The 137306-nt window shown below is 33.7% G+C and overlaps 14 protein-coding genes and 1 long non-coding RNA gene across 40 annotated transcripts; 6 read left to right on the top strand and 9 right to left on the bottom strand.

The window, feature by feature from the left end:
- Positions 1-12626: 12626 nt before the first annotated feature.
- On the bottom strand, positions 12627-14848 carry LOC108334758 (WAT1-related protein At5g47470). The gene is made up of 8 exons (XM_017570698.2): positions 14773-14848; positions 14368-14572; positions 14197-14262; positions 13964-14077; positions 13519-13741; positions 13278-13439; positions 12903-13054; positions 12627-12794 (listed from the first exon to the last, which is right to left on the bottom strand). Exons 1-8 carry the CDS (start codon positions 14846-14848, stop codon positions 12668-12670), a joined length of 1125 nt encoding a protein of 374 aa, XP_017426187.1. The 3' UTR covers positions 12627-12667.
- A 777-nt stretch (positions 14849-15625) lies between these two features.
- Positions 15626-17643, top strand: LOC108335437 (putative pentatricopeptide repeat-containing protein At5g47460). The gene has a single exon (XM_017571457.2). The coding sequence runs from the start codon at positions 15663-15665 to the stop codon at positions 17406-17408; it is 1746 nt and encodes a 581-aa protein (XP_017426946.1). The 5' UTR covers positions 15626-15662; the 3' UTR covers positions 17409-17643.
- A 763-nt stretch (positions 17644-18406) lies between these two features.
- Positions 18407-20322, bottom strand: LOC108335477 (metalloendoproteinase 1-MMP). The gene has a single exon (XM_017571497.2). It carries the CDS (start codon positions 20042-20044, stop codon positions 18959-18961), a length of 1086 nt encoding a protein of 361 aa, XP_017426986.1. The 5' UTR covers positions 20045-20322; the 3' UTR covers positions 18407-18958.
- Positions 20323-26542: 6220 nt separating this feature from the next.
- LOC108336046 (O-fucosyltransferase 29) lies at positions 26543-31536 on the top strand. Its single transcript, XM_017572343.2, has 9 exons — positions 26543-27251; positions 27335-27425; positions 27738-27814; positions 28023-28111; positions 28195-28384; positions 28542-28723; positions 28959-29061; positions 29292-29620; positions 30992-31536. The coding sequence occupies exons 1-9, from the start codon at positions 26988-26990 to the stop codon at positions 31275-31277; spliced, it is 1611 nt and encodes a 536-aa protein (XP_017427832.1). The 5' UTR covers positions 26543-26987; the 3' UTR covers positions 31278-31536.
- A 685-nt stretch (positions 31537-32221) lies between these two features.
- LOC108335624 (uncharacterized) lies at positions 32222-44759 on the bottom strand. Of its 11 annotated transcripts, XM_052870157.1 has the most exons (18): positions 44560-44759; positions 44399-44470; positions 44287-44318; positions 43300-43364; positions 41245-43172; positions 40368-40871; positions 38321-38724; positions 37616-38091; positions 37228-37280; positions 37032-37139; positions 35253-36952; positions 34922-35030; positions 34474-34654; positions 34027-34094; positions 33793-33908; positions 32863-33708; positions 32638-32710; positions 32222-32556 (listed from the first exon to the last, which is right to left on the bottom strand). In XM_052870157.1, the coding sequence occupies exons 5-18, from the start codon at positions 43031-43033 to the stop codon at positions 32549-32551; spliced, it is 6435 nt and encodes a 2144-aa protein (XP_052726117.1). In that variant the 5' UTR covers positions 43034-43172; positions 43300-43364; positions 44287-44318; positions 44399-44470; positions 44560-44759; the 3' UTR covers positions 32222-32548. The 11 variants fall into 11 exon arrangements, with proteins under 11 accessions (XP_052726117.1, XP_052726114.1, XP_052726116.1 ...); XM_052870154.1 differs by having other exon boundaries at positions 41245-43364; positions 44399-44463; XM_052870156.1 differs by lacking the exon at positions 44287-44318.
- Positions 44760-46748: 1989 nt separating this feature from the next.
- Positions 46749-53174, top strand: LOC108336018 (uncharacterized). 3 transcript variants are annotated; one of them, XM_017572296.2, is made up of 6 exons: positions 46759-46887; positions 47027-47165; positions 48816-49091; positions 49987-50104; positions 51175-51293; positions 52819-53174. In XM_017572296.2, exons 3-6 carry the CDS (start codon positions 48868-48870, stop codon positions 52868-52870), a joined length of 513 nt encoding a protein of 170 aa, XP_017427785.1. In that variant the 5' UTR covers positions 46759-46887; positions 47027-47165; positions 48816-48867; the 3' UTR covers positions 52871-53174. The 3 variants fall into 3 exon arrangements, with proteins under 3 accessions (XP_017427782.1, XP_017427785.1, XP_017427783.1); XM_017572293.2 differs by lacking the exon at positions 47027-47165 and having other exon boundaries at positions 46749-46887; XM_017572294.2 differs by lacking the exons at positions 46759-46887; positions 47027-47165 and adding an exon at positions 47503-47674.
- Positions 53175-57551: 4377 nt separating this feature from the next.
- LOC108336047 (uncharacterized) lies at positions 57552-64830 on the bottom strand. 2 transcript variants are annotated; one of them, XM_017572345.2, is made up of 11 exons: positions 64436-64830; positions 63930-63993; positions 63690-63797; positions 62847-62963; positions 62024-62371; positions 61570-61877; positions 60553-60652; positions 60415-60474; positions 59742-59828; positions 58532-58672; positions 57552-58258 (listed from the first exon to the last, which is right to left on the bottom strand). In XM_017572345.2, the coding sequence occupies exons 1-11, from the start codon at positions 64546-64548 to the stop codon at positions 57929-57931; spliced, it is 1776 nt and encodes a 591-aa protein (XP_017427834.1). In that variant the 5' UTR covers positions 64549-64830; the 3' UTR covers positions 57552-57928. The 2 variants fall into 2 exon arrangements, with proteins under 2 accessions (XP_017427834.1, XP_017427833.1); XM_017572344.2 differs by having other exon boundaries at positions 63930-64008; positions 64436-64829.
- A 3246-nt stretch (positions 64831-68076) lies between these two features.
- Positions 68077-70258, top strand: LOC108335087 (probable aquaporin TIP2-2). The gene is made up of 3 exons (XM_017571025.2): positions 68077-68281; positions 69401-69648; positions 69741-70258. The coding sequence occupies exons 1-3, from the start codon at positions 68155-68157 to the stop codon at positions 70113-70115; spliced, it is 750 nt and encodes a 249-aa protein (XP_017426514.1). The 5' UTR covers positions 68077-68154; the 3' UTR covers positions 70116-70258.
- Positions 70259-71057: 799 nt separating this feature from the next.
- On the bottom strand, positions 71058-76859 carry LOC108335749 (leucine--tRNA ligase, cytoplasmic). The gene is made up of 4 exons (XM_017571883.2): positions 76745-76859; positions 75118-76649; positions 71739-73487; positions 71058-71379 (listed from the first exon to the last, which is right to left on the bottom strand). The coding sequence occupies exons 1-3, from the start codon at positions 76816-76818 to the stop codon at positions 71746-71748; spliced, it is 3348 nt and encodes a 1115-aa protein (XP_017427372.1). The 5' UTR covers positions 76819-76859; the 3' UTR covers positions 71058-71379; positions 71739-71745.
- A 12844-nt stretch (positions 76860-89703) lies between these two features.
- On the bottom strand, positions 89704-94974 carry LOC108335295 (uncharacterized). Of its 8 annotated transcripts, none has more exons than XR_008245715.1 (12): positions 94603-94974; positions 94381-94412; positions 94120-94260; positions 93334-93435; positions 92963-93215; positions 92770-92858; positions 92285-92408; positions 91598-91674; positions 91459-91514; positions 91261-91347; positions 90869-91184; positions 89704-90777 (listed from the first exon to the last, which is right to left on the bottom strand). It is a non-coding gene; the product is annotated as an uncharacterized LOC108335295 (long non-coding RNA). The 8 variants fall into 8 exon arrangements; XR_008245720.1 differs by having other exon boundaries at positions 90869-90938; positions 91064-91184; positions 92963-93435; XR_008245716.1 differs by having other exon boundaries at positions 92963-93083; positions 94603-94972.
- A 421-nt stretch (positions 94975-95395) lies between these two features.
- Positions 95396-97533, top strand: LOC108335294 (formyltetrahydrofolate deformylase 1, mitochondrial). The gene is made up of 8 exons (XM_017571278.2): positions 95396-95641; positions 95750-95862; positions 95946-96096; positions 96196-96269; positions 96349-96508; positions 96697-96795; positions 96885-96971; positions 97286-97533. Exons 1-8 carry the CDS (start codon positions 95465-95467, stop codon positions 97430-97432), a joined length of 1008 nt encoding a protein of 335 aa, XP_017426767.1. The 5' UTR covers positions 95396-95464; the 3' UTR covers positions 97433-97533.
- Positions 97534-98194: 661 nt separating this feature from the next.
- Positions 98195-101161, bottom strand: LOC108335153 (VAN3-binding protein). 2 transcript variants are annotated; one of them, XM_052869670.1, is made up of 8 exons: positions 101047-101161; positions 100829-100959; positions 100414-100707; positions 99750-100137; positions 99444-99620; positions 99089-99135; positions 98933-98990; positions 98195-98707 (listed from the first exon to the last, which is right to left on the bottom strand). In XM_052869670.1, the coding sequence occupies exons 3-8, from the start codon at positions 100684-100686 to the stop codon at positions 98469-98471; spliced, it is 1182 nt and encodes a 393-aa protein (XP_052725630.1). In that variant the 5' UTR covers positions 100687-100707; positions 100829-100959; positions 101047-101161; the 3' UTR covers positions 98195-98468. The 2 variants fall into 2 exon arrangements, with proteins under 2 accessions (XP_052725630.1, XP_052725631.1); XM_052869671.1 differs by lacking the exon at positions 101047-101161 and having other exon boundaries at positions 100829-101024.
- Positions 101162-107403: 6242 nt separating this feature from the next.
- On the bottom strand, positions 107404-113178 carry LOC108334689 (phosphatidylserine decarboxylase proenzyme 1, mitochondrial). 4 transcript variants are annotated; one of them, XM_017570599.2, is made up of 12 exons: positions 112969-113175; positions 112604-112692; positions 111879-111932; positions 111699-111764; positions 111195-111255; positions 110937-111046; positions 110595-110845; positions 109765-109871; positions 109219-109286; positions 108491-108568; positions 108022-108144; positions 107404-107734 (listed from the first exon to the last, which is right to left on the bottom strand). In XM_017570599.2, the coding sequence occupies exons 1-12, from the start codon at positions 113156-113158 to the stop codon at positions 107576-107578; spliced, it is 1356 nt and encodes a 451-aa protein (XP_017426088.1). In that variant the 5' UTR covers positions 113159-113175; the 3' UTR covers positions 107404-107575. The 4 variants fall into 4 exon arrangements, 2 of the variants coding, with proteins under 2 accessions (XP_017426088.1, XP_052725778.1); XR_008245782.1 differs by having other exon boundaries at positions 107595-107734; positions 108491-108555; positions 112969-113177; XR_008245781.1 differs by having other exon boundaries at positions 107709-107734; positions 108022-108163; positions 112969-113177.
- A 1923-nt stretch (positions 113179-115101) lies between these two features.
- Positions 115102-125881, top strand: LOC108334749 (DNA mismatch repair protein MSH4). 2 transcript variants are annotated; one of them, XM_052869926.1, is made up of 24 exons: positions 115102-115288; positions 116406-116609; positions 116724-116759; positions 116853-116965; positions 117833-117878; positions 118314-118360; positions 119730-119837; positions 119909-119984; positions 120323-120395; positions 120481-120626; positions 120738-120823; positions 121278-121417; positions 121486-121670; positions 121765-121815; positions 122537-122600; positions 123060-123203; positions 123281-123348; positions 123464-123522; positions 123639-123795; positions 123883-123935; positions 124019-124117; positions 124873-124987; positions 125194-125316; positions 125601-125881. In XM_052869926.1, the coding sequence occupies exons 1-24, from the start codon at positions 115223-115225 to the stop codon at positions 125757-125759; spliced, it is 2418 nt and encodes an 805-aa protein (XP_052725886.1). In that variant the 5' UTR covers positions 115102-115222; the 3' UTR covers positions 125760-125881. The 2 variants fall into 2 exon arrangements, with proteins under 2 accessions (XP_052725886.1, XP_017426176.1); XM_017570687.2 differs by having other exon boundaries at positions 121531-121670; positions 125601-125880.
- A 1078-nt stretch (positions 125882-126959) lies between these two features.
- LOC108334602 (60S ribosomal protein L15-1) lies at positions 126960-128940 on the bottom strand. Its single transcript, XM_017570471.2, has 4 exons — positions 128814-128940; positions 127786-127952; positions 127406-127603; positions 126960-127322 (listed from the first exon to the last, which is right to left on the bottom strand). The coding sequence occupies exons 1-4, from the start codon at positions 128815-128817 to the stop codon at positions 127077-127079; spliced, it is 615 nt and encodes a 204-aa protein (XP_017425960.1). The 5' UTR covers positions 128818-128940; the 3' UTR covers positions 126960-127076.
- Between the last annotated feature and the right edge of the window lie 8366 nt (positions 128941-137306).

A 137306-nucleotide genomic window follows, 5' to 3' on the forward strand; every position in this document is an offset into this window, starting at 1 on the left:
CTTGAGACTGATTGATTATTAGAGTATCAGGATAACCTCCAACTTCATGACCCTCAACATCAACATATACGCACATACCATGTCATTACAGAATCTCTCCACGAAACTCATACAATGCTCACATTCCTTAACTCATATTATACCATTACGAAATCTACCCATAATCCTCATACACATACCATGACATTACAGAATCTCTCCGCGAGACTCATACCATACTCACATTCCTCGACTCATATTATACCCTTACGACATTTCCCCATAATACTCATACATGTTCAGATGCATAAATTCAAATCAAATAAACTTCAATCATTTCAGAAATCATACAAACTGAATATATTCCAACAAGATATATTACATGATAATTTAACAGTACATAATCTGTACACAAGATTTAAGTTAAAAACTTGTCGAGGAGACTTCCAGGAAAGAGAGGTGCGTCACAATGGACAACTTAAGTACCAAGTCTTTCCTTAGCCAAAGTGTTCCTCAACTAGTTTTTAACAAATTTCTTATTAACAGATTCAAAACAACAGCATATAATATTTACACCGAATATCAATATAGATAAACATACAGTAAGCATTAACAATATTCATACATAATTTCAAGACATGAATAGTAATAAAACAGTACTAAATCATAATATAAAAGCTTAGAAAGATTAACTCCCCTACCTCTATTCCAGATTCCTCTTGATCTGAATTTATTTCCCCGAAACCCTTCAGAACCTCTACTCTTCTTGCAACTAAAAATTTCTCCCTAGCTCTTTCTTCTCTATTTCTCAAGCTCTCACTTGATTCCTCTTTTCTTGGTGCAAAATACCCTTCCCTCCCATGGCTATTTATAGTTAAAAAAATTTACTATTCATTAATATTTTAATATTATTTATTATTTTAATATTATTTAAAAATAATATTTCAATCATTTTCTCACCAAATCTGATCCTAATTTCTACCTACTACTTTCTTCCATGCTAAGGAATCTTAATGCTGAAAATTTATTTTTACTATTTACTATTTACTATTTACTATTCACTTTTTACTATTTACTATTCACTTTTTACTATTCACTATTCATTTTTTACTATTCGATTTTCTAAAAAAAAAATACTAAATAAGTTATCAAAAATTTTAACCTCTCCTTCTAAAATTACTATAATTTTATATTCAAAATATATATTTTTCTATCCATTAAAATTATTATTACTAATAAAATGCTAAAATTTACTATTATAAATATTTTTTTTTTCATGGGTCTTACATTCTCCCCAACAACAAAAATTTTCGTCCTCGAAAATTCGAAAATTCGACATAAAAATAAAGTTATGATTATTTCACCTTATCTTCTAGTTTCCTTGTAAACTCATTTACTCTACTTATTTTGTGCATAAAATTTCTAGCATCTCAAATTGAAATGTACTCACGAAAAATTTAAAATTATAAACCTTCAAAACACTCTTACTTGTCACTTCTAGCCTCGTCAAAACCACCATTAAACATACCCCACTAGTCTCAAAATAATCCATTAATGTTTTAAAAGAACTCATTACTCATAAACTATTAATCACAAAATTCCAGAAAACTTTTCATTCCTACTATAACCAGAAAGTGATTCTCCTTATAGATCCCTATTTAAGACTTTCATGACCCTATAAAACTCTAAGAATCATTCTTTTTCCGTAACAACCTTCCATTATATTTTCTCAACACAATTTCTACTCCTAGAAATCGTACACCTCTAAAAGCCACTTATGTTTACCAAAATTATACTAGATTGTTCCACCTTACCCTCTACTTCTATTCTCCGTAAAATTTATAATTACTCTGATGATTACACGGAGTCCAAAACACTATTACTAAACAATTCATCCTTTATGTTTTTCTTTTCTATACCCATTTAACAAGAACTTGTCCAAAAATAATACCTATATTGAGTATGCTTTATAACATCCATAGAAACCCTTCCATACTTAAGATCATGCATCATTTCCTTCACTCGTCCTTGATGAACTTATCTGACTCTCGGTAATATTGCCTTCACCCTTAACCACACTTAATGTTCAACAATCAACTCACAATTCTTGAAGACCATAAACTTCTAAAAACATATTGGAACATGACCAAACCATCCTTTCGATCATACCCTTAGACTATAATATCTATCATTCACTTGCATTGGTCAGATATCCGTAAAATATTGATCCTCATCCTTTATTTAACCCACACTAAATGTTGAACCACTATTTTCTTCACCTGATAAACATTTCTGAAATACTTAACAAAACTAGAATAATCAAACTTCTTTCAAGATTATACTCCAAATTATCTCAACCTTCATGTAATTATTTTCCTAGCAACCATTACTAGCCTAAGTTAAAACATTCTCCAAGAATTAACTTATAAACTCTAAATCTTAGGAATATAAACCTTGTCCTCAAAATACCTTCCCACATCCTAACCTAACATGAATCCACAAACTTAACGTTGTCTCTAACCCAGTACCTAACAATTGTGTATCTCTGATAAGACTCAACAGATCACTCAATCAACAATGTTATAAATTCTGAAACCACTTATTTTAATCTCAATAAGGCCGAATTTAAAACTAACTAGATTCCTTATCAGTACTGCACCCACTCATTTAAATAAACCACTTATGGCACATAAGTTAAATGATCTAGAGAGATTATCAAGGCAATCAACCACAACCAACCTCAATTATAACGTGCTTCCCTAGATCAAAACCATATCCCCAGGATATCTAGTGTTAACTAAATCTAAAATTTTTTATCTTATGCAAACTAAAAGTAAGTATCAACAAGTTCACTCACACACATCACTCGATAGAGATCAAGGTGCGACATATAAATCTTTACCCATCCTTTACATCACCATTGAGGTTTGAATACTACCATATAACTATGCCTGATGAAATTGCTCCAATCACAACCTACAACTTCTTAATTATTCCAAATTCCCTAATCACATTAGTATTGCAACTCTCCTTTTTATCTATTTCCAAACTCTTCTTCTTCCTTGTCTTGCCATGTTCATAATATTAATTCAACCTACACTGCCTCTACTAACTTTAATATTCCAAAATCAATAAGATTTTCAACCATAAATCATGACTCTTCAATCCTCTCATAAAAATACCAAAACTTTGCATAAGCTGAAAGCCAAAATTTTCGTACCTGGATTTTCTCTACCACTCATCATACCAAAATCACATACTCTCAAATTTTATCTCTAATACATTTACTGGAAAAATCTAACCATCTCTTTTTGATCATCCATTTAGCTTAGAATCCATTTAATACTTCATTCTTCTCTAAAGACCTCGTGTTCTCTTAACTTACAAATTTCTCCTCCTATTAAACTTTCTCTCAATCCTCTTTATGCCTTATACCATTTCTCTTCTACTCTTCTTCGTCTAATATTTGATTTATCCTTAATCTACTTCAGTATTCCTATCCCTTTTTATTTTAAACTTTATCTTCAAATCTTCCACCATTTTTTTTTTCAGATTCCAACCATCACTGATACATCAATCCATGTTACCAATCTCACACAATGCCACTCCGTTTCTCATCAACACTTCCCTCTCTTCTGACTTCTAACATTACTGATATACTAAACCAAACTGATTTCTCAAACCTTGCTACATTCATGCTTATCCAAAGCTTCTCTTAATCTAGCCTTTGAACTTAACTCCTTTTTGTGAAACGTAAGATATCTAATCTCCTGATTTTGTCCTGCAAACATCTTAAAACATAACTTCTAAACACCAACATCTTCACTTATCCTTTGAAACTCAAATTCTAGTATTATATCTCCCTATGAAGGCTTTAACTAATTCTAATATCTTTCATAAACCTTGAGAATTAAGAAAGGAAAATCATCTCTCGTAAAAGTCATGAGTAGTTAGACACAATAATCTACTATCTAGACTTGGAGAAAATGGTAAGTATACCATTTAGACTCAATTCTTCATAGAGAAGACACGACAGACCCACGACACAAAGGTCATCCTAAGGACGAACTGCTCTGATACCATTAATGTAACATCCCAAATTCTCACATTAATGTAACAACCCAACTTTTTACATTAATGTAACATCTCAAATTTTCACACTTGATAATTAACATTACATTTACGGTAACATTCCGTAATCTCACCCTTTAAAATTTCCTAGTTAATATAAGTCTATACATGTAAAAAGATTCTAATTATAGTTCTTCTACTCCTCCCTTTCCTTGGCACTATGTGAGGCGACATTCCTTCATCTGCTCCCGTATAACGAATTATACGATCATCGCACATACCCAAACACAAAACACAAACAAGTAGGGTGAGCTAACATGCAACAAATCATTTATAAGACATGCATAATTACTTCGATACAAACATCATATAATAATTATGTCAGACACCCTCATACCATCGTACCACAATTCCTATTGAACACTCGTCCCACAATACCCAATAAACACCAAAATACCCAATAAACACCAAAATACCCAATGGACACTCATTCCATAATACCCAATAAACACTCATTGAACACTCGTCCCACAATACCCAATAAACACCAAAATACCCAATAAACACCAAAATACCCAATAGACACTCATTCCATAATACCCAATAAACACTCATTGAACACTCGTCCCACAATACCCAATAAACACCAAAATACCCAATAAACACCACTATACCCAATAGACACTCATTCCACAATACCCAATAGGCACTTATCCCAACGATATTCAATAGGCACTTATCCCAACGATATTCCATAGGCACTTATCCCAACGATATGTTGATGAGCGATACAACGGAAGGTTTTTCACTTGTGATGTCATTCTTAGTCCCCTCACTATGTCCAAAACCGGCACATAGACCAGGACATTCTGCCCTCCATACCATTCATAATGTTAGTCCCCTCACTATGTCCTAAACCGGCACATAGACCAGGACATTCTGCCCTCCATACCATTCACAAGGTTAGTCCCCTCACTATGTCCTAAACCGGCACATAGACCAGGACCTCCTGCCCCTCTCACCACATAATTCATCATTCTCTACTTGAGACTGATTGATTATTAGAGTATCAGGATAACCTCCAACTTCATGACCCTCAACATCAACATATACGCACATACCATGTCATTACAGAATCTCTCCACGAAACTCATACAATGCTCACATTCCTTAACTCATATTATACCATTACGAAATCTACCCATAATCCTCATACACATACCATGACATTACAGAATCTCTCCGCGAGACTCATACCATACTCACATTCCTCGACTCATATTATACCCTTACGACATTTCCCCATAATACTCATACATGTTCAGATGCATAAATTCAAATCAAATAAACTTCAATCATTTCAGAAATCATACAAACTGAATATATTCCAACAAGATATATTACATGATAATTTAACAGTACATAATCTGTACACAAGATTTAAGTTAAAAACTTGTCGAGGAGACTTCCAGGAAAGAGAGGTGCGTCACAATGGACAACTTAAGTACCAAGTCTTTCCTTAGCCAAAGTGTTCCTCAACTAGTTTTTAACAAATTTCTTATTAACAGATTCAAAACAACAGCATATAATATTTACACCGAATATCAATATAGATAAACATACAGTAAGCATTAACAATATTCATACATAATTTCAAGACATGAATAGTAATAAAACAGTACTAAATCATAATATAAAAGCTTAGAAAGATTAACTCCCCTACCTCTATTCCAGATTCCTCTTGATCTGAATTTATTTCCCCGAAACCCTTCAGAACCTCTACTCTTCTTGCAACTAAAAATTTCTCCCTAGCTCTTTCTTCTCTATTTCTCAAGCTCTCACTTGATTCCTCTTTTCTTGGTGCAAAATACCCTTCCCTCCCATGGCTATTTATAGTTAAAAAAATTTACTATTCATTAATATTTTAATATTATTTATTATTTTAATATTATTTAAAAATAATATTTCAATCATTTTCTCACCAAATCTGATCCTAATTTCTACCTACTACTTTCTTCCATGCTAAGGAATCTTAATGCTGAAAATTTATTTTTACTATTTACTATTTACTATTTACTATTCACTTTTTACTATTTACTATTCACTTTTTACTATTCACTATTCATTTTTTACTATTCGATTTTCTAAAAAAAAAAATACTAAATAAGTTATCAAAAATTTTAACCTCTCCTTCTAAAATTACTATAATTTTATATTCAAAATATATATTTTTCTATCCATTAAAATTATTATTACTAATAAAATGCTAAAATTTACTATTATAAATATTTTTTTTTTCATGGGTCTTACAATTAGCGACTGAAATTTCGCTAATTATTCAAGGATCAACTTTTAATTCGATCACTTTGCGATTAGAATTTCGCTACCTCATATTTTTTTTTTGTTATTCTTTAAAATGCTAAAAGATTTTTGGTCGATTTTAATCTTTTTAATGACTGAAAAAGGTGTTCGCTATTTTAATTTTTATTTTTATTTTGCTTTCCGTTGGTTTATTAGTGTGATTTCTCCATTAAAAGGGTTGTAAGAAAGCAAAAAATTAGGAGCAATGACGAAGGAAAAAAGTGGGTGGAGACTATATAATATACACCTTTGTTGAAATTGGTTCTTCCCTTTAAAAAAAATGGTGGTCCAAACCAGGTTGTGCATAAATTATAATCTTACGATTTCTTTTAACAGCAATTAGCAATATACATATAAATAAGATTGTTGTGTATGGCATGTAAGTGAAATAGAAAAGTATTTATAATTGGCATGAGGGTGATGGTGGAAGCATTGCATTTGCATGCGAAACGTAGGGTTGAATTGAATGAAGAGGGACCATGATTTGGTGCAATGGAGTAAACTTGAAAGACATAGAACGAGATTATGGAATGGCCTACATGCCTACACCAAAACACGACTCACTTAAACCCATTTTACCATTGCTTCTTCTCTTGTCTGCTCCAACTATCACAAACTTTGCTATAACCAGATAAGCTCTTAGATGTGCCCTACATACCCACTCACTTTTCCTATCCCATCATGCCAAAACAAACCAAATCTTCCACCATTTTATTATAACTATTTTCCATTACATCAATTAAATATTTTTTACAAGAAAAATAATAACAACTTATGTACAAATTGATTACTTGAATATTAAGAGTAATGTGAACAAATGAAAAAATCTTAACGGTAATTTGATTGTTAATTGAATGTATCAATATTTATGATAGATTGAAATAATATGTATTAATACTAGTCATATTTATATGAGTAATATGAAGGATGAATTTATGTTTTTATTGAAACAATACATAGGAAGTATAATAACAATATTATAAACTATTACATAAAATTATCGAGATTTAATTATAATAGATAAATATGATTCACATAAATTTAAATTTGAATTATTCCATAATTAAAAGACTTAAAAGATCTTATTAAATCACACTTTTTAATATATCTATCAAACCAAATACAAATATATGTTCTATCGTAACTAGAGATCACAAAAAAATCTATTATCCGAGGATAAAATTCGCGACGAATAGTTGGTATCCGCGGATATTTACTATTTGCAAGTTACGGGTAGTAGGTATTTTAAGATCCGCTGGTACGGATATTATAATGATCGTATCCGCAGATATTCGCTATCCGTAAAAAATAAAAATAAAGATTTAATTTATATTTTATTAAGTTAAATTTAATTAAAATTAAAATTAATTTATATTTTATAAGGTTAGATTTAATTAAAATTAAATTTTAATTTATATTATATTTTGTAATTTTGTTTAAATTTTATTTTAATAATTTATAAAAATATATTTTTTTAGATATTTGTGAGTATCCGCGGGTTTTAAAATGTTCGCGAATACTTTTATCTGTGCTAGTAGTAGGTGAATTTTTTTTTAGTCAAGTGCAAGTAGGTATTGTTCGTGTCCGACCCGTTGTCATCCCTAATCATAATACTAATATTTCGTTTTCATGTTGAAAGTTTTTTTTAGTGAATTTAACTTAACACACGTCATAGATTAGTAAAGTCAATGAACAAATTTTTAGAAATAAATCAGAATCAATAATACATATAAGAAAAAAAAATATTCACTAAAATGAATGAAATGTATTATAAAAAGAATTGATTTTTTAAATTTAATTCCATAAAATATACTTGAGCTTAAATTTCTTAAGAAAACAATAAACACTTTCTTAGATGATCACATAAACACCACATTTTCTATTATATCAGAATATTCAAAATTGATATTTACTTTTCAAAACACTTTTTAAAAAAAATCCCTAAAATTAGTTACATGGAAGAATAATATTGAAAACATATATAAAGCAAAGGAAGAATGAAGGCTGGAACTTGAGAGAATATACATTTTCATTTATTGTTGTGCTATGAAATGTCAGCGTTTGGCGAGAAAAGAATATTGACAGCATTATATAAACAAATAGAAAGCGATGCTCATATAGTTGGCGGGTCAACTAGAAATTGATATTTCATATGTAATGCATCTTCTTCTGCATTGGCGTTTAACCAAATCCCCATAGATTACATGGCTTTTCTTGCAAAAGTAAATGAGTTTTCTGCTGCCTATTGCAATTTTGGTTTTGGAAAGAAAATCTAAATAAAACCAACTGAATCATGACACGATGGTGAATAAAAATTATATTTATTTTAAAAAATAGTCAATATCATAGTTTATAATGAAAAATAGTAAAGATAAAAACTTGATATATGAAATCAAATTTTGAGTCTTTCCATTACATAGATAGAAAATATTAACATTCTACTACATTGTTTCGAAGAAAATATATTAAACATTCTACTTATTCTATCGCTCAGACATGACAACGAACCATGTTACATGACTTATCTCGTATTGACCTGTCACATATTTACATACCTATTTTGTAGTTTGGTCAGATTTTTGTTTTTGTAGTTTGTTTTTCTTTGTTCTCCGACGTAGTTGGATGAAAATTAGAATTTGTTATGAAGATCATAAAATTGACTTGGCTAGGGTGAAGTTGGCTTTGAATAGAGGATTAATACAATTTTTCTTACAAGATAATATTTGTATTTTTATTTCATACATACATGACCAGGTGATTGGTCTATACATTTTATCTTAGGTATACTATTCTTACACGATAATGTTTTTATTTTTATTTCATACATGACCAGGTGAGCTTTGGTCTCTAGAAGAATTTTATTTTATTTGAATATAATTGTTTTTCAGACACATTTGATTTCCATACAAAATTTATAACTTAAAAAAGTGAACTTTTTTTATCCACGTATACAGAGGATTAACTAATAATTATATATATGACTTCTATTGTTTATGTCAAATTGAAAACTTTACATTTAACAATTATAAATGTATAGTTAAACTGTTTATTTATTTATTTATTTATTTATTTATTTATATATATATATATATATATATATATATATATATTTTTCGTTCGTACATTTTAGCAATGTGTACCGGATTTTAATAGACAAAAATATCCTTATATATCATGGATTCTAAGTTTTAAGGTTAAGGGTATTTTAATAATTTTTATTATCAAAACTACAAAAAAAGAAACTCTCAAACCCTTACTCACCTCTCTCATTCCTCTCAACCCTTTCTTTTATACATCCTTTCTTTTATACATCACTACAGAGAAAGATAAAAGGTTGGAGTGAGAGAGATGAAAGAGAAAGGGTTGAGAGGAAGGATTTCTTTTTTTTAGAATACAAATTATTAAAATATCCTTAAACTTAAAATTTAGAGTCCATAATATAAGGGTATTTTTTTTCTATTAAAATCCGATATAAGGGTATTTTTTTCTATTAAAATCCAGTACACATTGTTAAAATGTATCAATTGAACAGGCGTACGCACGTTAGTAAACCCCGATATATATATATATATATAATATTAAAAATTTTAAATATTTTACATTAATATAATACCCTATATGGTAAAACCACCCCTTAATATACTTCAACATAACCTGAATTTTTTTTATGAAAAATTATTCGATAAAATATACAAAATAAAAGGGTAATAAATTTTTAGAATTTAAACAGTATAACAATAATTTGAGTTACGAAATTATCTTTTTAAAGCTTCTTTCATCCACTACATTGTTGTTATTTGTTGGTAAGTTATACATTATTCTTGTAGAGATTTTGTCAACGACTTTGTTCACGGAATATTGAAGATGGATTAAATTTTCAGGAGACTAATTCTGGACAAGAGTGTTGAAGACTTAAAACAAAATAACTTAAATTTTAAAGGACTATAATTTGATTGTTACATTCCTTTTAAATATTTTTTTCTAAATTTATTTATTATATATTTTTAAAAGTTTTTTAATTATTATAAAAAATTACGTTTTGCTCATAAATTAAATTGTAAAATATTTAACTTTTACATTTATTAAGATTATATAAAACATTTTTCTTGTGAAATGCTTTTTACTTTTAAATATCATTTAAAAAATATTACGTGTTTAAACGCGAAGAGTTGAATAATTAACTGTTTGTCAGATCAAATGAAGTTAAAGTTGTTGGATTAGACAAAAAAGAATAAATTCATTATTTCTTAAATATAAGAACTCAAGATAATCAAACTTTAAAATATAACTGAAAACAAAATTCGAGTTATACTTTAAAAATAAAAAACAAACTTAACCTTTTCTTTTTGGCATCTCAATGATTTTTTTAATAAATTTTACATTAATTAAGTATTTTTTTATAAATATAAACAATGTTTTCCAACTTTTATTAAAAATAATATTTTAACCACGAGTTATACGATTAGTTATTAACTTCGGTTAATTCAAATTTTCGTTATTAACATTGACAAGATATAGGATTCTTTTTATAAATACTAATTATATTATCTTTTTGTTAATATAAGTCATTTTTTAATATACATTGTATAAACAATTTTATAATTAATATTGTTAAAATTATTTATTCATCAATATAAGTTTTAGTTCTTTTTAAATTGATGTTTGATAGAGTTTCTCATACAATATTAGTGAAACCATATTTTAGTAGATGTCAACCATATTATTTATTTTTTTATCGAAATCTGTACTTGCTATTTATTTTGTTAAATGTATAGTTCGAAGTACTATTTTTTGTATTTGATGATAATTGAAACATTTTATTCAAATAATAAAATTAAAATCAAATAAATGTAAATTATTTGATTGTGATATTTTTTAAAAATTAAACAATTTATAATAAAAATAGATATAATAAATATCTGTTTGATAAGAATGATTAATACACGTATTTAAGTACACAACTTCACTCATACCCTCAACTATACAAATATATTTATTTAATTAAATATTTTCATATATATACTAATTATTTAAATGTAACATTTAAAAACCAATTTAAATACAATACAATATCAAATTAATACAATTCGATTCGATTAAAATGTACTTTACATTTAAAAAAATACCTTTTCTGAAAATTAAATAAAAAAAATGTTAGTTTCCACTTTTTCCATAAATTATGTGCATGTGAATTAAACGCTTGAAATTTAGGTGGAATAGAAACTGAACTATAAACGTAACCATGTTTTTTATAGACAATTAAAAAAGGGTCAGTCACATGCTGATTACCTAAAAGAACAAGGATTCAGGATGAAGAAGGAAAAGAAAAATAAAAAGGAGTTATCCTAACTTAAACGGACATAAATGGCCTCAACAACGAGTTTATATTTCGAAAAAATGATATTCAAAAAAATTTCTATTCATTAGACACTAATTTTTATTTTTTAATTTTTTATAAATACAAGAGTTTATTTTTTTTTTCATTATTATTTTTATTCTTATAATAGATTATCAAATGGTTGTTTTTTGTATCAAAGAATTTTTTCCTTATATTCCTTTTCCTATTTCTCACTCTCATCAGAAAATGCCAAACCTCAGCAAACCATGGAACAGAATGTGACCTAGCTATTTTCTCACAACATATTTTTTCAAATATATAAATTTCATCTAACAACACCAACATATTTTTGCATGTAGCAAGGGACTAATTTTGCATCCATTGCATCTTAAAATGTTGCACCTATCCGATCCAGGAGTTTCAAAAAGACCAAAACAAACTTCGGGATCTACATTTTAAATGTAACAAAATAGAAGGTGTTCACAGTAGCATAACTTGAATATGAATTACGAAAGTATGTTTGGTTGATCCAACGTGAAAAACTAAGTATATATTTTTTTCAAACCCAAGAGACTTCTGCCTTTTTACAGTATGCTCTTGGGAATTCTCTGTCACCACTACGTGAAGGAAGCAGCTGTTTCAACGTTCTGCAAAAGAGGGAAAAAAAGTTGAAAATGTTGAGAGCATTGTTTCCTTAATGAATAGTTTAGTTAATAGATGCTGGTTGCATATTGAGTTGAGTATGGACACTATTAATCTTGTTTAAGCTCAGTACTTGTTTAGGAGTTGAATTATATTAACCACGTTAAAGCAATTCATTGTTATTATCTCAACCGACTTAACCAAACCTCGTTTTTTTGCTCTGCTTCTAGTGGGATGAGACAAGTACATTTTACAAGTTGTCATTTGAAAAACACGTTAACACAAAAGAGGCCTCTCTATGTCAAACTCACTCTCTAAGCTATCTCCATTTGGCAGTCCTTCTTCCCCTTTGGCCCAGAGAACCAAGTAGAGTCCAGTGAACATGAGAAACATGCCTCCAAGACTGCAATGAAAGTGTTTGTGAAAAGGAACAAATGAGACACTATAAATGGGAATGCCATTTGCAAAAGTCAGAAGCCACACACACTAGCTGGGAATCTTAGCAATGCACCTTCCAGCACTCATACTTTCTCCAAGTTTAATAACCGCGAAAATGACAGAGCACACTGTACCAATGGGGCTGAACATGGAGACAAAAACTGGCCCTTTTTTCTTCAGTGCCCACCCGTTGAAACTCAGGCATATTCCACTCACAGCACCTGCCTGTGCATTCACAATGAAAATACACTAAGTTTCATACATGGTTGGTAGAAATTTGTAATGCGATTTAGTGTTGCTTTTCAATGAAAATGGAAGTTTTATTTCTAAATTTCACGCAACAAAGGTTTGTGTTAAATATCAATGTGAATCGTCAAGGTAAACTTCTATTTGGAGAGAAAAACACTTGCAAACCATTCCTATGAAACGATGAGAGAAAGGGAATTACCATAATAAAATAGCCAATTAAATTTCCAGACCTCAGAAGTAGCCGCCCAGTTTTCAGCCTGTGTTTTTCAAGCACCTGAACGGTTGCAGTCATGAATGCGCTCAACAAGGACGTTATTGCACCCAAGGACATCGGTGCCGGAAAATCTCCAAGAGTAAAAGCCTTCAAGAACAACAGTTTTTGTTGAGTTACGAAATTAAGTAGATTTGTGTCCTCTCCAACATTTTATAAAACAATTTACCTGCAGAACGACGTTGCTCGACAAAATCACGACTGCAACCACGAGATAGAAGCAACCGATCATCTTTTGTGTGTTGAAGACAAAACCTGATGGAGTCTTTTGCTCGGGTGCACCAGTCGAAATGCTTTGCATTATACTCATTGTGAGAGCTCCCAAGACACAAAGCAATGTTCCCATGATTTTTACTTTGCTATACCGATTGTTTAAGTTCACTTTCTCTAACCTGCCCAATACAGAATTTCCATTTGAGTACCGAAGGTAATTAGTTGAAGCTCCATTTTTGGAAGATTAAGCATTTTCTTTGTTAACAATTTTTCTTTTCTAACAAAATAGTTGTTTTTGCAATAAACCCGTTTCACTTCCTGGCTTACCTACTACATTCACCAATTTGGTGATGATTTAAAGTTAGAATAAAAGTACCAAAAGTCAAGTAAAATAAGATTACCCAGAAATCCATGCAATGATGAAGATAAGACCTGGGGCAATGTTTGGCATAGCAGTTCCCATTGCTGGCGAAGTTAGATCGAGTCCCTTGAGGAATAAATACTGGAACAACAGTCTGCATAACAATGCCAGTGTAAAGAAAAACAAGAATGTTTTATCAAATTTTAGAAATCGAAAGAACCCAACAAAAAAACCCGATACGTGACAAAAGGAAATTAAATTACATTTTCTTACCCTCCAAACGATAGACACAATAGCTGTTTAATCAACTTGAAATCACAATTCTTCGGCCACTTGCTCCTGCAATAGATGCAACATAAATTAATCTTCAAGAAATTCAATCCAAGCAAAAAAGCAGAAGCCTTTTTATGATTTATATAGAAGTTGGAAGCAGAGAGAAAGAACCTTTCAAAGAAAAATGAAACGGGGAACAGAACAAGGAATGTAGCCAAAGAAGTCAAAATGATAATGGTGAGAGAGCTGAAGCCTAATGATAATGCATAACCCATGAACACAGCATTCCCTGCATAGATAAATTGGACTCCAACCAATCCTCCTATAATTGCCACATCTTCTATAGTTCCCCTACTCATCTTTTCCTCCAAACAAACTGATCAAAAGGGTTCTTTGATTTCTGTTACCGAGAGAGGAACTTATCCTCTCTTCAGTCTCTCTTTTCGTTTTCTCAACACCACCACCTTTTTTCTGACTCCTCTTCAATTCTGTTTCCAATGTCAGATTGCATTTGCTTGTTTCAGGAAATAGTAATGCGTATGCTAACTGTTATGATTATGATTCCTCTGCATTTGCCTCTTTTGGTAAATCTTCGGTTCATAACATACTTGAACCAACCAACCTTCACGATGGTTGTGTCCATACCAACCATGGCCAGACCTGTTTTACTATTGCTCCGTTTTCCGGTACATAAATAGTGATGATTGGTTGGTTGGCGTTGATATGGTTCTTTTTTCTAATTCTATATTTTTTCCTTTACAATAATAGAAGATTATCATCCCTCCCTTTTTGCTACTCAACAGATGAAAGAGAAATTTTGACAGATATTTCGAAAAGTTCGATTAACTTTATATGTGGATTCAATCAACGGTGTGGAAGCGAGTTCGAATAATCTAGTCTTCACCTGCATACAATTTTTTACCCTTGAAGGGCCGAATCTGAAAAGTCAAAACTTTTGTAAAAGAACAGAGTGAGAATATATTAGAAAAAGGTTGTTCTATCCTAATTCACAGATCGCAAGAAAATCATAGCAGATTTTTTCTAATTTCAACAAACTGCTTTAACTCAACTATATTTTTGTTGATTTGATTTAGTCATTAGGTGGATTGATTTTTAAGAAACCTAATTATAATTATTATAAAATATCTAATTCGATTAACATTTTTCTCTTAAAAGTTCATTTTTTAAATTATTTAATCAAATATTTCAATCTTTCCAATCATAATTGAATTAAATCTCTCAATAAAAAATTTATGTCCAACCTAATTAAATTTAATTGATTAAATTATATTGGCTTTAAATATTATTTTTCAGATGGGGAAGTGTAATACAGTTAGAATAATGATAAGTATATGAAAGTATCTAAGTAATATAAGAGCAAGTACAAAATAAAGTTAACAATACATATGTAGTGTTTATAATCTACTTACAGTTTTATATTGTAAACACTGATCACAACCTAGGGCATGCGAAGGTTTGTATGCAATGAAGCACGCAAATTCCCATTACTATATAGTGCCAACACCTTCAATCATATCGGTAACATCGGACAAGGTAATTTTCATTTGGTTGATGTTGCTGCGGTGCATTCCGAATGTGGAACAAATGCTGAGTTAGCGTTATTTGAGGCTCTTCGTGGAGTTAAACCAAATTCTTTTGCACTTGTTAACCTAATTGGACTTGCCAGTGAACTGAAGTGTCCCTCGTTCGGAAAACAACTCCACAGTTACGTTTCACGTTCCGGCTATTTTTCCCACATCCATGTCTCCACCTCCCTCGTCAAATTTTACGTCAGAATGCGTTCTTTTAGTGACGCACGCGCACTGTTCGATGAAATTTCTGAACCGAATGTCGTTACTTGGAACACTATGATATCTGGGTACGTTCACGCTGGCCAGTTTCGAAGCGCTTTGACGTTTTTCACGCGCCTATACAGGTCCCACGTTCGTGCCGATGCGTTTTCGTTCACGTCTGTGTTGTTTGCTTGTTCCCAACTGAGTCTCTTCAAACTTGGAAGCTCAATTCATTGCAAGACAGTGAAACTGGGCATGGATGATAGCACTGTGGTTGCAAACTGCTTGATTGACATGTATGGGAAATGCGGGCCTGTGGAACAAGCTGTAAAGGTGTTCTCCGAAACTGTTGAGAAGGACGATATTTCTTGGAACTCAATCATAGCGGCAAGTGCTAACAACGGATACATTGAACTTGCTTACAGGCTTTTGCACCTTATGCCCAACCCTGATACCGTTTCCTATAATGGCCTCATAAATGGAATTGCTCAGGTGGGGAACATGGAAGATGCTGTTCGGGTTTTGTCAAGTCTGCCAAATCCAAATTCTTCTTCATGGAATTCTGTAATTACGGGATTTGTGAATAGGAATCGAACTTGGGAAGCTTTGAACATGTTCTGTAAAATGCACTTGAGAAATGTACAGAAAGATGAGTTCACATTTTCAATCATTTTAAGTGGAATTGCCGGTTTGGCTGCCTTAAAGTGGGGAATGTTGATTCATTGCTGCACGGTAAAGTGCGGTTTAGATGTTTCTGTAGTTGTTGGGAGTGCCCTTATTGACATGTACTCGAAATGTGGGCAAGTTAAGAATGCTGAATCAATCTTCCATTCACTGCATAACAAGAATTTGGTGAGCTGGAATGCAATGATATCTGGCTATGCTCGCAATGGTGATTCTGGATGTGTTATCCGTCTCTTCAAGTTGCTGAAAATGGAAAGAGATATAAAACCTGATGGTATCACGTTTCTTAACCTCATATCCGCTTGTTCCCATGATGAAATACCATTAGAAGTTGCACTTGCTTACTTTCAATATATGATTGATGAATATAAGATTGCGCCATCCATTGAGCATTGTTGCTCAATGATACGGCTCATGGGGCAACAAGGTGAGCTGCGGAGAGCAGAAAGCATGATACATGAATTTGGTTTTGAGTCGTGTGGAGTGGTTTGGAGGGCTTTGCTTGGTGCTTGTGGAACTCAGGAAGATTTACAAGTAGCAGAGATTGCAGCTGCCAAGGTGATTGAATTGGAGAGGGATGAAGATTATGTTTATGTGATGATGTCTAACATGTATGCATCTTTTGGGAGATGGGAAGATGTAAATTTAATTAGGGGACTCATGAGCAGGAAAAGACTTAAGAAAGAAGCGGGTTTTAGTTGGATAGAAATAGATAGCTCAGTCTCGTCTCTGTGAACGTAAAGTAAGGGAGCTGTGTTCTCGAAGCCAGGAATCAACAAAATATTGAAACAGCCAGCATTGTCAAAAGTACAGTTCTGATTACCTCACCCCGAAGAGGATCAACTAAGCATTAACCATGGGTGATGACAATGGGTAAGAAAATGTGCAAGAGAAAAAAGTATTGAGGGAAGAGAGAGAGAGAGAGAGAGCGGTTAACCATACAACATTATTATATATACTATTCACATTATTTATTTAATCCTTTTATTTATTTTCAAAATTCTATTTGATGCCATTATAAATACAAGGTTGGCATAAATAATTTTAAAAAAAATCTATGTTATAATTTCTGTTCAAATGAAGCTAGCAGTGATAGTTAAAGATGCAGTGATTGATTTCAGTACAATTTCCACATATTCTTGTGTCGTTAGCTAAATTTTGACGGAAACAGAGAACATTGAATTTTTTTTAGAAGATCAAAGGAGCAAAAATAAGCATTTTAAAAACAGAATCCTCAAATTGAATTTCCTGAAGAGATTAAAAAGTACTTAAACTTATAATATTAAATTTTGTTTTTACATAAATCCTGAAAATACTGTATTATACTTCTATATAAAACCTTACAATACTATATTATACACTTACCATCCCTGTACTCTTTTTTTTTTTTTTGTTTAATTAAATAATTTATTTCATTGGGTGAACTATGTACGTACTGGATAATATTTCAATATCTGTGTCTTTCCTATTATAGCTTATTTGTACTTCACCTTGGAGAGGCAAAACATAACAGTCGTTATGCCGGGCAATTTAAAAATATATAAGTTTAGTGTCAAGTACTTTGGAGAAGGATTCTGGAAAAATCTGACTCTAATGACCTACGAAGAAACTCATGTTTTTATATAATTTTCATATAAACTAGAGCGTAGTCTATAGAGTGTGCTTTGATATAACATTACTTTCCGTCTCTAACTTCCGAACCTGATGGGCAAGGGATGTGGAATAATTAGAAATTGTGAAGTTGGACCAATCCACACTGGAAAGCAAATTCGACCCCAAATAGCAAAATAAGAGAAGCCTTGGGCGGGAATGTTAGTTAAGATTGATACCTTTTACGACCATGTGACAGTTATACTTCTGTCTATCTTCAATACATATAGAATCCTTAGTTCCTCCCACTACAGAGGTTAGGTTAGCCATTAACTTACGGAATCTTATTCTATCCTCTTACATCAACTTCCTCATTTTTCATTGCCTTCTTTTTTTATTCCACAAACCTTTTCATTTCAATCTTTCCTTTTCCATCGGTCTTGTACTGCAATTTTTCCTCAAATCCAATCAAAAGTGTACTCACCTTTCCCCTCAGAAAAGTTCTGTGGTGCATCTCATTTTCTATGTAGGGGAATTAAACAAATATCTATTGTACCCAAAAAAATCAAAGGTCCCATATAAGATGAATCACAAGGGCTTCGCCCACGTGATTGAACTTTACTTTCTGTGCTTTCTTTTCCTTTTTACATACACATATATATGATCAAAGAATTAAAATACAAGTAATGAAAAAATCAAACACATAAAAATAATACGACCAGGGCAAGAGAAAGGGTGGTCCATCTGAAGAAACGGGCTTCCAAGCCAATTGCAGCGTTTAATGAATTTTGGGACTGCAACAAAGAACTAAAAGTGAAGTTTGGGTTAGAGCCATAGAGAGATTGGACTCCTGCCACGTCATCAATCTTCAAGTCAACCTTCTTTCTCCTGGGGCTCAGGCTTGGGTACATGACTGCTTCTTTCACCGATGAGTGACCCAACCCAAGCACGTGACCTATCTCGTGCGTGGCCACGGATTCCAAATCAACGGCCACCCTCGAATCTTCGCGCTCGAAATCCACGGACCACATTTCCGCCGCATCCAAATGGAATCTCCCGTTCTGAGGGGAGAACGCGTGAGCCAGAACCCCCAAAACTCCATCAAACGGTTCTCCATCGCCGTGATCCCCGAGATAAAACCCAATCGTTATGTCCGCCTTATCGTACTCCGGCGTCTCCCGGAAGCTCACCGGGATCACCGACGCCCACCGCGAAAACGCGCGCTCGAACACCGCTCGAATTTCCGGCACGCTCACCCTATCGATCATGTTATACGGCGAGAACGCATACGTGAGAGTCATCGGAGTTCCACGCGTCCACCGCGGCTTCCCGTTGAAGTAAGCGTAGTGACGCGCTGCGTGGATTCCATGCGTGGCGGCGTCGGAGACGCCGCACCTCGGCGCCATGATGGCGGATATAGTATCGGAGTCAAGTTTTCCGGTGACTGGCAGGCCGAGGCGCTTCTGGTAACGGAAGACGGCGGTCTCGAACTGGGAATCGAAGGTGTCCGTGAAGTTCGGCGTTGTTTCGGGGAGAGCGAGGTAACCGAAACGGTGGAAGTACTTTTTCAGTTCCGACATGCCGCTGACGTGGCTGCCTCGCTCGGCGTACAAGAACTTGGAGAAATCGTGCCACGTGGCGTTGTGCGTTTGTGTTTTTTGGGATTCGGAGGTTATTACGGTTACGGATTCTGGTACGATCCTGGCGGGAAAACAAGGGTGACAAAGGAAGATGGCCACACCGAGGAAGAACAAGTTAAAGTAACTGAAAAACAGAAACATAACTATTCGCTATGGTAGTTATGTTGTTACGGGGGAACAATCGAAAGAGCACAGAGCTGAATTATTAAACCCCGAATAAAAAGAAAGGTTATTGAAAAACAGAATATGTGACAGGCGGTATTATCATAACTGTGAGTTTAGAATCATATATATGTATGCGTATGGAGTTTGTCTTTGGTGATGGAAGTAAATTAGGGTTATAAAGATAAGAAGATTCTGCCTTTTTGGATGGGGGATCGTGACATCTTTTCATGAGTGACGATGGTGGGTAAACTCTACTTTCTGTTTCTAATTAAATAAATATTACTTCAAATTTTACCTCTTGTTGTTGGTGATTGAATTCGCAGTTGGATACGGTTAGTTCCAGTTTAGTTGGTTGACGGAGAACAAGACTTATGTTTGTTGACCCAATTTGGTTTCAGGAAAACGTTTTTAGGTTGTGATATGTTTGAGAAATAACTAAGAAATGGTGACAAATAAGACTTAAATTCCTGAATTAAAACTCCTTTTTTTATATGGTGCCCTACAATACGTTGATCTTCCAATTAATTATATGGCCCATAATTGAATTTGTGTATTGGGTTTTTTTCCATTTCATAGGTCAGATAGTGCTGCGAGTTTGGTCCGAAGAACAGAATTCTACGTTCAACAAAAGGCGATCGTAGTTTGGGTGGTTTCTATTCCATCTCTTGTCCTCCTCATTTGCGTCTCCTTTTCACCCGCACACTGTCGTATTTTAAGATGAAATTTCTCAAACCAAATTCAATTCAAATTCATAAAAGTAATTATTGAAAACATAATGAGTGGATATTGTATTTTATTGTAACGAGTATAATTAAAATCAGACTGTTAGTTGAAACAGTAAAAAACAGGAGGGAAAGGGTCAACGCAAGAGTAGTGTTAATATATACTTTAACAAATAGTTTACAGCACGTAAACACTCTTTAAACCTTTTCAAAACAATGAAGTTGGGAAGATGACCAAAACTAGAGACATGGTTAAGGATTTTGGTTCTTTTGCTGTTGACTTGAGTTAATGTTTTATTGTATGGGGACGGTTAAGATCGTACTGATGTATGCATTAGGTTTGAATACGCCATTAATTAGGTTTATCTAGATGATGGAAGTGGCACTAGCATTCATGAATTATTTCGTAATGGGGTTGCTTTCTCAGTCCCCACATTTCCCAATTTTATTTTTCATTCCATTAAAAAGGTCTCAAACGTTGTTGTTACTGTGACGAAACTCTGAAAACTGAAACCCTGTTCAATTAATTATAAACAAACAGAAGCAGTGTAGAAACGCAAAATTTATGAACCTGCGAAAGGTTATGGAATTGGTCTCACAATTTCACTGTATTATTCAAAGCTTGACTCCGATTTTCTATATCTCAAAAGCAGCGACTTTAACCCTTTTTTTTCCTGTCCTGTGTTTGGTTCAATATTTGAAGAATAACACTTATATATTTATTATTATTTAATATATTTTGAAAAAACATCAAACTATACGTCTGAAGTAACAAACACGTAACAGATAACACGTGCGACGTCGGAATCAATTGCAAAATAGAATCTTAGCCCTTGAATCAAACAATATTTCCAATAATTTCTAACACATTTGTGAAGGAATAATTCATTGTTTTTATGTAATTTTAAATTTATTATTTTGTTTATCCCTATAAAGTATTGTGAGTTTTTGTGTCGATGAATTAAGTGAGAAGAACACTTTAAAAATCATTCGCAGTAAAGATTAATTAATATATTAGTAATATTTAAAAAAAAATTGGTGAATGTGCAATGAATTGGTAGAACATAATGGAAACACAAAGGTGGGCGTGGTAAACCTGCCATGATTTTGAAAACCACCTTCTAAAATGTAACTTTCAATAGCCTAATTATTAGATATTAGATTTGAGGGCTTGTGCTTGTTTTTGTTGATTTACCGCGGGAAATTTTGTCTATTCATTTTCCTCTCCTTTAACTAAAAATTATTTAAACTATTTCAAAATTAACATCTGTTACATGTTCTTAAAAATATATTACCTTTGATAAAATTATTATAAAGAAATATTGATTTTTCACAGTACAAATAATATGCTTTTTAAAATACAAATAAATACATCCTACGAAAATTTGATGGCCCGGTCAACCTATTCACCTAATTTAATGTATATTGATAGTTGATATACATTAAAATAGTTTTACTTTCAATAAATTTTGGAGTAATTTTTTGTCAGAATAAATTCTTATTTAAACGCGCACTAAAAGTTTCGTGGTGAATGGATTTTCTCTCTAATGTTAGACGTAGATGGCTTCTAATTCACATAATGAGTGAATATTAGAAAACTTGTAGACTTGTACCACTCAATAATTTTTTGAGGGTTCCTCACTGCACCTCTCCAATTTCTCCCTGCACCTCCCAAAATTTTTCTATTTTACTAAAATGGCCTTTGGTAAAAATGATTTTACTTTTACCTTTTAACTTTTACTTCTTTTTCTTAAAAAAAACCTTAATCCCCTTTCCTCTTGTTGCAGCCGCAACACTTCACCCCCTATCCTAGCTTCACATATTTCTTCTCCTTCTCTCTTTCTCTTGTTCCGTCTTTCACTCCCACACTTTTTAAAACTTTAATCCCCTTTCCTTCTTACTACAGTGCCACAAGACCCTACTCCCCCCACCCCCTTATTTCACATTAATTTCTTCTCCTTCTCTCTTTCTCTTTCCCCTTCTTCCACTCTCATACTTTTGAATTTTCTCTCCTCCTCTTTCTCTTGTATCTTTTCATCTCTTCTTCAAGTTCAAAGGCTCCCTTTCAGTGCTTTTATTTTTTAGTTTGGTTCTTCGTTGAATCTTCAACGAAAATGGAGAACCGTTGGATCTTCAACGGAAATGGAGATCCGTTGGATCTTCAACGGATGTCAATATCCGTCAACGGATCTTCCATTTCCGTTTAGGTTTTCAACATTTTTATTTTATTGTTTTTAACCTTTTACTGAGGGGCAAACATGGAATGAGGTGGTGGAGGAAAAAGCATGTGATGGTGTAGGGAGAAACCCTCTAATTTTTTTTATGGATAATCCAATTTTAATTTCAGTAAGCCCATTTCAGTAGTTCGATTTGAATAAGCTTAACATATTTCAATTTAGTGGTCTTCCATCATGGGCCCCTTTAGAAGAACAAAAAAACAACCTGGGATTGTGGAATTAAAAAAAATTGTAACTTGCCCTTTTTGGAGCCATCAAAATTCAATTCATCCTCATCCTTGGAAAAGACATTTCTTCCCACATCATTTCATTAAAATTTAAATAATAAGAGTATAAAGACATGTAAAATATTTTTAAATTTGAATATTTAATTTTATTTTTATTATTTTTTAAAACATATTTTTAAATTTTATCAACTTTGTTTTGTTTTATTAATATTTGTAATTTTAATAAATATTTTGATTCTTATGAAATTTTATTTGAATACTTAATTTGGAATATTTAATATTAAATACTTAATAATACGATGTTTTCTTTGCAATTTTTTGAAAGTATGTGATTCAAAATACAGATTGTTATATAAATCTTTGTATTTCACATTATATATATTTCAGAAATTTGAAATGAGTTTTTTCATAAATAAACTTCTAAAAAGAGACAATAAACCATTGAGAGCAGTGATTGAAAGAAAAGTTTGTTGGTTTTAATTCATGTAAGGAAATACACTCGCAGAGGAAGATATCACTCCAGGAATGCAACTCCTTTGATAAACTTGCAAAGGACTTACGGGTGTACGAGGGTGAACTGGTTAGTTCTTGGGGTGCAGAAAGAAATGTTTTTTTAATAGAAATAACGGAATGAATTTAGGCCCAAAGATTTTTTAAAATCTGATAAATGATTTTTTAGAGTTATTTTCAGAAATTGGAGACACAGGATAAAATCATTGAAAACAGTCCGCCGATTATACTGCAGTGATTTATGTGGACTGAATATATTTTATTTTCGTTTAAATGTTTTAGATTAGATAAAAAAATTAAAAATAGTAGTTCAAATTGACTGGGTTAAAAAATTTTGGATCACTTTTCATATGCAGATATTTACATTTTCTAACATGATTATTACATTTTTTTTTCTAGAGTTATTAGACTGGTTACCAAACTAGTTATTTGTCAAACGATCTAGATTAACTTTTAAAACAACTTTTTTAACATGTTGCTACGAAAATACTTTTCATTTTTAGCTTAAATTTGCTAAAACTCATAAAATATTTTGAATTTCAGTCTTGCGTAAAACACAACAATTATATATTTTAAATCAAATTTAAATAATCAAACTTTAATTCTGTAATCCAAAAAAAAATACATAAACATATATCAGAACATATATATTAAAAAAGAATTGCACCTTAAATTTCAGTTGACAAAGAGTATTTATAATCAACAATTTAAAACTACGGTAAAACCAAATATATATTTAACAAAAGTTAAAATTAATAAAATAACAATTATTACACTTTATCCTATAAATAAAATGGGTTATTCTTATACTAGAAAATCAAACTTGTTAGAAAAAACACTTCAAAGAGGTTAGTTACATATTTAATTTAATTATTATTAGTTTCCAATCGTTACTGTTTTTCTATTTCATTCTTTGCTTTTTGCTTTAGGCTAAACAAGTAACTTTATTCGCGGCACCATCGAGTAGCATGCATGGGTCCATTTTTGCGTTTGAAATCACACGATTAAGAAGGGTCTTGAATCCAGAATATGGTACTTTTCCATACACTACGTAAACTTTTACAGTTTAAAACACTTTGGAGATGATGCAAGTGGAACATTTCAGTTTTCTTTATCCAACTTTCTCTCCTTTTTAGCAAAGGATTCACCACATTTTACGTGTTATACAGATCAAGGAATTTTTCATTTCTAGTGTTATAGCTCAAAAGGCTGTAACTTCACACGTGTAACTCACTAACCATTACGTTAACTTTCGATACCCTCAAAATAATTAATTAATTATCAAAACCAGTTTTTAGATTTTTTTAAGTCGAATTTGAGACTTAAAGACCATTTAATTTAATTTTTTTTAACTTTCTTTTACTTACAGAGATATATTTTACAGAAAAATCGAGTTTCAAAAAGAATAATATTTCTAGTATTGTGAAAATATATTCAAACATATTGGATTGGATTGAAAAACAAATTAAAATTTTAATATTAATTAATTTTGAGTTCGATTCATTAAGAATTTGAATCAACTGATGAAATTATCTAATTTTAATTTTTATATTATATTTAAAGTTTAAGTTAATTTTAAATTATATTATACTCTTTTATTTTAAATTGTCTTTAAAATTTATTTAGTTTTAAAACAGAAAAAAGTTATGTTTTTTTTAATTAAAAAGATTGCCATTAAATGAGTCATTTGATACATCAATTCCTAATAAATTAAACCAAGTTAAAAAAATTTCGCCCGATTAATAAGTCAGATTGAGTTAAAATGTGGGATGATTTATTTTCACATCACTAAATACTTCTGATGTATAACAATTAATTTTAATTATATCATGAATTTTGGAATCGAAATGTTATTTAATTACATGAATTAGTGGTCCTATTAGAAGAATAAGATTTTTGTTTATTTTAAATGGAAATTATATAAAGTACCTCCTTAAACTTTCTTGTAGCTGCTACTCTGTTTTTGTCCCTTACCAGGTTTCAATATCTGTCTCCTTCCTTTAGCAATTGTTTCTGTTCCATTCCACCGATTCAAATTCAACCCCATTCTTTTTCTTTGGGACAGAGTACCCACTCACCAAAAACCCAAAAATAACAACTGCTACCACAGAGTTCTTTTCTCCTTTTCACATGGACAAACACAAAACATATTAAAAATTAAACTTAAATCTAATTCAACCTCACAAAATTGATTTTTAAAGTCAAGTTTGCATTTAATTAGTATATTAAAAACCACTTTTTAATAAAACAAACCTTCAAAATAAGTTTTCTTAATTATTAACAGAGTAAACTGGGACAATTTGTTTACAGGTAAGGTTCAGAATTTAATTTCCCATGTGATAGGTGTAATAGTTGAAGTGGAATAATATATTTAATTACATTTCCAAAATCTTTGTTCCTAATGATTTTTTTTTCGTCTTGTAAAGAAGTATTCTTTTATCGAAAGAAAGAAATTGCAACTCACATGGCAGAGCAGAAATTCAGTAACTTTCATATATGGCGTTCCAGCAGCTGGTAGTGGTACGATACACCATAACTCCCAATAAATAACAGCCAGCGAATTTCAATAAATTACAGAGAGGTTTCTTTAATTTTTGGCACAAGAATTCTTTTCCATATATATATATATATGGGTACTGTATAAATATTCTTTATTGAAATTTGATTTTAGTTTTTTTTCTTACGCAAGTACCACCACTATGCTATTTTCAGTATTTTGGCAGTCTAGTAACATATTTAATGATCATGGTAAAAATGTATTAATATAAAAAGTGGTTTTTAACAGAATGGAATCTGAAGTAGGAAAAAGGAGTGTGGTGGTGTTTTCTTGAAAGGGGGATAAACATGGTTGATTTTCTGCAAATTACTTAATCAATTCATAAACCTAATTTATCAGAATTTGTTTTGTTGGATGATTGGGATGAGATCCGTTGTTTGTTCGTAGGGCAACCTTGGCGCTGAAAGAGTATAAAAAAGCAATCGTAGTTTTTCAATTTTATTTGAAACGTTGTGATATTCCGGGTTTCCGTTTGAGGAAAGGACAAATCGGCATTGCTTCTGCTTTCTCTTTCCATCCCCATCGATTATAATAAAAAAAAGTGAGAAAGAAAGGCCCTACTAATTTAGGGTTCCTCTCCCTACACAGCGACATTTCGGAGTTCTTTGTAGGAGAGGATGTGAGGGTTTGGGGTTTGTTGGTTTGGTTGTTTATGTAAGAAAGAGAATGGGTGTGGGTGTGGGGAAGTTGAGCTTGTTATCGACGACCGACCTGGCTGTGTTAGCGGAAAGCAACGGCAAATGCAAGAAGCATGTGTGTTGGAGATCCAATGCGACGCCGTTTCGGCACCGGAAGCCGACTTCTTGGTCTGTGCTTTGCGTTTTCATGCTTGTCGTGCTGGGCTTTATTTCCCTCTTGACGGGCCACATGGCCTCTGATCTTGAATGGTACTCTCAGCGATTGGTCCGTCGCACACTCTACTCTTCTGTGGTTCGTCATTTTTCTCATTCTCTCTCTTTTTCGGTTTCGCTGTAATCGCAATATGCGGGGTTCTGACGTGAATGTTTTGTTAGGAGGGGAACTATCGCGCGCCAATCGATGTTTGGAAATCGCAGTATTCTAAATATTACTACGGATGCAGTGAAAGGGGACGCGGTTATGCTCGTGAGTTTCCTCCTCGCAATTTCGTTTGAATGCGTCTTATTTCGTGAATTGCACTCCGGTGTTTTCTTGTGCCTTGGCATTCAATGTTTTCACTTTGTTTTGAATACTCGCACATGGTTCTCGCTGACCTATGCACGTGAATGAGGGTTGGAGTAAAAAAAATTAGGTTATGCGAGAACAGACTGAAGGGTTTTTGTTTTATATTTGATTAGGTTGGGCATGAATGAATCCTAAAGAGTTGATGAGAAATATGTATACTAACTTTTTTTCATGTGTCTTATTCTCTCTTGTTTTGGTATCCGGATAATGCAGCTGCTGTGCTTGAGCGGTGGTCAAATGGATACTTGCTTATTGGAACTAGCGGAGGACTGAACCAACAAAGAACTGGGGTGAGTGGGACATAGCGATCCTGATATGGTACATTCTGATCATTTGAACGTTGTATGTGATGATCTGCCGTCTTAGTTGCTTAAGCAACTAAGATGACCGTTGTTTGCAGAGAAGTTCTCTTTCCTAGTCAGGCATATAAGCTATTTTTTTTAAACAATGAGTATGTTCTTTCCGTGGACATGACCGCTATCATGTTCCTGCGTCCAGATAACAGATGCTGTTGTTGTTGCGCGAATTCTTAATGCCACACTAGTTGTACCTGAGTTGGATCATAATTCTTTTTGGAAGGATGACAGGTAATTTGCAGTTCCTTTCATAGATTCACAATCAGAAAAAGTTTGTCGGTTCATTTAATAAAGACATTCTTGTTTGGATACAGTGACTTTGTCCATATTTTTGATGTTGACTGGTTCATTTCTCATCTCGCAAAAGATGTTACCATTGTCAAAAGAGTTCCTGATAAGTTTATGCGGTCGATGGAGAAACCACCATATACAATGCGTGTCCCAAGGAAATCAGAGCCTGATTATTATCTTGATCAAGTTTTGCCCATACTTTTGAGACGGCAGGTATGTGGCTACTATGTATTTGAAATTTCTCAATTCATTAAAACATATTTAGATTTATTAAATAACTGTCAAGTTGAAACATTAGTAACCGGGTTTGTCAATTTAGTGAATAATTCTGAATTTAGCCCAGGTAATAAACATGTAGGAGATTTTGCAGGTTGTTCAATTGACAAAATTTGACTACAGACTTGCAAATAACCTCGATGGTGAGCTACAGAAACTACGTTGCCGTGTCAATTTTCATGCTTTGAGATTTACAAAACCTATACAAGAACTTGGTCAAAGAATTGTTATGAGAATGCAGAAGATGGCACGGCGTTTCATTGCTGTCCATTTGAGGTTTGTTTCATGAACCCTGCGCACAATTTCCTTATAGTGCTCTGAAATTTGAAGGTATTTGTTTAATTATACTGTGTGCTAAAGAAAGAACTTCTCAAATTCAATATATTATTCCCTAATATCAAGTTCAACTTCTTGTTCTCTCAAAATTATTAAATATTATAAATGACACAAGTTTGGGATGCAAAGAGCAACCTTGCCACTTACAACAGTGTTCATGACTGATTTATGACAGGTTTGAACCGGATATGCTAGCATTTTCACGTTGTTATTTTGGTGGGGGAGAAAAGGAGAGACGTGAGCTTGGTGAAATCAGAAAAAGGTGGACAACATTACCTGTAAGAATACACAATCCATGGACTTCTAAATATAAAATCTGATTCATTCAACTAACAAGATTATAACATTCCATCTGAAGGCATTGAGACCAATATTTTATTCCAGACGCATTGCTTGATATGCTTTCTAATTACAAATTTAAGCATTCCATATAAGACTTCTAAAAGTTGAAGCTAATTATTTTTACACTGAAATGATATGAATGAATTATTTTCACGTGATAAAACAGGATTTGAGCCCAGATGGAGAGCGAAAGCGAGGGAAATGCCCTCTCACTCCTCATGAAGTGGGTTTGATGTTACGGGCACTTGGCTTTTCAAATGACACATATCTCTATGTTGCATCGGGAGAAATATATGGGGGAGATGAAACCATGCAGCCTCTCAAAGATCTTTTCCCCAACATCTATACAAAGGAGATGCTAGCTGATGAAGAGCTGAAACCATTCCTTCCATTCTCTTCACGCCTTGCTGCTATTGACTACATTGTTTGTGATGAAAGTGATGTATTTGTCACTAACAACAATGGTAACATGGCCAAGATTCTTGCAGGTCGAAGGTAAGTGCATATAATTTCTCTACTGCCCTCCTTTTGTTTGTTTAGTGCATCAGTGAACTTATCTCTTAAACTCAAACAAAGACAATGAATAAATGGTTCTCCACATGTAATGGAAACACCGGAATCATAATTATGATTTTTCTGTTATGGAATGTAGCAACTATGTTGGATTAATAACTCTTGAATTATATTCATAATATTGATTTTACTTGGATTTATGAAAGCATATCACTCCTTTGAATTGAAATAATAGCAAAATTAACTAAAGTTTACTTAAATTAAACAAGTTATTTAGTATCATAATTTTACAAGTCTCATTTAAAATATAACTTATTTTCCTAAAGTACCCTTGTTTATCAAGAATTAAAGATTACTGAAAGTATCTTAAATATTTAGAGGGTACTTTTGGAATGGTATCATTAAATAGGATGAAAGTAGTTAAAAATTTACTTATTTGAGTCCATCAAACCTTTTTTTTATTGTGTTGCTTATGGTTGAGTCTGGAAGGAGTATATCGCAATTTGTAGAAAGAAAATGAATAAATTATACATTTAGCATCTGGAGTCCTGAACTTCAAAATTATCAGAAGGTACAGGGTATATAGTAAGCAGATCGGGTTGAAAATAGCCTAGGTGATAATAATTCAATCAATTCAGACTTCAAATAAGATGAGATCTCTATCTTATTACTTTCCCACTTCTATTGTTGATCATTGTACTATCTCTCGCAACATGAAAATGCTGGAGAGGAGTTGATTTTGTACTGGGAAATCACATTTTTATTGAGATGTTTGGAGTTAGAAAAATCTGCCAAACCATAGGGACTATTTTGAAAACTTCAAGAAAAATTACTGCTGTATTTTATATTTAGCTTAATTGATGATGTCCTTCGCTAAGGACCATTTTCCTAGTGTGGTTTAGAACATTGGCACTTTGATTTAACTGAAAATAACAAAACCTATTGAGAAGCCAAATCTTTGCTTATATATTCAAGCATTTAAACTAACTTGATTAATGTATACTGTCACTAATTATGTTTTCAAAGAGTCAATAATTGAGGGGATTCGGACGTCCTCGTTTATAGATAAGCAGTCATGTAGTTGATTTCAGTTATCTTTTTGTAATGCAAAAATGCTCTTGGAAAAAGCATAACTTGTTTCTGTAGGTTTCCAGTAAAGCCTTTGCTTTTTACAACTATTTTTATAAGCCTTTTGCTATTAACAATTCTTTCAGAGGCTCTTTATTGTCATGGGCATTATGGTTTTTTTTTTTTTTTTGCTGCTACGTTATGCTTGCTAGTGACTCGCATTTTCTCTCTTTTTTTTTGGCTGATTTGCCTCCTGCTGATAACCATTCATTTTGTTTACAACAGGAGATATATGGGCCACAAAAGAACAATTAGACCAAATGCAAAGAAGCTTAGCACGCTATTTGAAGCAAGGCATCAAATGGACTGGGATACCTTTTGTAGAAGGGTTAAGTCATGTCAGAGAGGATTCATGGGAGAACCGGATGAGATGAGGCCTGGACGGGGAGAATTTCATGAATTTCCTAGCTCTTGCATCTGCAAGAGACCATACATTGAAGAACTCGGTGCCATAAACCTGACAAAAGCTGATTCCTCGTTGAATGGAATTAGAAGAAGAGGCAGTACGTGAAGTTACTTTGAATCAGAGCTGTTATCGTCTGGTCGGGGGCAATCAGAGTTGCCACTCTCTCTGTTTAATGCCAACTGAACGTCAATTGAAAATTGAATGCTATGGCAATGCGTCCATTTTCGCACGATCGATCCTTGTAAATCATGAGGGGTCCAGTTCTGAGGAAGGTGGCTCAGTTTAGATCCTAAGGACGTCGATGCGTTGCAAACTGTAGATATATACATACATATATATGAATATATATGCTTAGTTTAGTTCAGATATTCCTTCCTATCTTTTTTCCCGCCTTGTCTCCTCTCGGAATTGGGTAACACATTTTCTCTCATTCTGTTCACCTATTCTCTATCCTCAACGATCAAACCGATTCAAATACTTGAAACCATTAACTGCTCAGGTGCAATTACAAATGGAAAAATTAAAATTGAAAAACTAGAGTGCGAGTGGCATGTATGTATGTATATATTTTACGTGTGTGGGCGTAGGCAAATATGTATTTATTTTCTAATGTATATATATATATATATATATATATATCATGAGAACTCCGAATGTAAAATATAAAAATAATAAATTGTTATATTTAAAAAGTTAGAGCTAAGCGATTGATTTTCTCGAGTAAACTTTCCAAGTAACGGGATTGATGTATAGTACAAATTTGAAATACCAATAATTGAGAAGCATTCATATAGTTAGACTAGTTTCCAAATTAATAACCAAACATTTTTAAAAATACTCAAGAAGAGTTCACGTTACTTAACCTTTTAATTCTGATTTAAACTTAAAATTTTAAAAACAATCAATACTTTAATTTAATAAAGTATAAATTTATCGTAATAAAATAATTACTTATAATATAGATATGTTGAAAAAATATTTATTATGAAAACAAACATTCCATTACCCTGGATAAGTTGTAAAAAAATAATTAGAACAAGAGGTGGAAAGGCGATGCAACGATTGGCATGCAGAGCATGACGTTATGATTTGATGAACAAACCTCTACACACAAGGTAGATGATGAGATGGAGAAATTTCCATATACAGCACAGCCTACGGATCAAATCACATTAAAATAAATACTAAAATCAACATGACCGACCGTCTACTGAGCTATAGTCTGCCTAAACATATGAAGCAAGAATTTCCATTCCTAAGTTGGTTGGTTGGTTGGTTCTCTATTATAAATATACACATCTATGCTAGCTAGCTATGTCACAGCCCGCTCCTTTTCACTGTACCCCATCATTGCAATTCCCAGCTCCTTCTTCCATTTAACCTGCTGTTGCAACTAAGTCACTAAAACAGTCCCACCATACATACATATTAACCTCACAAGAGTCAAATAGATGATGATACTCACCCTTAGTGTTACGATTGTGTGAAACCGACGGAATCTTAGAAATGATCAAAGAGCTTTGCAATCCTTCTAATAGCTGCAACCCAGCCACCAGCCACCAGCCACCACACCAGATCAGATTCAAAAACATAAGGTCATATACATATTTAAAATGGATTTCTACTTCGAAGAGAGAGAATAAAATGGATTACACAACAGAAAAAGAACCACTCAGTTATTGAAACTTACTCTTGACGTTGGCTGGATTCTGCGATTGGATCTGCGGGGCTCAATGACATCAGATGCTGATTTGATAGGATTGTCATTTAAAGCCTTATCGGTGTCACCTTTACCCATCTTATCCCGGGCAGGCGCAAGTTTTCCTTTGCTTGCCCTTGATGAGGATGCCCTTTTAGGTGGAAGGATCTCAACCAGTGATGAATACAAAATTGGTACTTGAGTTGTTCCATCAGTCGTGGAATGGGGTGCTCTCTCCACCTTACTTTCGCTCTGGGAAGCATTCTTTAAGTGACTTGAATAATCCTTTATCCTTTCCGTCGTACCTGTCAGCAAAATGGCATGAGAAAACGAATTTGATAAAGAAATGTTTTTTGCTGGAATTACTACCCAAAAACACAGTGGTTTTCCTGACTTACTTGTCTTGGCCTTGGAATCGGCTCCATGTTTCTCTTTGGAGCCATTTTTCCAACCTCTGGCCCCTGAACTAGGAGGCATCAAGAAATTTGCTAGTTTAACCGAATCACTTGTATCATTGGCCTTGCTGCTTTCATGTGCCACGTAATGCTTGCTTACTTCCATAAACTTTCTCTTCTTCCCGGGTTTAGGAACACCAAAAATTACTTTTGATTCTTTTTGAAGACCGTTCCTCACCGTTCTGTGTGCATCCAGTTTATTTTGATTCTTGCTGTTCTTACCAATGTTAAAAACTTTATCGTTTTCAGTCAAATTAAGTAATGTCATTTCATCAGGTTTTGCCGACTCCACAGCATCAAAGCCTTTCGGCATTTTGTCTTTTCCTTTTACCTCTACCGCATGAGTACCCAGTTTAGGTCGTTTTTCTTGCGGTGTATCACCCTGTATTAGAAAACGTGAAAGCTGGTAAAGAGAAACAGAAATTGGGGTACTAGAACACTCTAGAAGAACCTAAAAATAAAGTACCTCATGTGTAGAACTATTATTTGCTCCCACTTTGGAAGATTCAATCCATTTACCATCCTTCCAAACAAGGGATGGACGGAGATGCCAAGCTCTGACAACCAATGTTTCTCTAAAAGCTGGATAAAACCAACATTATAAAACATTTTCCAAGAATACGGAACTAATGTGCTTTATACCTTAGTAATAATTAAGAAACACAGAATACCAAAATGTTTAATTAAACAACGTACATACCAGGAAAGTGAACAGTATATGTTGTTTCATCCTTTTTATTCTTCTCTGTGACTACTCCTTCCCACCAGCTGATGACAAAAACTAACATGAGAGAACTTTAACAGATATTTATCTTGTTCAGTTTTAATTTCATAAATATTTATGCTTTAAAAAAAATATTGGAATAGTCATTTGTTCATAAATACAATATCTAATTGAACCATCATACCTAATATATTTAAATTACTTGGACAGAAAGAATGAGAAATGATATAATTAAATTAGTGGAGAAGATGAATAAAAAAAAAAAATCCTAATTTCATATGACAACAAAACCAACACCATCTCCATGACGATGCAAATCAGATGAGAAAATATCATATATCCATACACAATAAGTTAAGTTGATACTGAAGAAATGGCCATCATTAATAGATAGCTACTTAAAAGAACCATGTATTAGCAAACCTTTCTCGTAACCATGCATCAACTCTATCCCCAACTGACCAAGCATAATCTCCCATAGCAGCTCTGCGTCTCTTTCTCGTTCCTTCATATTGTAAAGCAGTAACAGGGCGAGCAGTGCGTATTCTGGGGGGTTTGTCTCCATCACATTCAAGTGATACCCATTCTTTCAAGGGTCCTGCACCTAAAAGATAGCAATATTTTTAAGCACAATAATGAATAAATACACTAATACAAAATTGAGTAAAATGTAAATGAAAATAGCTCACAATTCATTGTCATCTAGATGTACGAAGGCCCACAAGACATCAAAACCATCTCAATTTTTTTTTCATGATTTATCCAAAATTAATTCTAGCCTAAAGTATGAATTAATTTATGAACTTTGCCAACTAATGAATAAGATGCTTCTGTTCTAATCAAAGTACAGGCATAAAGATACTTGACCAACCTTCAGCAGCTACAAGTGAATTGTAGCATACATATGCTTTACCATCCTTCAAACTCAAAATATTGGCTGGAAACCATGCGGCTTTAAACCCTTCATCATCCTTAAAAACCTGAAACATATAATAGCTTCAGTTTATTAGGATTATAAAAATGAAAGAGTAATATATTTTTCAAAATGAAAAGAATGCATTCCAATTTAAATAAATAAACTAATGCCACGGCTCACAAAAGCAAACATTATAAAATGAAACAATGACCATTAATCTGGTTACTTTCACTACCTCTATATAAAAGAAAATAAAAAATAAACAATAAATAAAAATGAAAGCAACCTCTATGAGTAAGCCTTCCTTGATGCTACTTCTATCCAGAACCTCAAATCCATCACTAACATTAAAAGGAGCCTCAGTTTCAGGCGTAGATACATGAACCTTATCAACAGGCTTGATTACATCAGAAATAACCTTGCGCCCCTTTGATCCTCTTGATTTCTTTTCATTGACCTTAATGGAAGACGAAATTCCACCACTAGATAAAATGTCTCTGTTTTGAGCAAAAGAAGTTTCAGGAATATCTATTACATTGGCAATGTTCGCCATATCTCTGGTACTGTCTTTGAAATTTCCAAATTGCTGAGAAGAGTCCCGGGCTGATTTCAAACATCCCTCTGGGCCAGCTTCTACTAACTGGCTTAATGTCAAAGGATCACCCATACTTACAATCTTTCCTGCTTGAGATACAGCTTCCGCTGCCAGCTCAGCAGCCTTAACAATGGCATCCATATTTTCAGCTCTTTTAGTGGCAGCTGAAGCAGCATCCACTCTCCTTTTAACAGCTTCTTTGGCAGCAATAATGATAGAACCAGGACTGCTAGTTCCATTAGCACCATTCAAGATGGAAGCAGGGGTAGCTTTACCCAAGTTATTGGTACCGTCAGAAAGAGAAATTTGATTACTTTGGCTTGAATTATCATAACCAGAAGAAAGTAATGCTTCATCAGCCATTAATTTTGCTTGAAGAGCAGCATTTGATGCAACATTGGCAGCTGCAGCTGCTGCCTTTGCAATGGCAGCTGCTGCCGCAGCTGCAACTGCTGCAGAAGCTAATTTAGCCTCAATATCTGGCATCAAGCCAGAATTTTTATGCTTATCCAACTGATTCCATAACTCTATGCTATGATTCACTGCAGCAGCAGACAGGGCAGCAGCCTCCTCGGCATGATCTTTTGCCTCCTTAACTTTCATAAGAGACTCATCTGACATAATTCTTTTCTCAACATTTTGATCATTTTTTGATTGATCAACAAGAGGAGATACAGACACAACTGATTTTTCAACACTAGTTATTGGCACATTCCCACCAGGGGCCACAACTGCAACAGAAGTAGATGTATGGCTACCAACAGCAGGAGCCAGTGATTGCAAATCCCTCTGGCCAAAATCCTCAGATACCACAACTTTTTTCCTTTTTTTGGGCTTTGGATCTGAAGAATGTTGAGCAGGTGATACTGCCATATTGTTTGCATCAATCAAAGAGGCAGCTCCTGCAAAGATACTTTGAAAAGCTGCACCAGAAGTAGGGAGACCAGAAGTAACATTCTTTATGCTAGAGGAAGGAGGCTGAGATATTTTGATTGGGCCTAGCTTAATTGTATCTGAGACAGGTGATGCAGAAATATGGGTGCTATTGTCAGGTACAGGAGTTGGAGAAGCAATCCACGTTCCTCGGAGGGGTGTTTGGGATATCCAAGGTGTGTTAGGTCCAAGAAAGTTCCTTACAGGAGTAGTTTGATAAGGATGCAATGGAGTAATTGCCTGTGGATAATCCACAACAGAACCTCTTGCAAGGGCACTAGACTGCAGAGAATCACCACCTAAACCCAGAGTTGATAGACTCCAAAGGGGGGATGAAAGAGGTATTAAGGGGTTTACAATTGGTGGAGTAGCCTTGTTGCTGGTTCGACCAAGTGGTGAAGAGATACTTTTCCCTTGAATAGCACTTTGCTTAGGCAGCAAATCAGAGCTTCTAGCAACTGCAGATCTCAATTTCCAGGAGTTAATCAAACAAGTCAAATAACATCAAAGAACAAGCTATTATATAACAAAAAATACCAGATCGTGGTTGCACAGGTGTTTCTGGGTTAGCAGGATGAGATTTTTGACCATGTTGCCTTTCCATGCAGGCACGCCAAGCATTCTCCCAAAGGTTCCTACCACCATCTAAACACAATGTCTAGGAACTCAATATTTATTTTGATCAAACAACAGTAAAGAACATGTCAGGGAGTCATGAAAACAAAAAAATAACCTGATCCCCCAAAGGCTGATATCATGTAAGCCTCGTCCGGTATTGTGCCTTGACTACAGCAACATAAATAAGATAAATAAATAGCAAGTTATTTGTTATTCCACAAGATGCAGAACATTAATAACAATATCATGCAGATCTAAATGGACATGGTGAAATATCTTTTTATCAAATAAGGAATAGGTTTAAGTTCTACACAGCAATTAAAAGAAAAGGGAAAAGTATACAAAGAACCAAGATTTTCCAACTTTTCAATTAACCATAGGAGTGTGGATGTTATCTGAAGTCTTAAGAAGATAGTAAGCGAAAAAATGCAGATTTTGGATCCATAATCACATGCACACATATCATCCATAACAATTAAGATCTATACAATATTTGAACTCACATCAAAGCTCCATAGACAAAGATCTGTGCACGTAATTGTACTTGCTGCACATCTGTGAAAGGCTGATGAAATAAAACAGGAGGAGAAGCAGAAGTGTTCAAATCTGGAAGGCTAGATGTTGAAATATTTACAAGAGCAAATGCCTTTGTACTATTTGGCTCAATGTGCCCATACTGCTGCACCTCATTTGACTGCATCATCTGGAAACCTGGAGGCGGGCTCAGGGAAACTTTGGTTGGTTTATCACCTCTGTCTGACTGTCTAGCCAGAGTAGTGTCCTTTGCATGACTTCCTCTTCTAGAAGATTCTTTTCCAGCACTCTTATTAGATACTCGCCTAGTTTTGCGCTCAGGTGTAGCTTTAGAAGCACTGTGTACAATTCCTACATCTGATATTTGTTGATTTCCATGAGATGATTTTCTAACGGCTTTGGTTTTTGAAGGACCTATCCCAGAAGTAGGAAATCCCTCCATAGCCTTCAACAATAGTGCAAAAGAAGAAAAAAAAACATGAAAAGTATAAGATCATTTGTCATTCATAATGTACACAACAGATCATACCGGCCACACATTACACATAAATAAGCTTTTAAGAAGTCACCTTATACATTCAGGAAGATGCACAATCGGGAAGAAAAGGCAATAAAAATAATAACAATAAGAAAGAAATCCCTTAGTTTGGATTGTAAACTGCAACAAGACTTACTGATGATTTTTTTACTGTTTCAGTAACAGGAATTGATTGCATCTGGTCAGCACCTTCTGTATTCACATCTGCAACATCCTTTTTGGACAAATCAGTCACTGAATTTACCTCAGGAGTTGAGCTTCTTTCATTTTTAGATGAATTGTTCTCCTTTAAATCTTGAGCAGTAGACAATGTATCTTTTGAACTACCATTTATTATCTCAGAAACTTGGGTGTTCTGTTTAGCAGAAGCCTTGATTTGATTTTTATCTTTTCCAGTGTGAGAAGGGCTTCCAGGTGTGCTAGAAGGATCACAACTACTGTTTGCAAGAAAGCTTCCACCTCCAGTCTCAGGTAAATCAATGCAAGAGATCGGTACAGATGCAGAAGATATAGAATCTTGGTTTCCAGGTGCAATGTCATCTACAAAGTTCACATTGTAATGGGTATGAAAACATTTGAAGAGATCTTAAAATAGAAAAAACATACAATGAACATAAAAAACTAAGACTCAAACTACAAAAAAAAAAAACTACCATCATGACATGGTTATTTATCACCCCTGTACCCCTGTTACAGATATAATAGTGTAGCATCTTTATAAAAAGGAAACTATATATAACATAAAGCTATGGATTAAAAACAGTGGTCATCATTATCATTACAAAGCCAAGACTAACACATAACACACATGAAACCTAGAAGAATAAATTCTTCTTAGGGTCAACACATTTTTTTCTACTATTTACTTTTTATGCCTGAAGATTCTCCTTGGGGAAGGATTTGTGGTCAATATCTATTTTCAAATAAAATTTCTGGCTTTTAAACTTTCTACCGGCACAAAGCTCCAATTGCTCCGTTCTTTGTACACAGGATTCCTCCAGTGCAAACTCAACTTCTTCAGATCTGTTCGCTGCGGCATTTTTCTTCTCCACAATGTACCGTTTATTTACCGGCAGTTGCGTATGTATGTTTCTTGAAATTTATGGATGACCAATCCTGTCCATTTAGATATCTCTATCTTCCAATTTATTTGACTTGTTAGGTGAACAATGATAGTGTCCATGCTTTAGTTTATAAATTTTTCTATCCTTCCATGGGTTTCATCTTAAGGTAGGACTTTACTTCATCATGTATCCAAAGGAATTGGATAATTCTCTTAACACCATGGTAATGTTGTCATCTTGTTACCCTGCTACCTATTATTTTTTCTTCTTTTAAATGAGACTCTTTATTATCTTAATAAATTCTTAGGTTTAGTGTAATACCATCACAAAACAAGGGGCTTTCTAGTGTGCACCATGATGGTATTAGGCATGAGTGAAACAATAGAAATTTCAATAGAAACAAAAGTACCTTGCAAGAACCGAAAAACACATTAGTGTTGCCCATGTAACCCGTAAGTTTGAGTGTTACAAGCTCATAAAGTTTACTATCATATTCTTTGCACAATTGGTACATAATATGAGTACAAGTTTATCAATCTATTAGCTGAGAAACTGGATCATGCAAAGTCATAATTTATCATTACAAAAAAAATATTTACACAAAGTTGTTTAGAACTCATGAGGTGATCTTTAACCTAACATTTAGTGCACATACACATACAATCATACTCTTTCTAGAAATTGTATGACATAAATAGAAAGGAAGGATGAACACGATCGGAATTTTGAGAAATATTTAGGCCATCTTCAACATAAAATTTAACAAAAAACATAAACTACAATCAAAATCATTGTGAGAGTTGTAATGCATACTCTTTCTAGAAATTGTATGACATAAATAGAAAGGAAGGATGAACACAATTGGAATTTTGAGAGATCTTCAATATAAAATTTAACAAAAAAAATAAACTACAACCAAAATCATTTTGAGAGTTGTAATGCATAATTAGATAGAGTTAATTCATGATGAATACATAAAAAAAGAATCAATGACAAAGTCACTAAATTTAGACAAAACTAAAATGACTTGCCACCATGTAATATATATATATGTTTTGTCCATGTTTTATAGCTGATAAGGAAGTTATAAGTGGACAACAAAAATGGATTAAAGATTACCTAATTTTTCTGAGGAAGGCTTGTCAGGATTCTCCTGCACAGTCTCCTTGTCATCTTTAATCGAAGAGACTGCAACACCTTCACTCTTGTTGTCCGAAGATGCACATATAACTTGAGGAATACTAATCTCTTTTGCACATTCTGGAATAACTTTATCATTTTTTGTTCCTTGAGGTTCACCAATCTTTACAGCACTAATAGTTCCTAAATTCTCTGATAACAGTTGACTAGAAATATCAGAAGATTGGGTTTTTTCAGCTCCTGTGTCAACAGGACAAGGAGCAGTTTCCCTTTCAGAAGATCCAATAATGGTAGCTGGGCATGCTTCCCCAGCTTCTTTTCCTGCAGATTCTTCATTTCCCTTGGCAGAAGAATATCCAACAGGAGTTATCCCTTGAAAATCATTGTGACTAGTAACTTCATGACTGGAAACAACTTCGCTAAGAGGTGGAATGTCTGCTTCATGTGATGTCAAGCTACTATTTTGCAAAACAACTTGTGAAACTGAAATAATGATGAAAAGAAACCTTTTAAGTTAATGAGTTACTAGGAATCTGATCCAAGATTAGTGTAGGACCTTTTACTATATCAGTTAACAAGTGACACATCATTGTGGTACCTAAAGCATTGTTTAGTTTTAAGAAAAACAATTCTTGCATATCTAATTTTCGCTAATAATTATTAAGCGTTACACTGTTTCATAGTTTTCAATGATTTACACAAGAAATTGTGAAAACAACATAGTAGTATTTATTAGTGAAAACTGGAAATGACATTTTCTCAACCCCAACAGGCCTGAGATTTTCACCTGTAGTGCAAGGATTTTAAAATATTCATTTTGATTTGCAAATACAAAGATTGAATACCTATACCGTACCTGATTTGTTGACAGGTGTAGAATGGGTTGATATTGAGGAAGTCATCAATTCAGTTTCCAAGCTACTTTCACTAAGACATGATGAAACCACCCCCTTATCCACAAGATGGGATTGATCAACATCACAATCCATTTGGCTAGAAGCAGTAGGAACTCTTTTACTTTCATCACTGTCATTCTGTCTGTCAGATTGATTGCTCACACACATTTGAGTAGAATCACCCAAAATGGAAGATTTTGTTGAAACAGTCAACACACCACTGCCTGAAAAACCTCCTACCCTATTATCACTAATTCCTTCACTGATAATAGAAATGTTATTTTCCTCTGCTGTAAAGACAGATGTCTCCAATTTGCTTGACAAAATATTTGTATCCACATGATTAGCAGTGTTCAGCAGCTGATCCTGATCATTGACAGAGACAACTTGCTCGGATTTTTCATATTCATTTTGTCTGTGAGGATCATTGTTTGCACATAGTTGAGTAGACTCATCCAAAATGGAAGATTTCGTTGAAGGGTCGGTCACACTGCTATTAGTAAAACCTACACTATTGTCATCATTTCCTTCACTAGTATTGGAAATGTTGTTTTCCTCTGCAGTGACCATAGATGCCTCAACCTTGCTTGATAAAATCACTGTGTTCACATTACCACTAGTGTTCAACAGCTCAACTTCCTTAGTAACACTGCTCCCATCATATATCATCTTAGTGACATCCATATTTTGCTGCATATTGGGAAGATTTTCACAATTGGAATTACTAACCTCAACCACTTGCCCCTCAGAGATTGAATCATCTTTAATTGATATTTCTGGCAAATCATGTGTATTTGGTACAGACTGATCAGTCATTACCACATCTTTAACCAACAATAAGTCTTCATTTGCATTGTTCTGAGACTGATCACCACCTTTACTGCTTTTTTCAGCTTTCTGCAAGTCAGACACAGCAACAGATTCCATTCTCCTGGAATTCTCTAAACTACCTAATCCACTCTGAAGACCATCAACTACAACCCCACCCTCCAGAGTCACTACTGCAGGGATTGATTGAAGGGATTTATCCAGATGGTGCACATCACCCCCAACAACATCTCTTTCCTGAGTCTGTGTGTCTACCAAAACAGCTTCATCCATCACAGAAGGGATTGAATGAAGGGATTTATCCAGATGGTGCACATCACCCCCAACAGCATCTTTTTCCTGAGTCTGTGTGTCTACCAAAACAGCTTCATCCATCACAGAAGATTCCAAATCTTGATTATTAGTATGTTCTTGAATAGGACCTTGCTTCTCATCATGCATATTATTCATAGAAGATTCAGCAAAATTAGTATGCACGGAAGATGAATCACCTTGAGTTTTGATAGGAGATGAATCATCATTAACTATCTCAACTTCTGTTTGACTTGAATTTTTATTTTTGTCATTAATATAGGGAGACAAACTCCCTTCAGACAGAGGCAAGTCATAATTTCTACTGATATTACTTAGTTCAGGATTACTTGAAGTTCCATCAAAGGATAATTCCCCTTCACGGCCTTGGGACAATCCATCCCGAGGCTTATCCATTCCTACGTCTTCTTTCAATTCAGAAAAACTTGCATGAGTACCACCAGATGGATGTATATCTGAAATACTGTCTTTAAATTCATTTCTGTCCTCAAATTTGGGATTGGTGTCCATTTGCTTAGCTAAGCAAGCCAGTTCATCACAGGCATCTGATTCCTGAATAACTGTTTGTCTAGGAATATAGTCTTCCTGTCCAACAGATTTTAAAAGCATTTCAACAGATTCTGAGGAAGTGGCCTCTGACCAAACATTACCATGCCTTGATATAGTGCAAGATTCAGCTGCAGTTGAACTGAACTCTATTCCACTGCCACCTCGAGAGAATGCGTCAATCCACTGGTTATCTTCGTTGCTTTCAATGCCAAGGAAAACTTCAGTTTCTACTAAACTATCAAATCTTAAATTTGCTTGAAGGCTTTCATCAAAATCAAACTTGGGAAGAGCATATGGCCTTAATACTGGAGGAAACTTGGCACTACCTTCACCAGCTAAATGGAGATTCTGGTTTTGAAAATCATTGTCATCATAATCCATGGGTGAATCCCTAAAACAAATATGCACAAATATGCACATAAGAATAAGAGAAACAACAGTGATAGAGACCTTAAACCTGATAAAAGTATGTGCATGCATTGACAGAAAGACATCCAAAGATACAAATTCATAAAAGTAGACAGAGGTACATACAAGATCCATCAAATTCATCATCCAAGGATAAGCAATAAATTACACATTCCACAAGTATGGAAGCAAAAAATGCATAGAAATTAAAGAATAATTGTTGTCAAGTTTTCAGCAAATTACAGCACCAACATAAAGCAAAAAAACATAGAAACTCAATTTAAAAGAGCAAGAAAATAGCACAAGTTAAAACATATAATCACAACCCTATAATTCAAAGTTTCAAGGCTGCCACACTACCTAATATAGCCAAATAAAAAAAAAAACAAATACCATGGTACTGTTAATTTAGGTTCTGCCATTGTAATGATACACTTTGAAGGGTGAGGAAGTAGAAAACAATCCCTAAGATTTAAAGGTTGCCTACTGATTAGAAAAGTGATTTTAAATGTGGAAGATAGACCTGTATAACTAAGTACCAAATTAAGATTCCATAAATGATTCCTACAGGTTAATCTTTACTGTCATACCGTGAGAAACTTCTTATGCAAGGGCCTTAGTTGCATCACCAACCTATTTATTAGTCTTATTAAAAACATGGCAAGGTCAAACATGCATACATTCAGATAATTTTTTTCAACAATCAAGAGTACAAAATAAAATAAAATTTGGATCCAATTGAATTGTTTCCTTGTTCCAACTGACTATGAGAAGAAAAAAATAAAAAAATTACACACAGGATTTAACTATTGTAAAGTACCAGGTAGTTGAAAATTTCTTTTATGCCTGAATTAGCCCATTAGAACAGTTAAGTAGAAAGTAATAATTTTTCAAAAGAGACTCACCATTTCAAAGCAAAGGAAGCAAAAGTCTTAACCTAATCACAGCAAAGGAGAAGATTAAGAACCCAAAGTTGGACATGAACAGTACCAGAACAAGTAAGTCTAGAGACGCTACCTCCCTCCATCCGGCGAGGAAATCCAACCCTCGTGATCTCACCTATTCCCCAATCGTACAGTCATCTACTCCCTTCAACACAGAAATCTGAGTGTGAATGCAATTTCACTGCAGAAAAAAAAAACAAAAAAGGAACACTGACAGAGTCAATTGAACCTCACCCGTGGATTTCCGGCAGATCAAATTAGGGTTCCGGCTATGACGGTGAGAGTTACGAGGAAGAAACGCAAAGGAAACTGAAAAGGTGTGGGAGTGGATTTGTTTTGTTGTTCTTTGGGTGTGGCTGTGGAGAAAGCAGTGAGTGGAGAATTTTGTTTTTTTCCCAATGAAGAGAAAATAAGTGTCAGCAATGGGAATCCAAATTAAAAAAAAATGGGTTTGTACGTAAATAGTGAAGATCGATGGCAAAGAGGGTGAAATTTGACACGTGGGTGGTCCCTATTGGCGCATGTAAAGTATCTAGTTTCTAGGGTTAAGCATGGAACCGCTGTCTCTGAAAAACAGTGTCACTTCTTAGGATGGCTGATTCGTTATTGAATAAGATAAGAGGGGCAAATAAGTGTCGCTCAAATTCGGATGCTCTGATCCAACCGTTCCAGGAGGAGATTTAAATAAATGATCAGAGATCCACGGTGCAGTTCATCCACGGTGGTTTTTTCAATTTTAATCCAGTTATTAGTTCAATTAAAGGCAAAATGGAAAGTACTACTGACATATTATTATGGATTATTATGGATTATTATTATTATTATTTACAATTATAAGTCATCCTGAACTTAATTTAATTGGATCCAGTTTAATTAGTGATTATTTAAAAGTATATGAGTTGAATTGAATACTTAAAGCTTATTAATTATAATAATAATAATGTTAATAAAAATAATGTTAATAATAATAATGTGATGTTATTAATTTTTTTACCCTTCAAAGTACCATTTTAGTTAAATTTAACTGTTTTTTAAAAATTTAATTATTTATACCTATATATTTATACTTATATATTTATATATAAAAATGATTTCTTTTGTACACTTTTCTTCAACTTTTGTAATTCAAATTATTGTTTAATTTAAATTTAACAGTTTTTTTTTAAATTTAAGTATTTTTTAAATTAAATAAATATAAATCATCATAAAATAAATAAAATTATCTATAATTAAATTGTTCTATTTATGTTTATTTTTGTAATTATAATTTTATTGTCTTCTTATTATAAGTGCACGTTCACTAATTTATTCTCAAAAATTCTATTTATCCGAGAAAAAAAATCATAATTTAAAAGGGTATATTTTATTTGTCTTTGTTTTAAAATAATAAAAGAAAATTTAGTGTTTTTTTTAAGATGAAAAAATAAAGGAAATGATTTTCCATATATAAACAAAGTTATTGAATGAGTATAAATATATAAATATATTTACATAAGTTGTTGAATGTGTATAATTTTCCATATGTAGATGAAAAAGTGTGATTGAAGTATAGGGATGTAAATATTTAGGCTCCTCTAACAGTTATTTGTGAGTGTGCTTATTTTAAAAAATAGTTATTCATTACAAATTTCAATATGTCTCGTATGTTTATTTCAAAAATAAAAATAGAGAAAAAAGGTTTTCAAAAAATAACTTCTACCTACCTTCCAAGAAAAAAAAAATATGTGAATGAAAAGATAAAAACTTTTTCTTAAAAATACACAAATTAATAAAAAAAGTTATTCTCTTTCATCGTCCTTAAATAAAATATCTTAGTTTGTTTTGTGAATTTAAAATGATGACCCTAATTTGTTTATAAATCATAAAACTATATGGATTTTCCAGTCAACGGTCAAACACAATATTTTTGTTATGATAATAAAAGAAAAATATAATTAAAAATAATTACGATAATAAAAATAATTTTAAAATCAGTAAAAGTTATATTAAAATTAAAAAATATATTAACATAAAACCAATCTAAACCTAATATTTAATTAATTGTTTATAATAGTATAATTATATAAAAGGTAAAATTGTAATAAAATATGGGATAAAATAGTATAAATAAAAAAGATCATTTTATATGGGTGATTTATTTGGATAATAAAAATGATTCTATAAATATAAAAATATAAAAGATACAAGAGGTAAAATAAATAAATTGTTATTTAAATTATTACAAATAAAATAAACTATTTGCTTGTAATGTTTAAATACGCTCAATATTTTTTTATTAGAGTCTATTTACATAAAATACACAAATTTAACTTGTTTATTATAATTTCATTAGATTAAATAAAAGTTTAATCAAATTTAATTTATCTCAGATTTTACAAACACTTACAACTTTATTTACATAAATTATATAATCAGTCACCACTGTTGAGATGAGCTTCAGGTTGTCTGTTGGAGAGGAAAAAAAAAGCCAAACTAATCCCACCCATCACTTTTTCTCAGAAACCCATCTTCTCAGAACGGAGTAGAGGAAGCACGGCTGAGCCGGAGTAGCGGCACCAGCAGGTTAGTCTTCTGGGCTTGAAATGTGTGAATTAGGGCTTGAAATTGGGGAGTTTGGGATTTCCTTTTTGTATTTACTCTTTCCATCACATCTGTCCTCTCTCTCCCAATCTCCGGGTGTCGACCTTCGTGTAAAGTGCAGACAACCCATGCCAGAATAGAACCGAATGGTTGGAAGGGTCTTGATGGTTGCGGTCTTGGTAGGCCGGACCATCAACAGTATCGATCTGAGAGTTTGTGAATACTAGAAGAAGGTGTGCTTCGAATCTCGGAGGAAGAAGGTGAGATTGGATGGTTTGTGACAAACCCTTTTAGTCGTCAAAAAATATTATAAAAAACTGAACAAAAACATTTAGGTTAATTTAACAATAAAAAAGTAAAAAACTTGAAAAACTAATAGGTCAGTTCGCCGGCCTGATTAGTGAGTGGACGGGTTGGATATCTTGATCCATTTTGTAATGTTGAGCTTATCCCATCCGACCATTTCGCCAACCTATTTGTTAGTTTATTGAGATGACCATAATGTATGAAATTAAGACATTTTTAAAGTACATAAGACTAAACTTTTTTATTGAGAAAACTATATTTTTTTTATAAAGAAACCTAATGTCTAGTTTACCCTTGTCATTGGTGGAACCACTTGCTCTGATCTATAATTTTTCACTGCCTTAGATCTGGTCTCTCTCTCTCTCTCTCTCCTATTTCTTTACACTTGATTGTTGCCTATAGCCTCAGGCTACCCAGCCGGTGCCATTCTTGCCCTCTATGTCTCTCACAGAACACTGAAAAAGTAAATCTTTCCAATAAGTTCATATTCTTTTTAATTTGTCAGTCTCCACTCTTCATTTTATTTGTTCAGTTGGTTCTTTATTTATTTATTTAATTTTTAATTTTTCACTGGAACTACACAAGAGAGCACGGTGTTCCACAAAAGTGATATAACCTTACTTACAATTAAGATTTTTTTTTACCTTCATGATTGACAGGTTAGATAGAAAATTAATGTTTAATTAGTTGGAGCACCCCTACCACTAAAGTTTGCATTTTAGATTTTGAGTGTTTATGATTCTTGAGATCCTTTGAAGCAAATATATTATTCATTTTCATATCATGCATTGCCTTGATTTAATAATAGTAAATGTAAGTATTTAGTTTTTGGAATTGGTGATATGTCTTTTGGTCCAGTGTCTAAATAAAGAATGCAGCTCAGTTTAAGGTGATTCTGACTGTTCTACTTTTTTTCCACACCTGGACACTGAAAATGTATACATTGCATGGCTGTATTAAACTATTATTTTGGCTATTGTGTTGTTAATCATTATGCATTTAATGGTTATCCTTCCCAATTTTTCTCAGCTCCATTACCCACCTCTGCCGGGTAATTTGACACCTTACCCAGTTTGATCCCAAACCGGATCCAGCCCAAGTTAAACCCCAATTTGAAGTGAATCTGGTAGATTCAAATATGAAAAGAATCCATGCTTATATTTGACCAAACCTTAGGCGCACAGCTTGGCAGCTGCTTATCACCAGCAATCTCTGAATGTACTTCTAGTTCTACTTTTCATTTACCATGAAGAAATCTTGTCCATTGGTAATTTTGAAACTGCAATTTTGGATGTCACACAATTGATTTGGGACTGACCTTTGATTTTAGAGCTCTATAATCTTATTCTGTTTGAAATTGCTGACAATACTATCAGTATTATGGTACTTCTTAATGAATCAGTAAGTTGCTTAAATTGACAATGGCAGCTAACAATGACTGTGTTCCAAACAAATGATGTTTGGAGTGTGCTAATGCTATTGTTAATTGTGTCGAATCCAATTCTGTGTAATTTTTCCATCCAACTAACAACAGTTCCTCATATATATGGTGGTTATTGGCCAATTATGAAGGTGTATTAATGTGATTAACATACATGTGTTAGGGTTTGGTTTTTCGGTGATTGTCAATCTATTCTTCATCCCTGTTGATCAAGAATGCAATTCTTTGGGGGTTCTGAGATCAGTCCTTCACCTCCTGCTCCAGCAGCTCCAGGAAACAATGGCCATATGATGTATGTGTTTAATAGGAATGGTGTGTGCCTGCTCTATAGGGAGTGGAATCGCCCCTTGCGGACATTGGATGCCCAACAAGACCATAAGTTAATGTTTGGTCTGCTTTTCTCTCTGAAGTCTTTAACTGCCAAGATGGATCCCACCAGGTATGTTTGTCTTGTGGATTTCGAATAAGTGCCAAATCATCCTTCCAGCTATTCTAATCCTATGTTTACTGTTTAATTTTACTTCCACGATTAATTTCTGAGTACAAAAAAGCAACTTATCTCCTTTAAAGTAATTTGAAGATTGCATATACTAGTAATGTTTGAAATGAAATGAACTTTATGTCTGTTGCAAAATTTTCCATGTTGCCTAGCAAGATATTTTGATATTTCTGGTGAAGTAATCACTGTTCTTCAATGGCTTTCTTGGAAAGACGGCATAAATGAACAATTATTTCTTCAAAATAAGATAAATCAAACATGTGCTAACTCTTCTAGCTGCTGTTCTTATTCTCTGAAGAACTGTTTTGCAGCATATATTATTTTCTTATGTGTTGCATTCAAATTGCTTTTAGGTGTAAAATATAAAAGTGGTAAGAGATGACAAACCTGCTATTTAAAATGTATACTTGCTTCTTTCTCCAAATAGCAAAATAAACATGTGAATAATACTTATTTACTGTAGACCTTGCTAACATATGTAAGTTGATGTTGTTTGATGGTGCTTTCCTTCATAGTAACCAAGCTTGGTTAATTTGATCACCAGTAATTTAATAGGATATTTGTTTGTTCCAATGCTCTTTTATTCTTTATCCTTATTTTAATATGTTTCCCATGTTCCTTATCCTTATACCCTTATACCACATCTTATCTCTTGAATATTTTATGCTTTGCATGATTATAATTGATTATGTTAATATTTTTACTGAATTACTGCCAGAGTAAAGATCAACAAGTCATGGATTGTATGGTGGACTTTTGGTGTAATCAATAAAGGAATTCATGTTGCATGTTGCACTGGCAAGTTTAATTAATTATGCTCCATATTGTTGTGCAGTGCTGCTGAGAAAGGAAACCTTGGTATGCCTCAGTTACCTGGCCAAGGTTGTTCATTTCACAGTTTCCGCACTAATACATACAAACTTAATTTCATGGAAAGTCCTTCTGGAATAAAGGTCAGCTACAATAAATCTTGGGTTTTATTTGTATGTTTGTTAGAGAGCCTTATGGATGAAGTTACTTCTGGTCCTGAAGTCTAGTGCGGAAATGTTTTGCACCTTGGCTTTTGTTCATTTGTTCATTGATAATTGTAGCTATTTGACACTTATTCTCTATTTGTATGTTATATTCATATATTAATCTCTTTTTGGCCAGAAAAATAGGTTTATTGACATAATTTTAAATGAAAACTGAAGTGGCATAGAACTGGGAAAAAAGAGAACAGGATAGAGTGAAAGAAATATTATACACCATGATATAATCTTTGGATTTACGAATTTTGGCCTGATCTAATTTTTTGAGTTACTTACAAATCCCATGTATATTTGATCAATTGTGAGGATGATTAGCTTCTGTCCCACTTCATTGTTTTTAAAGCGTGTTTGTTAAAATCAAGAACAATAAACTTGCTTATAAGATGCATAGGTTAGTGTTTACCATGCCGCGTAGGTGATAAAATGGTTTAGAAACTTCAGATATGGGTATAAATAGTAGTGAATTTTAGTTTAGTAGATTTCACTAAATTTATCCTTTACACGTTGTTTGGTTGTGAGTGTCCTCAGGACGAAATTAAGATAGGGTGTTTGGTGGGTGAGAAAGAGAAGGGAATAATTTGAAAAACGGTAGGAGTTACTGTACTATTTCTCTCTTTATTTTTAGTCAAACTCTGCATCTATCTTCTGATCGCTTCTCTATTTCTCTTTCAATCAAGCACTTTTAATTTTAACTTTATTTTCCATTTATTTCCACTCTACCAACTTATTTTTATCCATCCTTTTTCTCTCATCTTTACCAAAGAGAGCATTAGTAGTTGTCTTAAGAAGTTGTGCAAAGTAAGATGGACCGCTTAACACCAGCCACCGTGGTATCTATTTTAGCAATTAAAGAGACGTATTACAGCACTGATAAATATTATTTAATCATGTTATACTCTCTGGAAAATAAATTAATGTAGTGATCTTCATAATTTCATATATAGGTGATTCTTATAACGTACCTATTGTGACTCTGTTCTTGCTTTATACAGATAATCTTGGTGACTCATCCTAGAACTGGTGATCTACGGGAATCCTTAAAGCGTATCTACAATTTGTATGTTGATTATGTTGTTAAGAACCCGCTTTATACACCTGGATCTCCTATTAGGTAACATAATTTATTCTTCCCTCTAAATGACATATTTGTCCTTTTATCAGAAGAACGACATATCTGTTCTGTGAACGTGGTTTCATAGTGTCATCCGCGGACAATATCATCATTAGTTGACATCGTTCTATGTCTCATTTGGTTTTGAGGAAAAAAAATGGAGAGGATGAAAGAAAACTTGAAAAAATAGGTAAAAAGTAAAATTGAATGTTTAATGGTTTGATAGGGCAGAAATAGGTGAAAAATAAAGTGTTTTTGAAGGTTATCTAATTTGATTGATTTGATAGAAAATAAGGTGAGAGATAGAGACATCAATAAAAATAAATGAGAAAAAAGATACAGTGCTTCCCTCTATTTTATTATTATTGTTTTCATATTCTCCCTCACCAAGCAAACAAAAAATACTTTGTCCCTCACTCTTCTCTGTACCAAACAAAAAGTTAATGTCGAGGTTCAATACTGATGAAGGTGAGCACGTGATACGTGGTTAGGCACACTGTTGACAGATTCAAACCCAAACTTTGCTTAATGTATGGAGTTAGGCCAGTGAGAGTCTAATGTAGATTGTCTGTTCAAGGAGGTAGACTAGTTGAAATGTTTGTAAGCTGGCATAGGTACCACTTGAGTTAATACTAGACATCGAAAAAGAAAAGTAGGGCAGGGCCATAATCATTCAATCTTTATAATTATTCCCAGTAAGTTCAGAGCTATCAATGTGGGTTGCCAGCTAGGGTCAGAAAGCTCGCTTGATAAATTTGCCACCGAAACCTTGATCCTAATCCTAACCAACCCCATGTTTGCATGGAGTTCAGCTCACCAACTACAAAAAAGTATATTTAAATTTTAAATGAACTCAATCCATAAATTTCAGAAAGTCATAATCTTTTCCTAGATCCTATATAGTAAAGTCAAACAAACTACGAACAATTTATATTGATTAATACAGTAAATAAGAATAGAACCTACCCCCTCTCATTAGTATCTACTGTCATCTAACTAGGCCACTACTAGTCGTGGCCACACCATTTTCTGCAGTACGGCTATGCTCAATAGATTGCCGTATATCAATTAAGGCCACACCGATACTACTGGTGCGACCATAATTGAATTCAGTGCTTTGGCTAGTGATGTGTTCGACCTTAATTGAGGTCAGTGCTTTGGCTAGTGATGTGTTCATCCACGACAGAATATCGGCTTACAGCCTATTCACCTGCACATTTTGCTATGATTTAATATGTTGTATTTCGTGATTTTAACTAATACAACATCATATAACCTGAGAACATGGAGTAGATTTATATGTAATTAATGTATAACTTGTTATCATATTTTATCAATAAGTGTAACACTTGTTTTCTGTTTATAATCTGATATATTTTTGTTTTTTATCTAAGCTAATTTGTTGCTAGTTAATTATTTTCCCTATTAGCTAAAATGGTCTGAGGAATTATTTTATGGTTTCATAGATTTCCTTGTTGCCACGAAAAGCTTTTTGACTGGATAAACTTTTAATGGGTATTCATAGGTGTGAGCTGTTCAATACAACTTTGGATCAGTATGTGCGAGGCATTGCGTAGAAGCTGAGTTGTCTTCATTCAACACTGTATATGACTATTGAGGTATAACGCCTTGTTTTGCATGGTGTATGTTGGAGGCATTGTGCATAGAAGCCGAGTTGTTTGACTTGTTTCCATCAAACACTGTTCATTTCATTGATTTTATTGAATCCTACAATTTATGTTACCCTGTATTTCTCTTCAAATATATATAACAAACTCAAGATACCTAGTGTGACACATGATTAGGTATGATCTCCAATTTTGTCCTCAACGCTAAGATTGGGAGCATTTTTGGATTAAAATCTGCCTTCTTAAGTTTGAACTGTGTTTGACAAAAATATGTTTGGATATTTTCTGTTCAAAAGTATATTGATGAGCATTTATTTGGATAATACTAATCAAAGTACTTTTAGTTGATGTTATAGTTGAATAAATATTGCCATCATGAAAAATGAAATTTCAAAAGCAGCTCGGACTCTTGTTTTTCTGTTTGGGGTGCCTCAAACTCAGATTGGAGAGTGAATTAGTTTGGTAGCGTGTTTGGCTACTCTTAAAATTACGCTTGCACGTTAAAATTTTGTTTGAAATGGTACTTAGAGACAACTAAATACTTGCTTTGGTTTGATGTGCATCAATCTTTTCTCAACGTGCAACTAAACACATTCTAAAATAACTTCTCTTGTTTAACCTCTTCCGAAATTTAGAGTACTAAAGTTCGTATAATTTTTACGAAAGACTTTCATTTTATTTTCTTTTTTCAACGTCATAGATCTTATGCAACTGAGTTAAAGATAACTATTTTCGGTAACTTCTACAATTGAAATGTTAAAATGAGTTTATTGGTAACTTCTACATTCCTATAAATATGCATTTTATTATTTATTAAAATTTATTGTGTTGAATATAGTGAAAAAACTATATTTGGGATTAATCTTCCTTGTGTTAAATACACACATAGGGTTCTCTATTTATAATAGAAGAAATATGGGCTAAGCTCAAAATACAAATGAGAAATAATAACAAACTAACTAAAAGATAAAAGATATAATATATCTAACACTCTCCCTCAAGCTGGAGCATACAAATTGTATGAACTAAGCTTGGAATAGATGAGCTCAGTGTTGAACTAGATGATTTGTCTTCAAGAGTGTGAGGCAAACATAGATGGACTAACAGCAGCTTGTGAAACTTCAACTTCAAAAGTGGATGAAGGAGAGCAGTGGTGGACAATGACAAACTGCAAGGAGTGATTCCCAATCAATGATGGATGAGTGACGGGATCAACAGTAGTAGCTGAAAGCTAAGAGCTACAAAACTGCAGGGACTACACTAAATCCTCATCAATGATGGATGGGTGACGGGATCAACAGTAGTAGCTGAAATCTACAAAATTGCAGGGACTACACCCATATTTATAAGTCTTGGAAACGTACTCCCCCTTAATGTGAAGGGCGGAAATGTGAAATATCACAGTTGCTGGACCACTAAAACAAAACAAAATATTAAGCTACAATGCTGAAACAAAGGCATCAAAGATCCAAAGACATGTTGGAGGTCCAAAATTCTTTGCTGGACAACTCCCAAGTGGTGATACTTAGCAGTGTATCACAAGAAGATCAGGCTAAACTCTAGCCCAAGAAGAACTGACGCAGTTGCGTTTGTCTGAGGCGGTAGCGACTGCAGCGGCGGTTGACTGCACCGGTACCGACTGCGGCAAATCTAGTGAGAAAGGAAGAAGACTACGGCAAATCTAGTGAGAAAGGAAGAAGATGGAGATTTTGTGAAGACCAAAGAAGATGGAAGCTATGGTTGCTATGGAGGGTCAGAACAGAGAGAAGAAGCTCCGGCGAGACGACCGGCAGCAGCACCATTTGATGCCGATGTCGAGAAGACGGCGCGTGATGAACACGCGTCCGAGATCTACCGGAGAGAGGAGGCGCGTGACAGCGCATGCGGACGAGACAGAGACGGCGACCACCAGGGTTAGGTCGCGCTTGAAGAGACGATCCAGATCCACTGGTTACCGGTCGGAATTGTGAGGGTGGCCGGCGACAAGGCGGCGCGTGGCAACACACGCACCCGAGACCAGCTGAAGACAGGCGGCGCGTGGAGGTGCGTGAAGATGAGTCTGGTCTTGACTCCGGCGGGGTTGGTCGTCGCTCGAGGAGACGCTTCAGATCCGCTGGTCACTGGTCGAACTGTGACGGCGGCGGCGGATAGCGGCGATGGTCGACGGCAGAGGCGACTGGCTGCACTGGTGCTGACTGTGGCACAGATTTAAGAAGAAGAGAAAGGGCTGCCCACTGAAATTTTAGGGGCTGCCGACGAACATGGCAGCCGGCCGCCGGCAGATAGCAGAGACCCCGGAAGAAGATCAGAGAACCTGCTCTGATACCATGTTGAATATAGTGAAAAACTATGTTTGGGATTAATCTCCCTTGTGTTAAATACACACATAGGGTTTTTTATTTATAATAGAAGAAATATGGGTTAAGCCTAAAATACAAATGAGAAATAATAACAAACTAACTAAAAGATAAAAGATATAATATATCTAAGAGACAACAAAGTTGAAAGATTCATACAAAAAAGTAAGAACTGCATTTATTTTAAATTTTTAACTATTTTCATCTAATAACACTGTTTAAACATGATCAAACATTGTAATGAGATAGGGCTTTGTAGATGATTGATAGGTCAAATACAAGTCTGATCAATGAGAATATACATACTTTTTTAAATGACAGCGAAATATCAGGAATAAAAGAGAATTAAGAGGGTTTGTACGAACTCTCTCTAGGTCCTTAAATTTGCTACTCCTAGTAGTACCATTTTCTCATTCTGACTATGGATCTATGTGCATACATAACATGCATATGTCATCTCGTCAAAACTTCATGCAAAAAATGAAAAACTGCTGCATGCTACTCGTAGCCCCTTCACTTTTTTATAATCTTTTTTATAAACAGAAAACCTTAATACGAAGCATAAGTTATAAAATTAAAACTCTCAATTTAAGAACTAAGATTCTTTTATTAGATATGCTTTTATCAGATATTCTTCCTTTATTCATCAATAAAGTCAAATTTTTAGCACTAATTCTAAACAACTAAAAGGAGCGATGTCCAAACAATTTTTCAGCCCTTTAATCCAAGAGTACTTATTTATATTTTATAGGGTTAAATATGTTTTTAGTCCCTAAACTATTGGTCATTTCTGGTTTTCGTCCCTCTTCCAAAGTAAGGTACACTTTAGTCCTCATACTTTTCGAAACTTTGGTTTTAGTCCTCCAAAACTAACACCGTGAAAAATATGCTGACGTGGCTAACGGTAGACTGACACAGTTCTTTTTTTTTTCAGAGTTTATCAGCTTTTCTTCCTTTCTCTCTCCCTCGTCTCTTCCTTCAATTTCAAAACACAAAACAATTTCCAGCACTCCACTCCAAACCTCCCATGCGTGTTCCTTTCCCCTCACAAAAGAACATACGGATTCACATTGTAACCACCTCCATGTTTACTGCGGTTACGCCGCTTTCTAATCTGGCCATTAACAGAAGAGCTTATAATAGAACTTAGCCGTCCTCCTTTTAGATCCTCATCAACTTCTTTGACACAAAGAGGAGAAAGGATAATTCGCCTCAAGGGACCCAAATCACAAAAGTCACCAGAATCTTTAGTCAATTTGTTATGACATTTAACATGAATGAGGCGCTGACACCACTGGCAATGCCATGTTGGAGAAGCTTTAACAAAGGGAACACCGCATGGCTCATCACAGTAAAAACAGAAGGCAGACATCTCGTGATTTTCATACACGTTAACCCATCTTTCTGACCAGTGGTGTCTAATATGGCCAAAACCAGCCTGAGCAACACATTTGCAATCCTTTGCTGCAAACTGTGAACAAAGGAAATGAGCAGTGACACCACAAACAGAGCAACGATGGAGAGGGGTATGTGGTGAGGCTGTTGTACCTAGATTTTGGGAAGGCCAAAGGGAAGTCAAGCAGAAACAACAAGTGGATGGTTGTTCCCTGTAAGTGAAATCTTCAACCCAAGAATGACCAGACAGTGGTACTTTAAACTTTTTCCAAACTTTCTTCTTCTCTCTTGCTGCAGCTTTATTCCAATTCAACGAGGACCTACGCTGCCACTTGAGAACGGCATATACGACTGCCATCAGTCCAAATGATCCAGTGATGAGCCATCCAATAATAGATGCACCGGAAGCATCAGGGCTCGTGATCAACCTCAGAAATGAAATTCCTAAATCTATCATGGTTAAACTCATTTGATTGAACTCTTCCGTCAAACATAAAACCTGATCATTGAAGGACTTGGCTGTTATCGTCTTTATCTGAATCCGTATGTTCTTTTGTGAGGGGAAAGGAACACGCATGGGAGGTTTGGAGTGGAGTGCTGGAAATTGTTTTGTGTTTTGAAATTGAAGGAAGAGACGAGGGAGAGAGAAAGGAAGAAAAGCTGATAAACTCTGAAAAAAAAAAAGAACTGTGTCAGTCTACCGTTAGCCACGTCAGCATATTTTTCACGGTGTTAGTTTTGAAGGACTAAAACCAAAGTTTCGAAAAGTATGAGGACTAAAGTGTACCTTACTTTGGAAGAGGGACGAAAACCAGAAATGGCCAATAGTTTAGGGATTAAAAACATATTTAACCCTATTTTATATTGTCGACAAAAAATAAATAAATCCAAGTATGCTTTATGTGACACTGAAGTTGCCAGAGCAAAACAATTAGATATACTTGACCTTACGATTTTAGGATAGAAAAAATTAACCATATATGGTAGTAGTGTGATCAACATTTCTATACTTCTGCTCACCTACATCCACCAAGAACATATTACCGTTTATTATTATATTCTACAACTTCCAAGTTAGGCGGCTACATTTATAAAAATATTTAGATAGTAAGTACCAAATCTAACACAAGAAAAAATTAGTGTTAAAATGTACAAGAAATTTCTATGAACACCTACAATTAGCTTCCTCGCTTTCCTCAGAACAGTGAAGTCTAAAAGAAGTAAATGACCTCTTCATTGCAGTAAGATGTCATAATCATACCCACCATGGCTTGTCTATTAGATCCTTCGACAACATGTACCTGAACCGAGAACTATAAGGTATCCATTCGATGATCTGAGATGACTTTTTATTGGATTTACGACCAAGGCACTTCTGTATTGAATCATGGAGTTTCTTGTCAACACTTTCCATTGCCCATCCAAGGAGATCATCTAGACTGATTGACGCTTCTCTAGAAAATCTTTCCACCAATTTAGGGAGAAAAACTTTGCTTGACTTCTTTACAATTACATTTGCTTGAAGAAACTCCCTTTTGGCAAAATTCAGCTGTTCTCTTATATTTGATGCAGTGTAGACCTTTAGCTGCAGCTCAGTAACAAGAAGAGTCTTGATCAACAATTTAAAATTAGGTTATAAGGGAGCAGGAACTGATATGGATGCAAATTTGAATATCATACCCTATATTTTTGGAATTTCTCTTATTTACTACCTTTTTTTTACTTACTATGCTTCATCAATCCATCAAACATTGATCAGGATGCAGACTCAAGAAGATCAAAGCCCTAACTAACATTACATTTTGCCATTGATATTAAAACTGCAATTCTTGGAAAAAAGTAAATAAAAGAAAATTACCACAGGATCAGACAAAACCCCGGTGCAAAGGGCAAAACAAACAAGGGGTTGAAAATCATTAATATACAATTTTGAGCTGATAAACTGCTTTTCGTCACCATTTTTCTTCCTCAGAGCTGCAGCCACAAAGCTTTCGAGCCACTGTGCTTGATAAAAAAAAAATAATAATCAGATGAAACATGAGAAGCCATCCTAACATCAAAATTTGGTATTAAAATTTTTCACTTCAAATTCTCTTAAAAAGATCATTATAATACAAGGAAAATAAGATTCTAATGGAGTTCTAAGCATCTTGCTCAGAAAATAATTATATTAAAACTTCTTGTGGAGTCATGGTCTTCTCTTTCCAAATGAAAAGCAAACCCTAGAGCCCTTCTGGTTTAGGATAAGTACTAGAGGAAACAGTCCAATTCTGCTTTCTTCCCTCTAGTGAGCTAATCAAACAGGACAAACTCATCCTATTCTGTTCATTAAGTTAAATTTATATAGAAAAGTAGGGTTAGGAAAAGTAATTACATAGATAAACAATGTTTTCCCCTTTCAACCTCATCTCCAGAGAACCAAAATCACATGTCTTGTCGCTTTCTCACAACAAAAATAACAATTTATCAACGAAGACTATAACTATCATGAGTGTTACTATTTGAACTATTGCTCAATTGTTTTTCCTTTTCTGTTGCTGTCCCCAGTACTTCCACCAGCACCACTATTGTCCCACATCTACTGCCACTACCATCCCTCTCCTGATTACCACCATCACTGTCACCCCTCCTTTCGCGAGGAGAATTTTGTTATTTGTGCACAATTTATATTATTATCTACCATACTGTATGACACCTATCAAACACTAGATTAGATTATCTTATCTAGCTTATATCTTTGCCTACGTTGACATAACTTTCTTATCCGCCCTTGTCTAATCCTGTCCAGAAAACAACCGTATTACTTTAGAAGATCATTGGTGATGGGGATTGTTAAACCATAGCAGTGCAATACCAATTTAATGATATCCACGTTCAAACGGATTCATTAATGACCTTCTAAAAAAATATATGCTTGCAAGCAGCAGATGCAAATCAAGGGAAGAATCTGTGATTTGTAATAACCCTTGGGTCAAAACAGAAAGGCATATATACATACACATAGAGTTACACTATTTGGATCAATCAAAATATTCCACCATTTAAATGCACAAGGGTCAGAGGAGTACCCGTCCAATGCGGGGGGTTCGAAAGCCAAATATTGCTTGTTCAATGGCATTTGCACTTATGATATGACCACCAATATTGTAAGCAGCCTGCACTACACAATTGCACTTATCATTTCATATTTTCCACAACGTATCAATTAAAAAATAATTAAGAACAATATTGCACCGGTGAGAAATTGAAAGGCCTAAAGGTGTATCTCAATGATATTATGTGTTAACTAACGTAAGTTACTACCCATCGGAATCTAAATGCCTCCAAATAGCGAAGCATATTTAGATGATATGCCTTTTGACAACTTAATCCATGTAAATGATAACAAGTAATCAAGAGTAGGTGAATAGGAGTTTCTTTTTCTTCCTCCTACAAAGACAGAATTTAGTTTATGTTCCATGTAGACGTGACTGTTTCTTTGTAATTTGTTGGATTAAAAAAATGAAATAAACATTATTCGGACATGGTTTCTTTATAATTTGTTGGATTAAAAAAATTGAAATAAACATTATTTAGATATGGTTCCTGGTCTAGGCACAGCAGTGAGCCCAACAAAGATTGGCTGATGGAAGACACTTCAGGAAAGTATTATCCTTCGTAAGTTTTAATAAACATTCTTAAAGTGTTAATAACTTGGAGCTGACTAAGTAGAATATCCAATTGAATAAAGAAATACACTACCTTGTGAAACAAGGCCAGCCTCTTCAGAGAACCCTGGGGAATTCCATATGCTAAATATGCCTATTATCAGTAAAATAAAGTTATACATTCTGAAAGTTGGCTAAATAAAAATCATAGTCATGTGAGCGTGAATATTACATGCATCACAAGAGCATTATGCACATTGATCCAGAACGCAATCTGTCCATCATGTTCCATTTGACTGATATTCACCCTTTCGAGCTGTTCAACTAGTACTCTGAAGGAAGTGAGGAAGGAACGGGTTATGTCCACAATTTAATCATTATAATCTAGGGAGTGGTTGGACAAAAATAACAATTACACAGAAAACTAAAACTGAAAATTTTTCCCTTAATAGACTGTCAGTTAAGCAGATTAAGCAAACTTTTTGTGTTCTCTAAAAGATTAAACTGTAAGGAATTACATTACGTTTATATAAAGGTTTCAAATAGTTTCTTTAAGAGATATTATTGATGTTTTCCTATTTTATTTATTGGCTCATCCTTCATATGATGAACTACATTTAGCAGGACCTTTATGAGGCAAAATTTTGCCATTTATTTCTTAAGATTGTTGCTCTCGCATACTTTCCAATTTATTCATATATGATATTAACTTTTTCTGTATTAACACTTATGTGCTGCATTATTAAGTCAGCACACACCTAATAAAATAAAGTGCATTATGAACCAATAAAGTCATTTGACTAGCTTTAACTGTTAAGCCCATTGTATCAATATTGACATTCTACAATATAAAGATTTTGTATGAAAAATTGTGTGAAATTTAAGTAAACTTTAGAATCTATTAACGGCCTTCCAGTAGTCAGAATTTCTTTTTTGGCCGCAATACTATAAACATAAATCACAGAAGATTAATGCATTTTGTAAGTGTCAATCAAATAACAGAAATTGTCTCGCAAATCATTGTACAGTCGACGATAAACATATAATAGAGGGTAATTGTAAATAACTCTTACTAAAATTGCCAGAGAACTATTAGTTGTCGAGTTTCTATTTTTTCAATCAACACAAAATATTTCATGGTATGCCACTGCATTAAGAAGACTCTTTGTAAGTGCATGAGAAGCACCTTCTTGGTATTCACACTTTTAATATAGCATCATCTTAAACTCATCAATTTTAAAGAACCGACCTGTAGTTGTCAATGGCGTAAGAAGCATGTGAAGAATGACGTTTACGTGTAGCAATCCAAGATATTTCCACCACTGATTTGTAAGAACAGTCCCGATCCTCTACAAAAATACCATGTCTTGGCCGTACAGCATGAGTGGATGACCTACTCTTTTCAGTATTTACAGAGGTTGCACTACGGAGCCAGCAATATACAGTTGCCATACACTTTACCATCTCCTCAGAAAGCCTGTTCGGGCACAAGTTTAGATGATCCTTTAAAGTTCGCAATACTGGAGTTTTCTCCATTTTGGTAAACTTCTCATGAACCTGACATGATTAAGGTCAAAATGTCGGAACGAACATCAGAAGAGAATTTTTAGTACATTGGGTTCTTCTTTTGGATGGTATTACTTATAAGCTTTTTCTGTTCACAGAAAAGACAGAAAACGGGTAACTGTAGTAATATATTATACCTTAGTGGAATCAGGACAAGTCTTCCCAAAATAAACTTTGCCCTTGCCACAAGATAAAGGAGGATAACTTGACCCAAAGATTCTGTTCTTCAAGTCATTGTTAGAAACCAGAGCTTGCAAGGGTCTCATGGGAAACTTTTTTGACGAACAGAAAGCACTTGAAATTATACTTGGATGCCTCCTAGATTCATGCTTTGTGTGAGCAGGTGAAGCCACCCCAGAATTTTGTTCAGAAGGTGGCCGGCTAACACAATGTTCAAAAATACTTCTATACATGGCAAGCACGTGTTTCTCTCTGCTTGTAACTTCTTCTTCAAGTAACTCAATTTCAGCAATTAAATCTTTTGTCTAAAAAGGGGGAAGAAAAGAAAGAGTTAATTTCTATAAAACTGATGATTACTTTTTACTTATGGCCATATCTTGAATGAGAAAAATAACATAGCGCATTATACATGTCAATCAAAGTTTGCAATTCAAGCATAGTGTCCCTTTATGCTTATCACAAGTTACAGTTCTTTTGCAAGTGAATAAACTCCTCTTGTCCTAATAATTTATAATCCTAAATAGCTTATTCTATGTTTTGTCGTGATTGTTTAAACTTGAACACTTCAGTAACATAACATGTAACAATACTTCAGTCTGAAGACTACACATACACAGAATTGCACATTATAATAGTTAATAACCAAATTAACCTGAAAGCAGTTGTTGGTGGGTGTCCAATGTCCATGAATGGTTTATTTGTCTACCATGTCCACTACTATCTTGACAGATATAGAAAGTGTGAATAGAACACAGGCCTGAGTATCAAATGTCAAATTACCTGAGCAGCAAAGTGCCTGTGTCCAGGTGATAAAGTACTTGAGGCACGGCCCATTGCTTTCTCAAGCAAGATACGCATAGATTTTTCCTGCTGTAGGCGTAGCTGTAGCTGCTCAACCTTCAAATAAATACATCATATGGTTCGGGCATCAATGAACTACCAAGCTACAGTCATCTTACAGGAAAATAAAAACCCACAAATCTGGTATTGCCTTTCAATAATGTAAATCCTTCATGTTTCCCATATGTGTTTTCATAAAAAGAGATAAAATACAAAAGATGCATTTCCCCAAAGACACAATATGTTTTCTTAAGCTTAGCTTATATCCATCTGAATATTTTCTACAATTCTTTTCCATTGTAATTTATTGATCTTAAGATGCTTCTAAGTTTCTCATTATTGACAACGATCTTTTCAGAATAATTGTACCTCTGCTCCCACAATAAAGTATTTTTAAACTTATTATCAAAAAGAGTATGTCAAATACTAATCATATTACTTTATATCAACTAGTGCCAGGATCATATACTCAATTTCTTTCCTTTTAAAGGTCTCTTCAATGTTTATACTCCTGTGTAGTTGGAACTTGGAAATTCAAAATTTCAACTTCTAAACAAAACTTCTACTATAAATTAAAGGTAAGAGAAAAAACATTAACTCAATTTCGGGGGAAAGGTGAGAAAACCTAGAAGCAGTAGTGTCATTCTGAGTCATCTCAGCTTCGTAAAGTTGAAAGAATAGTCACACAAGAAATACCTAAGAATCTAGGTATCCAGAGATTCCTCCAAACCAAAATGGGAGGGAGATCCACTGTGATTATATACAAATACAAATATAACTTACATCTTTTTCCAATGATGATCTATGATTTGAAAAAGTTTTATTGTTACAGGTGAGGTTGTCATGTAAAGGACTTGGTACCCTGGAAGTCGACACTGAAGTTGGTGAAACCTGTTCAAGTAATAGCAAATGAATTACTTTAATTTCAAAATTACGATACTCTATAACCATTGTTTCCTCCATAGGATTATAAGATATGACTTAAGTAAAAGATCAAATTTATACTTCAATCTCACAACTCACAAGATATTCATCATGGCCTTTCTCTAAAGGATGCAAAACTACACCTCTTGAAAATTTCAGGTTCCTGTCAGAAGAAGCACTGAGAAGTGCACAACAAATCACATAAATGAAGCAGCTCAAAACGATTATAGCAATTTGTCAAAAAAAAGCATCAACATTTACCCTAAAACCTTTTACCACAATCCACAAAGTACCCCACCCAAACCAAGTTTTCTTAAATGGTTACTTCATCAATATATTCAGTCGGAACCTATCATTCTCTCCGCTTTTTATTTTTATAATGCTCTTGAATTCAAATTAACAAAAAAAGGGAAAGAATTACAATTTTCATTTAAAAAGCCAAATAGTTAAACTTCTTCACACAAGTGGAGATTCATTAACCAATGTTTATTTATTTCATAAAAAAATCCTTAGCTTAAAAAAGTTATTCATTATTTTCTCAGAACGTTATTATAAGCAAAGTACAAGGAGGCACGACTGAGTTTCAGTTTAAGCAAAAACAAAACCTGTTAGAGCGCCTGTGCACCCTAGAACTTGCACCCTGAGGCTCAGCATATGCACCCACTTGTGCATCACCGTCTTTGTCAAATACACTATGAAAGTAAAACTCACCCATCATTAATTCTTAACTAATCTAGAAACCCTCTCGAGTTCTTCTTCATCTATCTATCCATCCATCCATCAACAACACTATCAAATCCCACACACTGTATTTACTACACAACGGAACACCAGGGACCGAGTTTCAAATGCAAGGGCGAGTGTGGGCCTCGAATAATTAATTGAGCATAACACAAACAAGGATGCTTCACATAGAAGAAGAATCAAATTGAAAAAGAAAAAAATAAATAAAACAAAAATGCGAAACAGTGAAACCGTTTTTTGGGCAAAGGAGAATGTGAAGTGAAATAAATAGCAATAGTTACCGAAAGACTGCGATGATCAGAGAAAGTGGCTGGCTGCACTGATCGGAATTGAATTGGATGGGCACTGAGTTGTTGAACGCATTCAATGTTGCGATTTAATTCGCGTACAGCTTCATCACCCTCTCTTTCTCTCTCTTACACATGCATCGATGTTGAGTTGGTGATGGAAATGGAAAGCATTTCTACTATGAGTAATGCAGATTCTTTGATGATGCTTTGAATTTGAAGTGGAAGTGTTGGTCACACACATTCTTCACCCGCCAATTTCTTTTTGCCCTTTTCGCTTCTGTTTTCCACTTTTCCCTTTCTCATCCTTCACACTTTTGGATTTTAGCTTTTACTTTTACCTCTTTTTGATCTTCTCAACTTTTGCCACTACTATCAAGTGTTAGCCTCTTTCCTTGTAATCCTTATTCATAATAAACAAATAATAATCTTTTTGAAATGGAGGACTCAAAAGCAATTAGAGTGACTTTAAAAGTACTTTTAGAACGTGAAAAACTTAACCGAACAGATAACGGTACCCACTGACGCGATTCCTGAGCTATGTTACTTCACTGTAAAATTGTGTCCATGGATTCATAATATGTTAATAGGTGTGGAAGAAGTGGATTGACTTTAATTTTATTGTTTTATTTTAAAGACTAAAATATTGTAATATATTACATTTTTAAATGTAATTTTTACATTAATTTATTTTACAAATTAAAATTTAAAATTATTATTTATTATATACATCAATTAAATCACCCATAATTCTCCACTTAGTTTCCTTATCTTGTTATTGTTTTTTTTTCTCTCGATAAAGATGATTTTATCTTTTATTCTTTTTATTTTATTTTTCCTTCCTTTAATCTAAACAAAACATATAAAAACTGAGTTAAAACACTGATTATTTGCTATTTATTTGAAAGAAAAATAAGAAATGATAAAAATTACTTCCTGGAATTTGCAATGAAATGTTTTCTTCCATATTTATATGAAATGAGATAAAATTATACTTCTGTTTTTTATTGTTTAATTTAAATTTTTAAGTTAAATAAATTTATCATAAAATATCAATTTTGAATTTTGCAATAAATTACTTATGATAATGAAATATTGAAAGAAAAGAAAAGAATTAGTGTAAAAAAATTCTGAAATTTGGTATCAGACTAGAATTAGAAGTAAAATAGAAAGAAAAGGTTAAAAAGGATATAAATAATAAGGGGAAAAAAGAGAAAATCACTCTATTATGCAAATGATTAAAAGGGTGAGTTAAGAAAATAAAATTATCTCTTTTTTTATTTCTATCTATTCAAATTTCCTTTTTACTGTGGTATAATCTTATTCAGTTTGGTCCAAAAATAAGTCTTGGCATTTAACATCTTAGATCAGTTGAACTTCACAACATCTTAAGAAGAATTTTTAACTTAATTGATAGTGTTTTTGCTACGTATAGTATAATAATTATATAATAATTATAATAATCATAATAATTTATAATTATATAATTTATCTCAAAATCCATCAATTCATTTCATGTTAAGAATGTTTCATATATATATATATATACAATTATATAATGGTTCGTCCTTAATGCATGTGCTTTTAAAAACACAAAAGTAAATTAATTTTTAATTTTAACAAAATTTGATTAAAGGATTGTATGATTATAACTTAACAGTTTGATTGACACAAAATACTTATTTTGTATAAACTTGTAATGGTTATACCTTTACTTACTAAAGCAGAAGCTACTAATAAACTTCGACTTATTTTAGAAGAAACATTACAACTTGAATTTGGTAAGAATTTTGTTAAAAAACAATACATTTGTTAATCCTATCTCGACACTCATGTTCACAACAATTAATCATAACTAAACAGAGAAATCAATCATCAATAAATAATTTTTTCAAGTCATAACAATTATACTATATATTTTCTACGAAACTGATGTTGATTGATGTTATTTTCTACCAAAGGATTGTACTAAGAGAAATTGACTTCAATTAATAGGTATATATACACACTCCAGAATGTTCATATGATAAAAGTCTGTACAAAAATAGAAGACAGAGAAAACATAAACAAAAACTGTTCTTATAGCCGTCCAACCACTACTTATCAGTTACCATAGTTATGGCATTAAAAAACTTCAGATCCTACAATAAACTGACGTTGATTTGTTTAAATAATCTAAAATTCAAGTGTTGAATATGTAAAATTAGATATAAAAAAATATAATTTATTATATATTGTTCTTCTACCCTTTAGATCGGATTCAGACATAAATTAGATGCATATAAATCGATTCAACATAACCTACTAACGTTAAATATATAAATATTAACTATTCTGAAAAAATCGTGATCACAAAATATAGAAAAAAAAACATACACTAACGAGAGCCATTAATAACACATACAAATTCTATGAAATTTTCTAACTCAACCATATAACATAAAAGCAAATAATATGGTAGAAAGAGTCCTAACTCTAGTGCATCCTTACAATCACTATATTTGAAAAATTGTTTACTTTAAAGTTTGATATATCTCTATCAAAACTTTACCTAATTTAAATAAAATCATTGTCAAAAAAGATAGCTGCAGCAAAACAATATCAAATTGGCAACTATTTTAAATGTCTGTTTTTTACTATTTATTGATAAGAAAAAGAAACATTGGCATTATTAATAAGTAGTCAATGAATAAAAACGTGAACATATATGTCAATGTACCATCATGGGAGTTTATGAGCCACAAATATATATATAAATATATTATGTATATGTATAGAATTCTCTCTAACATGTTCTTGCCACCATTGTTATCATTAACATTTAATTTTGGCCACCTTTAGTTGATTTGGCTACAATGAAAAGGACGAGTAACAGATGATTTTTTAAGTGCAAGTGGAGTTTCCTATAATAATATTCCCCTAGGATGCTTATCCATCCAATTTTCTTTTAAAGTATTCCTCCTTTATTGTTGAATATTATTGAAAACTATTGAGCTTATGACTAAAAAAACAAAGATGAAAACAAATGATAGGAGTTTTAAAATGGAGAAAAGAGTGAGGTATGGGATTAGTTAGGTTTTGGATTATTAATGAAAGCCTTATCCAACCACTGACGTGGGCCATGGTCGGTGCCGTGACAGCCAACAATGGCTGTCCCTTGGTAATCATGTGTAATATAATTATTTGAATTGTTGTTATATAAACCTAAGCAAAGATTTATGAGGCAAAGTAGTAGCAGTAGTTAATAATAGAAAGATAGGTTGTTTGGTTTTGAAATAAGGGAGGTGCCAAAAATGGTGAAGATCACTCTTGGTAGCTTTGAAGACTCTTTTAGCGCTGCCTCTCTCAAGGCCTATTTTGCAGAGCTTCATGCCACTCTAATTTTCGTCTTCGCTGGTGTTGGATCAGCCATTGCTTACAGTAAGTCTTCAACCGCCACTAATTATGTATATACTGTCTTTCTTTTTCTGTTAAAAAAACCTACCCGAGACCAACACTCTCAAACCAGAACAGTAATTTCATACTTCTCATAACACTGTCTCTTGGTCACGTAAATGAAAAGAAAGAAAAAAAAAACATTTGTGCGTGTACGTAAAACAATTACAATTATCACTAAGCTTGCTAGAGATCTAACAGTTAGTCAAAATTAAAACCGTTTGTGTATGTAACAGGTAAATGTAACTCTCAAGCAGGATGTTAAGATTGAGTAAACTCAATTTCTAGAAAACATTTTCCATTAACTAAAGTCTCGGGTCTCAAATATGAACAAGGACAAAACTAAATTTTATTTAATTGGAGAGCAATAGATACCTGCCTGTAATATAGCATATATAAGTTTTCTCATTATGTATGCAAGTGAAAGAATATGATTATACTTAATTTGAACTAAACACCTCTAATTCTTAATTTTAAATATTATATGTATACTTCAGAAAAGCTTGAAATGTTATTTTTAGCTCCACTATTTTTGTGATTCTTGTATATTCCAACGGAAAGTTCAATGATAACTCCAAATAACTAATGAGTGATGATGCACAAACAATCCATTGTTTATTAAATACTTTTTAAAACAGTATTTAGAAGAAGAAAAATTAAGGATTTAGTTTTAATGAAATTAAAATAAAAAATTATTTTACAAGTGTTACTTTTATAAGAATTAATGACAATAATTTATATTCGAGGGAGATGATAAAGAAAAAAAAAGCTAAAAGGAAAAAATAAAAACCCTTATTTTGTGAAGATTAAAAAATGAATTAAATATTTTTAAAAAGATTGTCAATTTCTAATATTCCAGTCTAACAATATGAACGTGCTAATCACGGATTAAGTTTTATTTAATTAAACCATTGAAATAAATGCAAGTAAATTAAATAACAGCAAGTGTTTCATATAGGTATATGTACGATGAGTATAAAACAATGTTGGTGAAAGTATCCATAAAGAAGGAATATAGTATAATAGTTTTATGGTAGTGCATGCATGTTAGTGTTGGCAGAAGTAACACATAATGAAGTGGTTGGTTGTGTTTGTTTTACATAGACGAGGTCACGAAAGATGCTGCATTGGATCCAACGGGGCTGGTGGCAGTAGCGGTGGCACACGCATTCGCACTGTTTGTAGGTGTGTCTGTTGCAGCCAACAGCTCAGGTGGACATTTGAACCCAGCTGTCACATTTGGATTGGCTGTCGGAGGAAACATCACCCTCCTAACTGGTTTCTTGTACTGGGTTGCTCAATTGCTGGGTTCTATCCTTGCATGTCTCCTCCTCAATTTGGTTACCGCCAAGGTACATTAATATTTCCAAATGATATTATTTTATTTTCACAATAATCGAATATATCTTCAACTTCTAATGCTGTTTTGGTTGATGTCACACAGAGCATTCCAACCCATGGACTGGCTTATGGTGTGAACGCTTTCCAAGGTGTGGTGTTTGAAATTATTATCACTTTTGCGTTGGTTTACACAGTGTATGCAACTGCAGCTGACCCTAAAAAGGGCTCATTGGGCACCATTGCACCCATTGCTATTGGGTTCATTGTGGGTGCCAACATCTTAGCTGCTGGCCCATTCAGTGGTGGGTCCATGAACCCGGCCCGCTCATTTGGCCCAGCTGTGGTTAGTGGAAACTTCGCTGATAACTGGATCTACTGGGTTGGCCCATTGATTGGAGGAGGTTTGGCTGGGCTCATTTATGGAGATGTCTTCATTGGTTCCTATGCCGCTGTCCCAGCCTCTGAAACCTATCCTTAAAAAACATATCTTATTGTTCTCCTTTGTTCCTTCAGCTTTTTCTCTTTCTTCAACGTTTGCTGTCCTGTACCTTCAATTTTCCTTTCACCGCTTGTAATAATTCTGTAAATTTTAAATTCAACTCGAAGCATGCCTTGTTGGAACTCCCGTTATTTTTCCGTTTTCATCCTAACGGTAATAACAACCGCGAGCGAATAACTTTTTTGACACAGTCAAACTGACCAGTGGCTTTATTGCCTCTGTAATCTAAAACGTTGCTATATTCTGAAACATAACTACTAACAAAACTTTTCCTCGGATCTGTAATCCTTGTCCTAATTCTAAATGTAGAGATCATTAATATCTATTTTAATCCTTATATACGAATAAGATAGAATATTTACTTAAATAACTTTATGATTTCTCACACGCTTCTATATTTTCGTATGATTTTCAAAAGAAAATTATTTTGGATCTTATACATCAATTCCACACTAACCTTTTCGCAGTAAAAAGAAAGACCCTTATAAATTATAAATTAGATAATCCATCTTAAACTAGCCTTTCACGAAAGAAAAAAAAATGGCGGGTGAAATTACAATGAAAATAATAAGATCCAAACTAGGCATGTCCAACCCAACGCCATGCCACAAAGAAATGCTTGAAACAGACATTTTACTACATTCATTATTAGTAGTTGAAATTTATTCAAATTTTCAAATAGTGGGTCTTATCTCATTTAATTAGTACGTCACCTAAATCTATAATTTTCAATAAATTTCAATCGATAATAGACTATGATTTATTAAGAGTACTTACTAGTTTGATCTCCACTATTAAAATAAATTAAAACAAGGAATTTTAGCAATTAATCTAAGTCAGAGACTTTCAATTATGTTCAATCTAAACAGTAAAATGTCAGGAAATGAACTCCTAAATCCAGCAACTATAATTTGAACAACATTTTAGTATGATTGAATGGTATTATAAAATAAAATAATCCATCACCATAAGAACATTATGGTACAAAATGTACTTTTCTCAATAATCAGAAAATTGACATCTTGGCCAAAAAGATGTAGAGCAAACAAAGGATGTGTAATAGAATTAAAAGCTGAGACGATATAGGGCACAGGACAGGAGGACGAGCCAAACTGAATTCCACATGGTAATTTCAACCAAAATCTTGTTATCCACAAAATTGTTCAAGCTCCCCCAACCACAACAAAGAACAATTTAGATCAGGTTAATCATGCTATATCATCTCGGTAATATCAGTGGCAACCTGCAAAAGACATAACACGAGCACGTTTGAGCAAGACAATAGTAATATTAACACTTTGCTAACAATTTTAAAACAGGAAACTAGAGCAATATCAGTGGAGCAATTATATTTTCAGGTATAACGAGAATGCTGACTTTCTAACTTGCTAACAAACATTCTCGAACAACTACACAAAAGATATTTTTTAATAGAAAGAATTTTAAATTCTGACTCGAATAGAATTAGTTAACACACTCTAAAGGTTTAATAATTTGAAAGATTAAATTTTCCAAATAAAAATAAATAAAGTTCTTGTCTAGATTACAGGAACAAAGAGGAAAGTATGAAAATAGTATAATGGAAATTTTCTAGAAACTCACCCAGTAGCTACTGAGTTAAAAAGATGGCAGTTGGATTTCCAGGGGACGGAGGATTTTGATTTAGTAAAGTAGCATATTTTCCAGCTCTAGCCAAGGAATCCGCATCTGCTGCTGATAAAATTTCCACATCTTCTAGACCTATCTGTCTCTTGATCAAGTCCAAGTTTTCCTTAAGAACCTCAATTTCACCAAATGGCAATCTCAAATCCAGGGCTTGTGCGCCGATTGAAATTGCTTCCTCTTTCTTAAACCTCAAGAAAGGCATACAAAGCTTTTGGGTTTGTTTAAAATTAGAAGACTGACCTACAGAACTCTGTTGTAAGGCCTCCATTATGTCTGAATCGGGTGCAAAAGTTCGAGTATCTCTATTAAATTTTTTCTGAAGAATACTGAGGCACTCAGCTTTCCAACCATCAAACTGTTCATTTACATATATCAAGCCTGTCACCTTGTTTTCTGTCACTGATGTGACTGGAGGACCTTTCTTGTTACCCTTCTTTGAGCCCGAAAGTTGCTTCTGAAGCAACTTCCTCATCATAACAATCGAGTCCTGCAGATATTTATTAGCACTCTTCAGTGTGAGATCAGGTGTATCACCTGTTGGCCAGCCAGCATTCACCACGAAACCATCCTTCTTCAAAAGCTCTCTCCAAATAAATTCTGCATAATGTGGACAGATGGGTGCTAAAAGACGTGTCTGCACATCCATAAAGCGCCACACTAAGTCACGATTGCAACCCCCGACCCCACACGAGAACCTGTACTCATCTCTGGCGGCCTGAAGATCATAAAAGCCAGTCTTGAGAGCTTCACGAAACATATAGTTGGAGTAATTTTGCTCAGTTGTCTTGATAGCTATGTTAATCTCATTGGCAAATACACGATCAGCATAAGTAGATGGCGGACCAGTTCTCATGGAAGATTCTGCTGCCAGATTATCTTCGTACCATGCAATCTCTTTAGTGAGCCGTAGAATTGCAGCATTTGCAGTCTCAAAGACAAAATTTGCATCATCAACACCATCACCAGCATCGGCCAAAGAGAACCGTGTAGCATCAGCAGAAAATTCTTCAATTGCCTGACGCAATGTCCTAAAATTTCCAGTGGACTTTGACATTTTCTCTGAATTGAGCATAATGTGACCATTGCATCTGAAACCACGAGGCCAGTGATGCTTGGCCATAATTGCTGTATGGTTATAAATCGAGAAGGTAAGATGATTCTGGATGAGGTCCTTACCAGAGACTCGAAGATCAAATGGATACCAATACTCAAACTCCCGCTTCATTTTGTCCAAAAGGGATGATGAAATATCAGTTGACTTGGGATATGATCCATCACAGAAAATATAATCCCATACATCATCAGTAAGTTGTTGTGGTTTAATGGCAGACTGGCTGGATCCATACATGTCACCATTTTGCAAATGGTGTGCAACAGTGTAATAAGCCATGTAAATGGTGGAATCTGATAAAGACTCAACCAAGAACTGTTCATCCCAGGGTATGCGTGTCCCGAGACCAAACGATCGTGAACAGGCCCACTGGTTTAACCAGCCTAAAGTGTGCTCAAATCCATGTCGTGTCTCGTCTGAGTAGTGGCTCATATTAGCAAGGCACTCCTCTGCCAACTTCTTCCATTCTGATTCTCCGTATGTAATGTACCACTGATCTGTAAGGGCTACAACGCATTCATCACCAGACCTTGACATCACCCGTTTCTCTGGTTCACTGTAGACAATAGCCTGACCTGGAAGGTGGAGCCAGAAAAATTAGTAGTGGTGGCAAGATTACAGAGAACAATACAGACACGACATTGAAAAAAACGCAAAAAACTTCAGAACAATTCAACAATCTCAAAATAGTAAAAAGAAAACTACAAAACAGTTTTGCTGGGGACATTATCAACTCAAATTTGAAGGTAAACACTATTCCAAAAGACATGCATGTCGTTAGCCTCAGCAACGAAGTTTACATGATACAGTATTCATAAATAATTGTTCGTAGATGTTTTGTAATACAAAAACAAATTTAAATATTTTTTACATTACCCAAATTTAATTATACTTTTAAATTCATATACTTTAGAATTAAGATGAATATTTATTTGTCAAAAAAGGCAGAATGAATAAATGCGAGATAGAACTCGATGTATTTAGTAAACCAAAAAAAATCTCAATTTTTTATTCAATCGTTTAGCTGCTATCCCTTGAAAACACTAATAATGTAACAAATAAACTTTTAAAAATATCCCAATTTATTGTACCCTTGTGGGTAATCTGGTAATCTACCAATCGACTATGGCCCATACAGCCCCCTTCAGAAGCTTACGTATTTATAATACATGGACAGGCAGCATGAGTCCATATCTTGACCACCGTCACCTCATCCTCTAAGCTTAAGATCAAGGAGAAGCAACTGGTCTGAGATACAGGGAAAAGGGATGGGGGACACACCCTACCAAAAATGCATAGCCCAAGGACAATCTAGGTCTTCTAGGACAGGTTACAAACTCAAACGCACCAACTTGATTAAGTTTTGTGAGATTAAATTATGTTGGAAGTCTCACGTCGACTAGAAATAAGGCCAATCTATAATATATAAGTAGGTGCAAATCTCACCTTACAAGCTGGTTTTGTGAGATTGAGTTAGGTTTAAAATCCACTTCTTAACATGGTATCAGAAACAGGTTAAAACCTATCCTAGCGAGAATTGTGTGAGTCATGTTGTTCCACTCGCTATCGGACCACCTATTAATATCCAGTCTCAAGCTTGAAATGATATCTATACCTCGGCGTGAGGGGAGTGTTAGAAGTTCCACATCGACTAAAGATAAGACCAATTTATAATATATAAGTGGGTGCAAACCTAACCTTACAAACCGATTTTGTGGGGTTGAATTAGGCTTAAAGTCCACTTCTTAACAAGTTAAGATTAGAATTCACTTTCTAATATCATATCAAAGCACGATTGTCTATTCTAACAAGATTTGATGAGGCTATTGAACTCCTATCAAACAACTTATAGATATCTAGACTCACTCAATATGACTAATTCTCAACACGAGGAGATGTATTGAAGATTCTACTATAACTTATGAGTAACGAACAAGTCTTGCCTTTTTAAGCCGATTTTGTGAGGTTAAAATAATCTCGTGTTCCATTTTCTTAAGAGAACTTCAAAAACGTTACACAAAGTTTAGAATAGAGAAGTCCTTGCTAACCAAGGGGTGATGTTTCCGGTTAAAAATTTATCCTTCGATTTTTGTTCTATTAAGCATAAAGGAAGTGAGTGGCAATGTTTATAAATTCTGAGATATACAAGAACAACAATACTACACAATATTAAAAAAATAAAAATAAGAGTAAGTAAATGCTGACCTGTTTCCAAAAGCTTGGTCCTAATCAAGGGTTTAGCTTCCTGAACCTTTCTCCCGGCATATTCCCCCACAATCATCGTCCCTTCAGTGAACCCTTTCAAGTAAGTTTGCTTCTTGGCTTCTGCAAGCTTTTCTTTATCATTCTGGCTTTTGATTTTCATCTGCAAGCAAACTGTCTCTGCACATTTGTTCCCAAACTGTGGAATCTCAATGATTGGCACAATCTCAATCGGCATCACCCACTCATCCTTAATCCCATACTTCTCTCTGAAAGCAGGTTTTGCTTTCAAATCATGCAAAGCCATGTAATCATCAGGAGCATCACTGGGCACACTGGTGACGATCCCAGTACCCTTATCCATCAAAATAGACAACATGGGAAGCGCATAAATAACCTCACTAAAAGAAAGTGGAGACTTCAATGGAAGTCCAATCAAGTCACGACCAGTGAGCTCAAGCAAGCAAGACGGTTTCTCCGGAACCCGAGAGTAGTTCTGGTAGGCAAGATTGAGCGCTGCCTTGTGAGCAAGAACAAATACTTCACTATCATTGATTTCAAAAGCCCCGTACTTCCCATCCGGTAACACCCAAGCATTGGTTTGACCATACATAGTCTCAGGTCTCAAAGTTGCAGCCGCAAGAAACACCTTCTTTCCCTCCAACACCTTAAATTTGTCGGGAAAAGGAGCTACCAACTCCATCTTGATAACAGTGTACTCTTGAGGCTGAACTCCTTCACCACTGGCTCTATCATGATCCGCACAAGGTTGACCATCCAATGGAGAAAAAATAGTATACCTCACATCCTTCACAACCTTCCCCATGGACTTCAACTTCCTCATCTGCCACCTCACAAAGGAATCATAATAAGGGTTCATATCGGTAGTAATAAACGACCTTCTCCAATCACAACCTAATCCAAAAGCCTTAAGGTCTTCAACAGCCAAAGGTGGAAAGTAAGAAAGCCACTTATAAGGATCCTGAAACTTGGATATCTCAGCATCAGAAATCCCTACACTTCGCATGATCTCCCACTGGTAAACCTGTCCCGTTGACTTCGCAGCAGCCTTTGACTTTTTCCCTTTGAATTTATCAGGAGGAGCACCATCTCCAGAAGGTTCATCTTCTTGTTGCTGTTCTTCTTCTTCGATTTGGGTGGGGAAGACGGGCGGGTCACCGAAATTGCGGATCTCGCGAGCGAGTTTGTCGGCGGATGCTTTGATTGGCATGCCGGTGCAGTGGAAGGCGAAGGGGAGGAGGACATTGGCACCGCGGAGGCGGTGGAATGCGGCTGCAAACTCGAGTTTGGAGAGGGAGAAGGCGTGGCCAAGGTGAAGGTAACCGTTCATGTAAGGGAAAGGAAAGTTGCCGAAGAATTTCTCGCCCGGTTTAGGGTTTACCTCGCCCGGTTCGGCTCTGAAGACCTCTTTCTCTTCCCACCATTTCTGAACCTTCACCTCGATCTCGCGAAGACGGTCCCGGCGCGCGAAGCTCTTCCCGCCATCGCTCGCCATGTCTGTCAGGTAACGGAAGCTACAAGCACCGAAAACAATGAGTTTCAGATCGAAAACAAGAACAGAGAAATGGGAAAAATGGAAGTTTAAACGGCGTTTTTAGATGAATGTAACCTGTGTACAGCCGAAGTTTGAACACGGATAACAGAGTGAGCGAGGCGAGACTGTGTGCGACAAAGCAACAACATGCAGAGTAGAAAACCAGGCGCGGGATAGAAATGAAGAGCGAGGGTTTTGCTTGCTTCTCCAATTTCGGGTCGGGTTTCTCGGCCCGCTTATTTGGGCTTACACGCCCATTTATATCTATATTTGGGCTATTACTTCCTGCACCATAATAGATTCATCTACACTTCAAATCTTGGTGAAAGAACAAAACTGCAGAAATGGGGTTGTGGAGTTGTGAAAACGAAGCTTTCAAATGGGATTCTTGAACAACATTCCAGAAAACGAACCCTTTTGAAATCACCAATTTGGAACATGAATTTTCTAATTCGGATTAGGAATTCCCAGATATTTAACTGCACTTACCCCAATACAAGAATCATAAAATTCACTACTCCAACGATTTCTGAGGCTCTTCAGCGACCAATTTCGATACTACAAAGTTACGGGAACAGTCTTGGTATTTGAATTTGTCGCCGGTGTAACAAGAAAAAGTCATGTTGCAGAAAGCAACAACATACAAAATCAGTTATAAATTTTAGGGTGAAATAGTTTTTTCATCACCAAATTCTAAATAAACTTTTTACTTCTAACTGAGAAATGTGTACATGGTATTGACTAATACTTATACAATAAAATTTATATTAGAAAAAAAAAGACAGTTTTCTTTAGTCCACCACGTTGTCTTCTGACCCGGAATTTTTTTTATAATATTGACTGAATAAACTTAATTATATATAATAAGTAATATATTACATCATAGTATCTGAAATTTTTATGTTAAAAAAATAATGAAGCTAGTTGAAGAAAGGGTGAACGAATATGGGCCAACTCAATTTATTGGGATCTCACATAAAATTGATTTGTACAGGATATATCAATCCATGTTGTAACACGTGAGCTGCATGATGGGAGGGAACGACATGTTATTATGAATGAAAGACAGGTGGAACGTGATCAGGGACACGTGGAACTTGATCAGCAGGAGGTGGAGAGCAGACGCAGCACTAGGATTCGTAAGGAAAATTCTCTTTTAAAAGGATTTGCGCGTTAGTTGGGGGGCATGTGGAATGTGGCAAGTATCTCTCTCTCTTCCAGAATTTCCTCATTGCTTTTTCTGTTCTCTGACCTTACCCATTTTCTGTGCAGGACGACCCTCGGTTCATGCAGCCGATAATATTTTTGGGATTCTATTTCGTTACATTTCCCTTACAGAATCCATAAACTTCTTTTTATATTGTTGTTGACAGAGACATTGATTCATTTAAATAAGATTCATTCCATTTTGAATTTTCCTATCATATTACTGTATCATTACTGTTACATTGGTGCTTTCATCGACTCCAATGGCTGAGAACACACGTTTAAAAGATTTACAGACACAGGTTACCTCGTTGGTGAGCTGGATGGAAAAGCAAAATGATAGAGATAAGATGAATCAAGACCTGATTGATAAAACAGAGCAGCGTATGAATCAGATGCAGATAGCCATTGATCATCTAATCAAACTTCAAACTCAGCACGTTGGTGATACGAACTCAAAGAATGGAGCACAGTTTGCAAATTCTGGGATGTTCTCTGTAGCGATGCCTGTTCGCGACATATCGTTGGGTTTTCCTCATTTCGATGGTCACACTCCAGTGTTAGAATGGATCTTTAAGGCAGAAAAATTCTTCAATTACCACAATACTCCGGATTTGGAGAGAGTGGAAATAGCTGCGATGCATTTTGAGAAGGATGTTATTCCATGGTTTCAGATGTTGTAGAACGAGCATGTCTTCCAGTCTTGGAATGATTTGAAACGTGCCCTGGAGTCCCAATTTGGTCCTTCCCCGTTTGATAACCCCATGGCTGAGTTGTTCAAATTGACACAAAATGGTACAGTTGCTGATTACTACCTGAAATTCATGAGTTTAGCCAATCGATCTGAAGGGTTAACTTCTGAAGTTCTTTTAAATTGCTTTTTGAGTGGGTTGAATAAGGATATTAGATGCGATGTGGTAGCTCAGAGTCCTCCAAATTTATTGAGAGTTGTGTCACTGGCTAAATTGTTCGAGGAAAAATATGCCCCTGAGGCTATTGTTCGAAACCCACCACAGGGCCATCGATATTCCAATATTACCTTCAATTCTAACCAGAATAATGTTCCTAGACACCCTCTGAAGCCTCGTTATAATTCCCAGCCTCTACCTCCATTATTACCCACCCCTTCAGGACCTCCTTTTAGAAATTCCAATGTGAAGAAAATCAGTCCTGCAGAAATGCAATTACGTCGAGAGAAGGGCCTTTGTTATTTTTGTGATGAGAAATTTTCTTTCAATCATAAGTGTCCCAACAGACAGTATTTACTGTTACAAATGGAAGAGGATGAAAAGGAGTTAGAAACCGTGCAACCAGAAATGGACTCTCTCAATAGTACAGCGGGAGTGGTGGACACTAAGGAGGCATTGCATTTGTCCTTCAAGGCTTTGAATGGAGGAGCAGGAGTTGGTACCATCCGTTTTGTTGCACACATTGGTTCTCTGCCTGTCCAGGTTTTGGTTGATGGAGGTAGCTCTGATAATTTCCTTCAACCAAGAATTGCTAAGTTCTTGAAATTACCTGTTGAACCAGCTCATATGTTCAGAGTTATGGTGGGGAATGGTAATTACATGGCTGCTGAAGGCTTGGTTAGTGAGCTAACTATTCGGGCACAGGGAGTCAAATTTCAATTACCAGTTTTTTTACTACCAGTTTCTGGAGCTGACTTAGTTCTTGGTGCTAGCTGGTTAAAATCCATTGGGCCACACATTGCTGATTACTCTTCATTACAGTTGAAGCTCTTATACAATGACAAGTATGTAACATTACAAGGTGATCATACAATTTTGCCTACTCCTGCACAATGCCACCATATAAAAAGACTGGTCCATACCAAATCCATTGCGGAAATTTTTAGTATGCAACTCATTGAACCGACTTCTCAGCAATTTCCAGAGCTAGAACTCCCTCAGGATATGGAACCTGAATTGGTTCTATTGCTACATACATATGCTGCGGTGTTTGGAAATCCTACGTCCTTACCTCCTCCTAGGACACATGACCACTCCATTCCTTTGGTTGAAGGTTCTCAACCAATTAAAGTTAGAGCCTATCGATATCCTCATAGTCAGAAGGAGGAAATTGAGAAGTTAGTGGTCGGTCTGTTGCAAGAAGGAATGGTGCAAACCAGTACCAGTCCTTTCTCTTTTCCAATCATATTGGTCAAAAAGAAAGATGGATCTTGGCGGGTTTGTACTGATTACAGAGCTCTTAATTTTATTACCATCAAAGACACATTTCCTATACCTACGGTTGATGAGTTGATAGATGAGGTCTTTGGTGCTTGTTTTTTTTCAAAGCTTGACTTGCGATCTGGTTATCACCAGATATTGCTTAAACCGGAAGATAGGCATAAGACAGCTTTTCGAACTCATCATGGTCATTTTGAGTGGCTAGTTATGCCATTTGGTTTGACTAATGCACCCGCCACATTCCAGAGTTTGATGAATGAAGTTTTTAAGGGTGTTTTGAGAAAATTTGTGTTGGTATTTTTTGATGATATATTAATCTACAGTGCTACATGGGCGGACCATCTCGCTCATTTGGAATTTGTATTGAGAACATTACAACAACACCAACTTTATGCTAAATTTTCTAAATGTTCCTTTGGTGTCAGGGAAATTGATTATTTGGGACATATATTAACTGGAGCAGGGATTGCTATGGAAACTAGCAAGTTAGAAGCTGTTAAAGCATGGCCTCAACCTACCACACTGAAACAATTAAGAGGATTCTTAGGTCTTACTGGGTACTATCGACGGTTTGTTAAAAATTATGCCTCTATTGCAGCCCCTCTAACTGAGTTGCTTAAAAAGGACTCTTTTCAATGGTCTGAATCAGCCACTAATGCTTTTATGAAATTAAAGGAGGCCCTTACTTCAGCACCTGTACTGGCGGTGCCCAATTTCAAGGAAGAGTTTATTCTGGAAACCGACGCTTCCGGCTTGGGAATAGGGGCAGTTTTGAGTCAGAATTCTCATCCTATTGCATATTTTTCTAAAAAGTTGTCAACACGGATGCAAAAGCAGTCGGTGTATACTAGAGAGTTTTATGCTATTACTGAAGCTCTTGCAAAGTTTCGACACTATCTCCTCGGCCACAAATTCATTATCAAGACTGACCAAAAGAGTCTTAAGGAGTTGTTGGAGCAGACACTGCAAACCCCGGAGCAACAACAGTGGCTACCTAAATTTTTGGGTTATGATTTTAAGATTCAGTACAAGCCTGGCAAGGATAACATTCCAGCTGATGCCTTATCAAGAAGCTTTCACTTGGCCTGGTCTGAACCTCGAAGCGGGTGGTTAACTAAAGTAGTTGAGTTGATGCCCAAAGATGAATGGTTGAGTTCTCTGTATCAACAACATTTAAATAATGAAATCACTGACATAGATTATACTGTCAAAGATGGCTTGTTATTATGGAAGGGTAGATTGATGATTCCTGATGACTTGGCTCTCAAACAGGCTATTTTACATGAGTTTCATAGTACGAAGATAGGTGGACATGCGGGAGTAACTCGAACTATGGCTAGGATCAGTCAACAGTTCTTTTGGCCGAAGATGCAGGCAGATGTCAGAGCATTTGTCCGAAACTGTAATGTTTGTCAACAAGCCAAGGTTGATCAAACACTGCCTTCAGGGTTGTTACACCCTCTTCCTATTCCTCAACAGATTTGGGAGGATATCAGTATGGATTTCATAACTCAATTACCTAGCTCTAATGGCTTTTCTACAATTATGGTGGTGGTAGACCGATTGTCTAAGTTCACTTACTTTATTCCTCTCAAAGCAGATTTTAATAGTAGGATGGTTGCTGATGCTTTCATCCAGTAGGTGGTCAAGATCCATGGTTTCCCTAAGACTGTGGTGTCTGATAGGGATAGAGTATTCATTAGTGCATTTTGGCAACAACTCTTCAAGGCTCAAGGTACAACGTTGGCTATGACTTTCGCATATCATCCTCAATCCGATGGCCAAACAGAGGCTTTAAATAAGACCTTGGAAATGTACTTAAGATGTTTTGTGTATGACAATCCAAAGTCTTGGCATTCTATGATTCCTTGGGCACAATTTTGGTATAATTCGGCTTATCATCATAGTATTCATATGACGCCTTTTAAGGCTGTATTTGGGAGAGATCCTCCAATCATTGTTCCTTATGTTAAAGATTTGAAGGATCCCGTCTCTCTTCAGGATACTTTAACAGTTCGTGACCAACTGATTCATGAGCTTAAATTCAATTTGGAAAAGGCTCAGAATTACATGAAAGGACAGGCTGATAAGAAGAGGAAAGAGGTATATTTTGAGGTGGGGGACTTGGTATTGGTTAAGTTACAACCATACCGTCAACATTCGGTAGTTTTGAGGAAGAATCATAAATTGGGGTTGCGTTTTTTTGGCCCATTTGAGATCATTCAGAAGATTGGTGATGTTGCATACAAATTGAAATTGCCTACCACTGCTAGAATTCATCCCGTATTTCATGTGTCTTTGTTGAAGAAGTTCCATGGCACTCCAGTTGAGCAATACTTGCCTTTGCCATTGACTACTTCAGAATTTGGACCGACCTTGCAACCTGAGAAGATTTTGGATTCGAGAGTAATTGTTCGTGGTGCGGAACAAATTCCTCAGGTGTTGGTTCAGTGGGAGTCAACCAAACCAGAATTGGCAACTTGGGAAGATGCTCTACTGCTGCAACAATCTTATCCATCCCTCACCCTTGAGGACAAGGGTGTTTTAAAAGGGAAGGGTATTGTAACACGTGAGCTGCATGATGGGAGTGAACGACATGTTATTATGAATGAAAGACAGGTGGAACGTGATCAGGGACACGTGGAACTTGATCAGCAGGAGGTGGAGAGCAGACGCAGCACTAGGATTCGTAAGGAAAATTCTCTTTTAAAAGGATTTGCGCGTTAGTTGGGGGGCATGTGGAATGTGGCAAGTATCTCTCTCTCTTCCAGAATTTCCTCACTGCTCTTTCTGTTCTCTGACCTTACCCATTTTTTGTGCAGGACGACCCTCTGTTCATGCAGCCGATAATATTTTTGGGATTCTATTTCGTTACATTTCCCTTACAGAATCCATAAACTTCTTTTTATATTGTTGTTGACAGAAACATTGATTCATTTAAATAAGATTCATTCCATTTTGAATTTTCCTATCATATTACTGTATCATTACTGTTACACATGTTTATATTTATTATTATAAAATTTAACTATAAATAATTGTAAAATCGATATGTTGTAATGTAGATTAAAGTTTATTCCATTTTTTCTTACTTATTTTATATCTAAATCGTATTGTGTTTGAGCATAATTTAATAAATATATTTTTGGGGCGACAGATATCATGTTACTTTTGAATTAATGCAAATCTTTGTAGTGTTTTATTTCTGTGTACCAACACACATTACACCAAGATGCTTGCAGTTTTGAAACTACAATAATCTTATTTAACTATTTTTTTATGTCTTATTTTGATCCCCCTAAATAGTAATTACATCTTTTTGTTTTCACGTTTTTTCTCAATTTTTAAAATCGAATCCTTAACCGCAACTTTATTTATAATCAATAGTTTATATGGCTAGTAAATTCAAATATTTTTTTTCAAATTAACTAGTATGAGACCGGACGTCCTTGTTTTTTTTTAATTCTGTATTAAAAAGATTAATATATTTATTATTATATTTAAATCAATAATTTATTTATATAATTATATTTAAGTGTTATAATTATGTATAATCATAAATATAATATTTAAATAAAGATTTAGATAATATGAAAAGAGTTAAATAACTAATTATTAGTTTTTTTATAATAAATTAACTATAAATAAATAATATATTTTAATATTTATTTTTTATGGTAAAATAATAGATTATAAAAAGTACAACAAATAATAAGAAGTATATATTATACTAATAATATTTTTTGTTTGTGATTTTTTTAGTATATAACTTTATTCGTTATTTTTTTGTTAAGATTAAGGCTAAGAGTGGTAAAATAAAATTGAATATAATTAAACTTTAGATTAAATATTTAATTTACATGTAAAGAGTTTTGTTTTGGCGGGGAAGTAATAAAGCGAGGTTTTTATACTTTTATTTGTTTGTAGTTTTCTCTGTTAAGTATGTGTCTTTTCAATTGATTATGTTCTGGCAGTTTGATTTTGTTATGTTATTCGATATCCTCGAGTGGGTTTTTGATTTGGAATAGACTTTTGTCAGAGTTATCTTGCCCTTGTAGATTTCTACAGTTGATTGATAGAAGATCTAAGGTAAGTATGAGTTCATTGTCTGCAATTTGGGGAGGAACAAAATGTCATCTTGTAAGTGCTATAATTTTAAGAATTTGTTCCAGAACTCGATCTTGTTCATCATCTGCATTTGCGTGGCATTGTTTTTTTTTGTGTTTTTGGTTTGAAATCTGATTTATTTGACATGGTCTTCTTATTGTATTATTTCTGTGTTTGATTAATTGTCTTGTCAGATAATCCTAGTTTTGGCAAGGTTGCATTTCAGTTGTATTCTTTTCGGTTTGAAAAAGCATTATCACTGTAAAGACCATTAGTTGAATTTGCTGAATGGTAATGGTTGGGAGTTATGTATGTCAAAGGAATTTCTTGTGTTTGGAGAACGATTCTTTCTAGAATGGGGCAACTATTTGTTGATCGGGAGGAACTACTTCTCCGATCCGACGGGCAATGTCCTCCTCAACATTGAATTTGAGGAAGCCATGATTTCACAGAGGAAGTTATGGGCTTCCTACGAAATTTTAGGGTTTTATGATTTATATGATGTTTATTACGCATGTACTTGACGGGTGCTTTCGATTAAAGTTTAGTGTTAGTGTTAATGTTATTGTTAGTGTTAGGATTAGGGTTAGGGTTATGGTTTAAAGTTTAGGGTTATGAATAAGTTTTAGGGTTATGATTAGGGTTTATATTTTAGGGTTTATAGTTTAGGGTTAAAAATGATAGTTTAAGATCAGGATTTTTGGTTTAATATTATGGTTTAGGATTTTAAGTAAGGTTTAGGGTTTGCATAGAGTTTAGGATTGGTTAGGGTTTCGTGCTAGGGTTTAGGGGTTAGTTTTATGGTTAAGGTTAGGGTTAGTGTTAGGGTTAGAGTTTAGGGTTAGGGTTAGGTCTAGGATTTAGGGTGAGATTTATGGTGAGCGTTTAGGGTTAATGATAGTGTTTAGGGTTAGCTTAAGGTTAGGGTTAGGGTTAAAGTTAGTGTTTAGGATTAGGGTTATGAATTGGGTTTAGGGTTAGTATTTAGGTTTAGGGTTAGGGGTTATGGGTTACGATTTTTGTTATGGTTAGGATCAAGGTTAGTTTAAGACTTTCGGGTTAGAGTTTAGGGTTAAGGATATGGTTTAGGTTTATGATTAGGGTTTAAGGCATAATGTATAAGATTTAGGATTAGGGTTTAAAGTTTAGGGTTATGGGTTAGAGTTAGGATTTAGGATAAATGTTTAGGGTTAGGAAAATAGATTTATGAATTGAATTTAGGTTTATGATTAGGTTTTAGGGTTTGGATTAGGGTTGAAGATTTAGGGTTTAGGGTTTCGGTTAATATTATTGTTTAGAGTTAGCGTTAGGGTTTAAAATTAGTGTTAGTGTTTAGGGATAATGTTTATGGTTATGAGTAAGGTTTATGGTTAGGATTTAGGGTTTAATGTTATGGTTTAGGGTTTTGGCTAAGGTTTAGGTTTATGATAGGGTTTATGGTTTGGGGTTAGGGTTTAATGCTAGGATTTAGGGATTAGTTTTTATTATTAGGGTTAGGGGTTAAGGATAGGGTTAATGTTGGAGTTTAAGGTTTAGTTTTAAGGGTTTATGGTAATGGTTTTTGATTTAGGATGATGGTTTGTGGTTAGGGTTAGGTTTTAGGGTTTGGGCTAGGGTTTGTGTTTTTTGTTAGGGTTAGGGTTATGGTTAAGGTTAATGTTAAGATTTAAGGATAGGTTTAGGGTTTATGGTTAGGGTTAGGTTTAGGGTTTAGTGTTAGGGTTTATGGTTAAAGTTTAATGTTAGGGTGTATGGTTAAGGTTAGGGTTAGGTTTATGATTTATAATTAGGGTTAGGGTTATGGTTAATGTTAAGGTTTATAGTTAGTGTTAAGGTTAGGGTTAATCTCAGGGTTCAGGGTTAGGGTTTAAATTTAGGATTTATGGTTAGTGTTTAGGGTTTGAGGTTAAGGTTTAGGGTTATGACTACGGTTTAAGGTTGGTGTGTAGGATTAAAGTTTATGGTTCAGGTTTAGGGTTAAGATCCATGATTTGGGTTTAGGATTATGGTTTACGATTTAGGGTTATTATTAGTGTTTAGGTTTATTATTAGTGTTTAGGTTTAGGGTTAGGATTTATGGATTGAATTTAGGGTTACGGTTTATGGTTTGGGTTATGATTAGGGTTATCTTTTGGGTTTATGGTTAGGGATAAGGTGTAGGCTTATTATAAGAGTTTAGGGTTTAGGGGTTTAGAGTTTAAGGTTTAAGGGTAGGGCTAGGGTTTAGGGTATATGATTTATGGTTTAGGGTTAGGGTTAGTGTTTATGGTTTAGGATTTAGGGTTTATGATTAAGGTTTAGGGTTGGGTTAAGGGTTTAGGGCTTGGGGCTTGGGGCTTAGGGCTTAGGGTTTAGAGTTTAGGGTTTGTGGTTTAGGGTTTATGATTTACGGTTTAAGGTTTATGGTTAGGGTTTAGGGTTAGGGTTTGGGTTTAAGGGATATGACAAGGGTTTAGGATTTATGGTTTATGATTTATGGTTTAGGGTTAGGGTTTATGGTTTAGGATTTAGGGTTTATTATTAGGGTTTAGGGTTGGGTTAAGGGTTTAGGGCTTATGGCTTAGGGTTTAGAGTTTAGGGTTTAGGGTTTGGGGTTAAGGGTTTAGGTTTAGGGTTTATGATTTACGATTTAAGGTTTATGTTTTGGGTTAGGACTTATGGTATGGGTTTAGGGTTTAGGATTTATGGTTTATGGTTTAAGGTTAGGGTTAGAATTAGGGTTTAGGATTTATAATTTAGGATTAGGGTTTAAGGTGTATGGGTTAGGGTTAGAGTTTCAGGTTTAGTGTTTAGAGTTTAGGATTAGTGGTTAGGATTAAGGTTAAGGGTTTAGGTTTAAGATTTAGGGTTTAGGGAATATAGTTAGGGTTTATGATTTAGAGTTTAAGATTAGGATTTTGGGTTTAAGGTTTATGGTTAGTATTTATGTTAGTGTTAGGGTTTAAGGTTTAGGGTTTAGGTTTAAGATTTAGGGGTAGGGTTTAAGGTTTAGTGACAGAGTTTAGGGTTTAGGGTTTAGGTTTAAGATTTAGGGTTTTGGGGTTTAAGGTTTATGGTTAGGGTTTACGGTTAGTGTTTGAGTTAGTGGTAGGATTTAAGGTTTAGGGGGAGGGTTTAAGGTTTAGGGGTAGGGTTTAGGGTTAGAGTTAGTATTTAGGGTTTAGGGTTTATGGTTTAGTTTTAAGGTTTATGATTTAGGGTTTACAATGTAGAGCTTAAGGTTTATGATTAAGGTAAGGGTTTAGGGTATATGGTTAGGATTTAAGTTGTATGGTTTAGTGTTATGGTTTAAGGTGTATGAGTTAAGGTTAGGGTTTAAGGTTTAACGTTTAAGGTTTAGGATATATGATTAGGGTTTATGGTTTAGTGTTTAGGATTTAGAGTTTAGGATTAGGGTTTAGGATTTGGGTTTAGGGTTAGGGTTAGAATTTATAGTTTAGGGTGTAGGGTGAAGGTTTAGGTTTAAGGTTTAAGGTTAAGAGATTAAGGTTTAGGGTTTAAGGTTAGGGTTTATGATTTAAGGTTTAAGGTTTATGGTACGATTTATGATTTATGGTTTATGGTTTAGGATTCAGGGTGTAGGGTTTAGAGTGTAAGGTTTAAGTTTAGAATTAAGGGTTTAGGATTTAGGGTTAGGGTTAAGACTTAGGGGTTTAGGGTTAGGGTTTAAGGTTTATGTCTAAGATTTAGGGTTTAGGGTTAGGGTTTATGGTTTAGGGTTAGTGTTTAGTGATTGGGGTTTAGGGTTAGGGTTTACGGTTTATGGTTACGGTTTAGGGTTTAGGGGTAGTGTTTAAAGTTTAAAGGTATGGTTTAGGGTTAAAGTTTTAGGGTTTATGGTTTAAGGTTAGGGTTTATGTTTTAGGGTTTAAAGTTTAGGGTAGGATTTACGATTTAGGGTTTAGGAAATAGGGATTAGGGTGTAGGGTTTAGGGTGTAGGATTTAGGGTGTAGGTTTAAGGTTAAGGGTTTAAGGTTTAGGGTTTAGGGTTACGATTAAGGCTTGGGGGTTTAGGGTTAGAGTTAGGGTTTAAGGTTTATGTTTAAGATATAGGGTTTAGGGTTAGGGTTTATGGTTTAGTTCTAAGATTTAGAGTTTAGGGTTACGGTTTAAGATTTAGGTTTAAGATATAGGTTTAAGATTTAGGATTTAGGGTTTAGGTTTAAGGTTTATGGTTATGATTTAGGGTTTAGAGTTTTGGGGTAGGGTTTAAAGTTTAGGGGTACGGTTTAGGGTTAAAATTAGCGTTTAGGGTTTATGATTTAAGTTTTAAGGTACGATTTATGGTTTATGGTTTAGGGTTTAGGTTTAGAGTTAAAGGTTTAGGGTTTAGAGTTAGGGTTAAGGCTTGGGGTTTAAGGTTAGGGTTATAAGGCTTGGGGTTTAAGGTTAGGGTTTAAGGCTTGGGGTTTAAGGTTATGGTTTAAGGTTTATGTCTAAGATTTAGGGTTAGGGTTTATGGTTTAGGTTTGGGGTTTATAGATTAGGGTTTAGGGTTAGGGTTTACGGTTTATGATTACGGTTTAGGGTTTTTGTTTCAGGGTTTAAGGTTTACGGTATATGGTTTATGTTTTAGGGTTGAAGGTTTAGGGTACGATTTATGGTTTACGGTTTAGGGTTTAAAGTGTAAGGTTTAGGGTTTAAAGTGTAGGGTATATGGTGTAGGGTGTAGGATGTAGGGTTTAGGTTTAGGGTTAAGGGTTTATGTCTATGATTTAGGGTTAGGGTTTATGGTTTAGGTCTAATATATTAGAGTTTAGGGTTAGGGTTTGAGATTTAGGTTTAAGATTTAGGGTTTAGGGTTTAAGGTTTAGGGGTACGGTTTAGGGTTAAAGTTAGTGTTTAGGGTTAGGGTTTGAGATTTAGGGTTTAGGGTTAGAGTTTAAGGTTTAGGGGTACGGTTTAGGGTTAAAGTTAGTGTTTAGGGTTTATGGTTTAAGGTTAGGGTTTATGTTATGGGGTTTAATGTTTAGGGTGTGATTTACGATTTAGGGTGTAGGGTGTAGGGTGTAGGGTGTAGGGAGTTAACCGTGGTTAGTTAGCCATGGTTAGTTAGCCGTGGTTGCTTAACTGTGGTTGCTTAACATTGATTGCTTAAACGTTGTTGCTTAACCGTGGTTGCTTAACATTGATCGCTTAAACGTTGTTGCTTAACCGTGGTTAGTTAACAGGTTGTGTTAACCGTGGTTAATTAACAAGGTGGGTTTACCGTGGTAGGTTAACCATGGTGAGTTAGTTGACCATGGTTTGTTAACCATGGTTAGTTTTCTAGGGTTAGTTAACTAGGGCTAGTTAACCATAGTTAGTTAATCAGAGTTAGTTAACCATGGTTAGTTAACTAGGGTTAGTTAACTAGGTTTTGTTGATGGAATGTCTTGTAAAGGTGGATGGGTAGTAGTAGTTCACAGTTCTTTAACAGGGGGTGAGATTTCAACAAGGGTGTGAAGTTTGGAATGCTTCAAAGCCCATGCCAACATTTACATACAGAACTCAGTATACATAATATACTTACTGAAGAACTCCCAGTATGAGTCGCTAAATCAGATGCACTATTATTAGTCTTCATAACAGGAAAATATTTTTTCAATAATATAAAGTGCTTCTTAAAATCTTGTAGCTCAGGTACATCATCACCCATTATCAATTTGGAACCATTCCATGCGTTAGACAGTGGTAAAACTGGCCATAGTCCTATTCAAAATTAATTACATTAGCTAAAAGAACAAAAAAAAAACAACGAATAAGTTACACCTTATGCGGGATTAAGTGTTACACGATTTGTTTTCCAAGAAATCATGAATTTTACACAATACAAATTCCTCAAAGTGTAACAGATTACAGCAGTACTTAATGAAGGAAACGACAACAAAAGATTAATTACATAATAAACATAATTTATTAAAGGTGCAATGTAAAATATAAACAACGTACATAATATAACCAACCTCAAATCCTTCCTGTGGAGAGAGACAACCATATGAATCCTGGTAGATTCATAATTAATCTTTCCCAAGACAACACAATTGCACAGATTTATTCCCGAAAAAATACAACGAAATATAAAGATAGATAGAGGTTTCAGTCCCCATTCATCCTCTTAATGAATCTAAAAAAGTATAGCTTGATTAGATGTTATTAATAATAAAAAAAAATCATGTTTCTTCTGAAGAGATAATCTCACAAACCTGTGTCCATAACCGTGTTCAGTTTCTGCAAATTGTGCACACATGGTCAACGATATATTTCGAAAAGATAATTTGAGTAAAAGATAACACTCCTGTTTTGTGCTAGGGGATCACTCAAAACATTAAACAGCATAGTAGACATGCCTGCAAACCTTGACAATATAAATAGCAATTTTGCTGACACTAAATATCAGAATAAAATTTGGAAAGGTCCACCAAAATAGAACTCAGTTTCATAGGAACCGTGGAAATCCACACTATAAAGAAAAACTAACAGTTTTTAGAATTTAGAATATAAACAAATATGACAGACATAAAATATTCAAAATTAGAATTTGAATAAACTGAATAGGAGGTGTAAAGCTTCAGAGACCTTACACTAGTTGACTGAAGCTCTAACGTATTCACATTTTTATTGTCCTGTCCAATTACAAAGTACAATAAGTTTAAAGATAAATTTATGCAGGTTCAACTCCAATACACCAAAAGATTGAACAGTTACTAAGATTACCTCAATCAACAAATCTTTTCTCGTTATCAAACCAAGCACACGAGATGGTCGAGGAACAACAAATAAATGCCTTAGACCAAGTTGACGGAAAATATTGTATACATGTTTTCATCAGTCAGACATCATGGTCATCTTACAACCGAAATGGATAATGGAAATGAAAAAAGATTATTTAATTCACTTTGGATGACACACCTTTGTCAAAGACATATCTTCTGGTACAATGTACATTTCTAAGTCATCTGAACTTAGATGTATATCCTCAATACATATTCCTTTACTAGAAACAGGCTTTGCAAATTCACCAGAATCATGCCTGGAAGTTAAGGAGTCATAAACAGGGAATCATACAGATGTAAAACACCTAACCAACAATTCACAAGAAACCTTACCTAATTGATCTGGCCCCACCTCGAGAATCCGAGGGTAAAGGGCTATGCTGGAAATCAACCTTTGACTGAAGAATTACCAATAAATGACTGCATAGAATAAAAGCATAAAGAAGCTTGAATTTTCAAGAGATGCAAGCTTTAACTTCAAGTTGCAATCAAAATGATACAGTATATAAAGTTCCTTATCTGATTTCTCACCTACGAAGCACTAACCCAATAACAAGTGGTTCTCCACTTCTTGTGTGATCAATCACCTTGCATAGTAAATTGTGAAATACAACTAAGAAAATGTAAGGAATAATGCTCAAGTCAAGATTAGTACAAGAGTTATACATACTGGAAAACCATTGTGTTTATTGCTCCGCAGAATGGAGACCACATCTGAAACCTTAACAACACGGGGAAAGAGACCACCTTCAATAGACAGATTTAAGCATACATTTAGCGCCAAAGGAATAGCTACAGTAAAAAGCATGTCAAACATAGTTTACCGGTGACAGCCTCATTTTTCATAAATGTTAACCAATAAAGGCAACATTACCACCTCAACTAGTCACCCATTGATTTTAGGTTGTATCCACTCTCATAATTTAATGCTTATATATTCAATTAGGGTTTTATTTTTTAATTCCCTCCACCTCTCCCTCTTTTATGTGCCAAACAAGAACAAATAAAATATTTCAATCTGCCTTTACATAACACAACCTCGGCCTTTGGTTATATTAGAATGCATCCAGAATAGCCAGAATAGCCAGTAGTTCAACTAGGCTTTAAACTTGGGTGACCCTAACCTGTTCTACGTTCCAAACTATTTCACCACTGGAAACACTGAAAGAAAAAAATAACATAAATTGGACAACTGCTAACAAGAATTGACCCACTACTAGAAAACTTCCACCAAAACACAACTTAATTAGACAACAACTGTTAATCTATATCATACTTCTTAACTAATACAGCAACACCCCTTATCACACTCAATGAATATGCACTTTCTTAAATAATGTTTTAAAATTATATTTACCCTTCTACTCCCACAGACTTCCTTTGCTGTCATATTCCGCATCTCATATTTAGGCCTTGATTCGAGTAACGGAATACCCCTTAATTGAGCCTGCTCCTCATACGTTAAAAGCATCACCAACAGCCTGTAATAGAAAAGCTTAGTGCATTGTCTAGTGATTTTTCTTTATAGCTGGGAGTTTTGACATGCATACCTTTGATATAAGAAGAACAAGCATTATAAGAGGTAAAAATTTTAAGTTATTTGAGATTTCAACCATAATCACACATAGAGACACCGTCACCCACAAACAACGAATAAGTTACCTTATGCAGGATTAAGTGTTACACGATTTGTTTTCCAAGAACTCATGAATTTTACACAATACGAGTTCCTCAAAGTGCAACAGATTACAGAAGCACTTAATGAAGGAAATGAAAACAAAAGATTAATTACATAATAAACATAATTTATTAAAGGTGCAATGTAAAATATGAACAACTTACATAATATAACCAACCTCAAATCCTTCAAGTCAAATACAATATTTTTGGTCTGTGGTTTCTTGTTGACACTGTTCACCACACCAATACATCTAAAGAGTAGAAAATTATAAACTACATCAGCAAATAACTATAAATAAATATATCTATTAAGTTAGAACATATATACTTTTGAGGAAATCAACAATATACTTACCAATCAAGAAATCAACAAAGTACTTTCCATCAATGATATCCTTTATACTTTCGGACTTCCACATCTTGGCAGGTACACTTGCAATGGGTTCTTGTATAGATGTTGCTTATATGAACAATAGCTTAAAAGAATGGTCGCATACATTAAATTGAGCTCTGTTTCTTAAGATTTTAAAATTATGTATTATATAACTTTGACCCTCTTTTCCTCCCACAAACCCATATCTTCCTTCTTAATCATTACAGGTATCACCCTGATCATCATAATGTTTATCACGTTATGTATATATGTAATGAAGATTTAAATAATATAAATAATAAAGAATGATCTTCAAGGAAAATTGAACGCAGAAAGGACTTCGAGTAAGTTACAGGCAGCGTTAGTCAGGTATCTGATTCTGGAGCAGTCTGTTTAGCAAAGGGCGTTCCACCTCTGTATTCCTTGTCGTCAATTTTTTATACTGATGTCCTATCCTGTGGACAGAGACAACCATATGAATCCTGGTAGATTCATAATTAATCTTTCCCAAGACAACACAATTTCACAGATTTATTGCAGAAAAAATACCACGAAATATAAAGATACATAGAGGTTTCAGTCCCATTCATCCTCTTAATGAATCTAAAAAGTATAGCTTGATTAGAGGTTATTAATAATAAAAAAAGATCATGTTTCTTATGAAGAGATAATCTCACAAAGTTGTGTCCATAACCGTGTTCAGTTTCTGCAAATTGTGCACACATGGTCAACGATATATCTCGAAAAGATAATTTGAGTAAAAGATAGCACTCCTGTTTTGTGCTAGAGGATCACTAAAAACATTAAACAGCATAGTAGACATGCCTGCAAACCTTGACAATATAAATAGCAATTTTGCTGACACTAAATATCAGAATAAAATTTGGAAAGGTCCACCAAAATAGAACTCAGTTTCATAGGAACCGTGGTAATCCACAATAAAGAAAAACTAACAGTTTTTAGAATTATGCATTATATAACTTTGACCCTCTTGTCCTCCCACAAACCCATATCTTCTTTCTTAATCATTGCAGGTATCACCCTGATCATCATAATGTTTATCATGTTATGTATATATATAATGAAGATTTGATATACATTAAGCAAATTTTAACTCATGCATTGATACTTTAGATTACCTTTTGATATGTAAGAATCATCTCCAAATGTCGTTGGGAATCCCATGATTCAACAAACCATAAATCTATGATTGTCACAACAAGATTCAACGTTTCTCTTGTTCCATCAATATTTTTGATCATGTCAAATTTCTTTTTCGTCTAATACATGATGGAAATAGTTGAAGAATTAGTTTAATGAGAAAAAAATACACACTTGAAGCCAAAACACAAAGATACACACGAAATAAAAAACTTAAGTTTGGTTATAAAATACGTAACTTGATAACTCAACGTTCTCCAAATCTTCAATCCTTGATAAACAAAAACAGAATTCGATTAAACAAAGTAGGAGAAGTCAAGCTACTGAGTTCAATACATGAAATAAGTCGAAAGAGACAAAGAAAGCCAAAAGTTGAGAGATGAGGTCCAAAAAGGAGAAGAAGATGAACATAGAAAGCGAAAAAGTGGACAAAGAAGGAAAAGTATATGCAGATGACTAACCTTTCACACGTCCAAAGATGCAGATAACACGAAAAAGGTAACATAAATGAAGGCTGATATTTGATTACAGAAAAGGTATATAAAGAAGAACAAGAAGCGGGAGAAGGTCTTATATAGAAGAAGGTCCAAACCATTCAGACTCATCTACGACAAGGTGAAGCGAGAGAAAAGACAATACTGTCACTGATTAGTAGGTAGTACTGTGAAGAAGATGAGGCTAAAATGTTAATTCAAATGGGTCAACAGAAATAACGAAAAAACCTTTATTTAAAGAAGAACAAGAAGCGGGAGAAGGGGAGAAGGTCTTATATAGAAGCAGAATGTCCAAACCATTCAGACTCACCCACGTAGAGGTGAAGCGGATGAAAAGACAATACTGCCACTGATTAGTGATAGACTGTGAAGAAGGTGAGGCTAAAATGGTAATTTAAATGGGTCAACAGAAATACCAAAAAACCCTTATTTTTTACAGTTGTCAGTTAGTTAGGATGGTTTAATTACTCATTTAATGGGAAATTTTCTTAGCCTTCTACCAATGACCAACTTCTGCGTATTAAAAGAAATAAATCAGTTATCACCTATAAAAATCCATAATAATAATAATAAATAAATAGAAAGAATTAGAGTGGCTGTGTCTGCAAACCGCTACTATTTTAGACCACAAATGTATGCAAAGTTCTAATTTGAAGAATAATTTTTGAATTGTTTCAGACCACGTTTTTGCAGGTTATTGAAGTCGTTTTCCATTGTTCTAGACCACGTATATCTTTTCCTATTATTCTTGGTCGATAAAGCTAATACATGCGGAATGAGAAAACAAGCACAAACCCACCAAATACCTTAGTTTGGATAACCAAATGAAATGGGCATCGTCCGAAAACTGTGTTCTACTTTGAACAACCTCAAAGTTTTCAGATTGAGCAACAGGAACAGTTACGGTTATAATAATTTCATCACCTGTAACATATCCGTTGACCCCTTAAACCCATCGTCTTCCAATTCCTTCCTCACTCATGGAATCCATGTCTTTCAATGCCCGGTAAGCTGCATTCTCCGTCTGTTTATAATATTTCTAAGTTCATTTTTACACTATTACCATTATGAGTCTCCTTTCACAATTTTTTCTAATATTATGTCTTTCTGATAGGATACGGTTGGAATTGTAGCCAAGCTATCTGATTGCATTGCCACTAGGGGTGGCAACATTCTCTCTGCTGATGTTTTTGTACCTCAAAATAAACAAGTCTTCTACTCTAGAAAGTATTCTCAGTATAATGTTTTATACATGTATGTAGTGTTCTGTGCACAGAATCGAATTTATTTACAGTGTTCAATATTTGCAGTGTTTTTGTTTTTGATCCTGCTATGTGGCCACGAATGCAAATGGAGGAGGATTTCCTGAGGATCTCTAAAACATTCAATGCCATGAGATCTGTTATAAGGGTGCCAGCTTTGGATCCTAAATATAAGGTTGCTATTCTCGCATCAAAGCAGGTATGCAGTAATGTTTACAACAAAGAAACATTTTTTAATGTAGATATATTTATGTGATGCAACGTCTGTTGAAGAAAAGGTTTGTTTCTATTGTTGCAGGACCACTGTTTGATTGATTTGCTGCATGGATGGCAGGATGGAAGACTCTCAGTGGATATTACTTGTGTGATTAGGTGGAGTTTCAGAATTATGTAGCTAAATTGATTTTGTGTCTGTTTAATTAATTGGTTTATTTTGAATTACTTTCAACAGTAACCATTACAGAGCTCCAGAAAGTGAGGTGATTCGTTTTCTTGAAATGCACGGTGTTCCATATCATTATTTAGGAGCAACAGCAGAGAATAAAAGGGAAGATGAGATCTTGGAGCTGGTTCAGAACACTGATTTTTTAGTACTTGCGAGGTATATTCGGGTAAATAACTTGATTACAGATTGTTGTAATTGGTTTTAAAATCTTCAAATTACAAGTCTTTTTTCTCAGAGCACGAGTTTTAATAACGATTATCATCTGCAGTATATGTTCTGTTACTGTTTGATTGCATTGATGGTGAGTATTATTAAATTGAAGGTGAACATGAGTTTATTAAGTTATTATTGTAGATACTATCCAACACCTTTTTAAGGAGTTATGGGAAGGATATAATTAACATCCACCATGGCTTGCTACCATCATTTAAGGGTATCAATTCATCTAAACAGGTAGCGTTTCATTGCTTAAATTATATGTTCATCATGCTTCCTTCCTAATCAACTGTGAAACGTTTAATATGATTGATTGTCTTGGCAAGGCCGTTGATGCAGGTGTGAAATTAATCGGTGCAACAAGTTACCTTGTGACTGAAGGACTTGATCCTGGACCTATTATTGAACAGATGGTGAACACAAAATTTTTAGTACTTATTTATCTCTTGTATATACATGCCATTACCAAGAATTATCATAGCCATAAGATGGAAAGAAGCAAGTATCAGTTCTTCTTTTCATATTTGGAAAAGAAATATTGTGCTAGCTAAATCTCATAGCAGTTCAGTTTCTGTTGAATTTCCTTACAGATAATAATAGAATAGAATTTTGGTGTTGTCTGATTCTAAGATAAAGAACATTTACATTTAGTCAATTACTTATCGTAGAGATTCAATTTTTTTTTTCAGTTTATTTTCTGAGTTGATGTGGCTGAATTGAATTGCAGGTTGAAAGAGTTTCCCATAGAGATGATTTGCAGAGCTTTGTGCAGAAATCAGAGAACCTTGAGAAACAGTGTCTGACAAGTGCTATCAGGTCTTATTGTGAGCTTCGAATAATGCCATACGAAGAAAACAAAACTGTCGTATTTTGACGGCAAATCAATTATACTATGTAATCCCTATAAATCCATACAAAGCCAAAGTCATGACCATGCGATAAATCTCTCGATAAATATTTATTTTGATTTTTTTATTGTCGTAATTAAAATTAGTTTTTCAAGAAATTAAGTGAAAGAATTTTTATAAACTACTCTATATATAACTTGATTTTAATCTATGAGAGAAATTTAATATAATTATTTTACCTTTAGAATGTTTTTCTTTAATATTATTGAGAAGTTTACTTAAGCAAAACTTATATAAACTTTGGTTGCGGTGATAAAGTAGCGAAACCAAAAGATAAAAACTTTAAAAACAGAGCAAGAAGCCAACTTTATAGTTTCTATCTTATGCCTATGCAAAAATTTAGTTGTAATTTCCATATTCAATTTAGTTAAAAAGTTATTATTAATCAACTAAAAAATGGAAAAAAAAATAGAAAGAATGAAATAAACTACATGCATCAAATACTTACATATATGCAATTTAAGAAGGGGTATCTATTACCATATCTAAACCTACATGTTGTATTTATGAATTTTCAAAAGTTATTACCCATGACCGAACTAGTTTTACACTCAATAGAGGCTGTTTGGGAGATCTAAATGCATTTTATATCTGTAACTTTCACTTTCTCTTACATATATTTTGTCCCCTCGCTCAAGTCATTTAATAAATGTGGCTTATTAAAAAAGAATATTCAACAGAGACTACTCCAATTAGTACTTAATTTGTGCTGCTAGAAAGCATTTGCGTTCTAAACATAATAAATCTGTAAGCTCTTTAATTAAATAATTTGAATGAAATAAGGATTGTCTGAGGTAGTAGTTTTTATATCTTAAACAGGGTTTTAACACTTATCAATTTGGTATTGCTATTAACAAGGATGGTCACATGCAACCCCTGCTGCACATAACAGGAGTGCTTCTTTGCTTCTGTAATATTGTAGGCTTGTAGAGGTAGCATTTTTTTGACAAAATTTTTTTGTTCACTCTTCTAGATCCTAGAGGAATATACAATTCAAACAAATCATGTACTGCTACTAATACTTAAAAATTCTAGAGAATGCTCTGTTGCTTCAACAGAGTTCACCCTACGAAGTAACATCTCTATCCCATCAACCCATTTTTGCTTATGGAGTTTGTTCTGGCACTTGAATTCTAGAAGACCTTGTGCAGTTTTGAGTCCAAAATATAGCTCTTCCGATGCTTCCCTTTCTTTTCTATATGGCCATGCATTATCTTTATCACACACTCCATACACCACACCTGGTATACAACACATATGTTACCCAGAATTAGGGAATAACTATCAGCAATTTGAGCCAGAAGAAAAATCACAACATAAGAAAATAATCCATAATTTTTAATAATATGACAATTCGTAATTAGATGACATATTTGCAGCATATTGTTCTTATTGTAGTTGAAATAAATAACTACAAAAGAATAGGTGCGTGGTTGTTGAGAGCTTTTAATGTTAGAAGGACTTACATTTATTCTTTTTGGAGAAGGCTCCTCCAACGTGCTTACTTTTGATCTTAATTTTGACCTGAGAACATGATAAATCAGATTGCTGTCTAGAATCTATAAGAAAGAACTTGCCACCCCACCAGAAAAATGTTTGTAGGTCAGCTTTTAAAATGGTACCTGGCATTTCTTCATATAAACATGGACATGTCTCCATCGTAAAGTCCCTGAAGAAAAGAACACTTATCAAACATGGAAACAATGTCGACCTGATAAGTATTGCAATTAAAGTAGGCCAATGTCAGGAATTCAATTTTTCAAGATATTAAAACTTAAAAAGGGACAAAGCATTGATTATTGAGGGATGGAAATGGCTATCAGGTATCAGAAATGCTTGTCTTTCATTAATGTGAGGACTAAACTAAGATTTTCGAAGCTCTAAAATCCAAATCAACCAATATTCATAATCTGAGAAACAAGTTTCACATACAGTAAAAGAATCCAATGCTATGAACTGATATAAACCAAGAATTACCTTTTTCTGTCAGCTGCAACAAATCACCCAAACATGGTGGATGACGTTCCAACATCTGACCGTCAAACGCACGAAGCCATTGCGTTTCCGCTATCACTTTATCGTACGGACTTATTGACGCATTCTTCTTTGCTTCTTTTGGCAATCTAGCTGTAAGAGCTGCTTCTCCTCGCAAAGCTGATATATGTACACATAATGTACCGAACCAATCATCAGTATTTCAACATACTGTTGAATATTCCACACTCACAATTCCACAAACACTTTTCAAGCATAGCGATAGAACAATTGGTAATAATTAATTACCTGTTGCAGCTGCAGCCGTGAGAGTCATTAGATCACCGGGGGTCTGAATATCCACCGCGGACCTGACGGTGGCGGCCACACGCTCCCGATCCGCGCCGGCTAACTCCGCCATCTCAACGCAATAAGAAGCCAAGAGTTGCGTGGCGGAAGCGAGAGCAATGTCCAATTTAGAACGACAGCCACCGCGAGGGTCCTCTGTTGCGGCCACCGCAGCCACCGCAGAGGCCAACCCCGCAATGGAAAGCGCCGAATGCACACGCGCGTTCTCCGCACGCGCCCGATCTTTCTTCTTAACGGAAACGTTCGTGCTCCCATACTGCTTCTGATGTAACCACTTTCCAATAGCACCCATCCTTCGGCAGTTTCCAGAAACCATCATTTTCCCTCCCTGCCATCAGAACCAAGAACATCTACTATTTTATTTCGCATTTATGAAAATAAGTTTTTTATTGAATAAGAAAACATCAAACGGGAGACATAAATTTGATTGAATTAGTTAGAATAACAACACAGCTGTATTATCAAAACTCAAACTAGGTAACTGGAAACAAACTCTGCAGCAGTCGATTTATATATACATTTCCTGATACATAGCATATAGAACAATGTTCTCTTCGAGTTTAATCAGATTTGATTAGTATTGTGTTGAAACTGTGTGACTTACTGCTAAATGAGGTGCAGAAATAGGTTCTTGCAATGTGTCGGGGCCCGTATCGAGAAAATTTTGCTTTTGTTTCTCAGAGAGAGCCTTTGAGATTTCTGAGGCAGAGAGACTCCAAGACCTGGACAAGAACTCCATGGGTTCACGCGGTGTCGGTGGCTCAGCCAACGGTGGCAAGGATGATACCAGTTTGAACTGCTCGTTCTCCTGCACATCCTCTGAAGCTAACTCCAGCCATGACCCATTTTTCCAAGGTGGAAAAAATCCACCTTCCATGTTTCTTTTCTTCTGTAAAACCTTTTCCAAAACAACAAAAGACGAACTTAATTAACCCAGTTAGCCTCAACAATCGAAAAGAAGAAAATTTGATGGACCAATTTGTGTTTTCCAATATCCAAATTGAAATGAAAAAAGATACCTGCTTGGGTTGTGAAGCACCACAAATTCAGGTGTGAGTGAGTATTCACTACTCCGCTCAAAAACCACGTTTGGTGTAAATGCTAAGAAGACATAATCCTGAAGAAGCGGGTATTGGTTCGTGGAGAGACACTGTTGTCGATAACGGAAAGATTATTGATAATTTAGAAAAAAAAAGTACGATGATAGAGTTAGAATTAAAGGTGAAGAATACATTACCTGATATATAGATACAGATATAGATAGACGAGTGATGTGTCGTTTTACAACGTGGATTTAATTAATGCGCTACGTAAGTACTTTCGGTTGTTGGAGATTGGAATGAAATTAGTGCAGTGCAAGACTATATAGTCAATGACGGTGGAGGTCGGTGTTGTCATATATATTCTTAATTTCTCTCTTTCGCTATGTAAGTGAGAATACTCATCATCACCACACGCAATTTATGATAATGAAAGGGGCAAAATCACAATGTTATGTTCTCTAATTCTTCGTACGTCTTCATATAATTGTAATGCGCCAAAAACAAATATTATGAGTCTTTCGCCAAACACCATTAAGTTTTAGGTTTCAAGGTTACAACGCATGTTTGGTATTTTGGCGTATGCATTGGTTAGGAAGCCATGCAAACCCCAACAATTTGAAGTTTTGAACTATTCGATTGGGATATATAAGACTCCAATCCAATGAAGTACTGATAAGGATTTCTGATGCAAACATAAATAACTAAACCTAAGTGTCTCCGAGTGTACAATCCAATACAAACAACATCATACGTTTGCACAAGTTCAGAATGTTTATCATTTGGATGAAAACAGCTTTTTTGTTATTTTAAGCACAGTAAAAAAGAAACAACGCTTGTTTTGGTTTGCTTCGACCTGTTTCTGTCATTCATCTGAGTAATAGTATTTAAAACCATGGACTCTGACATACGGATCCAACGTAAGCAGAAACAAAAGCGACCATGCTGAAGGGTAGCTGCATTTTGCATGTCTCGAGAATGGCGGAGAGAAACTATACGAATATACTAGTAGACCTGTCCAATTTCGATTGCTTACACGTGATGTTCATGCATGAATAAACTTGGATTTCTGTGACAGTCAAACGCAGTGTGCCAATTATTCAACCTCCTGATTCTAATACAATTAATTAATCGTAAGAGTTTAGATGAAAAATATGCATAACATTTTCCCATAAGTAATATAAATTTAAAGACAAATGCTTTGGAGTTACAACACAGTCGTGTCTGTAAATGTATAAATAATATATTTTCTTTTCTTTTTTTAACTATAGGATTTTATTTTCATTTATAAATTACATTAGTTATTAATTAATAAATTGTATAATTAATTTATTAATAATAACAAATCAATGTGTTTCTTTGTCTATCATTTATTTTTCATGATTCTATAAATACACTTACAAAAGAGAAGGGATTTCACATTAGTTATTTTCAGGGTTCTAATTGGTTGTACAATGAGAAAACGAAATAAAAAAAATGAAGGTTTTTGTTATTAGAAAGCATATTCTTCAAATATAGGTTTGTATTCTGGAAGAACGAAAGCTTATATGGGACATAAAAATTTAAAATTATTTAAGTACACAAATGAGAATGTGTTTGAATAATTGAATATAATGAACAATGTTTAAACAATGAAAGGAAAATACGTAAATAATGGACAAAGGTTTCAACAGTTAATGGAGCAAGACATGAACATGCAACAAAGAACAAAACGTGTTGTGTATCTCTTCATTGTAAACAAACATTAATTGACTCAAACAAATACAAGAAAGAGGAAAATGAAAATAGAGAGGAGAGAAGAACAATTTTTTATTTTTTTTTCAAGGAGAGGAGACGAGAATAAAATGTTTTGCAACAACCAATAATGATAATAAAGAAGATCTCATAATAACCTATTTAGTTGCAACGGAGAACAAAAAGAGTTTTTACAGTTTCAATGTAGAATGTTCTACAATAACACAATATTGTGACAAAAAAAGTAATTTTTATAAAAATTTAATCCTAAATAGAAGAATATCAAGGTACATTGTAGAAGCAAAGTCTATATAGGTTTCAATTATTTTAAAATTAAAGTTTATATTATTATAGGTTTTGTTTTTTCTTGAACAAAGTTTGTTTATTAGACTATTTGGAACGCGTTTTCTGCATTAAAAATACTTTTACAAATTGTCACAAGAAAAAAAAAATTATTTGATATAATTTTATTTTAGCATCTAACAACTTTTTAGTCACATTTTATATTTACTATTTTTTTAGTCACTCTTCAATTTTTGTTTCTTGAACTAATTTCTTATAATTAAAAATATCTTTAAAAATAGATTATCAAGCCTTTATAGTGTCAACAAGTATTTTCCTTTTATTTAATTGAGTAACTATGTATATATGTGAAGGAATCTCAATAAATCTTACCTAAACTGTACTATATATTAATTTTGTAGTGTATGTTTCTCTGCATCGATCTTATCCAAACATCACAACAAGGTAGAAAGATGCTTGAAGCCTTTTTTTGTTGTGTGTGTTATAATATTAAGGTGTATATTTGTTGAACATATATATGAAGTATGCGTCTTTTCAATTTGCCTTTTTTATAAAGCAAAAGTATATGCAAAGGTGAGTTTGAATGAGAAGAGGAAGCACTCGCTTTCAATGGGCCAGCGTGAAAGGTGAGTGTTGAGCGAAATGGTAGAAGAAGAATGTGTGATGTTACGAGAGAGGTTATATCGTGCAAGTTAGGCACACAAATACACATTCATGTGACAATGTCTTCAACCACGTACCACTGTTACTTCTTCACCCCCAAATAACTGAAAGTTACATCTTACCTACCCTTCTTCACTTTTCAAATCAAAATATACTTTCATCCGTATAAAATTTTAGGATAATAATGCTTTGATAATATTTTTTAACGATATTTTAACATCATCTATGTGTCATTATGTTATTGGTTCATGTTGATGTTTATGATTATTATTATTGATTGTAGAGTAATTTTAGACCAATCACAAACATGTAAATGATATTAAAATATTATTAAAAAAAATATTATTAATGTATCATTATCCAAATTTTTAAGTTTATTTGGTACTATTTTTTTTTCTCTAAAAATATTAAATTTACTTTTTATAATTATTTTATCTTGTAATATGTATCACATGAATAAAAATGTATATCATCCTATCGTTTATAAATATAATAAAATATTATACTCGAAATTTAAAACTTAAAGTTCTGTCAGATTGAATTTGAAACGAATGCCATCATGTCAAACTCATCAATGGATTCATTTCTATACTAGTACAATCTAAAAATATATATTTATTGCCATTTTAATTCATGTAAAAACAACACAATTAACAGAGTTTATTTTGGAACGGGGAAAATATTTCTATCAACAACAGGTAACAGTTGAAGATATCAGTTCCATTACACTAACAGATAATAATAATAATAATAATAATAATAATAATAATAATAATAATAATAATAATAATAATAATAATAGAAGTATATGTACATTATTCAATTACTCAAGTTTTCTTACATATGCTATAAATGCCACAGACATTAATTTGTTTACTTGATTCAGCATACTCCACAGAGTTTTCTGAACGACAAACCATTTTTTAAAGTATTTAAATTTGTACTTTTAGTGATATCAAATCTATATAAGACATTAACATAATTTCTAATTAATGTTTTTAAGATAATATAAGTTTATAAGTTTTTTTTGTGTGCAATATTTACTTTTTCAAGTTAGTTTTTAAGATTGAATTAAATTTAAAATAAATTTTTTAATATAATATCATAATTATAGTTAGAGTTTTTTTAATAAAAATTATTTTTTATTTGATTTATTATTTCATTGATATTTTTAAAAAAATCATTAATATTTAATTTTACACATGGAAAAATATGTTAGAAGTGATACATCAGTTAAAAATAACACCAATATAAAATGTATAACCGAGTGTAAATTTTATTTTACAAATTAATTAATTTTGTTATATTGAATTAAGTTTAAAATTTATTTCAAAACATAATATCTAAGTTTCATTTTTATTAACTCACGTTTAAATTTGCTGTGAGATGAACACATAATAAAATAATTGAATTTGGTGGATGAGAGGTAGGGTGATATGTATGTTGTTGAATGTGGTTGGAACATAGTGGAGTGATGAATGTATTGACATCAATGAAATCCAAGAAAAAGAAGGTTTATTGGAGCGTCTGAGGGTTTTGATTAGTTAGAAACATGAATAATGTTACAGAGATGAGATGGGATGTGTGAGAAGAAACCTAATGATTAGGGTTTGGGAACTAAGTTGGTGAAGTTGTTCTTATAAGCAGTTACATTTTTTTTACAACTTAAAAAACAATTTTTTCTTATTTTTTCTTTCACATTTTTCTTATTAAGCAACCTTATTAAGATTTTATAAAATTTTGTTAACAAATTAAACCCTCTAACACAAAGGCATTATCATCTACATGTTTTTACATTTTAATTATATTATTTATTATTTCTCTGCAGTAAGAAGTCAAAATTAGAATAACTTGTGACATTGTTTAAACTTAAAAAATTTATAAAAATTAAATTCTCAAACACAGTGGAAGCAGTGATCGCGTCAACGTAAATAGTAGTATAATATCATTTCCTTGATGACTGAGATATATCGTCGTCAAAAAATCTTATCTTTAGGTTCTTTAGAAAATACTTGACGGTGCTATAGTTTTTTTTTTCCTTTAAGAAAAAGCTTATTAGGATACTGACATTAATAACTAAATATTAAGTAAAATCATTACGAAGTATTATATTTAAATTAACTAAAATACAAGTAATTAAACATTAATTTATGTGTGTTTAAAAAATAAGAATATGGGTGAAAATATATGTACCTTTTTAAATATCGAGAAAAGAACATGGATACGAAAATAAAGTTCATAATACTTTAGATGAAAGTTCCACGATATTATTCCACTTCAACTACACGACAAATTGGCATGTCAACACAAACATATTACAGAAAAGAAAATTCCAATAAAAAGTATAAAGTAAATCACATAGAATAAATTCAATTGTTTTATGAAATGAATGCAAGTCGTGTCTTCTTCCTGGGAGATGCTGTAGTTCAAAATTTTAATAACGTTATAAGTGCATATTAGAGTAATAACTTGGATATAATTTTTCAGATATTTTCAGTGTAATTTTAGCTGTTAAAGTTATAATTTTATCTGGATAATGCATATGATAAATATTTACATGCATATTAAATAAATTTAATTGTGAAATATATTTTATCCCTTTTCTGTTTGGTTCTCACCTTGTAGAATTTGGATAATGCGTCCAAGTCGTTTTTCGCAGTGTAGTCTCCATCATCTTTGAACAAAGTAGATCGAATAAAGGTAAAATTATGTTGTGGTTTCAATTCATCACCACCAATTTTGCTGTGATCAATTTTGAAGTTATGAGATTAGCACGTTCATGAACGTGGGCCCACCGAGCCCGTGGCCCATCAAGCCCACTCAGATACTTAGTCGAAGCCATCATAATGATGATCGGAATCGTAACACTCAGTCGTCGTCATTTCTGTTTTGGTGTGCTCGTTGGATTTCAGAGACAATAGCTCCAAAATTAGGAATCTTGAACGTGGTGGAAGATATTGAAAGATGGAACGTGTGGCCCAGGGACTCATCTTCATACTGTGTTTCTATTCCTGGAACAAGGTTTTGATATTATTATAAACGTCGCTTTGAGAAAACACAGGCTCGGAATTTTTAGACTTGGAATTATTGGAAGTTTTGTTTCGTCTTATAAATTATAATCCCTGCCCTAGGAATGATGGTTAAGAGATCATGTCCACTCTTTTAAAATTTTGAAATATATTAAAGTGTTATATTTTTTTTAAATATTAAAAATATTTCTATTCATTGACAAAATTTTGATTTTACTCCTCTAAAATAATTTCTTTGTTTTTTAGCGCAAAATAATTGAAATAATTGTTTTTAGATCCTTAAGTTTTTATAAATTAATAGCTTATATATCTTTTTTTAAAAATTAAGTAATGAAGTGATACATTCTATTGCTGTGATATTATGTTAATAACACCTAAAAGCTCTTAACATCCTTATAAGTAACGTCATTTATATATTTTTAGTTAATATAAAAAATAAAATATTAATTTTAGAATTTTTTAGATGGATTAGAATTAAAGTTCGCAGACTTTATTAGAACTAAATAATTATTTCAAAAAATTATAAACAGTTTTTTTTTTATATAAGAATCAAAACCAAATTTCATTTTTCCAAGAACTCGATAACCTTAAATTTCATTTTTCAGTTTTCTGAACATGCATCATTTTATTATGACATAACAATGGCGCTATTTGGATACTTTTGGGCATTGTTTAGAAACATACATGGCACAGGCCTTCCTAGTAAAAATTATGAGTATTTACTTTAAAATCCAAAATCCTAAACCATATCCCAATTTTCCAAGCATAATGGTTTGTATTCAACGTTCTTAGATATGTTTACCGTAGTAAATCAGACGGCCATAAACTAAATAACCATGTAACACCCATAAATTAATCACTAATCACAGTGTCCAGTAAGAGGTACCAATGATTCTCCTTAAGATTTCCCAAAATGCTTTGAAGTTTCAATACCAAACAGTCTGATGCAGCGTACATTCACAAATATAAGAATGAGCAGCACACAAAATTAACCTTGTCACGAACTATGCCACCTTCCTAGAGCCTCACCAACACAAATTCTATCCCCACGTTGGACACAGAACCTGAACTCTTGAGATGAATCGCCCTCATTGAGTTTTGAAATCGGAGCTTGGAAAACAAGTACAACTGTTGATCCCATGTTGAAAGCACCTAACTGGATTAACAAAAGAAAAAAGGAACTAAGTTATGCAAAATGTATTGTCAACTCTTAAGTTCGTAAGCTAAACTTTATGTACAATAAACAAAAGGAACCCAAATTCAACAGCACGTCGACAATACTTAATCTTAAAAGAAAAGATAACAGTTTTCGCAAGTATACAGATTCCAATATTCAATCATATGATCCTCATACATAGTTGTATAGATTTTGTACTCAGTGTTACTTCAATCTATAACAGTGAATCAAGCGCAGGAGTTCCAAAACGTAAAAACACTTCTAACCTCATCCCCTTTGGTGAGCACTCTGCCTACACCTTCACAATCATAAACCCGTTCTTCAGGAGGCTCTGAATGTAGAAACTTCTTCATTGGCCTATTTGTATGAAGTTCAGGCTCAATGAAAAGCTGTCATGTTAAATTTAAACTGAAGACATTAATAAATAATTCAGTCAATGACATCGAAAGAATATAGGAACTGTAAATACAAGTCATTCCAAGCCAATCGGTTATCTCTAAATATAAGGTCAGATGGCTTCTATCATTTAATTCTGCTATCCTTATCCTTAAAAAGAAAAGTTGCTGGTGATCCATGAAAGCATATATAGTGAACTTCCTGGGAAAGAAAAATAAGATTTTAAAAATCAACAGATACATTAGTCTTTTCCCAGAGTTAACACTAAAATATAACCCTTGTTTTTTTCAATGGACGTTAGAGTACAATAGTTACAACCTTAAGGAAGAATGAACAAACCTCAATCGACCCAATATTTGTCGCACCAATTGCAGCAACTGCCATAAATCCTTCCTGCCACAGACCTTCAAGAACGACCTGAAGAATTTAGAGTCAATCAAGAATTGAAAAAGTAAAAAACATCAAAGAAAAAAATAAAGTTTATAATTCAAAGACCAGTGTGATGAAATTATTTATGAAGGAATCGTTAACTACTTGAGATAGTTGGCAAATAATTATGACAGAATTCACTACTAGGTTATTGAATTCTTCATGAATGAGTTCATCAACAAACCATTATTCTTATCAAAATAAAAGCAAGACGATGGTAAAAGAGAGGATTAGAGAAGTCTTCAGAGTTCATATGGAGTATTAAGTAGAAAGAATGCCACTCCTACCAAGAACTTGAACTCATGACTTAATTGTTTCCCAAGAAAAATATCCAAATGAGAAAAATAGGTAAATTCAGATAAAGAGTCCCCTTGCACTTAGAACATTAGTGCAACAACATCTAATTTATTTTCAGGAATAGATTTATTTTCAATATAAAATTAGATCAATGTGCCAATTAGTTTAACTGAAGCAGTGAATGTTGGGTCGGATTAATTAAGGTAGAAAAGTCTTGAAGTTCAATTTTTATTCAAATCGCCAAAATAAATATATAAATAGAAACATGAGGACATTGAAAGGAAAGCTAACAGAAAAGCACAACACTCTGACATTGACCATGGCAGGCAGATATGAATTACCCTCTCGTTCTCAATGTACAGATTTCTAATTGTTCTAGTAGCACGTTCATTCAGGGGATAAAGACGGCCTGCAACATAAACAATAAACCAAAAAGATTATAAGAATACAGTAAAACTAAATAGAAATTAATTAACGTGCTTATTGTGCAGCATGATATACAATAAATGCAAAACTTGAAAATCTGCAGATCTACTTCATCATTTTCTCCCACCTGGTTCAAATAACTATTTTCATGTTATGTAAGGGGAAGAAATAGATTCGCATAGCTTTATAAAACAGTTATCCATGATAAATCGAGAAAGTGCACCTGTACCCATCACCAATGAAATCTATAAGTTTTCGTAGAGAGGAAAATAAAATTAAAAAAAAAAGGTAAAAAAATTCAACATGAAAATCATGTTATATGAATCTTTTCTTTGCTATCTTGCATGGGATATTTTTTATGACCACAGTTAGAAATTACTTGGCTATTTTGGATAAACAGAAGATTAATAAGTGTTCTTGTCAATTTCTTAGACTGTTAACGCTTTCATGAGATGGTTTACCATAAAAATGCCTGCGCACAAGAACGTTCCAATCAGCTGGGGAGTGTATTCGATGGTAATCTCCAGGCTTCAAGTAAACCACACAGTAAAAAAGTCCTCTCTTTGGGCTGAAATGGAAAATTTAACGACGTATGAATTGTCATGCCACACATTCAGCCTCTCTGACGATAAAAGTATAGCAGATACATTCAGGGCCAGAGTTAAAAAAAAAAAAACAACAATCAGCATTTATTGTGAAAAGGTCACACTCTTGATAATAGACAAAGTATTTCAATATGGGCTGCATGTTCCTAAACCATGAAAGCAATTCAAACTACTCTTATGTTTGCTTTATAATGGTAAAAATGGTAAGAACCATACTGAGAGAGAAGCTGGGATTATTTCTTGAAAAGTTGACAAAAAAAACTGTAATTTTCAGTTAGAAAAGGAAAAAAAAATCTCATTGCATAGAATTTATAGAATCCTAAGATTCCTCCAATTATGTAAAACAATTTTGATTTCAATTGCAGCTGCAGCAAGCTTGCTAAATCATAAAGTCTCTATCAATTGAAGTGAATAAGCCACTTTATGATAGAAACTCAAATACCTTTGAAACCTACCAGAAGTACTCAAATAATGATCATAAATATAAATGATAATATGCATCATGGAAAAATTAAGAGTAGATGCATGATGAAAATTTAGCAGTTAATTTGAGAGGTTGAACAGATAAATTTATCCATCTATGATTTTCTTCAATAAACAGGCCCTTCCTTAACTATAAATGCTTACAACCAGATACAGTGAGACATTGGTAGCAGAAGACAATTAGAAATACTTGACCACATTACCATGATGATTTTGGGTCCCAAACTTTTGGTGAAGCCAATGAAACTCTCCACCATGACTTCTTGCTCTTCTCAGTAGTTGTTATTGATTCATTATGCTTCTTTTGCACATCACCATCTGCTGTCGTTGGAAGGAAAGGGCTTGCACCAAGAAGAGAAAAAACTGAATATGAAAACCCTTTAACTTGTTCAATCATTGCCCCTGCTCCCTTCAACTCCCCAAATCTTAAAACTGTACCGTCCACAGGACTAACCTGCAGAAAATAAGTATGGTCAAACAGGTTATGTATTAATTGGAAATGGCACAAAGGCATTAGATAATTTCAAATAGCTGTTACCAGTTACCAGACACTGCGGATCAACATCAATAGGCCTGGAACCTTCTTTCAAAGTGCGAACAAAAAAGTCCCTTAAAGTGGCATACTGGTCTAGAGGTAAACCAGCTTCTTCTAAATCTGAGGTGTCAACAATGTTATAACAATAAGAATATTCTTAAATGTATTATAAATCATAGTTTATCATGAGCAAGTTCTGCCAGTTTCACGAGATGATGGTTATAGGAGCAAATAACAAGAAAATGATTAAAAGATATATAAATCATACTTGAATGAAATGCCCGAGCCCAAGCTTTATAGATAACGGGCCTCAGCCAAACTGGTATTTCCTGAATAAGTAAAATCATATAAATAATATAACATGCATAATCATTTTCAAATTATAGAGTTAGCTTTGACTTGATAAAAGAAGAGAGAAGTACATTATAGAAAAATGTACTTTAAAATATGCTGCATTACTTTTATCTTGTACTCTCTATTTTCTGATTAGGAGTGCTGCTTTGTCTCTCATCCTTTATTATTTACTTTCGCTTCTTTCCTTCTAATAATATTGCTGTTTTTCACGTATTAAAAGTCAACTTTATTTCTTCATCAGGTCTCTAATGCTAAAAGTACTCATAAATTCTGAATATTGTTTCTATTTCCAAATACTTACTACCAGTAGCAACAAAAGGCGAAAAAAATTGCAAACATAAAAAGATAAAGCTTCACTGATTAATACATATAAATATATATTAAAAAAGGATATTCCAATATCACATTGACTTCTTACCATGCTTGTCAAGTATCCCCAGCATCTAGAAATTGAACGAAGAGGCAGTAATCTCAAAAATGTAGCCTAGTGTTGACAAAGCCATGGCACATGTCTCAGAATCAAAACAAATATGTAATGATACACACACACATACAAGAACTCAAATGTTTCCTTTTTGTACTGATGCACAAGTTTTACCTTTATATCAGGCTGGAATTCCACTTCAATTCCTTTTTCCTTCATCTCTTCAGTCTGCCACAAGGGTAATCAAATTTATTCTGTAGAGACTACGTAAACTACAAAGCATTTAAGGCTAGAATTCCAATTGAGCAAACAGAACCTAAAAAAGATTCTACTACTGAAGTGCGAAAAAATTTCCAGCATCATGACTGAAAACAGTGTGGAAAAGACTGAAGGCCTCACTACCAACAAATAAGCTTAAACTTCTCACTTGTCTAGAATGTTAAAAATATACTTCTATTTCTCTTTATTTATTTTACTTTTGCAATGACCCAAAATAACAACGGACTTATAAAAGGAGGAGGAATGGCAATGATCAATCACTGACAAGTCATAGTGTCTCCAGCATGTTTTGTGGAAGGAAAAAAATACCACGTTCATTTAACAGGGTTTCTGTATGGGCTATCAAGGTTGATATAACGCAACCATGGTTTGGCATAAAACAAACAGGCTCGTAGACAATGCAATTAGACTCTACTAGTTGATAAACCAGTAAGCATGCCCCAAGCATGTGAACCTTGGTTAAGCAGGATAAGGATATTCGGGGGAAGCTTCAGGTCCATCAGAGCCAATGTAGGCAAGTCGAAAAAATAAATGTGGCCATTGATGTTGCTAGAAGAATCAGTTTGGCGACTAAACCTTGCCTTACCAATTAGTCTTAACACTATAAAAATTGAATGTACCTTCTTGTCAACATAGAGTCTACGGCCATGGAGAACGCCAAGCATAAGTATGGTAGCAACCGTCGCGCCAGGTACAAGAAAAGACTCCCCTGCACACTCTCATAGCAAATAAGCACAACGCTTCAGAGCATGAATAATTACAACATATTCAAAACTCCGTTCAATTTGAAAATCCACGGCCATTCCTATACTAGTTTCCTTGCGAAGATTATAACCATCACAATTCACAGCAAAAACATTCCCTTTCAAAAATAAATAAATAAATTACTTTTGTAAGTTATCGTAGGTAAATGTATTCATCGTCCTTAAAACTTATGACAGTTTAACTTGTGTATGGATTAAAGTGGAGAAGCAACTGTACTGACCTTGGGAATTTCCGCTTCCGCCATTGATAGAAGCACGAGGTCGACGAATTAGAAACCTTCTGGTGAAGGATGTGATGTAACGAGCATTTTGAAAGGGATGGGTGCGGTGAGGAAACACTGGGAACTTGTGTGAAACCCTATATTTCATTTTTGCAAGCCGTGAAGAGGCGTAGAGTAGGTCAGTGTTCATCGGGTTTAATTATATTTTATTTTTTGTTAGTATTTGTTCAATTGGTTTAATTTGGTTTTTTTAAATACTTTAATTTAGTTTTTTTCTTTAACTTAACTGTTATCTCTATACACATATCATATATCAATATGTAGATGTTTGTTTTTTTCCTTCATCTCTGTTTCGTGCATTTCCAGGGAGTTGGTGTTTTGTTTTGTTCTTTTGTGTTATTTAGTAAATCGAAGAAGACATATAAAAGCAAGATACATGACCTCGTTTCCTTGGTCATAAAAAGTTTTAACATTTTTTTAACCCATTTCGTTCTTGTTTTTTTATTAGTTTTGTGCGATCATGTATTAATGAGGACTGTGGAGTAGTTTCTATAGAAATGAAAGCCCAAAAGGGAAAAGACAATAGAAACTTAGACGAAAATATATGATTGTTTGGTCCAATAGAGACTAATTAATTTTAAGAGAAATTCAATAATATGTAACAATGAAAAAACTTAACTCACAGTGGGCCGATTCTTCAGAGCATGTTTAATTCTAGAAAATCAGGCAGAATGCTGATTAGTTACATTAATTAAGGAATCACTTGATTCAGGGCTTGGCAAAAGGAACCAAGTAAATAGATTGATTGTAATTCAAATTTAAAATGAAAACACCCAGATTTTTTAGTACAAAACACAAGCAAATGAAAGAAATTTAAATTGTTGGGCGTAAAAAAGTATCGTTATCAAATGAAAATATACTTTGAGAAAACAAAAAACTCCGTTGACAAAACAACTTATAAGAGCCATTATCTTTAAAGCGAATTTCAGATGTAAATGACTTATTGTTCAATCAACCTAGACATGTATATAAGTGTCAAATTTCAAAATAAGTCAAAATTTCACGTTGGATAAAAATGAAAGATTAGAACACGATATATTATTATTTTAAGATTTTGAATAAAAAGTAAAATAAATAATTTATGTAGTTAGACTTAAATCTTATTAATGTTTGTATACTTTCGATAAATCCTCTCTTTAATACAACCGTCTCCATAGAATCTGAAGGGCATAAAATAACACTAGCACCCCCTTCAGCATAATTAGTATTGCATTCATGAGATGAGACTCAAATGAACCAAAATTGAAAAACAAATGCCAATAACAAAGGAGAGAACAAAGCACCAACGGAAGGAAGAATGGTGAAAAAGAACAATGTTGGGTTGGGTCGCAAATGAAAAATGGTCGATGAAAGAAACAATCAACGAAAGCAGGTAGCACGTAGCATGTAAGAAAACTGAGAGACGAAGACAAAGCTGACCTAAGCTACAAATGACTTCAAATCCAAACTATGGAAACGAAAAGTTTCACGCAAAAACGTCAAGTTTATATTTTTCACGTCAGCACTAAAAGAAATTGAAAAATAAAAAAATAACCAATAACAACATGACATTTGATATTATCAAAAGTGTGTCAAAAAATTGGGTATCAAAGTATGTAATCCCTCTAATTAATCACCAATAGTTCTGTTTAGTGAACAACCTCCATGATTTCAATTTCAATCGCAGACCTCTTTTTCGAATAGCGCAAAAAATAATTTTATTCTTAACAAAGTTGCACATAAACCAATATCTATAATGATTTCACTTATTCTCTACATATTTATTTTTCATTTTTATTTTTATAACTTTTTTTTAAAATTTATACTATTATTATATGAAAGAAATGTCTGTTTACATTTGTTTTCAATTTTTATTTTCTAAAATTCAAATATACCACTGAGATACTTAACATGTAAAAAGCAAACTAACAGTACATTGTTGAAAATATATATAATAATGATATATGTTTAAAATTTAACAGTATTGAATATAAATATCAATCGCGTCTAAATAACGCAACGATAAATTATTATTAAAATGTGCACTCTGTATTAAAGTGATGTATGGTCGAAGTTAAATTTCCCGCCATAATCCACGTCGGCGCCATAAAGCTAACTGCACCTCTGTCCAAGCATCATAAAGAAACGGTTCTATAAATGAGAAATTACGGAGGGATATACGAAAAATTTTACTGAAAATTGAAAGCAGGCAACAATGGAAGACGACGGTGGAGAGAGTTCGAGTTTCGTAGTCGGTATCATCGAGAACCGAGCGAAAGAGGTTTACTAAATCTATTCTTTGATAAACATTTTTTTTTCCGTTTGCTTTTGCTTCAATTTTTCTATTCAATCTTGCAAGCTGCAAGTCGTTTGTCGTAGTCACATATTATTTCGTTTTCAGCTAGTAATATTTGTTGTAGTTGATTGCGTGAAACTCACATAACGACCAGGATTATACTAAGGTTATAATTGTTCTTGTTAACTTATTTGCGGTGGGAAATTCAGTCCAGCGTAGGAAACGCAAATATAGATATGATTTTCAAATTGCCATTCCACTGAGTGCATGTAGGGGGTGAAAATCAGTTTCATATCCACCACATAATAGTTATTTTGTGAAGGAGTGGGTGAATCGGAGGTTAGTTTTAATTGTATCAAAATGTGTGTATTTCTTGTTTAATTTTCTGTCCCTAATTCTTACTTACTGTTCTGAACTGTCTGTAAACGACCAAAATTACATGCACCATTTGGTGGTCAAATTTTTTGTCACTAAAGCTAAATGCCATTTTACATGTCATTAAAATTACATTAACTCAAGGAATCATCACATTTTCCGCTAATTGTGCATAATTAACGTTTCCCCACGCTTTTTTTTGGGTTCTGCGGCTATTTATTTCATGATATTAGTAATCTATCTATAAACCACCATGCGATTCTTTTCTCGCTTACAGTCTTCTAATATTTTTTAACATAAAAAAAAATGGAACGGCACTTGCTATTTGATATTGGAAAAATATTAAAAACTCTGTTATTAACGATATGATTAACAAGACAGATTGTAAACTCTACGGTAAAAATATATCCTCCATTAATTAATGACCAAGGCACTTTTGGTTGAAAGGATTTTTGTAATGTCCTGAGGGACATCATAGACGTTGAAGAAGAATCAGACAGAGAGGCTTTATGTTGTATTGTGTTGGTTATCAGTTATCAAATAAATACAGGGATACACCGGTTGAAGTTCCCTTATTTTATGTTTTTCATAAGATATAGCAATTGGATTAAAGCAATTTTTAGGTGGTTTGAATGCATTTTTTTTGTTTGATGAACTTTTGGGTTTCAGCAAATAAATGATTTTTTTTAATGCCTAAATGGAATCAAATCAATCAATTATCTAACAGGTTGGATTAGCAGCTTTTGATTTGAGATCAGCTTCGCTGCACCTTTCTCAATACATTGAAACTAGCAGTTCATATCAAAACACAAAGACACTACTGCATTTTTATGATCCCATAGTGATCATTCTTCCTCCAAACAAGTTAGCATCCAATTGTTCGTCTGCAGTTACAGAATTGGTTGATAGATTTTATGGTTCGGTCAGGAAGGTAATATCACCATCTCTCTTTGTCCCTACATTTTTTCCCATATACTTTAATTGAAAAACTTTGGCGCTTATCTGTCTACAAAGTTCATTTTCCTTTGAGTCTTTATTTGTGCAGGTAGTGCTGGCCCGTGGTTGTTTTGATGACACAAAGGTTTCATCACTTACCTTTTGTCTTTGAGTTGATTTCAGGTTTTAGGAAGTTTTAACGATATTTCTTGCTCATACATTAAGTTCTGTGCTTTAGGGTGCTATCTTGATAAAAAACCTCGCTGCCAAGGAACCTTCAGCACTTGGTTTGGACACTTATTATAAACAGTATTATCTGTGTCTGGCTGCTGCTGCTGCCACTTTAAAGTGGTATTTTCAATACCCAAGTATTCATAAAGATTATATTGAATGATGAACTTTGATAATTAGTTGATTGTAATACCTGTATTTGATACATTTAATAGTTGTGTTACATTTGTTACATTATAGTATATCAACTACATAAGAAATTAATAAATGAAAATCTCTAATTTAAACTACAATGTTGTCCATTCCATGAGTGTGTGTATATATATTTATCTCTGTTTGATAATTAATATTAGGATACTAGCCAAGATACAGGTGCTAGCATTGAACCGAAGCCCTAGGAAACTTCAAGCCCTAGAAAGGCATATGAATTGGAATGAAGCCAAGGCTGGGATATGAAATGGAAAAACTCATAACAAGTGGGCTTGGGATTGGGAGTTATTCCAAAAAGTGGAGGATCTTTCAATTGATCTTTAGACTGTCAGTGGACTTGATTGGCACACACTCAGCAACTGGCTTTATTTATGAAAAAAATAAGACGATTGACTGTTAACATACAAGTGCATAACTCTGATGTCGGACCTATGGAACCATAACATGAATATGTTCTACATATGAAGCCTAAACTTTATCCAAAACAATGTGTAATTGTGAATCAAACTATCATAAGACTTAAGTTAACTTTACGGCCTAAGTGAAAAACTGCATCGTGGAATCCCGTACTAGATATTAGTTTAATATGGTCCTAGCGAGCGAACTATATTGAATTATCAGGGATTCTGAACTTTGACTTTGACTACATACACACACATTGTTGTCTGTATTTGCACTATTTTGGCAAGTTCTTACATGTATACATGCATGCATATTAAATCCTTATTTTTGTATTGTTTGATCGCCGGCAATTAAGTTTTGACTGTACTTGAATAGGACGGAAGCAGAAAAGGGGATTGTTGTTACGAATCACTCATTGTTGGTATGTGTTCTGTTCAGCACAATTTTTTTGTATTGATTTTTTAAAATTTTAATTAGTTAATTCTAATTTTAAGTCCATATTATTGGGCTTATCTTATCAGTGACATTTTCTGACCCTTAAAGGAAATAAGGTTGTATATTTAATTTTTTTTTATTTAAAACTCTTCATAACTATATATGTGGTTTTAAATATGTTTAGTTTTCATGCACATTCATTCCTTATGATATTTTTTTCACACACAAGATGTTTCACCGATAACTTCTACCCATTATCATATCACTATTATTGTTATTTTAGACTGCGGCTAATGTTTGAACTCTTATACTTTAAGTCTTTAGCTGCAAATCCTGTATCTATTTTTATATAAATTTTAATCAGCACTTAGTCCATGGAAGATTGTTCTCAATCCTTTTTTTGTGCCTTTCTCTATTTCAGGTCACCTTTAATGGATCATTTGATCACATGAATATTGATGCAACTAGGTGAGTTCGCTCGCTATTTTGTGTTATTAGCTGTCCTTTAGTAATGAATGCTAATGCATTACATTCAGATTTGTGGATATAAAATCTAAAATGTGCCTTTCCCTTAAAGACTCTGACGAAAAAACTTTAGTGTATTATATAGTTAACGGAGTGAATCCTTAGTTTAATGCATTTTGGTTTCTATTCTCAATTGTTTTCTATCTTTGTTGACTTTGGCTATTATAACATCATTAAAAATTTGGTGGCTGTGTAAAACCTTTACAAAAAGATTGTAGTAGTCTTAATAGCGATACACTTTAACGGTATTAATAGTAGGAACCAAAAATGATTAAAATTTGCCCCTCTACAAACTAAAACTCATAATTTTACCTATAATGTTAAAACAAGTTTAGAAGGTATAGAGACCAAACAATTAATTAAACTTTAACAATAAATTGGAAGTGTTCCTAGTTTGACTTTTTGATATAGTATGGACACAGTCTTATAAATTTATACAAGGAAACGGTTACATTACATGGTGAAGCTGAACAAGGAAGTATATAAAAGAAACTCCTAAGTACAAGGTAATCACATTTAATATTAACTGTATAGTTAATCTAGAAATATGTCCCTAAACCACTATAATATAAATTTCTATTTTTGGAAAACCAGTATCTGTAAGAAAAATGGTAACATGACACCCTCTTTGGACATTCTAACATTACTATAAAGACCTTAAATAAAATTTGTGCACGCATAATTTAGGGAAACTTTTCTCATTTATAGATCATACATTCAGATTTTGTGGCATTCCTAACTAAAACTGTAAACTAAATTTTTGTAATCATAATGATGTTCAATAATTACGTTGAATGTATATGTTGAATGCTTTTAAACAGCAGATAAAATCCTAATAGTGGTCATGGGTTAATTTTGCAGTAAACCTAATTAGTGTTGTACTAATATTTGTTAAGTGAAATTCATCTGTGAATCAATAAAGAGAAAATGAGACATTCTAAATAGAAAGTGGGACTCGTAGTTTGTGGAACCTTCACGAGTTATATCCAGTGAAGAGTGTGCTAAAAAAGTATCATGCTACTATTTCTATTTACAACTAATCTAGGTAGATGAAATTAATATTAAAACCAGTCTATAATGTGGCTGATTAAAGTTCAAATTCAAATAAAATATTTTTTTCAGCAGACAGACATGGTTAATTAAAAAGGGAGATTTCATAATAATTGATAGAACTGATAGCCACTTTCTAAGGGATTTGTTTCCATAGAATATTTTTTGAGGGGAAGTATTTTGAATATAACGTCCAATTTACTTTTCGCTGTTATCTGTTTAGTCTATGCTTATGAATTTCTTGGTTAAAATTTAATGACAGTGTCCATAATTTGGAAATTATTGAGCCATTTCATTCTTCCCTACTGGGAACAAGCAAACAAAAGAGAAGTCTGTTTCACATGCTCAAGACAACAAAAACTATTGGAGGGTATGTGATGATTCACACAAGTTTCTTCATGCAGCATTAATTGTTTGACATTGTACATTTGTTTCCTTCAGGACTAGACTACTTCGTGCCAATCTGTTGCAGCCTCTAAAAGACATTGAGACAATCAATGCTCGACTTGATTGCCTAGTCAGTGTCAATCGTATTTTTTAATTTTCTCTTTTTTGTGATATGCCATATACTCCATTTATTAGTTAAGATTTAGATGTGTTCCTTCCTTTATTTTCTAGCCTAACGATTCTCTTTATATTTTCCACCATTTTTACAAGTCCGCCCTATAGATTTCTGTCCAGATGTTATTCTTCATTAAGCTTCAGTGCTCTAGTCTGAAACTTACTAATGTGTTAATAGATACACTCATATTTGTAGTCTGGTTTTAATTTTCAAGCTTGAAAACCACCTGACAGAATTTTAACTGAGTTCTTTTGTATTTATTACTCAACGTGCCTTCTAATATTTAATTTCAGGATGAGTTGATGAGCAACGAACAACTATTTTTTGGCCTTTGTCAGATTTTGCGTAAATTTCCAAAAGAGACTGGTAATTAAGAGCAGTAGTTGTGCAGATATCAGTATTTAAGTAGTTTATACATCTTTAGTTGTAATGCAGAACTGTATGGTTTCAGATAGAGTCTTATGTCACTTCTGCTTTAAGCCTAAAAAGGTTATAGCGGAGGCCTTGGCAGTTGAACGGGCTAAAAAGAGTCAAGTGCTAGTATCTGGTGTAATCCTCCTTAAGACTGCCTTGGACGCCCTTCCTTTACTATCTAAGGTACCTCTCTCTCTCTCATCCTTTCACACTAGAATCAGGAAGGTGGTATTCTGAAGGAACTGAATATATAAAAGAGGTTACAGATTATCATATCTTCTGCTAAAAATATAGGTGCTCAAGGATGTGAAAAGTTCCCTTCTTTCAAATATCTACAAGTCAGTTTGTGAAAATGAGAAATATGATCTTATTAAGAAAAGGTATGCTAAGATTTTCTTCTGTATGAGTATGTGCAACAGTTACGTGTTAGATGATGAATATGTTGTTTGTAAATCCATTGTCTACTTGAGTTTGCATAATTCTCAAGTTATAATGATGAAAAAAAATTGATCAGAATATTAACAGTAAAATATCATGACATGAAATAGTCAACAATTCTATATTTTTACTGATAGAAATTACTTTGTCCTAATTCATTATACTTGCACATTATTAATTGGTCAATTTTTATCATAGGACAAAAGTATCTATTTATTATTTTGAATAAACATATTTGATAAAATAAGCTGTATACCCTATATGGTCATATGCTATGAGCAAAAATATTTGCGAAGACAAAAAGTATTCTGAAAGAAAAGCTTATATACTGTATTTAATTCTAACCAAGACAAGAGGACCAATCATGCCATGCATTGAGGAGTTATTTTGTTACAGGATAGGGGAGGTTATTGATGAAGATGTACTTCATGCACGTGTTCCTTTTGTTGCCTGTACTCAACAATGCTTTGCTGTTAAGGCTGGAATTGATGGCCTCTTGGACATTTCACGAAGATCATTTTGTGAAACCAGTGAAGGTTTGATATTTTTCTTACTTGAATTTTCTTTCCTGTCAGTCACCAGTATAATATTTCTTCTAATGCAGCATATCATATATGCTTTCTCAAAGAAATTGGTGTTACTTTCACAGCCATCCACAATCTTGCAAACACTTATCGAGAGGATTTTAAGTTGCCCAATTTAAAGCTTATCTTTAAAAACAGACAAGGATTTCACTTTGTAATACCACAGAAGAATATTCAAGGAAAGCTTCCAAGCAAGTTCATTCAGGTTGGGGATTGAATTTTTGTTGCTATATTTTGATAAGTATCCTTTTAAAACTTCTATCTTCTAAGAACCTACTGTTCTTTTGGCCTTATATTAGGTTGTTAAACATGGCAACAATATTCATTGCTCGACTTTGGAACTAGCATCTGTGAGTAGTTTGATTATTTGGATTTCATGAACATAAGAATTCTGTTGACCTTACAATATTGATGAATTGATAAAATAATACCGATAACTGAAATTGACAAATTGTGCTTGTTGACTATATACTTGTAATTACTTACATAGACTTTACTGTGTGTACATTAATTTTGATGAGATCATGGTCAGGCCAACTCTTTTATCCCAAGAAGAAAATGATTACTGTAATCAAGAATGGATTTTCTCGTGATAAGTCATGTGAAAAGTTTGTGTATCTCTCCCTTCATAAATATTAAATAGATGGAGGCCCTGTCAAAGTTTGTGAATGTCCATGAAGAAAGTGGTATTCACTAATTTTCACCACAGAATAAAATCATGAAATTCATTTTCATGAGGATACATTTCTGTTCCATCTGCCTCCTTCAAGTTTATGGAGATTCTTTTATTATATGAGATGGCTCCTGTGCTAAGGACTCTTGTAAGTTGTCCTGTTGATTAGACATTTGGCTTTTAATTGTGGAAATCACCTTCTAGTTTTTTTGTTGGCCCCAAAACGGATTTTGATTCCCAAACTCTCAAATATTACTCAAGCTTCTAGCTAGAAGTATGACACAAAATGCTGTTGCATTTGTTTGATATGATACAAGACTATAAGTTGTTACTTTATTCAGAAGCTTGTTTAGGCTTTTGAAGATCTCCATTTTCATTTATTTTAATGAAAATTTCAGTTGAACGCTAGGAATAAATCTGCAGCTGCAGAATGCTATACAAGAACAGAGGTTTGTCTGGAAGGTAGTACTTGACACACTGCCATTTGCCAGTACAAATGTTCAAAGGCTTGGCATGTTTGCTCTTTGTTTATTTGTAAATGACTGCATATATTAAACTAGTTGTGTTGACTTCGGCTGTTGACAAGAAAGGAAACTAGTGAAATATTACTGCATTAGTTGGAAAATTCTGGTTGTTGCATTGCATTTATGCAGCAAACATAATGCAATGTTTTTGTTATCACCATGTTTTTGCTAGCATTATTTTAAAATTGATCTAACCTCACATGATTAAGTTGATATAGTTTAGCATGTAACTGATGTATTAAATTAGATTGGATTTTATCTTTGTAGATGTTAACAATTGTAAAATTAACTACAACATATCCCGATGAAGATGCTATCTATTTAGTTCCTTGGACTAGCTTTATCTCATGTTTTTAAGTATTGAATTTATATCAATTGTAATAGAAAAAAAATGCAGAACTTATGGATAACATTCGTGAGAATGTCTCTGTGTTGACACTACTTGCTGAAGTCTTGTGCTTGCTGGATATGATTGTCAATTCATTTGCTCATATGATATCAACTAAGCCCGTTGATAGATATACAAGACCAGAATTTACAGGTAATAAAATTGATCGTTTCTATAATTTTTTTGTTCATCAATGAAGAAATTTCATTATTCATATTTTTCTTGGATAGAGAATGGGCCATTGGCAATTGATTCTGGTAGACACCCAATCCTGGAGAGCATACACAATGACTTTGTTGTACGTAATGAACATATCCAATAGTCACTATAACTTATCTCCACAGGACCACATTTTTCTCCCGTAGATGGATTCTGCACCATTTTTGGTAGTAATTAATCTTTTCGCATTTCAGGCCAATAATATATTTTTGTCGGAAGCCTCAAACATGGTGATTGTAATGGGCCCCAATATGTAAGAAATTTGATATATTTATGAGCTAGAGCAAAAAGTACCTTATATTTGTATAGATATCTGCTTACATGAAGAATATCAAATTGAGATTTATTTTCTACATTCCCTTCCCCCAGGAGTGGAAAGAGTACATACCTTCAACAACTGTGTCTCATAGTTATTCTTGCTCAAGTTGGATGTTATGTTCCTGCTCGTTTCTCAACTCTTAGGGTAGTTGATCGTATGTTTACAAGGATGGGCGCAGTTGATAATCTTGAATCCAACTCTAGCACGGTACAATTTCTAAACAGCCGCGTTGTGAGACAATTTGATCCCGATCATGTGGTTTAGAATTATAGATGAAGTTATATGGATATGTAGTTCACGACAGAGATGAAAGAAACAGCTTTTATCATGCAGAATGTTTCGCGAAGGTAATGCTGCACCTTTTATCTGCTAAACTCTACATACACACAACAGGTTTAATTTTTTCCTACAAAAATTTTGATGGGCGCAGGAGTCTGATTGTTATGGATGAACTTGGGAGGGCTACTTCATCCACAGATGGATTTGCAATGGCGTGGAGTTGCTGCGAGCATCTTTTGTCACTAAAAGCGTAATCTCTCTTCCTTTTTTATTATCAATATGCACTTCTAATATCTTAGATTGTAACTCGATCGAAAGTTACAAAAATCCAATTATTATGTTATAAATGAACATAATCAGAATTATTTTTTGTTTAAATAAGTTCGTTAAATATAATTTTAAGTAGTTAATTTTATTGGAATGAAATAATGCAATCAATTTCAACAAAATAAAAAAATCAGTTTGAAACTAAAAAAGAGAAGATGTAGAAATTATTATTATTGTCGGACCTAAACATTAATAGAAACTTTGTTTAAAAGTATTAGATTTTTTTGTTAAGTTCATTTAATTTTATATAAAGGAAAAAGTACTTTTTACGCTACTTAATTATGTTAATTGGAGATTATGCTATTATTTATTACCAGTGAATTGGTTAAGTTTTGTTTATATTTAAATTCATCTAACATTAATATATTTTTTTTTTGGGACTAAGTTTCCCGTTTTAAAATTCAGCTTTTTATTTATAAACATCAATTATTGTTTGAAATACGTTCCTTTGCAGACTTTTTTTTTTTTCTTAAGAGGCACATGAAATCCTAAACTTGTTATTGGTTGCACGGGTTTCAACTGATAAAAAAAAAGTTGCATGGATTTGGTGTTAAATTGTTAATTGAAGGAAAGCTTAAAGCTGGTAAAGTTTTCATCAAACATCCAAAAAACATATTGTTGCTATTGAACTGATGATCTTTCTTTTCCCCGAATCATATTTTTTCCATCCTTCTTCAGGTATACCATATTTGCCAGTCATATGGAAAACATATCAGAGTTGGCAACTATCTATCCCAACGTGAAAATTCTTCACTTTCTTGTGGACTTAAAAAACAACCACTTGGACTTCAAGGTGGTATTTCTATGTACTTTTTAAATAATGATATTATCAACAATCCTATTTCAGAATATAAAATATTATATTTTTTTAACTAATCAATTATTTATTTATATTATTATAATATGATTTTGTTGTTTTTTTGTGTTTGGGACAATTATCTAGAAGCTGAAATTCTGCTTTCTTTAGTTTCAATTTTTTGTTTTTTTTTTTCAATTTAGTTTCAGCTTAAGGAAGGAACGACACGTATCCCCCATTATGGCCTTCTGTTAGCAGAAGTTGCAGGACTACCAAGTTCGGTTATTGAGACTGCCAGAGCCATCACAACTAGGATTGCAGAAAAGGTCTTTTGATTTTTTATTAGTTCCTCTGTGCATTTATATTCTGACATGAGCGCTTGTAGATATTTCGTCAACGACACTGAAATAAGCCATTCCTAAGTAACGCGTACTGGGGGATTAGCTCGCCGAAGTTTTAATTAAACTGTCAACAGTAAAATTCATCTGAAGTCGTTAGTATTGGTTTGATGCATTTGGTCCATATCCATTGATATTAGTTGTGGAGAAGCTGTTAAGATTGAAATACAAACTAGTACTGACATATTGTGTGGACTTGTTGGTGTGATTAGGAAGAGAAGAGAATGGAAGTTAACTGTATACAGCACTATTCAATCCAGAGGATATACCATGCTGCACAGCGCTTGCTATGCCTTAAATATTGCAACCAAGATGAGGATACCATTCGGCAAGCTTTGCTGAATCTTAAAGAAAGCTGTACCAACCATTGAAATCCACGTAAACCCCAGAATTACTTTTTAATAAACTGTCATCTCTATTCTTACTCATAAAACTGTACATTGGGTTTTTTTTTTTGAAACAGTCTATCGAGTAAAGGATTATATATATAACATAAAATATCTAACATTCGAGTGCCTATTCATAAATTCAAATTAAATAATATGATTAATAATATTCTAAAAATTTAATCAAAACGACATACAATCATAATTTAGAGTAAAATAAAGGTTTTAACTGTAATATAGTCTAGAAAAAATATTTGTTAGTTTCAAAAGTGACTTTACTTTTCTCAATCTTATTGCGAATTATAATTAATTTAATATTAAATATAGCATTAATTAATATAATAAAATCGACTAAGATTATTCTTAAATTGAAACAACAATTACAATTTTTTTCCGAGTTTAAGTAAATAATATATTTTTTATAATATTTGTATCATTACATTTCACTTGAAGATAACACTTTTTTTCTACAGATTAAATTTGACAGTGTAATATTCAGGAAAAATTTACATAAACACTTTTAAATTTTACTATACCTATAAAACCTAATAAAAATATTTTTAAATTTTTAGGTGATTTTTCGTATTATATATTTTAAAATAAAAATATGATGTGATTGGTGTTGAACTTGAATAGGTGTGTACTTGAATTTTGGGTGTTTGTCTCATCACCCTAATATTAAATCATTATAAAATAATTTAAGAGTATATTATAACAATATATATATATATATATATATCTTTAAAGATAAAACTATAATAAAATATAAATACTATAAGGAAATTATTGATACCTATATGTCAAATACAAATATATTACTTAATTTACATATAGAAGATTTAATTATCTTATTTTAAAATAACCGTATTAAAAACTTTAATTAAACTAATTATATTTAAGAGAATGAAAAAAAATTAATGAGAATTACAAAGTATACAAATAATATTGAAAAGCTAAAATAAACGAAGCCTTCCCGAGCTTCAAATATAATTAATAATTAATTATTTTTTATGCTAAATAGTTTCTACCTAAGCATTGTTAATACCAAAATTCGCCTAATTGTACTTACAAAAACATTTACTTTAGAAGTTAATTGAAGCGAATGGTTCATCTAAATTGGCAGTTGAAACAAGACCATAAAATGGTGGTTGATTAGCTAATATCCATTAAAAAAATAACTCGACATTGATCGAAAAGGATGTATTGAAGCGTTCAAAACTCATTCCAAAGTCAAAACATCAAACAAGTGCTATGTCCTCAAAATAGTATTCATAAATTGAAGCAAAAAAAGATAACACAAACTTAACGATAGCGGCGAAGTGACAGGGTGTTGTTCCTCTTCCAGGTTGCCCTGCGGGATGGACGAGCCTTGTGGTACAGATGTCCTCTGCCACGTAAACCCCTGTTGCTTTTCCCTGCAGAGGTAAGCCCACGCAGCTCCCTGTGCTTATGCACTGGATTGCAGAGCCAATTGATTCTGGGATCATTTCTAATAGCACCATGGGCAACATCTACCAGAATGATCTCGAAGTACTTGTAAGTCGAGTCCTGAAACAAACAGTAATATTTTACCAACAACAGCACATGATTCACAATCAAATTTCATTCTCAATAAGTGAGTAGTAACAAACCTCGTTCACCCAATAAGAGTTGAGGACCCTAAGTCCACCCAGCTTCCGTCCAGCTCGCTCCTCAGCAACAGACCTCTTGCTACGCTGGAATTTTAATTGAGTAACACCCTGGTTTGTTGGCTTACCATAAACAATACCTTTGGGCACTGGTCTCTTTCTGCCACCTCTACGCACACGAACACGGTACACAACGTAACCCTGTCGTGTCATAACCACAATCATCACTGGACTGAAACAAACAGCTTTACAAAAACATATACACGCATACCAGGTGCGATTATTTTATTGAAATAAGTAATTGAAACAACACAGTGGTTGAAATAAAAAGGTATACTACTACTTAAGTAACTAATAAAATAAAATTATAAATAAATAGTTACCTGCTTAGCCTTATAGCCCAAGCGACGAGCCTTGTCAGGGCGGGTTGGCCTGGTCAAACGAACAATGGAGGGCTGCTGCCTGTACTCCCAGCACCTCACCCGCTGCAAAAAGCGCATAACATCTGACTGCTTCTTGCGCCATAGCTCTGAAACATACTTGTAGGCACCTGTGCCAATCACACCCAAAAAAAACTCTATCAATACCACTTCCAACAAATACACCACGTAATTTTATTAATATAACCAAGAGATATATATCAACTTGTCGACCTCAATAGCCACACACTACAACTTCCACATTTACAAGTGACAAATGCCCACAAATTAAGAGGATAGCATACATATGATTAATAATTAGATTCGAAATTGACAAAGAGTCCTTAAACCTAATTTAATGAAAAACCTCAAACCTGTCCAACATTTAACTTTAATAGATTTACACCACCAAAATCAGAGTGCATCATAAACAACTATTTCGCTCCCGTTCCAAAAGGCCAACTCAATTTAAAAACCCTTGGATTTGACTATCAACTATAAAAAATATGCAAAGTGGAAGCAAACAAGGCTATCAGATCCTACACTCCAACTTTGACAGCCCAGATAACACTTACTGCCATTAAACAATATGAGACGTGAAACTAAAAAAAAAAAAGTAAAGAACAATTTACGAAGAAAACAAAATAGGCACGATTTCAGACCAGAAAAAATTGTGCAATGCAGGATTAAAACCGTAATTGCCAGATAGGACTAGCAAAATCAAAATAAACATTAACACTGAGACACAAGAAGAAGCGACCGAGATGGTTCAACTTAGCGAACATACAACGGTGTTTCTCTTATTTAAGCTTTTGCACTAAAACCCTAAACCCTCTTCAGGAAGCTCTACCGAAACAATGGAGGGTAGGTTGGGTAATTGTTGTTATGGAACCAAATAATCATTCGCATTCATGCATCAGATCCAACATAACGTGATTGACAAACGATAACAAAACATAATCCGAATGGAAAGGTAGACAGAGAGAACATACCCATCGCGCAGTCACCACAGTGGAAGGGTTCTACCTCACCCACATCAACTGAAAACTAGGGTTTCAAAACGAGTTCAAATACTTATAGAGCCACCACTGCAAGTACAGGCCTTCAGTTTCAAAAGTGGGCTTCTATTTATTTTTTAGTTTTTGGGCCAGGCCTGCGGTGCTGATTAAACTTCATGAGACTTTGGTTCAAACTTCTTTTTTGTCGACAAACAAAAAGTTCAGTTTTATCCCTTGGAAAATGACAGTTTTTTTTATATTACCCATTATTTCTTTACATAATTAAATTTAGATGTTGATTTAAACTAATATAATAATATTATAGACTTCCAAAAGTTCTGTGACTAAACAAAAGGCTTATTATATTTTATATGAAATAATATTTGTTTTAAATGGTAAAAAAGTAGTTTAAGTGAAACAATGGTCTTGAGTTTTTATGGTTATCAATAATTTAAATAGTATAAATTATTATTTATAATATTTACCAGAAAACATCATGAAACTATAAAATTATTTAAATATTTTTCTTATATATAGAGAGAGAGAGAGGCATATGACATGCTTTGATATGTTCAAAAATCCTTTGAAGTTTTCAAAATCTCTTTTAACATTAATGTGTTGAGGTTAAGTATGCATACATATTATTAAAAGTTCATGCTTGTGATGTATTGTTCATTTTAGTACTCTCTTACTCCTTTACAATTTTAATATGTGAAATTTTAATATAAAAAAGAATTAGCAAGGAATTGAAGAATTTGAGTGTTTATAATCTTAAGAATGATAATGTTTATACTCTATTCTTAAATTTAACTTCTAAACAACATAGAATTCCATGATAATATTCCACATGATAATGGTTATAAACTTAAGAACGATAATGTTTTTACTCTATGGGTTTGAAAGAGAAGCCTTAGAGTGAATGAAATTGAAAATGAGTATTGATATGTGACAGAAGCTTTTGGATGAATGTTTGTTGGTGCAGCATCTTGTATCACGTCACTGCCAGAGAACATAACAGAAAGAAGGGCTTCTGTAAAGAAAAAGTAAAAGTTAATTTCATGTTTGCACTCCACAGAATGTACCAAGTTTATTATTTTCACAGCTGAAATTGTTTTACCAATTTATATTATTATTTTACTTTTTAACTTTTCTATTTTTCTATAAATATAAAAATTAAAATTTTAATAATCAAAATATACCCTTAAAAATAGGTTGTCCATAGTGTATGTAAGAATCTAATAGAATAATGGTGATTTTATAAAAATAGTTTTTTTTTAAATATTCCTTTATATAACTTAACCAATGTGAAAAAATGGCTTTAAAACAGTGATAATTTTTATAAAAATAAAATTTTTCTTATTATTATTTTTATATAAGTTAATATTTTATTATTAAAATATTATAGTATTCTATTATTAGATAAATTATCTAAAGTTATTTTCTAAATCTTCACAATGCAAGTGATATTAAAAAACATCATCTTTAAATAGTGAAACATATTGCACAAAAAGTCTTAATTAAGAATAAAACCAAATCATCTACCTTATTTCATTAAAAAAACTACTTATTTAGCATCCAACTATTAGTTAATATAAATATACCGAAAACAGGGGAGCTTTTGTTGTTTCTCTTTCCCATTTTTTTTAATAGAAAAATTATTAAATATTATAAGATTTAATGTTTCAATAGATCTCTATTTTCGTCCATAATTTTAAATAGGTATTTTTTTTGCGTCTTAATTAGGTCCTTATTTTTGTTAATTTGATGCAAATAAATCATTTTCGTCAATTTCATAAAGCGGCGTTAATGAGTGTGTGACGTGGCCTGTGTGAATGCGATTTTTAAAATTTAGAATTAAAGAATTAAGTAAATATATTATAATTTTTGCTGAAATTAATTAAAGAAAGGGCAAAGATGGAAAATGATATTGTTGTTTTTGTTGAAACATGCATCATCTCTGCAAGTTGGAAATCAAAATCAAATTGGGGGAATTTTCTATTTTAGGGCTCGTGTCTCATAGTTGGGAAAGAGTGGATGCGCGAGTATTTTAGGAATCAGAAAGACGTTGTTGTTCGAGTGGATGCACGAGTGTTGGTGGGTGAATTACCGGTGCATGTGCGTGTGGAAAAGGTTGAAGCACGAGGTGAGCTGTGGGACCTTGTGTCGTTGGAAGCGCGACGCTGAAGCACGTGTTGAGTGGAGGTTAATCTGAACGAAGGTCAGTTTTTGTGGTTTATTGTCTTGGTTTTTATAGTTGGGAAAGTATAATATTCGATTGTGGTCCCCTATGGTTTGGTCCGCGTTCTTGATTGCGTTTTGGTGGTCCGCCATGTATGTTTAAAGTTATATGAGTCTTTGTGAGTGCGTTTTGTTATTGTTTTAATATATTGTTTTTTGTCGTCATATTGTGTTGTGCATGTAGATATATTGATATTGTGTTGTGCGTAATGGGCGACGTTTTTGACTGTGTTTTCCACCATGGGGGGAAGTTCATCAGTGATGGTACCTTGAAGTATGAAGGAGAAACAACAACTTTGTTCTTTGACCCTGATGTCTGGAGTTATTTTGTGGTTGTTAGTGTAGTGAAAAGTTTTTGATATGATAACTTTAAACAATTATGGTACTTTGTAGGAGGGGGTTCAATGTTGGAAAATAGGTTGGAAGAATTGATTGATGACACTAGTGCCATGCATATGGCTAACTTAGGTAGGCTTAATGGTGAGGTTCATTTATACATTATACATGTTATTTCTGAGCCTGAAGTGATAAATATGCTTCAATATGTTACTAATGGTCAAGGACAAGTTCATGTTGATGGTGAAGTACAAGAAGAGGGTGAAGAAGATGGTGACGATGTTCATGTAGATGATGAAGTTGATGGTGACTTAGAAGAGGTTCATCAGGGTGAAGAAGATGGTGATGTTGTTGAAGTAGAGGTTGAAGGTCATGGTCACGTAGAAGAGTTCCATGAGGTTGAAGAAGATGTTAATGGTGTTGAAGGAGTTGTGGAGGATGAAGTTCATGTTTGTAGTTGGAGTACATCTACTAATGAACGTGATGTACATGAAATAATGAGTGCTTAGAGGGACTTGTGGATGTAAGTGTTTAATGTCATGTAGATGGTGATATAGATGGTAATGTAGAAGTAGAAGTAGAAAGTCTTAAAGACAGCGATGATGTGAGTGTTGAAAGTGATGATCATGATGAGAGAGGTTTGTCAGATGAGGAGTGGAAATCTGAGGAATTAGTTACTGCAACAGATAGTGATGAAGAGGTTAATGACACTGAAGGTTATGGGAGGTTTAGTACTTTTTGTATGCCAAAAAGTATGGTGGACTTTATATGGGAAGTAGGGACTTTTTTTACAAATAAGCAAGATATTATAGATGCTGTAAAAGGGTATGCGTTGGAAAATGGTAGGAATATAAAGTTTGTCAAAAATGACAAAAGAAGATTGAGGATGAAGTGCTTTGGTGCAAAAGGAGAATGCCCATGGACCATATATTGTGCTTATATGGAGGTTGAGAAATCATGGCAGCTGAGAACTAAAAATGACATTCACACATGTAGCAGGAAGTTCAATCTCAAGTTACTTGACGCCAAGTGGTTGAGCTCAAAGATGGAGAAAACAATAAGGGAAAATCCTAAAATGAAGGGTGTAGATATTCGTGAAAAAATTCAAAGGAAGTGGAACATAGGTATATCTAGGAGTATGGCTTATAGAGCCAAAGCTATTGCTTCTGAGCACATTGATGGGTACTTTAAAGAACAATATAAGAGGATATATGATTATGCACATGAGTTGTTGGGAAGAAATCTTGGATCTACAGTTAAAGTGGTTGTTGAGAATAATGAGGATGAGGTAATTTTCCAGAGATTTTACTGTTGTCTGAAGGCTTGCAAAGACAATTGTGTGTGTTGTAGGCCAATAATTGGACTAGATGGGGTCTTTTTGAAAGAGAAGTATGGTGGTGAGTTGTTAACAGCTGTTGGGAGAGATGGAAATGATCAAATGTTGCCCATTGTATATGCGGTGGTAGAAGGGGAAAACAAAGATTCATGGTCCTGGTTTCTGAATCTTTTGATTGATGATCTTGGTGGTCAAGAAGTATGTTCATCAATAACTTTTGTGTCAGACCAACAGAAGGTAACAATCATATTTAATTTGGTTCTTTCTTACATTAATTCATTACTTATATATCATATTTAATGTTGCCCACAGGGTCTACTACCATCAATACAAGAGCTACTCCCCGGTGTGGAGGGCAACTACTGCCACTCATCCACAAAATTGGGAGAGAGAATTGCGAAACATTAAAGATGTCAATGAAGACGCATTCAAGCATTTGATAGCCATCCCTCAAGGTATATTTTTGTACTTTTTTATTAGAACTATAACTCACTGCTGCATATATAGGCACTGTAATTGTCTATATTTTATGATGTAGATACTGGTCAAGGTCCAGATTCAGTCCAAGACCAAAATGTGACACATTGGTGAACAATATGAGTGAGGCATTCAATAGTGTATTGGTTCATACCCGGACTAAACCAATCATAACAATGCTGGAAGAAATCAGGGTGTGCATCATGCAAAGATGGGCAAAAAAACGGACTAAGATACAGTCCTTTACAGGATCAATTTGTCCAAAAATCCAGAACATATTTGAAAAGGAATCCCAATCAACCAAGAACTGGATTCCTAGGTAAACTTTCTTCTCTACTTCTGAATTGTAATCTACTTTCTTCAGTTGTATCTAAACTTTGTTCATTTTTATTAAAATTTGTTCACAGCTGGTCAGGAAATAAATTGTTTGAAGTGAGACACGTCTCCCACATTGAAGACAAATTTGTTGTAAACATAGATGACTTGTCATGCTCCTGCAGGAGATGGAGCATCACAGGAATCCCATGTTGTCACTCCTTAGCCGCAATGAAGTTTCTGAATATTTATGGCAACAGTTCATTCCAAGTTGCTTTATGAAGTCCACCTATGAAGAAACATATGCATCAATCGTATACCCCATCAACGACAACAACATGTGGGACCTACAACCATATCCGGATGTCATGCCTCCTTACAAAAAAGTTATGCCTGAGAGACCTAAAAGGAAAAGAAGAATGGAACAGTGGGATATCAAAAAAGATGATTCTCGAATTTCCAAGGCTGGTTTGCGCAAGAGATGCAGGCTATGTAGGGAGCTTGGGCATAACAGGAGTCGTTGCCCCAAAGCTACCCAGCAACCTACTCCTTCATCACAACCTCTTATGCCATCATCACAATTATCTGAAGTCTATAATGACCAAGTAGCTGAACCGTAGAAGTGACTGTGAATGCTGATGCAAGGTTTTGGATATACTGTTTTAATGTACTCTTTTAATGTTTTAATGTAATACTATACTTATGCAATACTACACTCAATGTACTATTTTAATGTACTGTTTTGGATGTACTGAATCTTGTTTTGGGTGTCTATTTCAATTTTAAGTTCACCTAGCTGATGTTTTCCAGTTTGGTTCAGTATTATTACATATTTCTGAGTTGTTTGCATTGTTGTTCAGCATTTTGATTCAGTGAAAATCAGTTTGGGGTGTGAGGTTGCCTATTTGTCTGCATAATGGGTTGTTAGGAATTCATATTCTGAATTCTGCTGTTTCTGTACCATTTAAAAGCTTAGACAACTCTATTTTCATGATATAAAGTTGTTGGAATTGATTAATTGACCTTATAGCAACTCTTATGCATTTCCACATCTTGAAACCCCATTCTAAGTTCATTTTTTGGTGCAAATTGGCTGCTGTCAAATCTGTTTTAAGTCTGCTGTCATTTTTTTCTAACCTCCGGTGAAGAATCCACATCTTGTGTATCAACCTCAATGTTTTCATCTTTATTCCCATCAGTAATTTAAATATTTCCATTGGATTCCTCTGCTAAATTTTGAATCACAATTTTATAAGTATGCTTAGAGACTGATAAAATAATTGTATAACTAGAATTTTCTTTTGGCAGCAGGAGTTAATGCAAAAAAGTGTCATGTCATGCATTATCCATGGAGTGGTAGTTGATGGGTATCTTGGGTGTCTTCACGGTGCTCTCTACTTTGGAATAGTCTTCGAACAAAGGGTTTGAATAAAGTAATCTTCTTAGATGTTGTACACTACGTGTGGTTCTGCAAAAAAGCCAAAGTCCAAATTCACATTATCATATTTAAGTTGCTACAACTATAAGTTAAAGAAAAGGATAAAGTGATTGAGGACAGAGTTCTTTCCTTTTTACTAAAAACACGAAAAACTGGTAAATGATTGAATAAAAAGGTATTTTAATTACAACTTCCATGTCCTCTCATACTCTGACACCAAAATTAATGTGCGCAAGAAGATATTTTAAGTGTAACTATATAGCATCCAAGTCGTTGTTTTCCACAGAAGAACCTTTTTGAAATTTTTTGCTTTGGAATTGAATTCGATCCTGTTAGTAAAGTTGATCTAAGCTTTGGAATTGAACTTTAGAAATTTAAAAGATCCTCAACCTTGCATATCAGAGTTTGCATAAGTACATTAGCTTTGATTTGTACATAGCTGACAGGAAAAACATAAGCCTAAGGAGTTCAATAATACTTTCTTCTGCATAACACTGAAGACCGTTGTGTGGATCTTCCAGCTGATTCATACGTATTGATATGGTAGGAGAGAAGTAATGAGGAGTACTAACAGTTTGCAAGAAGAACAAAGATGAAGTGTAAAATTACAATAGGAAAATACAACATCATTTCATTAATTGAAGATAGTCAAATACATTGTTATTCCCGTTTTCATCACAAACTAAGTTTAACATCACTTACTACATCCTATCACAACGAAAATGCACGATACATTATGGATTTGTCATCCATATTGAAATTACAATAATATTAACCATATAAATACAACAAACCGCCTCTATCAACAACTTCATCCATTTTTCCACAACCTTAACAGAATTTTTCAAATCAATCACCATATTCGCTACACCACCCATTTCTTCTGTCTTTGACAAACACTCATGCTTTCCTTCCCACTTTAGATTCGTATAGCATCTTTCATTACCATAATCACATCACCATTTGAAGAAATTACAACCACTGTTTTCATGCTCGTTCTGAAAAAAAAAATTAAAACCCAATGAATACGACTTTGAAGTAAAACAAACAACAACTCATCCATGTTCGGTTACCTTGTACTTAGGGCACCCCCAAAATTGTTTTCCTTTGTTCTTAGTCGTTCGAGCTGTTCTGACCACTGTTTTCTCTCCACACTGACAAAGGGGTGACACACCACGAAAAACGATATTGGAGTCTCCATTCCGCCAGCCATTGCAAGTCGAAGAACAAGTTGAATGTGAATTCTGCATTTGATTCTCCATTGCGCATCCACTCGAACAACAACGTCTTCACCTTGTGAGACGACACGAGCCCTAAAATAGAAAATTCCCCCAATTTGATTTTGATTTCCCACTTGCAGAGATAATGCATGTTTCAGCAAAAAGAACGATACCATTTTCCATCTTTGCCCTTTCTTTAATTAATTTCGACAAAAATTATAATTTATTTACTTAATTCTTTAATTCTAAATTTTAAAAAATCGCATTCACACAGGCCACGTCACACACTCATTAACGTCGTTTTATGAAATTGACGGAAATGATTTACTTGCATCAAATTAACAAAAATAAGGACCTAATTAAGATGCCAAAAAAACCAGAGACCTATTTCAAATTCTGAACGAAAATAAGGACCTATTGAGACATTAAACCATATTATAATCAACAGGTGTACAGAAAATAAACATATTTTTAATTTTTTTTCTCCGTTTATTTGACGTGTGAGATATTAAAGATAAGTGGAAAAAAAATTATACTATAAAAAAAGTTTAAAACAAATTACAAAATTTTAAATAACCAGTTAAAACCTGCTAACTATGTCTTTTTTTCTCTTTCCAGAAAATTAAAGGAAATATTTACTTATAATTTATTATTTATCAGAATGATATAAGATCTTTCTATTTTATTCAATATATTAAAAAAATATTAAAATTTATATGTGGTGACAAAAAATGTCATATGAGTGGTGGTTGAAGAAGTATGTTGGGAGTAAAGGAAGTAACTCACTTCATCCTACAAGTCACTAAAGCTTTGTTCACATTAGATGATCTGTGGGAGATGATTTGGGGGAGAGTGATTGAATGGATTTGAGAAGATTTGAGGGTAAAATTTTTGTTGTTTGTTTAAGTAGATTTGGAGGTAATTGAGAGTGGATTTGGAAGTAAAGTTTGTGAGAATTAGTGTTGGATTTGATTGATGTGATATATTTAAAAAATTTGTTTAATTGGTAGAAATTAAAAATTACCAAAATGCCCCTAGTTATTAAAGTAATATAAAATGATATTTGTTAATGTTATATTTAATTGAAAAATGTTTATTCAGAGTAAAAATTTTAAAATAATTATTAA

The sequence above is a fragment of the Vigna angularis genome, chromosome 10 (assembly GCF_016808095.1).
Source record: "Vigna angularis cultivar LongXiaoDou No.4 chromosome 10, ASM1680809v1, whole genome shotgun sequence".
Classification (NCBI taxonomy): Eukaryota; Viridiplantae; Streptophyta; class Magnoliopsida; order Fabales; family Fabaceae; genus Vigna; species Vigna angularis.

Coding starts and splice junctions, on each gene's coding strand:
- LOC108334758 (XM_017570698.2), bottom strand. CDS start 14,848: ATGGTTGGTATGGACACAACCATCGTGAAGGTTGGTTGGTTCAAGTAT. Junction 14,078..14,196: donor TTGTGTCTATCGTTTGGAGG/GTAAGAAAATGT, acceptor ATTGTTATGCAG/ACTGTTGTTCCAGTATTTAT. Junction 13,055..13,277: donor TAATTGGCTATTTTATTATG/GTAATTCCCTTT, acceptor GTGAATGCACAG/GCAGGTGCTGTGAGTGGAAT.
- LOC108335437 (XM_017571457.2), top strand. CDS start 15,663: ATGCGAAGGTTTGTATGCAATGAAGCACGCAAATTCCCATTACTATAT.
- LOC108335477 (XM_017571497.2), bottom strand. CDS start 20,044: ATGTTTCTGTTTTTCAGTTACTTTAACTTGTTCTTCCTCGGTGTGGCC.
- LOC108336046 (XM_017572343.2), top strand. CDS start 26,988: ATGGGTGTGGGTGTGGGGAAGTTGAGCTTGTTATCGACGACCGACCTG. Junction 27,426..27,737: donor AAGGGGACGCGGTTATGCTC/GTGAGTTTCCTC, acceptor CGGATAATGCAG/CTGCTGTGCTTGAGCGGTGG. Junction 28,112..28,194: donor TCTTTTTGGAAGGATGACAG/GTAATTTGCAGT, acceptor GTTTGGATACAG/TGACTTTGTCCATATTTTTG.
- LOC108335624 (XM_017571660.2), bottom strand. CDS start 43,354: ATGGATTATGATGACAATGATTTTCAAAACCAGAATCTCCATTTAGCT. Junction 37,281..37,615: donor TTTGTCTATGGAGCTTTGAT/GTGAGTTCAAAT, acceptor ATGTTGCTGTAG/TCAAGGCACAATACCGGACG. Junction 35,031..35,252: donor AGGAAGGCTTACTCATAGAG/GTTGCTTTCATT, acceptor TATATGTTTCAG/GTTTTTAAGGATGATGAAGG.
- LOC108336018 (XM_017572293.2), top strand. CDS start 48,868: ATGCAATTCTTTGGGGGTTCTGAGATCAGTCCTTCACCTCCTGCTCCA. Junction 49,092..49,986: donor GCCAAGATGGATCCCACCAG/GTATGTTTGTCT, acceptor ATTGTTGTGCAG/TGCTGCTGAGAAAGGAAACC. Junction 50,105..51,174: donor AAAGTCCTTCTGGAATAAAG/GTCAGCTACAAT, acceptor TGCTTTATACAG/ATAATCTTGGTGACTCATCC.
- LOC108336047 (XM_017572344.2), bottom strand. CDS start 64,548: ATGATGGGTGAGTTTTACTTTCATAGTGTATTTGACAAAGACGGTGAT. Junction 63,798..63,929: donor AAGGCCATGATGAATATCTT/GTGAGTTGTGAG, acceptor TTACTTGAACAG/GTTTCACCAACTTCAGTGTC. Junction 60,475..60,552: donor ATAATGCTCTTGTGATGCAT/GTAATATTCACG, acceptor TACTGATAATAG/GCATATTTAGCATATGGAAT.
- LOC108335087 (XM_017571025.2), top strand. CDS start 68,155: ATGGTGAAGATCACTCTTGGTAGCTTTGAAGACTCTTTTAGCGCTGCC. Junction 68,282..69,400: donor TGGATCAGCCATTGCTTACA/GTAAGTCTTCAA, acceptor TGTTTTACATAG/ACGAGGTCACGAAAGATGCT. Junction 69,649..69,740: donor TCAATTTGGTTACCGCCAAG/GTACATTAATAT, acceptor GATGTCACACAG/AGCATTCCAACCCATGGACT.
- LOC108335749 (XM_017571883.2), bottom strand. CDS start 76,818: ATGTTGTTGCTTTGTCGCACACAGTCTCGCCTCGCTCACTCTGTTATC. Junction 76,650..76,744: donor CAAACTTCGGCTGTACACAG/GTTACATTCATC, acceptor CGGTGCTTGTAG/CTTCCGTTACCTGACAGACA. Junction 73,488..75,117: donor GACCAAGCTTTTGGAAACAG/GTCAGCATTTAC, acceptor TCCACCTTCCAG/GTCAGGCTATTGTCTACAGT.
- LOC108335294 (XM_017571278.2), top strand. CDS start 95,465: ATGGGCATCGTCCGAAAACTGTGTTCTACTTTGAACAACCTCAAAGTT. Junction 96,796..96,884: donor GTATCAATTCATCTAAACAG/GTAGCGTTTCAT, acceptor TGTCTTGGCAAG/GCCGTTGATGCAGGTGTGAA. Junction 96,972..97,285: donor GACCTATTATTGAACAGATG/GTGAACACAAAA, acceptor ATTGAATTGCAG/GTTGAAAGAGTTTCCCATAG.
- LOC108335153 (XM_052869670.1), bottom strand. CDS start 100,686: ATGGAAGGTGGATTTTTTCCACCTTGGAAAAATGGGTCATGGCTGGAG. Junction 99,621..99,749: donor CACGGCTGCAGCTGCAACAG/GTAATTAATTAT, acceptor TACATATATCAG/CTTTGCGAGGAGAAGCAGCT. Junction 98,991..99,088: donor TTTATATGAAGAAATGCCAG/GTACCATTTTAA, acceptor TCATGTTCTCAG/GTCAAAATTAAGATCAAAAG.
- LOC108334689 (XM_017570599.2), bottom strand. CDS start 113,158: ATGAACACTGACCTACTCTACGCCTCTTCACGGCTTGCAAAAATGAAA. Junction 111,765..111,878: donor AATTCCAGCCTGATATAAAG/GTAAAACTTGTG, acceptor TGTCAACACTAG/GCTACATTTTTGAGATTACT. Junction 111,047..111,194: donor GGCTCGGGCATTTCATTCAA/GTATGATTTATA, acceptor TTGACACCTCAG/ATTTAGAAGAAGCTGGTTTA.
- LOC108334749 (XM_052869926.1), top strand. CDS start 115,223: ATGGAAGACGACGGTGGAGAGAGTTCGAGTTTCGTAGTCGGTATCATC. Junction 116,760..116,852: donor GTTGTTTTGATGACACAAAG/GTTTCATCACTT, acceptor TCTGTGCTTTAG/GGTGCTATCTTGATAAAAAA. Junction 119,985..120,322: donor ATGCTCGACTTGATTGCCTA/GTCAGTGTCAAT, acceptor ATTTAATTTCAG/GATGAGTTGATGAGCAACGA.
- LOC108334602 (XM_017570471.2), bottom strand. Junction 127,604..127,785: donor TGGGCTATAAGGCTAAGCAG/GTAACTATTTAT, acceptor ATGACACGACAG/GGTTACGTTGTGTACCGTGT. Junction 127,323..127,405: donor ACTCTTATTGGGTGAACGAG/GTTTGTTACTAC, acceptor TGTTTGTTTCAG/GACTCGACTTACAAGTACTT.